The sequence below is a fragment of the Saccostrea cucullata genome, unplaced genomic scaffold (genome assembly GCF_032062105.1).
Source record: "Saccostrea cucullata isolate Sc308-1 unplaced genomic scaffold, CSIRO_AGI_Scuc_v1 ctg269, whole genome shotgun sequence".
NCBI lineage: Eukaryota > Metazoa > Mollusca > Bivalvia > Ostreida > Ostreidae > Saccostrea > Saccostrea cuccullata.
The window spans coordinates 149,333-293,511 of NW_026935187.1; the positions used below are offsets into that span (position 1 = coordinate 149,333).

Below are 144,179 nucleotides of genomic sequence, written 5' to 3' on the forward strand. Positions count from 1 at the left end.
ACTCATTTTCATCAAAGAAAAATGCAGGAAATGTTGTGCGGTTTCCAAAAACGAAAGTACATTTAGAATTGGAAATAAAAGACACCAAGGAGTATACAATGTATGCATGACACTACATTACATTTTATATCATATGGAGTAAGGGATCAATGGCAATCCAAAAAAAAATATCTTTTTTTTGATTAGCCTAATGACTTCAAATTGTCTACCGTCAACTTCACTTAATTTATGTAGAAATACTTTGTATACCAATAATATGTGCATATGAAGTTTATGTCTCATAGCTAATTCAGTACGCACATTTTTGAAAAGAAACAAGCTTCTGACAAACAAGTTAATGAATTCAGGTAAGATTCTTCTCTGGTTTCTGACTAGATGATAATTTTCAAAGTATATTTGCTCAATTAATGTTTTATATATTTAGATTTAAGAGATTTAAAAGACCACATTTTTTTCTCCTCATCACAATTGTACAACTTTATACCAGAAATGGTAAAGTGTGTTTGAAAACTAGCAGGGACTATATTTTTAGCGGAATAGTGGTGTATGAAATTTTTTCGGCCTCTCAAAATTATTATAGAACAAAGAATTTAGTTATAATTTTTTTTTACACATTTGATGCAAAAATTAGAACACTGGTAAAATTGTGATAGTTTGTAGTTAAAAACTTAAAATGATGCTTGCTTTAAAACCAGCACTAACTTGGATTCAAAGCTTACATGGAAGGCACTAGAGGGTGCAAAAGGAGGACATTTTCCCGAATTTCCTGAATTCTGGTGGAATGTCATCATATTTGAGATACTTTTCTCTTCAGAAAACATAGAGCGCAAGCTTGCCTATCTGAGATATTTACACATAAACTGCATCTGATACTAGTGCATAAAATATATAAATTGTATCTAAGATAGATAGGCAAGCTTGTGCTCTATGTTTTCCGAAACAAAATGTGCTGTTAAATAGATGAAAATTTGCAGAAAAATGAGAAAATTGGAAAATTGGCCTATTTTCTGATCTCTCTGTGCCTTATGTGTATTCCAAAACTTAAAACAAATACTCATTTTGTGGCAAGGATGACAACAGGTTTTATTGACAAACTGTTGAATCATTCTAAAGAACTCCCAAAATCGGGGGCCAAATATGGGTCTTACCCTATTTTGTCCTTTCAAATGCAATTTAAATTAATAATAAGGGACTAAAGTTTCAAAATATATTTAAAAAATATGATTTTTCAAATAAACTAGAACTATGTTAGCTTTTAAAAGCTTCTAATCTAAGAATAGATTTGAGCAGAAAATTCGTTAAAAATGTTTTTTCTCTCTTAGTTAACGGTCAAAAATGTTTATGTATCATTTTCTATCTTTATGAAACAACTTAACCATATGTGAAAATAAGAAAAATTTAGACATAGGAAGCATATAAAAATAAATAATATATCCTAAAAAAATAAGAAAAGCAGAGAAAATTCGGATTGATGATTGGCAACAGTAATTTTTAGTTTTAATGTCCAGGGAAAATGTAATGACCTTGACCTGATCTTATCTCTAATATAAAACTCTCAAATTTAATTTTACTGATACCATCACTTAGTGATATTGTCTTCTTGATTCTATGAACATTTCATTAATTTTTGAATACAACAAATACATACTGTTTGAGAAGAATCCTACCTTCAGGGTATGTCTACAAACTTGTTTGATACTTGGAATTACCTGTACGGATGTGACATCATACATTGTATACATAGATTGTTTACGATTTATTGCATTTGGACGATACAATTTGGTTCCACCAGAATAAAGTATACATGTATGCATTTGATGATCTTTGTTTCCTTTGTCACAATGGGCCTCGATACCTGTAACCATGCAGACAAAAATCCTTTTGTCTCAGTAAATTCGACAAACCTCGTTCAATGCGGGTTTGAATTTATTATGAACATTAATTTGTGCACACGTAAGAGAGAAATTGAGATTGATTCTTTCTTGAAAGTTACCGCAATCACTGGTTCCTATGCTTAAAAAGTGTGTTCGGATTATTAAACACATCGGCAGACAATTTAATAAAATTCATAACATGTGCATGTGAGGGTGTCAATAAACACCCAATTTAATACCCACCCTGACATGACATGCTTTAAACAGCAAGAATGTCATTTGATTAAACGGAGGAGAGATATGGCTAAAAGTAAAGCGGAATCTTACTATTATAGTGATTTACCACCATTATAGCTGAATTTACATTTAACCCAACCTGCTTATTTAAAACATGTTTATATAAATTAAGATATATTATTTTGATATTGAAATATTATTTTGATATTGAAATATTCTAGATTTCTTGGTACATATTTAATATGTTTATGTATGATTAATGCTATATATGTACACAAGAATTCATAAATTGATATTGTTTTTTTATGATCTTTTTTTAATTTCTCTGCTTTTTTAATTTTAATTAAAGAATTAAGATTTAAAATATTTAGACATAGCAAATCTACTGGAAAGAAAATGGCAAGGAAAAATACCTGTGTATGCAAGTCAAAATGAAATAAACTATGGATAACGTTTTTTTGTCAATATCAGACATTGCATTTAAAAAAAAAATAGTACCTTCAGTAGGGTGATTTAAAATTACTGCTATTATGTTCAGTGAGGTCTTGACGGTGCACATTATAATGTCTGAAGTTACACAGATTTTCTAATCAAAAGACATGTCAAACCAAACAGGATTTAGCTTTCACATATTTTCCAAAAGGCATTTATGAACATATTCTAATGATGCCAACATCTATTCAAGAATTCAAACTCCATATCAAATTACGACATTTTAAAGGTTTTATTCCTCACTGACAACAAGTCTAAACAAAATAATAATAATAATATATTGCCAAGTAGATATTTTTGCGCAGATATTCTCCAGCCATAACAAAAATATCTTATGGATACTAAAGTCGTCGGACTTAAAGGTGTTATAAAGGTTTCAGGGTTACAATGAAGTTGCTTTCCATTTCAAATTTTCTGACATTAACATTTACTATCTACAATATAAAAACTCAAGTTTTGTATCCTACCGAAAATTTCATCAAAGATAGTGTTTACAGTCAGATTTGGGCGATAGAGGAAGGACTGACTGCCACACTAGAAAGACTTAAGGAAAAAGAGAATGAATTTCAGGAGAAGGAGGATACATGTATTATTAAGGAAAAAGAGACAGAAATTAATACGTTAAAAGAAGAAAATGTTAAGCTGAAGGAAGTGAATGATAACTCATACGGTATGATACTTCATATTATCATTTTTGTGTTAATTTGAAAAAAAAAAAAAACGGATTATATATAAAAAAAAAGCGTAAATTGCTCCAACCCAGGTTACATGTATACCAGTATAACATGAGTTGCTATACAATTCATTCCTTATAATTTAACTTTTATTATGCGCCCGCATCGATAGATCCAGGGCGTATATTGTTTTTGTCCTGTCTGTCTGTCTTTTTGTTTGTTTATTTGTCTCGAACTATAACCTTCACCATAACTTTTGAACCATGAAAGATAGACTTCATATTTGGTATGCATACTCCACTAATTAAGCTCTTTCAAATGACACCAAGGTCAATGACCTTGTGACCTTAACTGTGGCCTATATGCTAAAAATAGCTTTTTTCTGCAAACTTTAACCTTCGCCATAACTTTTGAACCATGAAAGATAGAGACTTCATATTTGGTATGCATACTCCACTAATCAGGTTCTTTCAAATGACACCAAGGTCAATGACCTTGTGACCTTGACTGTGACCTTAATGCTAAAAATAGCTTTTTCCGAACTTTGTTGCCGCCGGGCGCATAGTGTTTCACAAACACATCTTGTTAATCAATAAGCTAATTAAGTATAGAAAACAAAACAAGTTCTCCCTCAAAAACGCCTTCACATTGTTTATATTCTTAACATAACGTCAAACGGATTGATACGTTTCAATAAAAATTAAATATGAGAAATATTTTATATTTTTCATTTAACAGAATATTTCTTGAATGAGATCTGTAACCGTCAACCTCAACTGGCCTTGGCTCATCGGTATGAATGTCAACTTTATTATAATTGTTCAGCCAGGACCTCTTTGGGAGCTTGGGAGCCCCTCTCCCATTTGTTTGAGTGCACATATCCTTACGTCTTTTCCGTTACAACACACCAATGTAAAAACTACACGGAAGTAGATTGTGGGAATAGATCTCTTCCTGTTTGGGAATGTAAGTATTATGTAAAAGCTTTCATAACAATCAATATATCGAAAGACATAGGTTTAAATAATGATCTGTACTTGACAGATATCTCAAAATATGTGTATGAATGTAAATAAAATGAATAAAAAAGGAATTGATAAAATAAGTCATGCATTGGTTTAGTGAATGAATGAATTGAAGAAATGAAACATATCTGAAGAAATGAGCAAAGAATATAGCATGGTACACATATACATGACTACATGTATATTATATATAACGTAAAATATTATCAATAAATAAAGCACTATTTCACACGAACATTAAATTCCATTGTGTGAAATTTACATTTAGTTGTAAAGTTTAAGAAATCGACTCATTTTAATAATTTAAAAAAAATTATCAATCAAAGACGGTTGAGAATGCAAAATATTTACCTTTATTCAAAGGCCAATACCGCAGGAACAAATGTAAGTACGGAGGTCGTTGTGTCCCGTGTGAGCACCTGTACCCACCATGCATCGGTAAAGCAGACGGCCTGTGGCCATGGGTGGCGAAATATCCATCACCCTATTACACGATTTGTAAAGATGAAAGATCAATCTCCACTGGTAATTGCGAGACAGATTCTGAATGGAACTCGGAAGCGTTTCCTTACAATGGCACCTGCACTTCACGTTTCAACATACCTACGTCATACGGAGGACTTTTACCTTCATGTGCCGGGAAGTCTGATGGAAGCTACAAATTTTCTGAAAGATGTGATGCATATTATGCATGTAATAATGGAGTAGCCAGAGCTGTCAAATGTAGCTCAGGGTTTAATTTTGATGCTAATTCCGGTTCTTGTCAGTATATGGCAAACTGTACATAATACATAATATATCCATTATATACAAAATGTGTCGTTTCAAACTTTGATCCACCTAATAGTATTTTTTTAGTATTTGTTTGACATGTTTGAATAAATCGAGGTTAAATAAATATGCATATTTAACTACACTGGACAATTTATTCAAATATTGTTTTTCTACTTTCTCTGTCGAAATAAAATTCATGCCAGACGGATTTTATTTACCTGGGTAGTATCATTAAACCAGAGGGTGGCATAAAGGAGGACATCTACCTGGCAATCAGATTTTGGAACGCAGTTCGCAATTTGCAATTCAAAAGTGAACTGCATTCTAGAACGCAGTTTGCAATTCAAAAATTTAACTTAAGTTATAGGGTCTGAAATTTTGTGGCTGGGGTACTGGGGATCACTTACCACTTCTATGAAAAAGTGGTGATGGTACCATCTTTAGTTTCCGAGATATGGCCGTCCAGTTTTTAGCCCTACTATACAAATAGACATATATCTTTCTCTCTTCTTTTATGATCGTCATTTTCACATTCTTTTTCCTTTTACCTACCCAGGGTCCCGGTAGAAAAAGTCTGTAGTTGTTGGTTTCATCAGCAACAGAGAACTGGTTGTATATATACTATGCGAATAAACATCGGCTCGGGGACATCTAAGTCCCCTACCCCAGGGTCTGAAATTTTGTGGGTGGGGTACTTGGCTCCAGAATGGGAGAGGATCGTAAATTTTGGTCGAGGTTTGCGACGATGGTATTTTAATCGGGTTTGAGGTGTTTATTTTCATTGAAGAAAGTGAAAGTAGAAACCAAAATATTTTGCATGCTTTTTCTGCGGTGTCGATGTTTCATGCAGTATAGTTCTTGTACACGATTTATTTCTTTACGCTTATATAGGATAAATAACTGTGGGAAAAATTCCATCTCTCAACTTTTAAGTGCTATGGCAACAAATGACACTGCACCAAAGGCATCAGGTGTTAGGGCCTATTCCGCAAAGTTTGAGAAAGAAGAGGTTTAGTGCATTTTCTCTTTTCTGTAAAGAATTTTCATTTATAGTTATTCTTTTACACAACTTTGTAACTTTTTACTTTTTTATCTAAATAGCTGTCTCTTAAAACTACATGTACAATTCGTGTATCATACAGTCATATACAGCTGATATATGGCGTATCTGAGCTGAAAAATAAAGATACATGACGTACTGCGTCTGTACGAAATTGAGTGTAAAAGAACATTTTATTTGTTATTTACTTTCAAATGAAAACTTTGATCGATTTCATCCAATATCTATGAAACACGGTTGATTTTTAATTTGTGTAATTCTAGGAAAGCCCTATCTTCATATAAAGTATAATAAAGTAAATAGAAAGATCTTTTTTTTTTATTTTAATTAGTCTGAACTTATAAAAAAAACGCTATACATTTATTTAACTTAGTCTTTAACAACTGTACATGTGCATAAGAAAAAGTATCTGTACTTTGTCCATTACTTAAACTATTATTTCATTCGTTTTACAGGAGATTGCAAGAGGAAAATGGTTATCATTAAATAATATTACATACAGAGATCCAACTGGTAAAGAAAGGTACAGTGTATCGTATTCCAAATAATTCTTAAGTCTATGTTAAATATGCAACAACCAAAATAAAATTGATTAATCCTTTTTTCAAATCATTGGCAAACTTAAGATTGAACTGCAAGTTCTATTTAATTATCCAAGATGAAGATATTGAGATGTTTTATAAAAATTCTATCCATTTCAGAGATAACCTGTAAATTCATTATTTATACAGGCTCTGGGAGAGTGTCAAAAGAACAACTCGCCATTCAGGATCTGCAGATGGTATTGTGAGATTTTTAGAAAGGCATAAATAATATAGTTTTCATCTTTTATTTTAACATTCATTTTATATTAGATATAAGGTTCAAATATTTGAAGGATCTTTGTGTGATTTTATGATGACAAGTATGGACTTAATTGTTAAAAAACTAATTAGTTTTAGGATATTATATTTATATTATTTTAAATGTTATACATAATATAATTGTATCTTACTTTTTACAAGTTTAAATTTTCATTTGTATTGTCAACAGCTGTTGGTGTGATAGCAATCTTGAAGCGGATGTTGAAGTTTGATTGCATCGTTTTGGTAGTTCAGTACCGCCCTCCCATGCAATGCTGCACTGTGGAATTCCCAGCAGGTAATTTACAATAAATCAAATTATACCTGTAACACTTTGACGTGAGTATAGTGATGTCATTTTCTTAAACATAACTTTCATGTACATGAAGCTGGCTGTAAATGCTGCATTACCTGAAGGACTTAATGGTTAATGTGAGTATATACCTGTACAGTTAATTCTCGATAAACCGCCACCTTTTGTAATTTAGAAATCATGGCGGTATAACGAATTTGGCGATGAATCGAATTTCACATCTTTTAGAAAAAAGAAGTAGAGTTACCGTTCTTAGAAATACTATTTAGCGTTTCTATTCTTATCATTACATGTACATGTATAAAAAAACATATTTCTGATTGAAAATACTTCAAGTAATTTTTTTTAATGTACAATTTCGCTAACACAATGTGCATTTATGAAATAAAGACAAGTACATGTGTATGCATGTAAATCTGCACGTCTGATATTGAAAAAAAAACATGCTGGGTTGTTCATCGTGATATAATGCCGATAGTACGTAAAACAAATTCTTGAATAAATTCATTATTTACGGTATCGTTGTTAATGAAACGTTCACAATTTATACCGTATATAATTATTTTTTCAGCAAACTTTGCATTGTTTAAAGCAGAGATCATCAAAATAATATTGTTATCGGCGTACTTTAACAACGACCGCTTTCGTGGCGAAGCCGTGACGAAATGATTTATATTAAACAGAAATCAAAATTATTATAACAGTTCATGTTGAAATTATTGTTTATTTAATTCTTGTTTAATTACTTAATTACATGTACCTTGTCTGCATCAACCAATTAGCCACACTTCACTGACCACATGCACCTGTGGCGGTATATCGAAATAATTTACACTTAAAAATGGACGTTTGTTGTGAAAACAGGGTGGCGGATGGCGGTATGCGAATTTGGCGTTATAAAGAGAATTTTATATAGCAGGAAAAACGTTCTTGGGTAATCATGGCGATATTGCGAAAATGGCGATGAATCGAATGGCGATAATTCGAGAATTGACTGTATATTTAATATATTTTAAAATTCCTGTAAAACATAACCTTTAGGGTCTTGTAGTCCAACTCACATTTGATACATGTTGTTTCTGATAGCTCAGTTAGTAAAAGAGCTGCACTGTCTGCAGGAAACTCCTTGACTTGTGTCCACTCATTTGTTAAGGTCATCTTATGTTATACAGGACTGGTAGATGAGGGAGAGTCCCCTGAAGTAGCAGCACTGAGAGAATTGTATGAGGAAACTGGATACACAGCCTCTGTAAAACATGTAGCCCCAGGTATATATGGTTTATCACAATGTAATGGATTGGACTGCGGAGATCAGTCTGGATAGCTCAGTTGGTAATGTGCCTGACTTGAGATGCAGGGGTCCCGGGTTTGATTCCCGGTCCAGTCATGCATTTCTCCTTTCCTGTTGTGATGGCACCAAATCTGCAACAGGAAAGGAGAAAATGCATGGCTGGCCAAGGAATCGAACCCAGCACCCCTGCATTTCCAGTCAGGCAGTGCTCCAAGTTGCGACTAAAACGGTCGCATTTGCGACCAAAAAATTGGCTTTGCGACTAGAAATTAAAACTAAGTCGCATTTTCGCGACTGAGAAAATTTGGGCTGGCAACGTCCATCTTTGTATGATCGGGATCGAGATTTACGTTTTCAAGATTCTCTGTCAAGACAATGTTTGAAGATATACACTTTAACACACTTTACAAAGCGTCGTATGGAATTGGATCATGTAATGTTATGACAGCATTCTGTAATAGTAAAGTTTGATAGAACCAGAAACATATATACATAACGTCTCTGAGAGAATGGCATCCAAATGTCGTGAACTTTTTAGAGTTTCTCTGACCTGGTTTTTAGCTCACCTGAGCCGAAGGCTCAAGTGAGCTTTTCTGATCAAAATTTGTCCGTCGTCTGTCGTCGTCGTTGTTGTTGTCGTTGTTGTCGTAAACTTTTCACATTTTCATCTTCTTCTCGAGAACCACAGGGCCGATTTCAACCAAACTTGGCACAAAGTATCCTTGGGTGAAGGGGATTCAAGTTTGTTCAAATGAAGGGCCACGCCCTTTTCCAAGGGGAGATAATCATAAATTTGTTAAAAATTATTGGCATTTTTAAAAAATCTTCTTCTCCTGAACCACTGGGCCAGGAAAGATGAAACTCATGTGGAAGCATCCTCAGGTAGTGTATATTCAGGTTTGTTCAAATCATGACCCCCGGGGCAAGGGTGGGGCCAAAATGGCCGACCCTAGTTTTACATAGGAATATATAGGAAAAAATTTAGAAATCTTCTTCTCAAGAACCACTAGGACAGGAAAGATGAAACTCACTTGGAATCATCCTCAGGTAGTGTAGATTCAGGTTTGTTCAAATCATGACCCCTGGGGCAAGGGTGGGGCCAAAATGGCCGACCCAAGTTTTACATAGGAATATATAAGAAAAAATTTTAGAAATCTTCTTCTCAAGAACCACTAGGACAGGAAAGATGAAACTCACTTGGAATCATCCTCAGGTAGTGTAGATTCAGGTTTGTTCAAATCATGACCCCTGGGGCAATGGTGGGGCCAAAATGGCTGACCCAAGTTTTACATAGGAATATATAAGAAAAATCTTTAAAAATCTTCTTCTCCAGAACCACTGGGCCAGGAAAGATGAAACTCATGTGCAATCATCCTCAGGTAGTGTAGATGCAAGTTTGGTCAAATCATGACCCCCGGGTTAAAGGTGGGGCCAAAATGGCCAACCCAAGTTTTACATAGGAATATATAGGAAAAATTTTAAAAATCTTCTTCTCCAGAACCACTGGGCCAGGAAAGATGAAACTCATGTGGAATCATCCTCAGGTAGTGTAGATTCAAGTTTGTTCAAATCATGACCCCCGGGGCAAAGGTGGGGCCAAAATGGCCAACCCAAGTTTTACATAGGAATATATAGGAAAAATCTTTAAAAATCTTCTTCTCCAGAATAGTATTGTTCAACCAGACCTCCGTAAATCTCCGACCAGCAGAGAGTCTGTTAAAGAATCACGTTAGGGTTTGTAACCGTCAGAGGGCGCTATCTTGTTTTCATTTTGACGATCCTTTTTGAAAACAAATGTTATATGTGTTTCTTATTGTGGATTGTGACTTAATATTAATAAACTAATCTTTAATTTGGGACAACAAACAAGAAATTACAATAGCAATCGAAGGAATGTGTATTACACAGGTAGGGCTACACTACTTTCACTTTTGATTTCGTACAGTATATTTGCAAGACATAATAAAACACACTTACCTATAACTGGTGGGCATTACCGTAAACAATTCCTATCTAACAGCTTTAACTTTAAGACATATAATTTTTACATCTTTAAGTTATTTTTCTGCCGATTTATCATGTATTTATTTAAATCGTGTAGGTGTGTTCTTTTCAGCCAATCAAAAACTTTACCAGAATTTCGGTAAGCCTCGTTTTGGCGTTACAAACGATATTACGTATCTTTACCAGACCCTCTGGGTGGTCGGAGATTTACGGAGACAGCCAAGGGTCTGGTTGAACGAGACTACTCCAGAACCGCTGGGCCAGGAAAGATGAAACTCATGTGGAATCATCCTCAGGTAGTGTAGATTCAAGTTTTTGCAAATCATGACCCCTGGGGCAAGGATGGGGCCAAAATGGCCGGACCAAGTTTTACATGGTAATATATAGGAAAAATCTTTAAAAATCCTTCTGAAGATCCACAGGGCCAGGAAAGATGAAACTCATGTGGAATCATCCTCAGGTAGTGTAGATTCAAGTTTATGCAAATCATGACCCCCGGGGCAAGGGTGGGGCCAAAATGGCCGACCCAAGTTTTACATAGTAATATATAGGAAATATCTTTAAAAATCCTTCTGAAGATCCACAGGGCCAGGAAAGATGAAACTCATGTGGAATCATCCTCAGGTAGTGTAGATTCAAGTTTGTTCAAATCATGACCCCCGTGGCTACGGTGGGGCCAAAATGGCCGACCCAAGTTTTACATAAGGATATATAGGGAAACCTTTTAAAATCTTCTTTTCAAGTACTTCAAAGCTATGATTAGTGATATTTATATGGAATCATCCTCAGGTAGTGTAGATTCTAGTTTGTTCAAATGATGAACGCCTGGAGGAGGGAAGTAAATTCAAGCCCGATCTGCTCAGGTGAGGGCTGTGGCCCCTGGGCCTCTTGTTAAAGTATTTGGTCAATGGCTTGCATATCACAATTAATTAAGTGTTTTGGCGGCATTGCTAACGACTGCGCTATGGCTGTATGGGTAAGATACTTAGTAGTAAGTAAACAGGTAAACATGATAAACAATTGGCAAAGTCCTGTCTCAACAACTGTCAAAGTTTTATTTTCTTTTGATTAAACTTTAATTCTAGGATCAGATTACGTGTGTTCTTCTGTGTACCATACAAAGGGTGGTTGTATTTAATAAAAATATCCTTCAAATAGCAAAAGATTTCTAGTCACAGTAATCAATAATCTTTGATTTAATAAAAACATAACACATGTGGATGTTAGTTCATTGTTTTAATTGTGTTATTCACATGTTTTCATCATAGCGAGTGAAAAATTTGTTAATGGCGACCAGAAATTCTAAAATGGTGACCAAAAAAACTTTTAGGTCGCCATTTAGCGACCTAAAAGTAAGTGCGACTTGGAGCACTGTCAGGCACTCTACCAACTGAGCTATCTAGGCCGATATCCATGGCCCAAACCATGACAATAGACACGTACTAATTTAACATTTAAAAGTACTAGACTAGTCAGCATTGACAAATATCTTCATTCCAGTTTAATTTCTCAATTTATAAATGTACAGTAAATATATTTGGGGACAATTTAAGTTAGTTTTTTCAAAAGAAAACAAGTCACTGGACTTATCTTTGAGACAAGTGCTTTAGATTTAAATGTAATATATGGTATAATTACATTTTTTTTAATTCTATGTAATTAGGAGGAAAACCATAATTGTATAAATGTATGATATTTATCATGTTTATAGAGATTTTAGAATTCTGTTCATTATTTCTTTAGATGTTTTAGAATAGAAGAAGAATGAATGTTTGCTCTTTGTTACAGCATCCTGCCTTGATCCAGGTATAGGGAATACAACAGTTCAGCTTGTGACTGTAGAGGTAGGGAAAACACTTTGTCTGTATGTATCTATCATTCCTCCCCCAATCCACCCATCTCAAACACACAAACTTCTCCACGATTTATTCTTCATGGAAGAAAATTAAGAATGACTATTCTACAAAACATGAAAAAATGAGACTTAATTAAATGATATTTAGTGCTCACACCTAAGTCAGAGAAAGAAGTCAAACAATTCTTCTTGTTAATTTAAGTGTAAAATATTGCATAATTGTATTTTAACATTGTTTACTTTGACTAACATAGTGGGATTTCACATTAACTGCTCCTAACACAATAAACCACCACTGCAAAAGTTAATGCAAGATACATAACTCTTATCTTGCTGAAAGTACATTATATAATACAGTACTGTACTGTGCGGAATATGTATTCTGAGAGATGAGCAATCTTAATTTGGAAAAGAAATTAAATTTTGAAATAATTTTCATCCCTCTGTCTACCAAATGAATTGAAAAAATAACACAAGAAAGCTATTTTTGAAGATTTTTTTTTCTATGAAATAAATTTAAAAATATAGTAAATTTTGTTGGGGTTGAGAATTGCAATCACAATTTTTAGCTAAAAAGGATGTGTTAGCCTATATTACATGTAGCATATTGTATTGACAATTTACTTTTAAAAACTGTGGGGTTTTTTCACAGATTGATGGCAATGACGAGAAAAATGTCAATCCAAAACAGAAAACAGGTTAGCTCCTTCTTGTTGTCTCTATTATTTAATACCTGTCTAAACATAAAATCTCTCTCTTTCATTTTTATGTGCAGATCAATCAAGCAATTTTCACTTTCTCCCTCTTAAACAAAGTCATTCTTTTAAAATAAATGATAAAAATTCTATGTAATTATAATTAGCAAACGTCATTATGAAAATAACAAATTGACTATGGTATTTGTTTTTTTTTTTCATGAAATCCACTAATAAAAGATGAATCAGGTCAGTGTTGTTCTTGATAAAATTGAACGATTTAAAATTTTTAAGAAATATTTTTTAAGCATTAACTGATTCTGAAAATTATTATAGATAATGATTCTTTATCACTTTTGGCAATTCTTTCAAAACCATTTGTTTCATAAAAAAACAACTTCTGCATGATTATCTGTTACCAAAATATATGTACTATATATTTTAATAATCTTTGTTATTTGTACTTTGAAAAACAATAAAGTTGATTTTAAAGCAAAATATTAGTATCACGTGGACTCTTGAATTTACATTCTTAATGTAGAGTTTATAGAAGTTGTTTTGATACCACTCGAGGACCTTTTGGAAAGACTTGATGGTAAGTAGCCTGAATATTATTGAAATAAAATTCATCACTTTACTGTTAATGTGTTGGTTAATTAATTTTTTCTTCTCTCAGAATATTCCCGGACTGGACACAGTGTTGATTCACGAGTTTATTCATATGCATTAGGCCTACAGCCTAGGATATCGTAACGCTTTGTATTTTTTTTTTATATAAGATAAAATAAATTATGTCATTTGTAAAGTGACTTCAGTGTGATATATGTACAGAACTGAAGATAGATGATCATTATTGTTAATGAACAATTAACTTTTGATAATTCTTTCAATCATTTTTTTTTAACATTACTACATTAAAACTGTTACTGGGGAATCTAGTCTACACTGGCCATCAGAGAATAAGTCTAAAGAAAGTCTTTGCATTTTCATTTGACACATAAAAAAATTGAGAACGATTTTTAAATTCATTTCTAAAATTGATTTATGTACTATTTAGAAGGTATGGAAATTATCCATGTATATGTCGAAAAAATGGAAAAACGTTGTATAAATGTTAATACAATGTACATTATATAAAAATAAAGAAAATGCAGATGATGTCAATAACTATAGACCAATATCAGTAACATCTGTTGTTTGCAAATTATTAGAAAAAATTATTGTCAAGCATCTGCACAACTATATACTTGAGAATGATATACTATATAAGTTCCAGTCTGCTTTTCAAACTGGTGACTCAACAAGTAATCAGTTGGTGGAAATTTATAATACTATTATATCCAATCTTGATAAAGGCCGGGATGTACGGTTTGTGTTTTGTGATATTTCTAAAGCTTTTGATAGGGTCTGGCATGAAGGAATTATATTTAAACTAAAGGAAATTGGAATATCAGATCAAATCTTAAATTGGGTCAAAAACTACTTAGTAAATAGAAGACAAAGGGTGGTTCTTGATGGTTATATATCAACTCTTAGGCCAACTAGTGCAGGTGTCCCCCAAGGATCTGTCCTAGGTCCTTTCTTATTTTTATTATATATAAATGATATTTCTTCAAATTTAACAAATAATGTCCGCTTATTTGCTGATGATACTTTACTTTACATTATTGTTGACAATGACATTGTCAGTGCTGCAAACTCATTAACAACTGATTTAGAAAAGTTGGATCAGTGGTCAAAACAATGGAAAGTTGATTTTAACCCCAAGAAAACAGTGAATGTAAATTTTTCCAGAAAACATTTTTCTCATCCCAATGTTAAATTTGGATTAAATGGCCCATTGATTGAACCATCGAACAATCACACACATTTGGGACTAAATTTTCAGTGTGATGCCAATTGGAAATCTCACATTCATACATATTACTTATGAAAAAGCATGTAAACGATTAAATGTTCTACGAATGTTAAAATATTCCCTTTGTCGAGATGCGCTAATAAAAATATATATGTCATTTATTAAACCAGTTTTAGAATATGGTGATGTTGTCTAGGATAATTGTAATGAAAAGGAGTCATCTTTATTGGAAGAAGTTCAAATTACTGCTGCAAGAATTATTACAGGAATGAGAGTGAACTCATCAAGATCACTTTTATATGATGAATTGGGTTGGAATACATTATCTGACAGAAGGAAAGTACATAAATTAATATTATTTTACAAAATCGTGTATGGGTTAGCACCACAGTACCTTCAAGATCTTCTAAGACCTTGTATTCCACTCCAAACATATTCACTAAGAAACAATGATGGTCTTACTTTTCTTATTTCTCAGACGAGGACCACATCATATATAAATAGTTATTTCCCATCTACAATTAAATTATGGAATAGTTTACCATACCATATTAGGAGTTTACCAACACTATCTTCTTTCATTAATGCCATTAAAAAGACTCGTTATAGAACACCCAATAAGCTTTTTAATCATGGAAATCGTAGTCAAAATATTATTCATTGTCAGCTAAGAAATAATGCTAGTAGTTTGAATGGTGATTTACTGAAAGATTATATAAGTGATAGCTCAAAATGTGAAAACTGTAATTTTCATACAGAAAATGCATATCATTTTTAGCTCACCTGAGCCGAAGGCTCAAGTGAGCTTTTCTGATCAAAATTTGTCCGTCGTCTGTCGTTGGCGTTGTCGTTGTCGTAAACTTTTCACATTTTCATCTTCTTCTCAAGAACCACTGGGCCAATTTCAACCAAACTTGGCACAAAGTATCCTTGGGTGAAGGGGATTCAAGATTGTTCAAATGAAGGGCCACGCCCTCTTCCAAGGGGAGATAATCATGAATTAGTGAAAAATTAATAGCATTTTTAAAAAATCTTCTTCTCAAGAACCACTGGGCCAGGAAAGATGAAACTCATGTGGAATTATCCTCAGGTAGTGTAGATTCAAATTTGTTCAAATCATGACCCCTGGGGCTAGGGTGGGGCCAAAATGGCCGACCAAAGTTTTACAAAGGAATATATAGGAAAAATCTTTAAAAATCTTCTTCTTAAGAACCACTGGGCCAGGAAAGATGAAACTCATGTGGAATCATCCTCAGGTAGTGTAGATTCAAGTTTGTTCAAATCATGACCCCTGGGGCTAGGGTGGGGCCAAAATGGCCGACCAAAGTTTTACATAGGAATATGTAGGAAAAATCTTTTAAAAATCTTCTTCTCAAGAACCACTGGAATTGGAAAAATGAAACTCATGTGGAATCATCCTCAGGTAGTGTAGAAGTTTGTTCAAATCATGACCCCAGGGGCTAGGGTGGGGCCAAAAAAAAGTTACATAGAAATGCATAGAACAAATCTTTTAAAATCTTCATCTTCTCAAGAACCACTTTGCCAGGAAAGATGAAACTCATGTGGAATCATCCTCGGGTAGTGTGGATTCAAGTTTGTTCAAATCATGACCCACGGGGCTAGGGTGGGGCCAAAATGGCCAACCAAAGTTTTACATAGGAATATATAGGAAAAATCTTTTAAAATCTTCTTCTTAAGAATCACTGAGAAAGGAAATATGAAACTTAAATGAAATTATCCTCAGGTAGTGTGGATTCAAGTTTGTTCAAATCATGACCCCCGGGGCTAGGGTGGGGCCAAAATGGCCGACCCAAGTTTTACATTGGAAGATATAGAAAAAATCTTTAAAAATCTTCTTCTTAAGAATCAATATGAGGAAAGGAAATATGAAATTATCCTCAGGTAGTGTAGATTCAAGTTTGTTTAAATCATGACCCCTGGGGCTAGGATAGAGCCAAAATGGCTGACCAAAGTTTTACATAGGAATATATAGGAAAAACTTTAAAAATCTTCTTCTCAAGAACCTTTGGGCCAGGAAAGACGAAATTTATGTGGAATCATCCTCAGTTAGTGAAAATTCAAGCTTGTTCAAATTATGACCTCTGGGGCTAGTTTTGGGCCCAAAATGGCTGACCAAAGTTGTACATAAGGATATATAGGGAAACCTTTTAAAATCTTCTTTTCAAGTACTTTAAAGCCATGCTTAGTAATATATAGGGAATCATCCTCTGGTAGTGTAGATTGTACATTGTTCAAATCATGACACCCAGGAGGGTTAAAATTCAAGCCCCCCCCCCCAGTAAACTTTCAGTTTTGATCTAATATGTGCTTTTTCCTAGTCCTAGTAGATGTGCTCAGGTGAGCGATGTGGCCCTTGGACCTCTTGTTTCTTTGAATGCCCATGTTATGTTGAGCAAAGAAACACTCTTTTTAATTGTATATCTAGTATAGACCTGCAAAATCCTATTCCTATTTCCCTTAATCTTTTATTATTTGGTGATAGTAATATTTCATATGCAAATAATATGAAATTATTTGATTGTGTTCACAAATATATATCACAAACCAAAAGGTTTCATAAATGAAGTGTAACTATGAAATATTTATTCCAGTTTATGTCCTAAATTAAATACACATTTATTGTATGTTTATAAATTGCTGTAGTTCTCATTTTTTTTCCTTCCATTTCCACATTTACAAACCGGTATTCATTTGTTGTTGTGTTTTTTTTTTTGTTTTGTTTTGTTTTGATTTTTTTTCTTTTTCTCTTTTCACTCATGTATTTTTCTTTCCCCTTTAATCCATTCAAATTTGTGTCAGTTATATATAACTTATTGGTCATATATAAACCTGTTACTATATATGTATTAATTAACCTTGTACCTATGGAGAGGGCTTATATAGGCTATGCCTGCTGCCCAATCCATTTATGTATTTTACATAATAAAATATGTTCAAATCAAATTCAAAAAGAGAAGACGGGTAGAGGTCATGCTCCTTCAATCAATGTTATCGAGAAACGCGGCGTTAAGGAGACAATTAATACCGTAAGAAATACCAGTGCAGAGGTAAATCTAGTTTACAATGGATGATTTATTGTATTTGTTAGGTATAAATCCCTCGCAAGATTATTTTCCTTCTAATGAATGTCACTGGATATGAACGATAGATGAAATGTAGACCTTTACTTTGCAATTGTGTTAGGCTGCTATATGGCACAAACACCTGCTTTGACACGGGTCCCGGACTTGAACAGGTTTTATCCAAAAGACTTGCGACTGTAATTTAAGACCTAGTCGAAAGAACAGTTTCTAGCAATTTTTTGTTGAATGAACTTTTTTGCAGCCTGGTTGCTAAGGCAGCCACAACCTTCCGATCACCAAGCACTGGCGCTGTACTAAGCTACAATAGGGTGGTGAATCTGATTAAGAGAAGTTGAACTCCATTTGACATATAAGCCGAGGAGGACAACCTTGATACCGGTAAATAGTGTAATTAAGTGGGAGAGCTTAATTCTTGTTTATTTCAATAACAGCATTGTTAAGATTACAGTTTTATTAAGTGTTCTATGTGCTGTTAAACAGAGACCAAACTTCAGAACTGTTTGTAACTAAGTGTGGTATAATGTATAAATTACAACGTGTTCTGATTTCGCAACATGCACATTTAAACATAAAACCGAGTAAAATGAATGTCAAATCATTTCCATTGTTTTGACAACTGCAGATTGGAAATTATAAAAGTTGATAACATACACATACCACAACAAGACTGGTAATACTCGATATGTTATTGGCAAACTTTGCAAATGTATATGTGTCACAAGTTTAAATCCTTAGAGCTAAAAACTCAAGTGACCTTTTTGATAATCTGTTTTCCGCGTACGTCTGTCTACACTAACCCTAATCCTTTAAATCTTACCCCGCCCAAACTCTTGAACGAACGCTTACCCTAACTCTAAGTCACATTTTTGACTTCCTGTCAAAATTAAAACCACTGAGCAAATTCTACCAGTTTATTAAAACGTCTTCGATTTTCTTATTAAACGGAGGACTAAAATCCCTTCCTAGAGGGGATAATCAAGAAAATGAAAAAAAAGTTGCCTTATAATATATGGAAAGCACCTAAATAAGTGTAGATTCAAATCATTGCATCGATAGGACATGGGACCTCAATGGAGGATTGGATCCTCAAAATTTTTTTCTAAAAGAACCATTTACTGGACCAGAGGAGTACGTAGGAGGGAATCGTATAATGTAAGCTTAAGGAGAGTGCATAGATTTTAAATCGTTCAAATAGCGACTTCTGGGATAGAGTCGGGTCACAGCGAGGAATCAAATTTTTGCATTGAATAATATGGAGAAAAAATATTACATATTTATATAAATCAATTTCTCGACATCTTTTTTGCACAACCATAGCTGCAGATCTGTAGAGTTATGGTTTTATATATTATATGTCTTTGACCATAACGCTACAGATCCCGTAATGCAAAAAAGGTGCAATTTACGGCGCAATATTTTTTGCGCACTTTTGGGGAGGATTTCTCCAGTTTCCAACATTGGTCAATCAACTACATTCCACTCCCTAATTCTAGGCACATTATTTAACTAATCTGTATATTTTATCCATCCTCCAACCCTTTCTAGTTCTCTCTACAATTGATAAACTCGCTTGGTTAAAACTATTTGTTAGATTGCTGAAAATTCACTTCAAGCGAGTTTATTGTCTTTACAGACAACTATAAATGGTTGGGAGGTGGATAAAATATACATATTGGCTACAGAATGTGTCTAGAATTAGGGAGCGAAAGGTAGTTGATTGACCAATGCTAGAAAGTGGAGAAATTCTCCCCCAAAGTGTTCAAAAAATATTGCGCCGTAAATTGCATCTTTTTTGCATTACGGGATCTGTAGCGTTATGGTCAAAGACAAATACATGTATATAAAACCATAACGCTACAGATCTACGGCAGCACAACCGTAGAGATTTCGGGATTCAGTGTAATAGAGATTTGTCATGTTTAGTCAAACTACCAAATTCAAGAATAATTAACATTTTAGGGAAAATGACATCTATGTTCAGATTTCTTTTTTTGCTAAGAATACATATAAATTGAAGATAATACCGTTTCTGATACATTTTGATTTGCTAATCCTATCGACTTTTTGAACATGGAAAATAATCTTTACTCTTCAATTTCTTAATCACTAATTAAAAGATGTAACCCTGTGACATGAACATGGTGTTTGCTTTTTGTTTACTTATTACGATCATTTCGTGTTAAGCAAAAGAGATGCTTGAGATACATTTTGTACGATTATATAGGTTTTCATTTGTTTTGATTTTTAAGGTAATTTTTTTTTCTTTTCTACGGAAGCCCATTAGTGCCAATCTCTATATATAAAGGAAATGCAATATATAAAAACAAACCTCGATATATAAAGGAAATACAATGTATATAAACAAAACCTGGATATATATAAAGGAAATGCGATATATATAAAGGAAATGGAAATGATATATGTAAACAAAACCTCGATATATAAAAAGAGAAAAGCGATATATATAAACAAAACCTCGATATATATAAAGAGAAATGCGATATATATAAAGAGAAAATTTCCACTGTGTTGTTTGTCCATCAAGATTATATACAGATTAACTCCTGGCAGGGGGGAATCAGTTATACAGTACTCAGAACTTTCCCAGAGTCGGAAAAATGTTGCTATTTAATAGTGTTTATTTGTTTGTACATGCATATATCAACATTACTTAAAATAATGCACTTAATTGAGAAGAAGAGCATTTAATTAAATGCATTCATAATTAAGTATATGCGTTACATTAAAAGTTTAAATCTAAAGTTTAAACTTATCTAGATAGTTACAGATAAGTTTAAACTTTAGATTTAAACTTTTAATGTAACATATGTATCGTATTTTCTGTGTTTTATTGGCTTTACATGTATTTTGATTAACTTCGTTTTTTTACAACCTACCTTCTTTTTTTTTTTGACCAAACTTACTAACTTTGGTTTCACAATCGAGAATTATGAAAATATAATGTTAAACGTGGGGAAACTTTTTTAATACCCTAATTCAAATTTATTTAAATTCATTATAAAAATAATTTACGAGTACGCCCATTGATTGAAAAAAGAAAAAAAGAATCGGAATAGGAGAGAGGGGAGAGATGAAGGTACCCACTTCATTTGAATATGAGGGAAGAAAGTGACATGTACTTTTACTGTATATGTAATAATTTAAGGGTCTTTTGGTGTGAAAAAATAAAATATTTGTTAATAGATAAAAAGAAACGAGTCAGTACATGCACATTTACATAATTAAACTGCGGATTTTTGTCCCATATCGTAATTAAATCGATTTGAAAATCTACATCATGTAAAAACATAGTAAAACGTTAAGAACTTATAAAAAATGATAAAACACATTTGTATTTTTGCACCGAATTATATTTCGATTGAAAAAGACTCCCAACATTTAGTGCTATGTAATATACATTTTAAGCCGAAAAGTCACTCATTGGTGTAATTCTGCCCAACACGTCTGAAATGTAAGGAGAACAGAATGTTTAAGCTTTAGTTTTAATTGTCATAATTATCAAGATACACAAAGGAAGGAAACACAACACGCTGAATTGAAACAGCCACACCAACTGATTGAAATCAAAACATTCGGGAGCTGCTTATCATATGTTGGCGATGTAATGTAGGTCATTAAAAGAGGTAGTGAAATTTTTCTCTTTATATATATATCGAAGTTTTGTTTATATATATCGCATTTCCTTTATATATATCGAGGTTTTCTTTATATATATCGAGGTTTTCTTTATATATATCGAGGTTTTCTTTTTATATATCGCATTTTCTTTATATATAGAGGTTTGCTTTTATATATCGCTTTTCCTTTATATATACAGGTTGGCACTAACGGGCTTCCGTACTTTTCACTTCCAACACATTTTTTTCTAATATTCGTTAATTATTGATTTAAGAAATGCGTAATTTTGTCTAGAAGATGCGTATTTCTGGATTACTGCATAAATGACAAAATATGATTTTGTTGAAATTTTTTACGAGATTTTAAAAACAGACGAATTTTATGTTGATACTTACCGAGATTTCTTTGTCGTGTAAATGAAAATACACCGCTGTCATTACCAAAGTGTTTAAATTGCAATAAAAGAAATGCGTTTGTTAGCTGTACTGTAATATTTTCATGTATACAGATATTTGACACAAATGTTCAAGCAGTATTTTAATTGATATTTTATGGCTTATCAAGGGTTTCGTGTTTACTCTGCACAGTAAACATAAGTGGACTCCGTTAAAAACTACATAATATAGATTTTTATTGAGAAATAAACAAATGAGGGGAAGTGAACTTCAAAGACATTGAACGAATAACAAACCTGGAGGTAAGATTTATGTCACATAGGTTAAAACAATAGTGCATATCTCTGCGTCAATATTCTAACCTACAGTGTTTTAACTATATTTATTGTATTTTCACATCCATTTTGCAAAGAGCTAGTCTATGTCTGCAATGATTTACTCAAAACTGTACAGTAATATTAATATTAAAGGCCGCATAAAAGCTTTGAAGACTCAATACATTTCCTTATTACTAGTCAGTGTTTAGCACACAATAATTTTTTAAAAGCGTTAAAAATGTTGAAAATACCCGAAAGAAGCCAGTTAGAAAGACAAGAAGACAACCCAAGACCTTGCATTATTCTGAATTATTCATCAATATAATGTTGTTAATTGGACTTAATCTTTTTTAATCAGTCAGTAAAACATACAAATTTGAAACAGTTATGGTAGACTGTACGTATGATGTCTTTTACACTTCAAACACGTGCATTGAGATATATATCAAGTCGACATATACATATAAATGCAAATATATATTGTTAATTGCTTATTTTAAAAGTAAAAACTACAGCAAGTGTTTTTCTCTTCTCATATAGAAGTATTTGAATAATAGTTCAGCTAATATACAGGAGAATAGTCAATGCCCAATGCAACGGATTTCAAGAGTCGTAGGAAAACTTGATCTCCTAATCTCCGATGAATAGATAAAGTTAAATATTCCAATTCATGTCAATCTGGAAAATGAATGTCAAGGAAAGACGATGACTAAATCAAATCCTGCATTTCATAAGATAAAATCATTCTGCTTTGCTGGATTAATCTGTCAAAATTCCAGAACTAATTACACGCGTGTCTAAAAGCAAAGTTAAAATAATAATGAGCAAATTTTTTTTTTCTCTGCAAACCTTAATTTTCAATGAGAGTAGATTTCATGCGTAACATTACGAGAAGCCAAAGGTACTTGTGGACAGGAACCCCCCCCCCCCCCCCCCCCGATATTCAACCCCGGGGCTTATTTGACTTTTTTTTTCAAACTCCGGTTTGTTTGAAATTTCCTTAGGTAAACGCAACGGAAGTGCATAGAGAATGTTTCACTTATTACGATAACGTCCGAGAGAGTTTTTGCCTGAAGTAATAATCACTCTCAGGTGTTATCATAATAGGTAATAGGCACTTCCGTTGCGTTTGCCTAAGGAAATTTCACCGTTCTGACTGGAATGCATTTTAAGGAGAAATTGTAGGATTCTTACGAGATGCAGAGTCAATCCGATAGCATGGACTGAGACAGAAATATATGTAGAGACAGTGTGGACCAACATTTTATGTGAAAATGAAATAAATATATGTTTTTAAACCCAGAAAGACCAGTGAGGGTACAACGTAAACAAACCGGAGTTGATTACCTTTCTCTCTTATAATGTATAGTGGGGTATTTTTTTGTGGAGCAATTATTTTGGGGTTTTGACGATTTATTCCTATTGCAAACATGTTGAATAAGTGTAATAAATATAAATTGTGAAAAAAAAATGTCAAATAAGTACCTGACATAATTTATTGACACCATGAACGTAAAACAATGAATACTTTGAAATGCAAAAGAAAAGTAAATGATATTAAGATACCGGGTAATCGTAAAGTAAATTTTATATCTTGTTGTTGTTAAATACATAATGTGAGAGAAAACATGTATTTCTTTTTTTCGAATTCAATTTCCCCAATCCAATTGCTAGAAGAAGAACAGCTCTCCGCTCCGCTTTGAGGTAAACTAAATTAAGGTGAAATTAATTTAATCACGTTTTTCCAATTATGATTGATAGGAGAAGCCTTGGGAGGTCTAAACAAAACTTTTAAAAGAAGAGAGCGTTTGACATTCATTACCTATCAATTTACTAAATGCTTTCTTAGATACACAACACTACCTCCATTCCACTACCATACCGTTGTAAGTGCAATCTTACGAGGAATTCTTTGAATGTCATTTATATCATATTCATATTTCTGTTATATGTGATCCATTATTTTGCTGTAAACCAATGTCTTTTTCATGTGGAGTTTATCTAAATTTTATTAACTTAATCTTGAAAAATTGCTGCTGAACACTTTTTTAAAAGAAATTTTAAGATGATTGTTCTGAGAGAAATTGAGACAAAAGACATGCAGCTATTACCCATATACTTTCACAAATGGCAGAAATATTCATTGAGTTTTCTCAAGAGACCAACAAACAAGTTTTATGTTATTCTCTAAGACTTTCTTGTCTCTAAAACATATCATTACCCAAATTACTAAGAAATATAAAAGAAATGAGTTTGTTGGTTTTATTGTAATAATTGCCTTTACAGATATTTGACACATATGTTCTAACATCATTTTCATTGTCATATTATGGCATGTCAAGGGGTTTAAGCTAACAAAGCATAATAAAACACTTGTGAGCTCAGGTAAAAAAGACATTACATAGAATTGTATTCAGAAAAAAAAATGTGAGAAGAAAACAGACCTCAAATGCTAAATTACTGTTCTAAGAATATGATGGGAGGAAGGATATTTTTCAACCAATAGACATTTTGTTTTCGTATTTAAATCCATTTACTGTCGAGTCTAGTTCACCCATCTGAACTATTAATGCATAAACTTTGCAAATATACCATGAATAATATTTTATCAAATAAAAGACTTCATGCATTATCCTTTACAAAATATTTTTAAACCTTGTGTAGACTAATACTCGATTGTTTAACCACTAAAACTGCCTATTAAAAAGAAAACCCATAGAAAAATTACAGCAATATGTTTCATTGTACTTCTTATAAATTTTGAAAAAAAAGCTAGGCAAAAGCGAAATACTAACCGTTTAATACTTTAAATTCTACTGAAATTATTTTTAACACATATATATTATAGAAAGCCATCAGGAAAGCAAAATCGCAAGTAAAGAAAATAATTATAACAAAATAGAAATGAAAAAAAGTATATTGGGGAGTGAAATGAAGGTTAAATCTCCGTCATTTCTGTTCAGACAACATTATGACAATTTAAGAAAGCAAACAATAAAACAAATAGCAAATGGTAAAGATACCGAAAAATTGATTGATCTCAGAAAAATATAATTTAAAAACATCTTTAAGCAATAAAAAATCTGTGAACAAAGGAAATCACAGACCAATGGAATTTTAAGAGGTTGGATCGGGTGCTCAGAATGAGCTAGTAAGCCTTCCCTATTAACACCGGTGACAGCCCGCCATGAGGCCTATGTATTTATCAGGTTGACGGAAGATTCTGATTTTTTTTCTTTGAATTAACGTCTTTTTGAAAGGTATATGTAAGTGCATTAATTTATAATTACAATCTTAATGAATGTAAATTTTCTAAAAGAGAGACAATTTGTTTTATACGTGGTTGTCACAATTGTCATTGGGCGGGAACTCTGAAAATCAATAATGCTGCGTGTATTTCGATTCTTTTAAACTTTATTTTTAATTCAATCAGTTTATGTCAGTTATACATGAAAATGCACGTTAGGTACATGTACTCCAAAGATTATTAATGACTGTTAAAACCATTGGATAATGTATGCGAAGGGGCAATTCCAACATTTTGAATGTTTCCGCCAATTCCTGGCATACTAACAAGGATTACTTGACGATTTTTTTTAGAAATGATAAAATCTGTGATAGTAATGGAAAAAATAATTTTCAAAATGACTACTAACCAGAGAATTTACTAACACTTTCCAACCAATGAATGATATCATCCCTGTTCCACTGACAAAAAATCAATCTTTTATCAAGATAACATGTTCCTATTCAAGAATTTATATCCACTGTTTTAATTTTAATTATTGTTGTAAGCGTTGATGTTAAGTTTGAGACACAATATGATCTTATTTCAATTAATTATATCTACGTACACTTAGCGCATACACACAAAGAAGAAATTTTAAAATCCTATATCGCATCAGTATTATTTTTTCCCTCAAGACCTGACATAATTGTTTTTGTATCATCATATAACCTCAACAAACTATTGTATTTTACCCTTTTAATGATGCTAAGCAATGTACAATAATTGTTTCCTTTATATCCCAATGTAATATTTATGTATATTGGATTTTACACCTCTCTTTACAATCTTGTTAATAACATAAACGTACTAGTAACTTCATTACACTCATATGAAATACAAAATAAACTTTTGTTTTGTATATTATTCACTACATAAAGGGGTCGATGCATTTACGTTACTTACTCACTAGAACCTGTCAGAGAAAAATTATAAATCAAACTCTGATAAGATAGATCAACAAAAATTGTGCATCTGCAGGACCACCCTCTATTTACCGAGAATAACACCAATGCCTACTCCTGAATTATATATTTCAATGTGAGCATGATAAATGATAACACTCTAAAGCGCAGTATAGGAAGTTTATAAACGTTGTCAACTTCCCATATCCCTCCATTGCTACTTTCGATCACATTTTTTGTTCGTCAACATGGTCAAGGTCTGATGTACCTCCCAAATTCCTTCAGTTTATATACCATTATATCAAATTATATTTGGCCACCAGTGCTTATTAATCTACAAGTTGATGAACATTTATCAAAAATGGTACAGTCTTTTAATTATCTAGTATAATTTATTATCTTTCTGTGGCATTTGTGGTATTTGTGATGCTATATATCAAAATCAAATACTGGTTTTGACGTTTTCAAATTCAATATTTGGGAAGAGGGGGTTAGGTAAAAGAAAAGTTTTAATTGCATGCTTAATATTACAGATTATGGGAGTAGAAACATTTCACCTTAATAAAAATATTCATTTATATGTTCATAACTTACGTCAGTGAAGGTTTTATAAAATATGTGTCAATTAATTGTCCAGTGATAATTATAGTATCCATCCTTCGTTAGTTATAAATTTTTTCAATAAGATAGAGTAATGACTTTTCCCTAATGAATATTATTCAAAATCTCCAATATTTAGTTAATTATGGAATAGGTTGTCTAAGTTTATTTACTGACTGCATGGGACGTAAAATCAAAGTGATCGAATTTTAACTCTTCAACATATCACAAGTGCCAAGGTCAAGGGAATTACAGGGATGTAAATCGTGTTACAGCTCTTGCTTAAGTATATTTGTAGACACTCTTGTAAGCAAATTACTTCAAATAGAACTTTTAGTAAGAGATAAGTGAATGTTGACAACATTTAATGATACGCGAAAGTTAACACAATTAAATAACTCTGGTTCTGTTTCTAACAGGAGACAAAAATGGATTAACTGTCAATGCAAAGTTCTCAAATACCGAAGAGAAAACTGTAATTGTTGCAATACATCAGTCCTGCTTTCCTACAGGGTTAGGGAAGACAAACAATATATCATGTACTTGTGGCTTCCAGCAACGGAAAGAGGAGATCGTGAATGCTGAGACAATAATCACTTCTGCTTCGTGACGTCATTTTTCATTGCTGATGTCGAGTTTCTGGAGCGATCCAGTACTTGGCTAGATTGAACACCGTTGTCTTTATGTTAGAAAGGGATAATTGAAAATTGATCCACCGTGGTAGGAATATAGCGGTGGTTATAGGCGACACACAGAACAAAACAGGTGAATGTCGAGAAATTTCAGTCTGCAGAGTCGACGATGAATGGAAATCTGAATAATGCATGAATGTAAGTTACATGTATGTTATTATATAACCTTTTGCATGAATTCTTAGAAATTCAACTAAATTAGTTTTGATAAACTTTAAACATAGTATTAAAAAATGATATATGAGAGTATTTAAGTGTTCGTTGTGTTAATGCAGAATTAAAAAATTAATATAAATTAGAGTGAAATGCAGAACATATTTTTTTTTACCTTTTTATATAAGTAAGCAATTTCAAAACATATTTCAATTTGGCATGTTTCTAATTGAGAAAACCAATTACAAAAGTAAATGACTTTTTTATTTTCCCATCTGTCTGAGAGAAGACAGCTGACACTAGGAAAAGAAATAGGTACTAATGTCCTTAATCTTAGGAAACCTTGAGGACTATAATTAATTTTGTATTAATTACATGGTGTGCAAACATCGAATTAAGACTACCAAGTCATTTTTCCGATCTACCAACTTTTCACAAGACTAAAATTAACTACTGTTTCTAGCTTTGTCGTTTAATATGACGTTAATCCCTTTCCAGATAAGATCGGATTTTAGAACTCTCTGTTTTCTTTCATGTTCTAGCTATATTTTCCCAGACAGTGTTCACTATCTGTAAGGTTGCAGTGTGATCATTAATTACATGAGACATGTTGTTGTTTATGTTTCTTTTTACCACATAGTGTTCTTGAGTGTATGCCTTTTTTGTATTTTTGTATCTTTGAAAATATTTTTGCCGAAGAATTATTTCAATGAATATTTGTGGGAATTAGAATTAAAACCCTTTATAGTTTAGAATTGTTATGATCATATTTAAAATCGTATAATATTTTCATGTTCCTTTTTTAAAATTATATTATTGCTTTATATTTAGTTAACATTGATGAAATGTTGTGTCTTTGCAAAAAAGTTTTTTTTATCCTGACAATATTTTCTACCTCTTTGTTGGGAAACTAAATAAAAATCTGTGTTCATTTGAATCAACACGGTGCATAAACTACTTCAAGGCATCTATTTGTGAAAAATTATAATCTGTGCCTAATAACTGGAGATAATCCAAAATCACTATTAGTAATTTTGACTGTTGTGGATAAAGCACGCAATAAAATTTTAATACTTTGTTAAAATCAGAGGTAAATTATCCTTTTCATTTTTCCTCACTTAAAGAGGCTGGGGGGTCGTGGCCATTGTTAGACTATTTTGATGTCCATTAAAAGAAGAGCTCCATATAAAGATATAATAAGATGATCAAATTTTAATGCTAAAATTTATGAAATTTTTCTTTGCCAAATGAAAGTTGACAGCTTAAGATATCATATCCCAAAATTTAAGTTATATCTGGTGGTTAATAAAAAAAAATAATTATAGTTGACCACTTAGCCTCCTTAATTGTTATCCATTTATATCCAGAAGGACATTACTCTATAAATTTCTTATGAAATGATGATCACCTTATCCTGGGTTCAATAAATTTTCTCACTTTTTGAGAGAATTTCACAGGAAGAATAATTGCTTTTGTAGAAGTAATTCATTCGACCACTGTAGAGTAATAAGATATTGACATGAAGCCCATTCAAGAATCACGTAGTTACCTTCTCGTATCCCAAGTGCTGTAAAGTCACAAAAAACTGTTCATTTCTTTATATAAATGACAATGTAATACATGTACTAGTTAATCTATTTTTGTATGTTAAGGCTTAATCAACTAGATCTTGGCCTATAGCTTGTTAATTATCATTTTAATACCTAGTTATGGGTGTGACCAGTCAACAGGGGATGTTCACTCACCCTAGGCACCTGATCCAATCTTTGTAATTTTCAGAGGTCTGTTTTTATACCCTCTTCGAATATTTGCATTGTTTATTTATATTTTGAGATCAATAACTATTTCTTATATTTGACCTTTGACATATTCCAAAAAAATGCTTCTGTGTAGTTTTAAAATATACAATGTCTCAGTATCAAAAGGCAAATATTATCACATATCCATTTAAAAGCATATGCTTTTGAATAGTAATATTATTCAATTTTCGTTTCAGTAAAGTGTTTTAAAATAACTTTCAGTTGCAGGTAAGGACTGAATTATACGTCATCCAACTAGATGGCGATGTATAATGACGCTGTAATTCAAGTACTATAATTGAATTCACTAACACTGCTGGAATAATTATTTCAATAGTGATTGAGAGTGCAAAACCAAACAAATTATGGTTGTTACCAATTTGAAATAACGTTAACTATTGTTATAATAACTCCTTAAGAACAGCAAAGATTGATAAGGAAATATTCTCAGGTTGTGTAGATCTACATGTAGGTTGTTCAAATCATGACTCCTTAGGTTTGGTTTGGGCTACAAAAGGGGGTCAAAGTTAGGCAAAGGAATATTAAGGATACATAAATAGAATTTTGTAAAGAAAAATATCATCCTTAGGTAGCGTAGACGTAATGATCAAATCATGACATTTTGAGGTAGGGAGAGACCGTGATAAAACATCAAATGTCGGGACCACAATTAAATTTAAACTTTTCAATGCTGAACTGCATGATTTTTGCTTTTTTCCAGTCAAAATGTCCAGTGAGCGATGTATTTTTTTGTTTGCATTAGCAATAATTAATTCTAGTATATGCAGTGGCATATTAATTAATCAGTGCACACCTTTTTTTCAATTTAAAGTCATCAAAAAGTAAAAAATTGCAAAAAAGTACAAGTTCTGTAATTCACGAATTCATGTCAACTGATCGGAAAAGACAATATGACTTTATTATAAAGCATTATCAATAATAAATTTTTATTTCGGACAGTTTGAAGAAATCATGCGAGAACATATACATGTATAAGGTAAAATTTATGTAGATATTTTTTTTTACAATATTGTTCTTAGAAGTGAGTCTCTATTTGCTTTTTAAATTTCATATTGCAAGATATACGAGGGGTGATCAAAAAGTTCGCGAACTATCTCTATATCTACAAAACCACATTTCAGATTAGAAAAAAAATTTGGTACACACATAGCCATACACAAGTTCTATAAACAGCATATTCTGAATAAAGTTTTGCTCCTTGTTTGTGACGTCACAATGTGAAAATGACGTCACTATTTAGGTCACTTGTGACGAAAAATGGTTGTCTCAGTCGTACTCGTTCAACAAATGACTGTACAATTTATTGTATATCTTAGAAATCCCTTTGCAGAAGCATATAATATTTTGTACACAGTTTATTAAGACAAATGTCTTTTAATAAATTGAATCAATGATTGGATTGAACATTTTAGTGAAGGAAGGGAGATGGTTAAAAATGATACTTGTAATGTTGCCCAGTGAAAGCAACTTTGAAAAGAGAAGTGTTTTTCAATAAGCAATTTGCTACCAAAGACCCCAGTTTACACATTGAAAAATAGTTGAATATTTGAACAATAATATAATTATTAAATACCTAAGATATCGTTTACTTTAGATTTTAAACATATTAGATATGATAAAAAGGAGGCACTCATTCTCTATCCACCTTGAATAAATGTTTCTCCCGAGACAGAAGATTTGGGTTTTAATAGTCGCAATGCGTATTTTTGGAAAGGATATTCTTATCCACCCATTCTGTAGCCGAGATTTGACCATTTCTGACAAATGAACTGTTTTTGTTATAAAAATTAACTTACATGGAAGTTAATATAAAACTCAGAAAAGTATTTCAACTTTTGTAACAGAACGCTACAGAGGGGGTCACGTGACCGCCTATATCACGTGATTCGTGCACGAGCAGAACGGTGGTTGATGTGCAATAAAATCGGAGAGGACAAATTTAAAATTTAATCAACACTGAAACCAAATATTGTTTCTTTTATGGAAGTTATTCAGTTAGTTCGCGAACTTTTTGATCACCCCTCGTATATTCTTTAATGTTTTTTTCAAAATAATCAGACGGAATGCAATGAAAATTCTTAAACAAATTTTAGAGCATCCAAGATAAAAAGCTCAAGAATTATTTTGATCATTGACGTCATAAACATGTATTTCCAAAAAAAAAATGGAGCAAAAAAATCAATTATGGCCATAAATAGAAAGATATTTTATTAATAAGATTTAAAAAAAAAAAAACATTCAGAAAGACAGAGGAAATTGGACTTGAATAATTTTGAAATTTAATTATTGGTGGAGTTATATATAGTAAACTACATCAGCTATTTTTTCGATAGATTTTAGAATTATCTAAAGAGTTTCGTAACAAGTTTTTTTTTTCTGATCAGGTTTAGTTTTGCCTTTAAAGAATTGAGGTATTGTAGACTGAGATAACTAGAGAGAAAGTTTGTTCATTTCCCGATCATGACCAGCGGGTATGACCGTTCAATATGAAATGCTTTCTCCTCCTTGGCATCTGATACTACCTCTGACGTCAGTGTTTGCTCTGCTTCTATTTGTATTGTTTAATGGACCTTTGAGCTTGAATACTGTTCGTCATTTCTATATATTTCACAAGTATAGGAAAATGAATGATGTACATGCATTAAAATTACATCAGTGTAGCGTACAATAGCTTTTTTCAATGTTTTTGTTATGTGAATAAATGCTATCTTTCATAGCAAAGTTAAATACATGTAAACTATGCCAGATACCTTTCATATAGAAGCCCCATAATCACAATTGAAATACCTATGCATATAAATGTATCTAAACTACAATTTTTAAAGTAAAAAATCACGGGGGGGGGGGTGTTATTGAAATTGCTTTAAAAAAATGTAAACGTTAAACTGATTTCTTAATTATTTAAAACTTTAATAAAAGACACGAAAAGAGGGCTGAAGCATGCATACCGCGAAGAAATAATTCAAAACAAAAATTATGTTTAATCAACTTTATTTATCTAGCCATTAGACTGATACGAAACAGGAACATCTAAACAATATAACTGATGTGTTCGGGTGAAAGGCTCCTAATTAATTTTTATCCCTTTTTCCCTTTAACCAAACCAGACTAATTTTGAAAATACTTATCGGAGGCTTGAAGCTTGATGTCATACGATGACAATTTACAAAATTAATGAATAAAAGTTTAATTATGTTGTCAATGGTGAAGAAAGATTTCACCCGGTAATAAATGTGTATACAGTAGGTTAAGACCAGATCGACAGCTTTTCATTGTATCTTGAAAGCATATAGGACCGCCATTAGATTAAACGTATTCTGTCGCCGATAAAATACAAGAAATGAAACAATAAACTCGTGTTTAACCCCCAGAGAATGGTGTTTTATGTGTCTAAACCGCATCTTAAGCTTACGCTTATTGCCATCTTTCGAGTAAAGCGTATATTCAATTAGACTTCAGTGATTAATATGGAAGTCATAAAAATTTAATGCTTGACGAATTCCTTATCATGTCGAAATCACAGGCATGCTTTAATAGTTTTAAAAAGTAGGTGAAAAAAAGTTAAACGAGCAGTGGTGACCGTGCTTAGAAGTAAAACTACTTGTGCGTCATATGTCAATTGGTATAAAACACAATGCGTCCTTTTTATTGAATTGCATTAAAATAATGATCTACATGTAACATATGTAATAAAAGTTTAAGTCTAAAATCTTGGGATCTATATTTGATAATCTTGTAAAAAATATTCAATAAACTAGTGATGCATGTTCTATATAATCTTGTGATGTTCGTGCAATAATTCCATTGTGGGTTATATGATGCAGCAGTGTTCTAGTAAAGTACGGGCATTTTTCATTGGCTGGAAATATGCAGATTCCTTATCGAACGATTATAACTTGAGGACATATTTATTTAACAGGATCCTCATTTTTGCGCAAAATTTTGGGTTATTAGCCATATTAATATTCAAAGATGTTACACATACATGTATACTCCTCAGATTCTACTTTACCAAATCTTCACATTCACGGCGTCGTTCTGTTCTAGACTGACTAGAGGTTCTACTTTCACTTTGGGGACAATAAAAAAAAGTTCTTGCAAAGGTTATCGAAAATTAGTCAAATATTACCCACTGTACACTTTTTGTACATTTACATACATCACAGGTTTAATGAATATACTTCAAAAGATTATTGAAAAAGGATTACAAAATTACAGAATATACATCACAAGATTACAGAACATACCTATGGGCAGCGGAAAGGGCAAAAATTACCATAATGAGAAAACAAACAATTATTTCATTTCAATGACCATAAAAACTTAACAAATGATATACAATGCATAATCAACAGACCTTTTCGCAGAACAAATATACATTAAAGCAAAACCAACGAACAAGTACGTAACAAACATACATGAATGCAAAACCAACGATCATCTTTGCAGTACAAACGTACATAAAAACACGACAGACGAAAAAAACTTAACCAACGTGCACGCGGTAAATCTAGTCTTCCTGACTCCCGGCTCCCGACGGTCCCGTTTTCTTTTCTTTCTTTTTTCTTTTTTTTCTGTCGATTTCTTTTTTGTCGGCGCACAGAAAGTCTTCACACTTCTCAGGCAAATTTCTTGGTTTAAAAAAATTCATTAATATATAAAAACTTTTTTAAAAAATTGCGTATTTATTACTGAATCAGCAGAATCATCTGCCAAAAGCGGTAAAACTAGTACTCAGCTATAAATGCGAAAACCACAAAAAAAAAGGACACAGATGTTTTCGTAGAATCGCGATTAAAAACAACAAACTGAGGTACGGTTTATATTTTTTTTAATAAATGAAAACCCTCATTTACATGCTAGATAATTTGTATGCACAGAAATTCCCCCACACATTTTTTTTGTATAGAACTCTTTGCCACATTATGTTTATGTTCCCAGGCTATACAACATGGACGTGGTTCTACCTCGGATCCCCCTTTATTTTTTCCTTTTTTTTGGGGGGGGGGGGTTAATTTATCTTAAAAATTTAAAATGAAAGAAAAGAATTTACATAAAATGTAGAAAAATATCTCATTCTCCTGAAGGCCGTTTTGTCATTTTTTTTTCGTTGTTGTTACATAAGTTGGTTTTCCCCATTTAAATTTCCTTTTTGCTTTTGCTTGTTAAGTTTTTAAAATCTTTTTTTTCAGCTAGATTGAAATATTTTTCTTTGGTTACCCCCTCCTTTTAAAAACGATGCTACGTCAATGTATTTGATTTGAACATATTTTATTATCCAAAAACATAAATGGATTGGGGAGCAGGCATAGCCTATATAAGCCCTCTCCATAGGTACAAGGTTAATTAATACACATATAGCAACAGGTTTATATTATTCATGTTATTATATGACCAATAATGTATAACAATGCAGTACTTTCATTTTGCATTATTTTACCGCAAGAAAAAAATGTTAGATTTAGCTACTTTTATGAAGATTTTGATAAAAATCTTTTTTAAAATCAAATCATTTTGATGTTATGAATTTTTATAGAATTTAATTGTTCATTTTTAATATTAACACCACCAATTTTCACTGAGATACTAATTCAATCTTTTTGAGAAGAAATCTTCTCAATAGCAATACCTTAAATATCTTTAAAGATACATGGATACAGATTTGAAGTTAATTTATTTCGTCTTAAAGTTATTGAAACAAGATTGCCACTTTTCCTAAGTATTAAAAATAAAATTAAAATTTTTGAGAGTGCAAGGATGTGTCAATCAAACCCGTCTAAAAATTTGAAGTTTTAATAACTTTGAGATGAAATAAGATTTTTAATAAATTTTTTGTGTGAAATTCTATTAAAATATATAAGTCGTAATATTATACAGAAAATATTAACTTCAAATCTGTGTCCATGCACCTTTACTATCTACGACACTTACGTCTCTCTGTATCGATGTCCGTTTTTGGTTTTCATATTTATAACGGAGTACTACATTTACTTTTTTTGAAGGTGATACTGCTGATTCAGTAATAAATACGCAACTTTGTTTAAGTTTTTACATATTATTGAATTCATTTAAAAAGAAAATGTGCCTGAGAAGTTTGAAGAGTTTCTGTGCACTGACAAAAACGAAATTAAAAAAAAAACCCGATACCGTCGGGAGTCGGGAAGACTAGATTTACGTTGGTTAAGTTTTTTTCGTTTGTCGTGTTTTTATGTACGTTTGTACTGCAAAGATGATCGTTGGTTTTGCATTCATATATGTTTATTATGTACTTGTTCGTTGGTTATGCTTTAATGTATACTTGTTCAGCGAAAAGGTCTGTTGATTATGCATTGTATATCATTTGTTAAGTTTTTATGATCATTGAAATTAAAATAATTGTTTGTTTTCTCATTATGGTAATTTTTGCCCTTTCCGCTGCCCATACATACCACACAAGACTTTCAACATACATCACAAGATTTTGAATATACATAACAAGATTTTGAATATACATCACAAGAATATCGAATAAAACAACATTTTATCTGTGGTAAGTGGAGACGTTTGTTTTTGCACATGTGAAGCTAACCTTGGGTTCGTTCAACTTTCATGATGAACTTTCATTTACCCTCATTAACTATCTTATCTGATTGGAAAAGAAGTCATACGCAGTTATTTTTTTCTCACTTACATACGCTGATATTGAAATTAAGTAGGAGGATGTATCATTGCCCGACACTTAATAATATTGTTAAAGTTATCAAATGAAAATAGCTGAACGAATGATTTTCATTTCATTATGAGCAAATAAAATGTACTGAGATATGTTACATTTAATTTCTCGATTCATTACTTAATTTTTATGAATCAATGATTGATTGACTGATTGATTGTATGTTGTTTAACGTTCCTCTCGAGAATTTTTCACTCATATGGAGCCGTCACCCTATGCCGGTGAAGGGTTTCAAATTTAGACCTACACTCGGCACTCAGGGCCATTGAGCAGTGAGGGTTCTTTATCGTGTCAACGCCTACCGTGCCAACGCCTGACACGGGACCTACGTTTTTTAAGGTCATATCCGAAAGACCCGTGACTTTCACTTCTACTGCCGAGCGCTTGGCGAAGGAACAGTCACTACCTATGTTTACGTCTTAGGTTTGACGCGGCGCTGCGAACGAGAAATCAACCCGGGCCTCCCGATCACGAAGTGCACGGCGCTCTACCACTAGGCTACCGTGATCTGTCAATGTTGGAAGAAAAACAACTAATCGATATCTTTAAATGAACAATTATTCCCTTGAATATATCCATTTCGTTTTAAAGGGACTCTTGTTTTAGTGTGCACGAGGTGATGATATCATTTCTTTCCTTTTTATGTGATACTTATGAATGAATCACAAGGCCAGATGAACAGAGCCCTGTAGTCTCGCGAAATTTCATCCATACTGAATTGTCGTTGGTTGCCATTTAAGTGTTGCAAAGATAGACCTGTAGTCAGCACTTAAGGTCTTTAATAAGTTAGGCAGTTTCAAGGAGGAACTTTGTTTTTATCCAAAGGACCATTTTCCAGGTCATATCCTGGTTTTGATCCTGCAACGTTAGGATTAACTTCTACCTCTGTGACTCTAAAGCAGACTTCAACCACTTGACCATGCTTCTAGGGTGATGTATTTTCGTACTTGGTAGATTCTAAATAAATAGAAGTCCATCTTTATAAATAATTCCATTTCCCCAACCAATCCATTTTTCTATTAGGTTAAGAATTTTTTGGGGGCGGGGGATATACCACGGAAAAAAAAGCAACTTATTCGATCAATCCATTCTGTAGACAAGGAAAAGATTGACAACTTCCATATTGTTAAAATTTGTTCAAAACTATTTTGATAGTATGCCAATGAAAACATTTGACTTTTAAGTGTACTAAGAAGCAAGCACAGTCATAGAAATTGTAACAATAAGCCATATAATCACAATGTGAAATTTAATTTTGTTTTTAGCTCACCTCAACGAAGTTGGGGGGAGCTTATGTGATACCCTCGGCGTCGGCGTCGGTGTCAGCGTCGGTGTCGGTGTCGGCGTCGGCGTCGGCGTCCCGGGTTAAGGTTAAGTTTTTTGGAGCAGTTTTCTTTTTAAGTACTTCTATGTCCTATATTGATTAGACATGCATGGAAGATGTTTCTAATGTGTTTCATTGTACCAGTCAAAGTTTCAGTTGCTGCAATTTCAGCAAAGGAATGACAAGGTTGATGTTTTTGGTGCAGGTTAACATTTTTGGTGCAGTTTTTGGTGTAGGTCTCATTTCCGAGTAACTACATGTATAAGCCCTATGTTGACCAAACTTACATGGATGGTGCATCTTAGGATGCATACTACCAGACTTGCTTCGGATGCTGAATCTGACCTACATTTTCCGGTTGAGTGAACAGATTAAAGTTTTTGGTGCAGGTTTCATTTCGAAGATACTATGAGCCCTATAATGACCAAACTTGCATGGATGGTACATCTTAGGATGCATTCTACTAGACTTGCTTCGGATGCTGAATCTGACCTACATTTTCCGGTTAAGTGAACAGGATAAAGTTTTTGGTGCAGGTTTCATATTCAAGTTTCTATGAGACATATAATGACCAAACTTGCATGGATGGTACATCTTAGGATGCATACTTAAACCAGTCTTGCTTCAGATGCTGAATCTGACCTACATTTTCTGGTTGAGTGAACAGGTTAAAGTTTTTGGTGCAGGTTTCATTTCCAAGGTACTATGAGACATATAATGACCAAACTTGCCTGGATGGTACATCTTAGGATGCATATTACAAGACTTGCTTCGGATGCTGAATCTGACCTACATTTTCCGGTTGAGTGAACAGGTTAAAATTTTTGGTGCAGGTTTCATTTCCAAGGTTACTATGAACCCTATCATGACTAAACTTGCCTGGATGGTACATCTTAGGATGCATACTACCAGACTTGCTTCGGATGCTGAATCTGACCTACATTTTCTGGACGAGTAAACAGGTTAATGTTTGTGGTGCAGGATTCATTTCCAAGTAACTTTGAGCCCTATAATGACCAAACTTGCATGGATGGTACATCTAAGGGTGCATTCTACTAGGTTGGCTTCAGAAGCTGAATCTGACCTACATTTTCCGGATTAGTGAAAAGGTTAGTTTTTTATACAGGTTTCATTTCCAAGTAACTTTGAGCTCTATGTTGAACAAATCTGCATGGATGATACATCTTAGGATGCACACTAATGGACTTGCTTCAGATGCTGAATTCGACATACATTTTCCAGATAATAGACCTCGTAAAATTTATGGGTGCAGGTCTATCACCAAGAAACTATAAGGCTTATATAAACCAAAGTTGCACAAATGATGCATCAAGGGATGAAAACTCTCAATCTTGCTTCAGATGCTGGATTTTAATTACATTTTCATGATGAAGAACTAGTTTTAAGTTTTTATATAGGTCTATTCCAAAGTATCAAAATTGCATAAATTTTGCATTTTTGGATGTACACTTTTTGTTGGTTAATTGTGTGACTTAATTTGCCTTACTTAAAGACAACATTCATTGAGGTGAGCTCTGTAATCTCTGATTACCTATGTTTTAATGATCGATTAGTTCTGCATCACATTTAAAATATACTTTACCGTATCCTTTAATGAATGGAATTTTTTATATAAATAGTTCACAACACATACTAGATTTAATTTGAATGTTATTTTCTTCTTTAAAATTGGAAATTATAATTTAAATAAAACCATTCTAATTTGAAAAAAAAAATCAAAAACTTAATTTAAAAAGAAATTTTTTTTTTTTGGCAGCTATCATACACTGTACACTCTGCATGGAATACGACATTGGGTTGAGTATGCACATTTATTTGTTCGGAGAAATGCTAATAAATATTTTCATAATATAAACTTTCATTATAATAGATAATTTTTTTTTTCATAAAAACTAAGTCAACCATTTCTCCAAAATAACACACAGCATTCAGGCCTCACTGTCACCCTAATGCACGAATCATCTCCCACGCCTGATAATCAGTTGCATTTATCTGAAACATTGGAAGCAGGTCTTGTTTTTTGTTCTGCATTTGGTTTATGACACTTTCATCCTGTACTACAAGAAGCATCCACGAAGCTTATGAGAAATTAACCACTGTGCTCTGTGTATACACACTGTAGTTGTTACAAGGATATGCAAAGGTAAGTTCTGTTTTGAATTGAGTTTCAACGTTTTCTCTGTATACAAAAACATGCTCACCATTAAAATTACCATTGAAACTTTGAAATATATATGTCCTTCCTTTTTTTGAAAAAAAATTTTCATCTTATTCTTAGATTAAAACTAGAAATTTTACTTAAATCCAGATAACTTCAACGATACAAAGAACTTTATTCGGTATTAACCAATATTTGCCCCCCAAATCAAACTTTGATGGAGATATATTTAATTAAGTTCTTTAACAGGGGAGTATATGCTGACTTCGAAGCACTGAATATTTTCATAAGTAATGACGTCATATATACGTAATGACGTCACAAACATGACGTAAATTTAAGTTTTTTATGAATTTTACAGAAAAATGTATATATTTCGTCGATATTTTGAGTAAAAGTCACCGAGCGCATGTGAGTTCAGGATCAATATTTTGATATAATGTGTAAAATGATAATATCAAGGAAATATGTCAATATTGTTCCTGAACAAACTTGCGTTCTATAAATTTTAAAGCTAAAATTGTTGAAATTTTGTCCATTTTGTCCTCTTTCTGAAAAAGGATATAAAATCGGACTAGTTTGTGACGTCATAAAAACAAAAATTGTGAATACACTGCTTTGACACTATAATATTTTCTGTTAATTTATATTTCTCATACAATTTATTGATGAGAAGGAAGTTTTTAAAATTTGACTTTTTTGGGGGCAAATATATGCAATATACCGCATATAGTTCTTTGTCAACAATCACCTGGTATTGTATTTAGTTCTTCAATTTCAAAATTATTAAAAACAGTCAAGTCCTTTCATATTCTTAAAGGGGGTATAGACATGTATAGCAAAATCCAATTAACCTTTTCCTTGAAAAAAAAAACAGCAATACGTGTATTTATAAGGTAGACTAGCGTTTACTTATGTCATTATCCAAGGGTAGAGTGGGACCATAGTATATAATCGCAGTCTTACTTATATGTAGTAAAGTAAAAGCAGGGCATTGTTCCTCTGGTGAACATTGTGTTTCATTGGCCTCTTGTTTCTTCTTGTAGTAATAAAGACTACAGGAATTCCTAGATTTAATGATTGTAAGTAAAGGCAACAACAAGATAATTTTTTTTTCGGAAACATACTGATTTGTTGGAAATTGTAACTTTGATGAATAACCAGACCGTCCAAGAGATTATACAGAATATAGCTTATAATTATTATAAATTAATTGTAATTTGTAAGAAATATTCTAACACGACATCTTCGTGTGTGTCATTAAAAAACTTATATTGTACTGTTTTATCAAACGAAAGAAATACCCCACATTTCTTTTGCAATCTGCAGAAGAATTACACATTCAATTTGTTTGTTTTATCGAAGAATTTTCACCGAATTGTGTTTAACACATATTCAGGCAACAGTTCTTATTTTTTTTTAACATTAGCTGTCGATCTAGGTAAACATTAGATTTCAAAGAATGCTACATAGTTTTGAATTTTCGCATCTTTGTTGTCAAGAATGGAAGAGGATTGGCTGACCGAGAATTGAACAAGACTGTTTGTTTTCATTCAAAGAAATAATTGGTGAAAATAAATCAGCAAATCTGATACTTTAATTCCCTAGAATCACGAATGGTATTCACAGTATATGCTGCTTTACTGTCAATACACATATTTGTTTGCATCCTGTTTTACTTAACTCTCGTTTACTCTGCAATTTACGGCATCATTATTTGAGAACCTGTTGTACAATAATTAGCATCAAAGAATGGCAGGATTTAGCTTCAATTCCTGTATTGTTATTTTTATTTATTTAAAAGGGCTAATTTAAATCTTTAAAAAAATGAAATCTAATTAAAACTGAAAAATTAACTCTCATGATCACGTCATCATGGATTCAACCAAGTCAGAATGCACTGTCTCTTTTTCCATCGGTTAAGCTTATTTTTAAAAAATGAAAATTGAAAACATTACTGGTACAACGAAAAGCCAATAAGATGATACCATCCACATTGCTTGTACTGGGTCAATACTAATGATTAATTTAATATAATTATCTCTTGGTGATTAATCTCTTGGTATTGTAATGGAATTAATTTTTTAACCCTGCACAAACCAAGGTATTACATCATATTTGCTCAGATTGTGAATTGCTTTCTATGATAGTCGTTTTGGGGAGGAATTTTGGATTTTAAGAAAAGACAGGAAAATATTACAGCTGTTTCGATAAAAACTTTTACTCACAAGAACAAGCACTTACATTGTAATTCTTCAAGAATAAATCAAGGAAACAAGCAGATCATTTATTATGTATAAATGCGTCTTGAAGGCAGGATCACACGATTTTTCTTAGAGTTACAAGAACAAATAATCTTTTTGTTCACAATATCTTAAAATCTTTTAGTTCATATTTTTAATTCCTTTCCCTGTTTTCTGATAAAAGGGCTTTGCAAATGTTTTGATGAATGTCTTGAACTACATTCTACTTTAAAATACATTCTCATAGAAGTATATTTTTCACTGTAAGTCAGAAAGAAATGATAAATTAGCTTCATAATGAACCTTGATAGTCAAGTTTGATACCTATGTCTCAGTATAAATAATGCCTTTGAATTTTTGTTTTGTTTTCGTATCTTTATCACCTCTCAAGCAATCAAGGAATGTGAAATAACTCACAGTTTAAGCAGCCCTCGTGAGTGTTATCACCTTAATATATCAATAACACGTGTCACAGAAACTATGATTTTAAAAAATCCTCATTCCAAAGTATTTGTATCTTGAATGCTAATTACCTGCAACCTACAAAAAATACCTTGGTACGTTAAGATATCTATCTATATATCTGTTCTTAGTGAGATATGCAGACGTAATCTAGAAAACTTCAGAAAGTTGGACAACTTAAAAAGTGACTTTCTTTCTGTTTCTGATAAAAAGTTCGATTAACCATTATGTCAGAGAATAATTCAGACACAGAAAAAAATAGAGCAAATTTGTTTATGGATCCGTGTTACTCAAGAAACAATCTAGAGTTCCTACTCTCATTAATCAATTTAACCTAAAATACATTAAAAAATTGCATTATTTTAAACTTTACCACAAACCTTGATTTTAAGCAAGATAATTTCAATGATTTTCCTTATAATATTATTATTCCAATATAATTCAACATGATTACTATATACCGGTATGTGCACTGAGTAAGTACAATATCACAAACTGCCATGTATTTTTCTTTTCAATTGACATTGACGGATATATGTCCATCTACATGAAACAGTTGCTGAAGAGAAATGCAATTTCTGTAGGGGGTGGATAATTGGTGTCCTAATATATTATTCTTTGGCAACCAAATGCAGTTTCCTTGGTTTTTTTTTTTCAATTTAAGAATGTCTTTAAAAATCTACACACCCATTTTTTATTAGAAGATGTTTGAAGTGGAACATACAGTTAATGTTTCAAGTGAGTCTGGTATCTGTTTACCTACCTGCATCATGATTGCTGTCAGCCGAGGTTAAATAATCAAGAAATGACTCCAGTACATCAGAAACATGAAAAAATGAGTAATATCGCTGGCTGTTATTAGATATAAAATACACTTAGGATTTTAGATTTCAGAATAGATGTTCTCATGTATAGCTGAAAGGTATATAGACTTTACAAATTCTTGGAATTTGTAAAGTCTATATACCGTTCAGGTATGTTATATTTTATTTTGATTTATTTGCCTTATCTTATAATCTTTATTTACAAAGTATAAAGTCTGCTATGGATGCTGAACCCCTTAGCCCCTGTCCAAGTTAAAAGGGCAGGGGAATAAAAAAAAAACAAATCCCAAACCTTATCAATTGATACATTCTTAATTTGTATCCCTATTGAGTCAAATGTTGACTGACATTTTTCATGCTAACGGTAAGTCCATTATTTATACACTGAATTGACGACGGATTTTTCCGTTATTTCATGATCATGACAAGAAGCACACGGCTGGTGTGACCCGTAGGCCAGGGGTGCATGGCACCAGATCCCACCTCTAATAATTTGTAGTTCCATGTTTGCTCTGCTCCCACTTTGTACTGTTTATGGATTTTTGATCTTGTATACTGTCTGTTATCTCCATATGTTTCATCTTATTTAAATTTAATCTTATTTTTGTAGTTCCAAGTCCAATTGCATAATGTCCGACGTCTCATCAATTCTCTGGGTTATTTTTTTAATTGAAGGATGTTTTCTTTGTGATTTTTTAAATGTGATTTTAAATACGAATGTATTTATCTTGTTCTTCAAATGTCTACAACCGGTAATATTTATGTTCCCCAAACGAAGTTGGGGAACATATTGTTTTTACTCTGTTTCTTATTATTATTATTATTATTATTTTTCTTCTTCTTCTTCCTGGAACTTTTTTGTCCGGGAATGATCTTGTAAACTGTTCGTCCGATGTAGGTAAAACCTTTTTAGGAATAGTAGACATGTTATGTAGATTTGCGGAATGTCATTTTTTTGCAAGAGCGTGCACGTGCAACACGTGAAATGACCAATATAATAGATATACTGTTCTATTTTTAGATGAAATGTTTTGAAAATATGTGAGGATATATGTATAGACATGAAGACATATCTTGCACGTGCACTTCGCTCTGATTCTCTAAAGTTTCATGACGAAATGAAATTTTACATAGCCGTATTAGGTACAACATGAAATAAAAATTATCATTGCATGCACGTGCGCTGCAATCTGATTGGCTGAAACTTTAAACAGCTATATCTCCCTTGGTTTTCAAACAAAGAGGATGGGATTTGGAACATAGATAGATATAATGGACTTCTACAAGTAGGTGTGGTCACAATGCACATGCATACACGTGTGTGTATGTGCTGCAATTGATTGGCTGAAACTCTCTTAGTTTTCACCCAAACGGGGTGGAATTTAGAACATAGACAGATGTAATGGACTTCTACAAGAAGGTATGGTCAACATGCTCACGTATGCACGTGCGTGCACGTGAAATGAGTAAAATCAAACATACACTTGAATGAACGTATTTTTTTTAATTATTTTGGATTAAATACTTTAATATTCTTGTGAAATGCTAAAGTTTAAATGATTTTTGTACACTTCTTTGTAAATGTTGTTAAAATCTCAATGCATGAGTTTGTCTTATTTAATGAAGCTTACAGGGAATATGGCACCCGTTTGGGGTAATACAATTAGCACTAGTTACATTTCCAATGTCTTTTTCGAGATAAAACTACAAATAGTTAATGTACTTTATTTCTCCATCGATGTACTGCGTTGTCAAAAAAATCATGTGCGGGGCGGGACAAATAGAGACAAGAAGCGGGGCTTGTAGCACGTGGATTGGCCGAATCAATAGCATGTAAATAGTAGGAATAACTGTCAGATTTTTTCGATTTCATGACGATAACGATGATCAGTCGATTGGCTTGCGTGATAATTTTATGCATAAACGCCTTCGGTGTTTTATGCAAATTATCACGCAAGCCAATCGATTGATCACATCATGAAATCGAAAAATTCGACAGTTATTCCTTAAATACCTGGTATATCCACAAGCTGTATCAATTATTCATGTAAGTGTTAACATCTTTTTTGTAAACAATTACCCGGTGAATTGTTTATAAAAATACGAATGCATTTGGAATTTATTTGTAATTTTTTTTTTCAATCAATCCATTTTTTTGTACGCTTTGTTTTTTGAGAGAGCCTTTTAAATTAATATATTTAGCAAATTATTACACTGATATCAAATAATTTCAATTTCCAATTTTATCAATATTCAACAGTGTGTATTTTACAGATTATGTGAGATTAAGGATATTCCGGTATTTGAAGATAATGAAAAGTATTCAAGCTTAAAAGTCCACTAAAAATCACATATCAGTTGCAGAGCAAACACACGGACCTCTAAAATATTAGAGTTTGGATCAATTGCCACAGAGAAATGAGAAATCCATATTCATATTCGACCTCTCAAATGTCATAAATATTTTTGACTTTTTTTACCTCGACTTGAGAGGTTGATCCACTTTATAATTTTTTTTTAAAACTTATCCATAACTTTTGAACGGTTAGTACTAAGGCTTTCATATTTCACAGGTGTATTCTTTGTAAAAAGACCTTACCCTTGATACCAACAGTTTTGTCCTTGACCTTGGAGTTTGACTTGCATTAGCTGCTAAATGGGGGCACCAGTGTTTCACAAATATATTTTGTTTTCATTCAATATCCATGAAATAAAATTTGAAATACAAATAGTACATATACAAGTAACGTTTCCATTTTATGTAAAAATAATATCCAAGAATTAAGTGGAGAACATATAATATGGCAATCTGAAGTCCACACTTAAATCTTTGTTCGCTTTAATAAAAGTTATAATAATTATAATAATAAAAAGAAGAATTTTGAGAATATCAATCAAATTATTTAACGTCACAAAGTTGACAACTCACGACAAACTCTTTACATACTCTTTATTCATTAAAGGGGGATACGATAAGGTGTTCCAGGGATGAGGGGATTATAGACAAAAGGAACTTGATGTCAATTGGGTAACTAGGCTATCAAAATACGTACTGCATCAATATCATTAAAAATTAAATCTTATAATAAATTATTGATTTTAGATAACTTTAGTAACCTATATAGTAAACTAAAATATTTTTAATATACCTTACTTCAATTATAAAATCTTTTTGAATTAAAGGCTCTCCTTCATGACATATTCTCTAATGATTTATCATATTCATCTACTCAACGATTGTTAATGCCAATTTCAAAACTTTTTAAGAACATTAAATTTTTAGGGCACAATATAGCTGAAACTGTACCGTCTTCTTATTGATTTTAGATAACTTTAGTAACCTATATAGTAAACTAAAATATTTTTAATATACCTTACTTCAATTATAAAATCTTTGAATTCTGCAAGTCAGCAAATGTTTGAGAGTAGTGAAGAGCGAATACTATTTTACTGTTTTTACTCTACATCAGTACATTAGTGACATCCATTTTTTTATTAATTTTAACAATCTCTGTGTTCAACGGAATCAATACTACTCCACTTCATACCTAAGCTATCGTAGCGGCGTATATAACTAGACAACATCACATTTGGGAGCTATCTGAATTCACTGCAATATCATTTCGCAACGGAGCCACTATAGAATTAAGTTAGAGAGATGACTTTCAGGCACAAATACAATCTAGTTAAATGCTATTGAGATAAAGGATTCATTGTCTGCACCATCGCTCTTTAACCAAAGGATGATTTGTTGTTACAGTACAGGCGACCTCCTCAACTTCAGTGAATACAATGATGCGCATATTTCGGGAGATGTTTTAACTCAGAATTCAGTGACATAATTCAGTCAAACAAGTTGCCAAGGACTTGGCATCATCCATGTGGACATTTCAATGTTTTGTATTGATGTACATTTATGCGTCGTCTTTTTTCTTTCAAAACACTGATCGGAAAGATGTCAGTATGTATTTACTACATAATTTCAACTACATTGCAGAAGAAAATGTGATTTAAAATTTTAAGCTTCTCTTTTGTTATTGTTATTAAACACTTAATTGTTATACCTTGATGCATGTTTAGTCTTCAGTCAAACACACAAAAAATCTTTTATATTAATTATGGCATCTGTCAAGCACTGTCAAATTCTAATTGAAGCAGAAGTATTTACTTTCTTTCATTTGAACACTGTTTTTCAAACGTTTGTAGAACCAACGTGTTGGCAGGATGCTGCAGTCGATCAGATATCAAAATAAATAAGTTTAACCGAATTATTTGGGGTGCAATTTGTCTGCAAGATCCATAGATCCCTGCAGTTTCCTGCAAAAATGTGAAGGGAGATCAGCAATTTGAAGAAAGTGATTTTTGTTTTTGTTTTTATCTTAATTTAGTTACTTAAGTTAGAAAAAGAACGTAAATCTAATTTTTAATCAAGTTCATATGTAGATGTATTCTATTTATGTATTAAATCTTCAAAATCAAAGCCACTAACAAGGACTGTAAAATTTTTGGAGTGTTTTTGTAGTTTTTAATTGTTGCTGGCAAATGTGTTTCGTTTCCTCTTTTTAAGAATGTGCAACTGCAAAAGAATTACTTCCTTAAGAAGACAAAATTATATATACACAAGTTTAACTAGTTCTGATTTTGTTCTATTGCTGTTTCCTTCCTTGATAGACTAAAATAAGTTTTAGGAACATATGAAGATAACGAATATTATTCAAGATCAATAGTCCATAAAATACAAAATAGGAGCAGAGCAAACAGGGACCTCCAAAACATCAGAGGTGGGATCAGGTGCCATGGAGGAGTCAGCATCCCCTGCTGACCGGTCACATCCGCCGTATGCTCCTTGTCATGATCAGGAAATAACTGGAAAATCCGTCTTCAATTCAGTGTATAAATAATGGGCTATCAATAAGTATGAAAAACGTAAGTCAGCATTTGACCCAATGAAAAATTGTTTTTCCTGACAAGGTCATTGTATTGACCATAGAACTTACGAAATGATGACTTTAAACCAGACTGCTGATATTCTTGTTTCATCAACTTAATTGTCAATAAATTATCTCCTTTTAGAAATTGTTCATACTAGAAAATGCTCTTGCGTATCGAATCAACTGAGATATATAAACTTCGTACGAAGGTGATGAAGATGTTGCTGCATAAGTTGATGATTGCAAAGTTAAAGTCATCATTAGAGAAGTTTCATACCTACGATTTGAGAGAATTCTATATTCCCTGCTTAACTACTAGTCCAATCACAATTTTAATGAAATATTAATCTTAACATTATATTTTCTTTAAACTCTTATTCAGACAACTACCGGTAGCCAGCATGCATTACCATCTCTATTTCCGAAGATATGAACTAGATTTATATTTTTCGGGAGGAAGAATGCTTGATACTTTTTATGCTAGTAGTAACTTACTTTGAAGATGGAAAAAAGCTTGCACTTAGGGGAGAGATCTACAGAGAGAGAGAGAGAGAGAGGAGAGAGAGAGAGCATCAATATAAAATTCAATAGTACAATTTTTCCCGAAATAACCGTTGTGCGTTTTTTTGGATTACTTCATACACATGAATATATTTCTGATATTTCTACCACACGCAGATATGCTTAAAAATCAAGAAACTAATTAGCCATATGAATTTAGCAAGATGTCTGTTAAATGAATTACACCAGTAAACTATCACATGCTGATGTTTTTCATACTAACCACAAACATGAGATCGGGCATTGATATGATTACACAACATTTCCATTTCTATTAGTTTTCTCCTGTGATAACTAATAGTTTAGTTGAGTTGATTTTTTTTATAATTCAATCTGAATGTAAATTTCGCAAAGCATAGATCCAGGAACTAAGCTAAGCCTAATATGCATGTTAATCTCCTAAGGCTGTCTTTGTGTGTTTCAAAAGGTGGGGACTATTGAAATTGACATGAGAGCTTTGTGTAATTTAAATCCATTAGGAAATATTTTTAAAGTCTTAATTTACAACTTTATGTTACAATGAAATGTTAATATAAGGAATCACTGTCTAGTTGGTAGGATATGGCATGAACATCAACGATATTTGGAAAGGTGGGATAATTCATGTATAACGGGTTTGCCCTTTAATGCCCCAGAAACTAGATGAATGCTTTAATGTACACTTCAAGAATCAGTATTTAATTATTTCATCATCACGGTGTTAAGTTTAAAGAATTTTAGATGTTAATTGCTAATTGGAAGCAGTTGACATCACTATTAAAATTAGTGTTTGTACAGCTCCTTTGACACTAATACAAATGATTTTGATTTATTAAAAAATAGACAACTGAGAAGATGATACTTTTCATTTGAAAAAATAAAGTATTAACAAGTTTTAAGATATACTATAGATTCCTTATTTTTCGCGAGTACTTATTATCGCGAATGGGCTCTTCAACGGCAAATCGCGAGAAAAATAATTCACGAATGGACGGTTGATCAAGAGATTTTACAGAGATTTCAGCACCATAAAAATAAAGGCGAGTAATTTTATTTCGCGTGTTGTGCTTCTCGCGAAATTACGGGATAATTAATTCCGCGCGTATATTAAGGAATCTACAGTACTGAATTTCTTTATTCAAGTTTCTGCATCCTTACTTAATTACTAAATTCTAATAACTTTTCTGTAAGTATTGTTTATTCGGTAAGCAAGCAATTCGATATGCAGTGACTTATATCAATGATGTTTATCCGAGATTCCATTTCAGCTAATTGACAGAAACCAAAGACAATGTTGATACTTTAGCGGGAAAAAATTATATCAAAATAAAATATTTATATTAAAATCTCTCTTTTCAATGTTACAATGTTCAATACACATGTAGCATATCAATATCTAGAGTACAGTGACCCACTATTTACTTTGATTTCAGAAATAACCATAAGGTATTTGGTTCACTTCAAATACCTGTATTTCTGATATTTCTACCACACACAGTTATGCATATAAATCCAGAATCTAATTAGCCATATGAAGTTTGCAAGATGTCTGTTAAATGCAGTACATCAGGTAAGCATCAAATGCATATGTTTTCCATAAGAACGTCAAACCTGTAATCAGGCTTTGATATGTATACAATACCTGCATAATATACTCGACAGCTATCATCGCGACGTACATCAACAACTTTATGAAATTGAAAATTTTGATTATTTCATCATTATGATAACAGTAGTATTTTTTGCAAAATTGGACTGTGTTTCTCGATAACTTGAGGGGTTTGTGAGGAACTGACTCATAAATGTAACCGATTTTTTTTGTCAGATCAATTTCTTTCTTTAACCTCCATCTAAGACAAAAGTTAATTCATCCAGTATTCTTACTAATTGCATCTGTAGTCAGTAGATTACAATAAAAATTCTGAACTTTATCTTAATCCTGAAAGAAACAAAAATCAACAATCGAACGTCCAAATGCATTAAATGATATTGCTAAAGACCTAACAGATGTACATGGAATGAACGGAAAACCATTTCATCTTCAGTTTTGAAGTATGCTATCCTTTAAATTACCGTCAAAAACAATTGTCTACAATGGCGTCAAGCTTTAAAGACATTCAGTAAGAAATCTTCGAACATCAAAAAGAACAGATATGTTTTTTTTTCTTTTTTAACATCAGTGGAAAGATAGGATAGATTAAAAATTATCTAGCTGTGTTAAAGTGCACTTTTTAAGGTTTATTTTTTTATTTTAATATTATATTTCTATGAAACTTGTATTGAAAGAAAACACATAACATGCCCAGCATGAATATAAATTTTAGTTAGACCGTTGTTTATATTTTTGTTAATATATACATGTATGAATCTAAAACATATAATTTGGAGACCATATTTTATTTTCCCTAAGAAAAATCACAGCTTATTGTATAAGTTTTTTTTTCTTTTTTCCTTTTCTTTTATGGGTATCACAGTTTAAAATGTAACTCAATGGGAATTTCTAAAAAGAGCTAAAAACTTTTTTATAAAGGGATGTGACTTATAAATTTTGTGTTTAATTCTATTATTTTATATACACTGCATTTTAAAATTTATCCTTCATTTCGGTTTTTTATTGATATTGAACATTGACATTTTATACAATCTCATAATTTCAAATAATTATGACTGCTGTAATTTAAGTTTTTTTGTTTTACATAATTATGCTTTCACAGCGCCTTAGAGTTTAATATATAGGGCGCTTTATAAGTGTTTGATTATAATAATGTTTAATGTTTTATAATAATTAAATGAACTAAAACATGTTTCAAAGAAAACTATCTTAAGTAGACTTCAATAGGCCTTCTTGACCTGAACTGCGCCTTCTCTATTAACATCAAAGTACATGTATGTACCTTAGTGTTGACATGCATGAAGTACAATAAATGACTGAATCTAAAGCTATAGCATTTTGCTCTCATATATTCCTCGTTTATGTGTTTCAAACCATTAAAATTGTATATTAGTAATTTGCCGTAATATGAAATCCAGATGTCGAATTTATCTTTCGGAATTTCGAATTCTTTTCATTCGATATTTTCATTCACCCATTCTTCATCTTGATAATTAATCTTGTAATTTAAAATCATTACTAAATTGGCACAGAAAATCAAATGAATAGAAAGTCCCCAGAAATGTCTCACCCAAAAATCCTTTAACCTAACTTAAGGTAGGATTCTTCTCTGGTTTCTGAGTATATGAAATTTGCTTATATGTCTCATATATTTAGGTGAAAGAGATTTAAAAGACCATATTTTTCTTTCCTCATCACAATTGTACAACTTTAAATTTAAAATCAGTACTAAATTGGCACTGAAAATCAAATGAAACGAAATTGCAGAAAAAAGGTTTGTTTTAAAATATATCAAATAAATATCAATTTCCAAACAAACTACAATTATGTAAGCTTTTAAAAGCTTCCAATCTAAGTACAGAAATGAGCCAAAAATTCGTAGAAAGTGTTTTTTCTCTCTAAATGCACTTTTTAAAGTAACACTTCTTTCATATGTGAAAATAAGAAAAAAAAAATGCATAAAAATTGTGTATCTAAAAATTAGAGAAAAATACAAAATCCATTTTTGTTAAATTAATTGTCAGTTTGGTAATATCATTTTATCTATATGATAATATTCAAAAAGAAAAACATTTAATCTTTTGAAATAGAACATTTTCGCATTGACAAGAAAAAAAACAACTTTTAATTAATTTACTGTTTCAGTAATATTGTATGAAAATTTCATTAATTTTTAAATTCACAACTGTGTGAGAAGACTACCTTAAATAGAGAATCAAATCGTGCTTTATATTCTGATTGTGGCAGAAGAAAAAAACTTTTATAATTTATCACACTGGATATAAAATAAATATACGAAATAAATATACATGGGAGGTTTTTTGATATATATATGCATTAATATTTGCCATGTTATCGACAATGCTTACCCTGTACAGTGTATTCGTTTATCAAAGTTAGGTATTATTTATGCGTTACTAAAATGTCTTCTTTACAAATTAAAAATATTTCCTGATTACAAAACAAGAAAAGGCAAACGGAAATATACTGTAATTTTATGATACCTAGTCGGTACCTGACCTTTTGTATATATCATATATACAATTCTAGACTTTGTAGATAAGACTTTATAGATGTCCACTAATTGAAGAGCCCATCCCCCTTTAATTTCCTCTGTTCTTTTGGAAACAGAAATAACGAGTTGTTTACAATAAAAGCATATATTTCCTTACTAATTACGGCTTGCGAGGCCGCGATCAAAGAACCGTCTTGAAATAAATTCAAGAACTGCTGGGATCATAAAGAAACACCTTTATAAACATAATGCTTACAATCACGTTGATGCCATGAGCTCTTGCATGAGCGATGTGGGGGATTTAGGTTCCCTTCATTGTTTACCTTTAATTTCAAATGCAACCCTCATAGAAGCTTTTGCTTACAATGGTGCGGCTACTTTTCGATGGCGCGTTTATCATGCCTTTAATATTTCTCTTGTTTTATTTTTGCAGGAGGTGTTATTGAACTAGCAGCAGAGGATGACTTTCATGAATAGCGTAGAATTCTTACAAAAATGAGTTTTAACAGAACTTTGAATATCAGCCACTTTGAGAGGGATTATTCCGGGACGCCTTTTCTGATTTTGAACACAATCTATCCTCCGATTTTAATCGTGACTGGATTAATTTGTAACAGCTTGATTGTCTGTGTAATGCGCACGCGATTTTTCCAATGTCAGAACATTTCCGTGTACATGACAGCACTGGCAATAAACGATGCTCTCAGTCTTAGTATTTCTATGACAACGCATTGGCTTTATGTGTCATTCGAAAATGTGTATGACCGAGACAAAGTGACAGATATATGTAAATTCCTCCAAGTATATGGTTGGGGAAACTGTGATTTCAGCATTCTTCTTTCAACCACAATGTCTGTAAATCGAGCCATAGCTGTTTATCTCCCGTTAAAAAGCAGGGCATCAAAGTATTCTCACAGAAGACCAAAATATATCATTCTTTTCCTTTTACTCATTGTTTTTGTGAAAAATATCCACTTTGCATTTTCATCGAAAATTGTTAAATTTGAACACATGCGGGATAAACTATGTGATGTCTTTCCAGAATCAGAAATATACAAAATATTCTGGGAAAAAATTTGGCCGTGGCTTCATGTAGGATTCTTGGTTTTATGCTTTATTGTCATTGCTGCTTCCAATGGAGTTCTGGTCCGTCAACTCTATGCTTCGTCTCATTTAGAAATCCGTCGTCATTACTGTTCCAACCGAAAAGAAAGCTTAATTGTGTCGGAGTTACCAGAGTCCCCTTTAAAACATAGAAATTCTTGTTTCTGTAGTAGCGAAAAAAGCAACGGATCTGGGGACTTCAAGCAGTGGCAAACAGTTACACCCATGTTGATTGGGGAATCGATTCTAATCCTCTTTTTAACCTTTCCGTTCAGTATGCAGCTTGCCATTTCCACTGCCGATTTTGGACATTCTGAGATGTTATTCGCCATTACCTTCTACATGTTGTATACTAACAAATGTGCTACCTTTTTTGTTTACCTCATTACGGGTTCTCGTTTCCGTCTCGGATTGAGAAAGATGTTTTATCGTTGTACACATAGTCGTGGAGCAATACGGAGACAACATTTCAAGGAAACCCTACATTGGATCAACTCTTTGTCTGAGGGAATGATTTATGGACAGTAAAGTGAGACTTACTTTTTTTTCATTTTCTTTACATGTATTTATTTATTTCACATTATATATCTATATTTTTTCATCTTTCTTCTATGCTCTCTGATTTAAATTTTTATGTATTTTAACTTCTACAATTGTTGTTGCTTCTCGTGCTTTTTGAAATAAATTGTTGTATGTTTAATTTACTTGTTGATTCCCTGTAGATACATTTAGAAACTGAAATGTTTTTCTTGGCAGTCTCCATAGAGTTAAACAAAAATTACATAATCCAGAATAATATAAACGTAAAGAAAATAATAGAAAGTAAGGTTTGTCAATTTCTGGAGAAAGCGTGCATGTTGTACCAAAGTTGTACGTCTGCAAACAGTTTCAATTCTTTTGTTGAGAAAATATTTTAAAAATGTGTTTTGAATTTTATTCATTCAGTTTCAAAATAACTCATTTAGATTCAGAATATACATTTATTAATATCAATCTGTGTATTGAGATAAAAAGTTAAACCACATGCTAATAGCAATTTTATTTTATTATAGTTTAGTGCAAATGAACCAGTAATAAGAAAAAAAACACAAATTGAATGCATGGATAAGATGTTATATTCGAATGTTTTTCTAATGTTGGAACATGTAGCGATTGATCTATCATCACTCCATAATCTTCTAAACACCTGATTATTTTTTAAAACATTTTCTTAGTTAAGTTTGGGTTTCTTGATTTTGCTTGATAAGATTTCTTTTTGATTAAGCACCAAAATAAGCTATGCATTAAAACATTTTTTTCTCTTCAAAATTAACTAGCCTAAGTATTTTCTTTTATTTTTTATAAATCCTAACCACGATATCCGAATAATATATGCCATTTTATTATTATGTTAACTAACATTTTAAGATGAAACGTTTTTTATATTCTATATTTTTTTAGTAAAAGCATATGACTTTGCTTATATACATTCTTCAAAGATGACCTCAAATACGGTAGAGGTACTCTTTTCCGCGTTGTATGAATTAATACTATGTTTGCGGTCCATAATTTTCCACGAAAATTTGTCCAATTGTACATTTAATGCATATATTGAACGCCTAGGAAATCTGCATGATTTTCTACCCGTGAATTAAACAGAAATATAGATTCCATGTATTTATTGGCCTGAGGAAAAAAGTACTTCTTCAGTACTCTTCAGTAACATATTTATATCATATAATATGTGAAGATAAAGAACAGTGATCATTCTCATTGATTCATTTAAATAGAAGAATCGTAAATAGGGAAAATGAGGATCCTGGGAAACACAAGACTTGCGTTCAGATACATGTACCTAGAAGTGCATCCCCTGTCGACCTTAACACCAACCCTGTGCTCTATGTTTTGGTGATTGAAAGTACTTTTATTATAGTAAAGATTATGATGAAAACAATGAACTAACAAATTAGTGTATGACTTTATGAAAGATTGCATTTGCTAACTGGGTCATTGTATCGACCATAGAACTTGCGATATGATGACTTCTAACGAGATTTCATATCCATGTTTTATCAAGTTCTTTGTCAATAATCTACCTTGTTTGAGTAATTGTTTTTACGTTGAGCAAGCTCTTACATATCGAATAAACATAGGGGCTGAAACACATTTTTCGGATGATAAGAGAAATTGCTACATTTGGGAAGCTGAAGATTGAAAGTCAAAGTCATCATGTTTATCATGAAGCTTTGTTGATGTTAACTACTTATAATTAATAATTACATAGTTGATAATAAATTTTTTTTCTCCTATATAGAATTTTGAATAAATTATGTATCATTAATACAAATAAGATTTGTTAAAATATGCATCTTGTGCATCATATTTGGTGCGTAAAAGATTTACATACATGTATGAAGGAGAAAACTGTCTAACACAAGGAAAATGACAAATGTTTGAGATACAAAAGTGTCCAGACTTGTATTCCACCACATTTGTATGGCTTAGAAATTTAAAAAAAAATCATCTATTCTATTTAAAAAAAATACTGCAAATTTGAGGAAGACCAAATGTTAAGAAATGCTTTCAAATAAATCCAAAAAAAAATATCATGAATAAATTAATTCTAAAAGATGGAGTAAACAAATTTTATATAGTAGTCTCAGCTGTCAAAGAATATAACAACATTCTTTATATAATAATGTTTTAGTAAGGCTTTTTATTATATTATTGCAGAATTTGGGCTTAAGAGCATGTTCTACATTCAAACAATTAGACACGCTAGTGTCAAAATTGATGAAACAGAAGTACATGTATAAGCAGTTCCGTTTTTCTTTGTTTCATTTTTTTTTTATTTAAAGCGAATTTTGTAAACGTTTTGGTGGATACAATTGCAATGACCAGCCGGTCCCAAGATAATGAAACATACTTAGCCTTAAGTCAAATTTTCAGTCTCCTATAAAATATTTATTATTTATTTGATTTAATCTCTAATTTTACAGATAACAAATCTTTTGTACAACAATTTTGTAAAACAGTTTGCTTTTGGGCTGTCTGACTTCTACAACATTTATACTACAACAGAGAGATTTTGATTTAAGCTTAAGTTGTTTTATGATCTCGGGGCCAGATCCCATATCTAATGGGTTTTTTTTTTGTAAATATTCATTTTTGTTCTACTCACAATATGTATTGTTTCAACAGACCTTTTGGTTTTGGAATCTACATTTTGTTATCTCCATACTTCTTTTTATAATAAGAAAAGTTTTGCAATGTTTACAACAAAATCGAAAATAGAACCTGACAGTCTGTTACTGATTGAATTCGGCTAATGGGAATTTAATGTACAATATAAAAAGAAGTTTTTTACTCAAATTACGTTCAACTTTTACGTAAAACACAAAAATAAGCGTATATAGATAGACACAGCATCGATCATTAGAAACTTGTAGGTGGAAACTTCAGCACCTCAATTAATGAATCCTTACATACTTTGAAAATAAATTTGGCATTAACGATTTGCAACTGGAATGGTTCAGAGTTGGATTTTTTGTACAGGCTGACATAAATAATGCAATAATGACTTAGTTTTAGCTTCCAAATAAATCAGTTATCATGTTGACACCAGATGTATGCTGTTACTGCTGTGTGTACCTGTTGTGATATTGGATAAGATACAGTCTAACGAATTCCTCATGTAGTTCTTGATAAAAGGGGCAAAAAATGGATCAAATTCATAAAATATTAAATCATATCCTGATCAATGATGTTTATAACTTACATTTTAGATTTATATATACACTTTTTATTTATATATATTTATATCATATATTTTTATTTTCACATCCAAGTGTTTCATTGCAATTTTTCACATGCAAGTTAAAGTAAAATCATTCTGGTATCTTAGTTTCATTAAAATACAATTAAGCCAGCCTTTGCTTTAGATCCCATCGATATCATTAAATGAACATAAATAAAACTACCACATATCAAAAGAATATGATCTTAGAGCTTGTTAACAGTTAATGTTCTGGTGAGCATTTACAGTAATAGCTATATTACATCTTTGCTAATAGAAGACTTTAACCATTGGCTTCGTGCGTGCTCTGATCCCAGCGGTTCAGAAAATTGTTTACAATCGCCGTGAATCTTCAGACAAAAACGATCGCCGTTCTTTTGCCTTTGCAATTTTCTAAGCTTTTCATTTGATAACTATATGATGCAATCTCACTATGGGGTAATCATATATCTGCCTTAAAGGTGTTTAAAAAATGAAGACCTCACAACTCAAATATTTTTGCCAAGCTAGTGGATGAATTTGCAAAAATTTGACACTGATTTTTATATAAAGAAAAATTGTACAAGTCTTTGATCATTATTTTTTTTTCTTGAAATGACAATCTGTCTATTTTTTATCTTAATCACATTTCTAGTGGGAGGGAAAAAGATTCCTTGAAGTAAGCAAAGGGAAATGTCTCTCCAAATTTGTCAATTAAGATTTTGTAATTAGATTATAAATGCATTTATAAATATTTAGATATCACTATATAGTGTTCATGCTCACACATTGTGAATTGCAGCTCTCACTGAAGCAAGGAGAAAATTTAAACAATCATGGAAAGACTCTTTTAATAAATGATTATAAAGAAATGGATAGTGAAATTATTTTATAGCAGGATGAAAATAAAAGACTTGAGTTCTCTAATAATAATAATAATTAATTTCCAGTCAATCTGTGTTTACTTTAACGTGTTTGAATTTGTTAGATAATTCACATAAGCATCTCAATATTGTCAACAAAAAAAAAACCAAACCAAAACAAAAACAAAAAAAACAAAAACAAAACAAAAACAATTACCTCCGGGTTTTAGTAAGTTAATCAATATTTTAAGCTACATATATTTTTAATTAATTTTTAGTCAATATGTGTTTACTGCTTTAAATTTGTTAGATAATTCACATGAGCATCTTAATATTGTCAACAACAACAAAAAAAAAATTACCTCCGGGTTTTAGTAAGCTAACCGATATTTTAAGCTACATATCAAATTCAACTCTGTACAAACTATCTTTGGTATCCTTATGTAAAATAACTGAATGTAGTGATATTAATCGATAGCGATAACTTTTTTCGACTCAACAATATATAGCATGCTTGTCTTTATTATTTTTCTTTTACGTTCATAATCCAGAATCAACTCTCTGCTCGCCTTAAGGAAAGTGAATTTCACATTTTGAAGTGTTATTTGTTTAACTTGTTTATTGTTTAGCGTCCCTCTTGAAAATATTTGGAAACGCCATCGCAATCGGAATGCATGGTAAATTTACAGTAGTACATTGAGATATAAATACAAAATTGAACAGTGAAATATTTCTCAGAAATATCCGTGTCACGACTTTCAATAAATTTATGCACAGCAGCAAAAATATATGTGTTTGTTTTAATGCAAATTTACATCGAACAAGTGACAAATTTGGATCAACTCCTTGCTCATAAAAATCTGGAGATTAAAAAAGCTTTAACCACTGCATCATTCGCGGGCAAAAAAGAAATGATAAACATGAAAACTTTCCACATGAAAAAATAATACTTTTTGGTTCTCATTGGCTAAAGGTCTGTTTCTAAAATAAACATAGGAACAATATGGTTCTGTTTTGATGGAAAATAAATCCTATACAAAAAGAATTTTTTTTTTTAAATTGAGTTTCTAAATCGACCATTTCCTTCATGTTGCCCTATGTCACAAAAAATACAAATACTTCAAATTCTACGTGTAATTCATTTAAAAGGAATAGATGAAAGTAAAATGGGGCTGTTAGAAATCCACACAAACATGTAAACTTCCATGGAGAAATCCATAAAAACATGAGCTTCAAAAAAAGTCATCACCACAAGAAAATTTAATGAAAAAATCACCAAACTGTTGTGAACTGGGGAAGAAATAAATTGTATATTGGTAAAATTTTTACCGATATATTAGTATTTTAAGTGTATGTAGAAAATATTCGGATATTTATTATCAGAAATATATTACAAACTGCTTACACACAGCTTGAAAAAACAGGTTTACATGTATTTTGAAATTCTATTCTTTATGCTTATAAGCCTAGAAGTATCTTTTAAATATTAAATTAAAAGAAACACACAAGAACATATGTTAATTAAGAAAATTTATTGTTTCCAAAGTTTTAAAAAGACGTAAAGTAAAACTGAAAAGTAAAATGATTATGCAACTTTAAAAGAATTTCAAAAATTTGATTACGTTTTCATAGTTAATTTCCCCCGCAACATTCTATATCATGTGTAAATATTTATGTTTTGGTGTCAAATTTTTACGTCATATCCATAATGAGCCGTCTGGAAAGAGATGTCCGCCGATGCATAGCGAAAATTGACAGTCGCCTCCTGCATTGGGAAACACCTTAAAAAACTTGCATGAAGGAATTCACTGGTCAGCGAAGCGTGTCCTTGGTCATCCATCAAGCTTCGGTAATGTCGTCACGATATGCAATGAGTTATCATTGCGGCAATCATAGATCAGACGTTATCACTATACGCTAATTCATAAACACCACTTCACTCCAGAAGTCATTCCAAAAATATAGGACAGAAGTCGAGAGAAATAGTTGTGGGAGGAAAATTTTGGTCTATAAAGGTGTCAACAAGATGAATTGTTTCAAATTTACGTGAAATTAGACGAAGTGCCTCACTGATTGTTTTTGTCTGAACAGGTCCGTGCGCGCATTCATCATAATAGTGAAAACCTTTGCTGGAGGGGAAAATGGACAATAACTTACTGGACTTGACGTCTTTGTTAATGGACCCTGATGAGGTCACCTCATCTTCTCGACCATCCACACCCTCAATATTTTTAGAACGGACAAAGGCTTCTTTGGCACCAGTGGTTGGCTTTGTGGAAACTGAGGCCGATTTCAAAAATTCTCAGTTCAGCCGACGCCAGAGGAAATTAATACAAAAAGCCGAGCGGAAGGAAAAGAAGAAAATCAAAAAGAAGAAAATCAAGAAAAGTGATAATTCTGTTCATGATTCCAATATGCAAAATGATGGAGTAGCAAGTGGCACTGTAACCAAGGCACCAAAGAAACCAATTTTCGATTTGGCTGGAAATATTATAAATCCTGCTCCCTCGGTACCATCGCTTGACAAAGGAAGCAATGGAGTTTCTTCCACAGACACTGTTTCAACAAAGTCCCCAGGTAGCTGGTTGGACAAAGGGCCGCCTCTAATTTTACTCACAACCAAATCCCCAAATAGCTCATCCTCATCAACCACTCAAAAGCCTCAAGAAGATGTTGGTTCAACCACATCCTCTACAACTTCAAGTGTGTCCACAACAACAAAACCGTCAGTGACAACAAATGGATTCCAGGACGCCACTGTCTCATCTTCGACACCCTCGGGGTTGGATGCCGGACTTGAGGGTACGTTGAAACCCAATACCCCGTCCCCAACTAAAATAGACTTAACAAGAGATATAAAGGACAAAATAAATTTAAATCTGAAAAATATTACTAGCCTGGACAACACCAACTCAACTCAAATCAATATTGTCATTAATGTAGTGGATAAAGCATTGGCGGAAAGACGAAGGAGGAAGTGGCTAAGAAGACAGGCGAGAAGACTCAAATGTCCAGTAGAAGGTGAGTGGTGATGGCTACAATGTATACTATGGTATCACTATTACCCTGAAATCACGAAACTATAGAGTGATGATGGCAATACTATAGGGTATATAACCCTGAATTCATGACAATGTCTAAAGCTTTCTTTACCTTGAAACTCTTTATGGAGGCTGGGTGGTCAACAAATAAACCATAAGATATTATAACTGATTTTTTAAAGATATGATATCATAAGCTGTCGACTATCATTTGGAAAAGAAAAATTTCATACATTGTAGTTTTATAATTTTATCGTATTTTATATCTTTATGAGGAGCTCTTCTTCTAGAGAAAATCAACATTGTCTGAAAATGGCCACAACCACCCAGCCCTCAAGTTTTTTTTTTTTAATTATTTGGATAGTCTACCGACTATCACTATTGTAAAGATAAATACACTTAGTACACAACAGTAACTGTCCAAAACGCTCTTTACCTGAAAACATTTTAGTAACATGGTGTATACTTTAAAAGAAAATATTAAAATACAATCTACTGAACATATTATTAATATAAATATATGGATACAATTAGTATAAAACAAAAATTGAATAAATAACGAGTTCATCCATTGAATAAAAGTTAGATATGTGAATAAAAATGAATTTTTGAATAAATTGCATTTGGTATAAATGTAGGAAATTAACATTAACTGCTGTTTCTTTTAATCAGAAAATTAAAGGATGTTTATAAAGGTAGACTTGCCGCAAGATTTTGTGGGTTTTTTAGCATGCAGTCATGTATTTTATGATAACACTTTAAAACTAATGGTTTTTCTAAGAATCTTTGAGTGTATGTATCACAAATTTTCATAACTGAATTATCTTTCTTTCATCGCCATCTTGGATATTAATGACCTAATATGCTGTTCTGTTTAGAAGGGAAATGACATGATTAACTACTTAAGCTATAGATATTTATAATGTTAGACTAATGTCGCTCAGGGCTACGCGATTCACATATCTATTGCAAAAAATTACAAGATTCTTAAGAGTAATACTGTGATCAATCTCGGACTAAAAACTACCTCAGGCAAAATTATTATCAACAATTATTTTTTTTTTCTGTTTTCATAAGCGTAGACAGAGATATTTATAAACTTATTACATTCAATACTCCCGCATAGACAACTAGTTTTCATTTTAAAAGCATGGTTTTTTTAATTAAATATATTTTCCGTGTTAGTATTTTGCTTATATTATACATGATATATTAACAATTAATATCAAGGAAATCGTCATTGTTCAAACCCAGACACGCTAATTTCTGCAAATTAATGTATGCATTGAGTTTCGTCATTAATTATTTGTGCAAAATCAATACTAAATACACCGGTAACATTTAATGTATACATGTACAAATGTAGTATACTTCGTGAATTACATGGTCATAGTTCTTAGATTATTTTGCCCTGCAGTTACAGTACCATAGATAATTATATACCCGCACTGCAGATTTATAAATAAGAAAATACATGTGTGTAGTTCGATAAAATAGGGGGAGAAACTTTGGAGATCAATTTCAAATTGTATAAATAAAACAAAAGTTGATTTACAAAATGAAAAAAGAAGGATCGCTCCTTATTTCTGAAAAATTAAAAAAAATTACCATATGCAAATTATCGAATTATACACAGAAGTATATACTGGGTACTAGTATGTATACAGCTGTAATTGATTTGATCCGCGGATAAAATCATGATAGGGATCAAAATCGGTGCTATATCTACCAAATGTACACGTAGATCTTACGGATAGCTTAACAAATCTGTCATAACACTATTTGTCCCGAGGGGATATGTTGTACACGAGTAACAAACTATGCTAGGCAACAAAAACACGACAAAACATGTTTTTCTTCTTTCTTCGAAACATTTAAAATCAACGTAAAATGTGAAAAAAAAGTGTAATTGAGAGCGTTGCGTTTTTGAGGTTATATTTTTGTGAGGGTGAGAGTTTAAGTATATAAATGCTCGTTGTCGTGACGATGGAGGTTAAAGTATTGGTCATGCAGACACAATTTTGACAGGATTTGATGAACGAGGTACGAGTGACATCATCAGTTGCTCCTTGTCGGTATTTCTCTGTGTTCAAGCCGAAAATTATTGTTTGATAAAACCTAATTTCTTCTGAAAAAGTGAACATCTATGTGGCTTCAGAGAAGTGCAGTTCGTGTTAGCAATGCATAGGTTTAAAGATGGATTAAAGGTGAAAGAGGATATATTTAAAGGAAAGGCTATGGATTTGCCGATGAATAAAAAGCTAATGCAAGCCAGGGATGATTTAAAATTTGGACCATTAAAGGATGGAAGACAAAAGTTTCCAAGGACCGTTCCTGGTAGGCAAGGGGACCTGCGGAGCTCCAATCTGATCCCAGGAACTTCACGGGGAAACTACGTCCCGGCAAAGGCCAGGGAGAAGTTAAGAGTACTTGGTCCCCGCGTATTTGACCAGTCTGGAGAGAAAGCCCCGATACAGGAAGATACAACCTTAAAGGTTGAGACTACCTTAACAGAAACGCTTCAAAACAACACCCTACCACAGAATGATGCACCTGCGTCAGAAAGTCAGACCCTGGATAGATCAAGAGGAAATCAGAACTCAAACATAACGGAAAAGGATAGAGATTATTTACATGTGGGACCAAAATCTCTTCCTTTAACTGGGTTGGGATCGGGATACGTAAACGGAAAAAGGAGTAAGCTTGATTGTGGAGACGAAAGTGCACAAGGTAAAGGATGAGGGAGCTTAATAACCAGAACTGTCTGTTTTCATAATAATGAAGTTGGCAAGTCTATATTAAGCAAAAGCTGAAGCTGTCTAGACAATAACGAATACCAAATGTTCTTATTTATGGGTTAAGAAATAACATTTATTTGACAAAAATCTAAAAGAATCGAGAACATGCATATCAATTATATCAGTTGTAAGGACAAATATATTGTATCAGATTTAACAGAATACATCTATTTTATTTTTTCTTTGACAAAACATAAAGATATTGATGTATTTTCAAAAAGAAAAAAAATCACAAGTGTATTTTTGGTTTAACGACAATGAAAAAGTATTCATTTGATGTAATTTGAAAAAGAAAGACAAATAACATGTCTATTTTTCTTGGACAAAGCATAAAGAAATGAAAGAAAAATTGCTATCATTAATAACAGCTGAACTACAAGCAACTAACATTCAATTTTTGTATATGTAAACTTTAAATAACAGAACAACTATATTGAAGTATAGCCTTATCCTGCACCAAAGTAGTTCCTGCATTTTTTTTCTCATTTTTTTCATTTTATCATTAGAAATAATTGTTATAGATTTTGTACACTTTCACATAAGCAATACTTTATACTTTAGGAAATAAAGGATTATTTCATGAAAAAATTGCTACATCACAAAAACCTTATTTTTATTCACGCGTAATCTATTGACGTCTATAATTTCCCCATACGATGTCCACCACTACCGCGTCCGGTTTTTTGTGGCCCATCACTGATTTACCTGAATGAGTCATACGAGATCAAACAAACAAAATAATCCGAAATCTTTGACATTTATCAAATATAAACCATGTCGAACGCTACATCCAGTGTTGAGTTTAGCGCCAGACGCCTGCGATCTTACAAGGTGTGGATTTGTAGACAGTGGAGCGGGGTATATCGCTGTAAGTTTCCGAAAGTCATCTCCGAAGGGAAAGGAAATATACATCAGTTGTGAATGTAGATTTGTCTTTCTTGGAATATCTGTGGAATTTTATTTACCTGTTCCAGTTCTTGGATTTTTTTTTTGTGTTTTCTTCAACTAGGTGTATTGATTATATCACTCTGAATAGTTGTGATACTGATGAATTTTCTTTATTAGATTGTTTAAAAAAGTTACATGACATTGATTGTTGGTATTCTAAAATAAAACAACATACATGAAATAGCCGGGACAATAACGGGGACAGGTAGAAAATAGTATATTTTTAAATAATAGGAAAACGGTCAATCGTTTCATTTGCATTCATGTATTAGGTACATGTGCATATTACGTGCGTCATACCTTGGTGAACTGACCATAGCCAGTCCTCGACATAGAAAGTCGCTTATGATTGCTAATGCCGCCATGAAATATTGGTTTGTGTTAGGAGTGATACGTCAAGAAAAGGAAGTTCATATCGCTTTAGGGCAAAATTCTTGGTTGATGTGTTGTGTACATTCGAAGTCACGTTTAGAGAGAGAGAGGAGAGAGAGAGATTTATATTAATTTTGATAAATATCTTAGAAATTATAACATGCACAGCCTAAAAATTAATCTTTGCAATGAAATAAACACTTTACATCTGTCGACAAGCGACTGTCCATGAAACGTTTTTTTCACCTTTAGTCTACTATTATCTAAAAACTCATTTATTAAGGTAACTAAAGTGATGTCCTAAAGCTTTTACGGAGTTTTAACATCAGAGATGAGTTCATTTTTAAGTCACGTTCCGGGAAGACCATGTTAAAAATTCTAAACAATGTTAGTTGACGACTTGTGTGAAATAGATAATTTTAGTGGTAAGCGCGTTTAACTCGTAGAAATTTTATTTTCTTTCTCTGTGAGGTCATTTTTGTAAGGTACTCGTGTAATATAAACACTATTTGATATATTATAAGTGGATTACGAAAGAGGATTAAATTTCATTGTCAAAGGACCTGATGATCATTGTATAATTCTCAATTTTTATTTCTCGTCGAAGAAAAAAGAAAGCATTATTTGTTTCTCACTGTGTTGTCTTATATTGCAGATTTTCGAAATTCCCCGAGCGGATACAAGTGCTGTTTAAAATCTGCCAAATGTTTCGAGAATTTACCGGAAGACATAGATGAAGTTACAGAGGCAGGCACTCAAAATGTGGGCCCCACGATCGGAAATATTCCGGAGGCTTGTGGGTAAGAGAAAGCTTGTCCTGAGATTTTTTTCATAATTTAGACGAATCAATGCAGGTGAATGTTAATTGCAATTCATGCAGAATAGCGATTATAGCAGGCTTATGGAAATGAAGAATTTTTTTTTAAAAGCTAGTTTTCCCATTTCCTTCTTTGCATAAATAAAAGAATGGTATATTTTTGCAGTCAATACAATATAAATACGGATTTTTTTTTTGTGACATTACTGATTTTTAAATGAAAAAAATGAATCTTTTTAGAACATTTTAATTCCGCAAAATTGTGTATGTCCTAATCTGCAGTAATTATTATGTATTATCCTAGTTAAAATGACACAATTTGACCTTCCTTCAGACAAATTGACCAATCCTTGGTGTGCATGGCGAGGGTTTTGGCCAAAGACCAATGTAAAAGTGCAGCAGAAATAGTCAACAAAGACCTGAACGAGGAGCTGCTGATGGTACAGAAATTCTACAAACAGCACTGTCCTGGAAATTCAGGTAATTCCTCATAAGGAACCAAGAGAATAAGCATGATTACTATGAATACATGTATATTACATTTTCCGCTTAATCAATCATGGAACATTGGTGGGTGTTGTTACCAGTCATAGAGGATACTTGTACAAATACATTGCACCTGATCCCACCTCTGATGTTTGCCATGTTCTGTTTTGTATTATTTCAATGGTAACTGCGGTTGGTATTACAAAAAATAGCGACTGCGCAGAATTTATGCGGGCACGGTTCACTGTTATAAGTATTTGTATAAAACATTCAGTATAATATAATAAATGTTGCATGTAGTTGAGTGTAACATTGAAAATTTTCACCCCTCGAAAACCATTGTCACAATGGTTTTCTTGGGGTGGAAATTTTCAATGTTACACTCAATTACATGCAATATTTATATAATATTATACTTTCATGTAAATTGCTTGAATCTGATTCGTCGAGGAACATTTGATAAATATAGGATCTCCCATGGTTTGTGGTTTGATATGATTTTTAAAGTTGTGTGTACGAGCCTTGGCGAGGGGTAAAAACACACAAGAGTTGGATAAAAAAACATATCAAACCACAAATCAAGGGAGATTCTTTTTATCACATATTTGTGTTCACTATAAATGTGTATTTTGTGTTATTTCTAATTCAATGCACCTCGGACCAAATTTAAAATTGCTGTATGAACAAATATAAAAGAAAGAAAATATTTTAGTACTAATTTTTATAGTTCAGGAATGAAATATTGTTAAAATACATCAAATAAAGTGAAATTTGACAAATTTTAAGTCGTTCTCTCTATCATACACATGTATTTGTTTATTTACATTACGTCACGCGGCGAAGGAATACATAGTGTTGATGCGAAAACGATATCACATAAGCTATATCAACGGGATAAAGGGGAAAATATGTGATAAAAAACACTACTACTCGCTGAATAATGAAGCCACGCCCTCCTGCGTAGCAACAGTAAACATTCATTTGCTTTGCGACGGGTGATTTTATGCGCGCACGGTTCACTGTAATAGGTATTTGTATAAAACATTCAGTATCATATAAATTTCCGTCTTTTCATATAATTTACATTGTATGATCATGCAATATTTATACAATATATCATGTTACACATTTTAAAATATCAAACTGTACATTGTAACAAGCGTTGGTCTTTAGGATTTTCTGATGGCATAATTTATTGTTTGAACTGTCACATGCATAGAGCTACAGTAACTTTCTTAAAAGACTTTATTGAAAAAAAAATGTTTTTTTTTATTGTTGCATGTAGCCTAAATCAAATTTCCGTCTTTTCATACAATCTGCATTGTATGATCTGGTTTTGAACTCAAAATATCTGCCTTAATATACTTCCCTTAAGGAACTATTTTCAAATTTGTTCGACAATAATGAATATTGTCATTCATTTTTTTGTATATTCAGGAATTGCAGTGCAACCGGAAATTTCCTAATTCATATTTATTGAAAAGAAAAAAAAAAGAAATAAAACAAAACAAAGAAAATTGATTTTCACACAAGAATACAATATTTTCTCCAAAAAAAATAAATAAAATGTTTTTGGGGGACCTGTACTCAGATATTAAGGTCAACACGAAATTTAATTTTTAAAAAAATCACTTCTTAATTAAGTGATGTACATGTATGCCTGTAGTGACCTGCCCATTTTAATTCACATTCATTTTGCTATATAATTCCTCTTAGTTTTGCTATCCATCCTCCTATCTGACCCTATATGTTATCTTAGACCATACAGAGCTAGAAGAAACCAAAACGATCACGTTTAAAATTGCTTTCCATCTTTCTTGTCTTACCGTATTGCGTTTTGACTGTACACAACAAGGAGACTGGAACATATACATGTACAAAAATTAATTTCGAGTTTTTTTTCTTGTTCTAGCAGGCGGAACAACAGCTCCCGTTCCCAACATTCCTGGCGCCGGCGGACAGGGACAGATAGCTGCTTCCGGATCTGAATCTTCTTTACCGACGTCCGCTCTTATCGGGGCTGCAATTGGTGGATTATTTTTCATCATTCTTATTGTTGCGCTGGTCTGCTTTGTTCGAAGAAAAAGGTCACGGTAGGTCACTCTTATAACTTAACAGGAAACCAGTTGTAATCCACTTTTTGGATAATTATCACTTATACTTAATCCTTTTGCTAATGTAACTTTTATTGGTTTCAAACAAAGTAGATTTTAATCAACAGAATATTTTGAGCAGTCTATAAAATAAATTGGATAAATATTATAAAATGATATTTAGGTGAACTCTGTTAATTTTTGTTATTATTAATTATGATTTCCATTTAGACCTCCTACTCAAGACAAGGTGGCCTTTCAAAGTTCTCCAACCACATCCGCTCGATACAAGGACTTCATGAGAACCAACTCGGATGTTTATGCTGAAATTGACGAGAAACACGTAAGTTTTAAAGCAATCTCTGCTTCTTAAGAAATATTAGAAACTATTTGATTTTTAAAGTGATCCATATGTACAATCTTTTTGTAGAAATCTGGTGACACATATTTATCATTCTGTGAGATTATTAAAATAAAAAAATGAGTTTGATTTAAAGAATTTTCAATAATTCAAATCTGTATTGCATAAGAAGAATAATGTTCCTTGTTAAAAACGTTTACTAATCTAAAATGTGGGGAAAATTCGCCACACTTGTTTGATACTATTTTTCATGATATTCATGTTTTCAGTTGCAGAGATCATTCAGAGTTAGCAACGACACAACTACGTTTGAAAGAGAGGAAGGAAGTGGAGGTAGCACCGGAAGTAGACCACTGCCTACAGCACCCTCTGATGGTGTATATGAAGACAGAGCCGGATATGTGACTCCGAGAGCCAGTAGAGAAAACCTTAACGACAGAGCAGGATATGACGCACTGTCTGCCGTCTCAATTGATGACGAAAACAGCGCTGAACCATACGATAAACTTGCACGAAACAGTGAAAAACCGGAAACGGAAGTTACAGACGGGGATTATATAACACCTGAATCTGGGAAACCGACAGAAGAAAAATCCCCGGATAATTATCATACGTACTTTGTTTTAGAAAAATAAAGACTTGTTTGAATTCTTTAATTTATGGCTTATGACATTTTCAGTTTGCTTACATGTAGTATTGCATGGAAATTTTAAGTATTACATGCATGGCTTCCATCCAATTCATTTTTAATTTATTTGTTATTTTTTCATTTGTAATAAATGTGATACATGTTTATTTAAAACCTCATTTAATATATTTTCAAATACATGTAAATGTTCATCAAATAAATACAATATTGTTGCTCTCAGCTGCAGATTTGTTGAGGTTTGGTATTTTTTAAATAAATAAAAGGGTATTTAAAATTGTTGAGTTTTGATCTTATATCTACACTTAATAAATTTAGAAAGGAATTATTGTTCTTATATTGGTCCTTTCTTCCGGATTTTCTTCTTTTTCTGCCAAATAATCTTTTGGAATGGCAGGTGTTGTCTTGTAAATATGCTTTTCATTTCAAATTGTTTTCCCTAAATTGTTTTCCCTAATAACTCTGAGAAAGTCAGGCGATTTGATTTCTTTATCATTACACCTGAATGTTAATTTTGCCAAGTGAAAGGTCACGAGCCCAATATGCATATCAGTCTTGTGCGGCTGTCTTTGTGCCTGACGTGAGTGGGCAGGTACTATCGAAATTAACATGACTGGCCTTGACAAGTGTATTTTAGTTCCTTTAGACAGCTGTTTTGAAAATCATTTGTAGAATTTTATCAAAATGACAAGTGGTTTTTAGTTTTATAAGACAGCTGTGTTGAAAAAAACATTAAGAATGTTATTTCTTTTATATATATATACATGTATATATATATATATATATATATATATATATATATATATATATATATATATATATATATATATATATATATATATATATATATATATATATATATATACGAGGGTTGTCCCGTAAAATCGTGGACAAGTTGTCTAGTTTGAAAAATAATCATCACTGCGTTCTGAAATTTTCACCACTTTTTAGCAGATAAATTATGAATATACATAGCAAATTTCAAATAGATATATGCATAGGTAAACAAATCGTGATATTTTATGTTATGTACTGTATCGCCCTACGGCGCACGGATGATAACGTCAAAGTGTCTAAAACAGCGTCACATTTCATCTTTGCTAAACTTAAAGTTGGATAAGCGAAACTTAAATTTAGAAATTTTATTGATTTACATATGTGAGTATCTATAACCAGTTAAGAAACCAATGTGGCACACTCATGCGATCTTCTGAATATTTATTAGCAAGTTACAGACAGTATTCTCACCATCATTCAACTAAAAGAGAATCTCACATCGACGGTCGACAGTGACAGCGTCCTTTGCTATTACAAATGGCAGAATCCATATGTTTTGTACTATCTGGGGACTCAACCACGAAGACTTCACTAAGAAAACTTTCATTTCATTTATATACTAAAGATCTGGTGATATTTTTCATATTTTCTTTCTTCCGTATTCCTTTAAAGTCTCTTAAGGCGTCATTACAACATCCTAATCTATCTGAACTGCTCTCCGGTGCGCCGTAACGTCATAAAAAGTCGCCATTTTTCGTGAATTGTGTTTATTACTTTCCCATTTCAATTGCTCGGGAAACTGCCAAAAATTACCCAAATGCCTTGAAATTTTTAAAAATACGACAGAATTGATTAAGGAATGGAATTAGGATAATTTTCATCCTAATCTTATGTATTGAAAACTTTTATTACGAATTAATTCTTATGTCTTCTCTAATATAAACATGCTATTTTTACCGTGCGCCGTAGGACCATACCTTGTGCACATTCAAGCAGAATAAAATCTTTGTTTTTGAATATATATCATCAAAAACATTATGATTCACTTAAATATGATGAATAAACATTTACTGAAAATTTCAGCTTAGTGCGCCCATTACTTTTCGAGAAAAACGCTTTGTCCACGATTTTATGGGACAACCCTCGTATATATATATTTCAATAGGAGGAATCACTCTATAGTTTGTTGTGTTTGTCAGGAGCATAAACGACAATTTGAAATGTGGGATAATTTATGCCCCCTTTTGCAAATTATCCCACCTTTCCCAACTACTTTACGTTGAGCCGTTGCATACCCGACAAACTAAACATCGATTCCTTAAATAATATCATACTACTTGAATTCCTCTTACATTTTCCCCATTAGCAAGACTAGTGCGTTCTTGAGAATTTAACAGGATTTGCTTTGTAGATTTTTGTAGACTGGGTGGTAACATATTTGATAATCATTTTGCTATTTAAAGGTACAAGCACCCAGGGAAGAGATTGCCATACATATAAGAATATACGTGTGAAATATAAATGCCCTTGCCAGCACAAACTATTCAATAGTTATGGTTATAGCTAAAGTTTTTCAAAGAACAAACTCAAAGGTCTGGGTTAAAAGGTTTTATATATTGGTATCCGAAGGAAAGTCTTGCCATAAGAAATATATCTATGAAATATGAAAGCCAATAGTGCATAATTTTCAAAAGTTCTACCTAAAGTTGAAGTTCAATAAAGTTCATCAAAAGCAGGTCAAACGGTAAGGTCACGATCAAAAATATTTATATACCCATTAAAGACGATGTCACGATGAATATACAGTAGAGTGAGAAAACCATAAGACTAAATGTTCAAAAGTAACAATGTTCAAAAGTAATCACGGGTAAGGTTCAGATTTGGTTATTTTGTTGTAAAGTGGACAAAACTCAAGATCAAGAGGTCAAATACAAAAATGATGAAACCAACAGAAAGTCCGTATTGCAAGGAATTTTTGAGTGAAACAGGGAACTCATAGTCGCAATCAAATTGAAACGTTATTGGCAAAGGTGATTTTTTTTCCGAAAAAAAAAACAGAAAAAGAAACAGACACCAGGTAAAATAGACTGACGGACAGGGCAAAAACTATGCAGGAATCTTCCATTAGGGGGGCATTAAAAGAGTATTATTATATGGTTGCATATTTCTGCCCCCTACATGCAAGACTTAAATAAATGTGGGTAAATATGACTAACGCCGGTATCAGAAATCGTAGATGCAAGATGCAACATAATTATGTAGACATACAACTTATTTATGTTAACATGCAAGATATTCATGTCAACATGCGGATTAATTATGTAGTCAGCAACTTATATTTGTTAACCTGCAAGATAATTAGGTTAACATGCAACTTACTTATGTCAACATGCGAGTTATATTTTTACATTCAAAATATTTATGTCAACATGCAAGATAATAAGTTACATATCAACATACTTATCTTGCATGTTGACATAAATAAGTTGCATGTTGACAAAAATTTGTTGCATGTTGACAAATTATCTTGCATGTTGACATAAATAAATTGAATGTTGAAAAACTATCTTGCATGTTGACATAAATAAGTTGAATGTTGACAAATTATCTTGCATGCTGACAAAAATTAGTCTAAATTCTACATTTATTATCTTACATGTTGACACAAGTCGCATGTAACTATGCTGCATCTTGCATCTACGATGTCAGATACTTGAATTATATTTTCTTATAAAATTGGTAACTTGCATATCAACAAAATTTATTTGCATGTCTACATAATAATGTTGCATTTTAATATAACTTACATAAATGTATCTTGCATGTAGTTTATGAGTGGCTGATATAAAGGAGAAAATATAGTATATATACCACCATATGCGCATGACAGCTCTAGGCTAAGATAAAATTATTTTCAAAAGTAAAAAGTAGGTCAGCCTCTTCTTAAGGTCAATGTGAAAAGGTAAAAATATCGGAACACCCCTAAAAAGTAGTTTAAGCTTGAAGGTCGAATTTAAAAAGTCAAAATTATTGATAAGTTCCTCGAGAAAGTTTTTTTCACAGGAAATTTACATGAAGTCAAGTATGTTGGTATCCAAGTATAGTTTTTGTCACAATGAAAGTTTTTGTCACAAAGAAATCACATGCTAAGTTGTTTTCATATTAGACAGTTAATCTAACAGATACAAATTCAATCTTTAATATAAATATTCCAAATAAAGTAGAATGATCAAACTACGAACTTTAAACTCATTTTATTTATGAATTTGGAATATGCATGCCTTATGAACTCACTTTATACACACACAAAATAGTATTTCTAAGTTTAGTAGTTATTCTAAAAATACTAAATAGCACTGCATCAAAATCTTCCTCCCTCTTTGAAAGAATGTAAATTAAACCACAAACTTATATTAATTTTGGTATCTTGCAGTGAAGGAATAAAATGCTTGGCATACCTCTCACTAAACAAAGAATTTTGTGCATAATTACACGAATAAAAAGCTGCTCTCTTAAAAGTCAAAGTATACAACACACTGTCGACACAAAATAGGTCTTTGTTTCCTCTATCGTGGATCGCTTTCATCAAGGGCCGTTTTCCTCTGATAATCTTAACTCGTGTATTACATGTATCAGAAAACAGCAGTGGTTTTCATATACAAGTACATGGACTTTTGACAAAGGCTCACTTTTTCACCACTGCGTAGGCTGGTATTGTACCTTCCTTTTTATTTTTCCTTTGAGAGAAGTCGGCCACTACATCCACATAGCTGTGTCTTTGGACTTCAGACGGTTCTAAATATGATGTTCGATTAGAAATGCCAGATGGTTGTTCAAGGTCTAGATATTCATTTTGAAGGGGAGGTGGTTCCGCTGTGTTCGATTCATTTCCTTTTGCAAGAGTAAAATAAGCATTGCTTACTCTGTTCTGATTTTGACTTCCCTGTTTATTTATGTTTGAATCTAAATTTGAATTACCATTAACAAGTTCTTGGTTACTGGTTATTTGTTGTTTAGCAATATTTTGATCACTATATTTAGCAGACAAGCAGTTTTCTAGCGCACGTACAGATTCCGATGGAATTATAACTCCTTGAGAACTACTTTTACACAACCCCTTTTCTGAATCGACTCTGTTTACTTTTTCCAACAAGAAGTACCCACCACTTTGTCTTTGGGGACTTTCTTTTCCTTTTTCCTTGCCTAATTTGTCCTTCTCCAGAACAAAATAATCGTCCGTTTTCTTTTCTTTGAGTCCAGAGCTCAGAGTGTGATTCTCACTTAACGTGTCGTACGGATTACCATCATAAAACCCATCATTCTTTGTCGGTGAATTCAGGTGATTATATTCATCCTTGCGCCTAATGCTGTCCGATCCGATCTCGGTATATTCATCTATAGCCTTCACATTATCTCTGTTATTGAAAGCTTCCGGTATGGCCGGAAGTGGTTGTGACCGCTTGGTGTCCGATGTATAGGTAATGGTGGTTTCTGTACTTCCGGTGCTCTCTCCGTCCTCACTCAGGAGGCGCTTCATGACCGAGAAAGGATTGGAGACCCCTTTTATTTTCCCTTTCTGATGCTTACGTGTTGGTAGTTGTACGCCTCCATTATACGTTGGATCTCTCTAAATTTAAATATTAAGAATCAATTAAGATTCCCCGTAATAAATACAAATGTACAATATTAATCCTTTTATTGTAAGATACTTGTTTTCTCTGGGTTCAAATTCTATACACTGAAAATACCTATCATGTTTGCTCTTCGATTTATATGCTAAAAAATAACTTTTTATAAGCAAGATTTTACTTTTCTCCTTATTTCTTTCTCATCTGTAATTAAATAAATTTATTTAAGATGATGAGAAACAATATCCAAAATTCGGGAAATATTGTTTCGCTTAAAGATGATGTGACATTGCACTGGCAGCAGTACTCTTTGAGAAAATGGCATAGTTAAACAGTCCGATATTTTATAGTTGATATTTACCATGCTTAATGTCTCATAAGTGCACCCGTCCTCAGAATCCGTTATATTTGTTAAAGTACTTGCAACTATCTTGTATTCACCCTCAATTTCTTTCCTGCAAGTTGCAAAAGAAGATGATCAAAATATAAAATTTATTTTAAAATACATTTGTTACTTCAAAATACAAGCTTTTCTTTCTGTTTTCTATATTTTAAAGAGAATTGTGATGAAAATTAGTACGATTTTAAAATATAGAACTGTAAAATGTTGAGCTATGCATGTAACTTTCTGTTTATTTTGTACAAATGCATTTCCTAGTATCATTTATTGCACATCAGTTATGAACAGTTTGAAATAATGCACGTGCATGTATTATTTTAAGCGAATATCACATAACAATATCATTCATTTATTTTTTCTTGTATTCGTTTATCTTCAAAATTGAAGAACCTTCACAAAAAAAGTAAGATGTATTTTAATTAATTTACTTGAACGTATTTTTTGAAGTGGCTCAAATATTAATGCCAACAAATATAAGTTATTTTATTAATTTCAAACTGATTAATTAATAGGTTTTAATTAACCTATAAATACCTTTTTCTTCTTTCTTTCTTTGCAGCTGAACATTGTCGGATACAGCAGCAGATCACAAATAAGGCTATTATCACGAATGCCACAACGGCCGCTATTATATAGATCAAATATTTACTCAAGATATCTGAAAAAGAAAAAAGTAACCTTTAAAATAGTTTCTTATATTCAATGCAGGAAATGTAATTATAGCTTGATAAGGAATTGAGGGACTGAGGAACCCGAAATTAAGCATGTTGATGATTGTAATGATATTAGTTCCTAAGATAAATAAAACTGGAATACATTAAAATAATTGATGTATTGTACATTGTATAATGGCCAGGAGAACCAATATGATTGCATACGTTAGTTAATTTAATTATCTTCATGTACAAGCAAGAACAAAAATGATAAACTATATCTCCGAAACTGTAGCGAGTATGGAATTCATAAAAGAAAGCAGAACTAGGCCTAGATATAAAATTTTATATCCAATGTATGAATAAATCAGAATGAAAAAGAAGTTCATTTGAAATAAAAAATGTAGTAGACTTAACATATACGTACAAGTATACACATAAACAGTTGGTTATACCTGAGCCAGTAATGTGAGGAGAAATTGGCGTTTTTACTTCTGGTGGCGCAGTGGTTTCCGGTGGTGTGTAATTTGCCGAATTGTTGTTCAAGTCAAAGTAGTACATGTAACACTTATTCAAATCATACTGATATTTCTCTGAAAGAGAAAAACATCAAAACTGTGAGAAAAAAGTATCACAAAACTACTCTAAAATGTGTGAGAGGATTTACTGATACTAAAAAGGGCATAGGAAAGCGGGTTATCTCCTCACAAAAGTATAAATCAAGGTCAAATTAATCATAGACCCCGATGCAAATTACACTACTTTCGTTTTGCACAAGGAGAAACTAATACACACCCAAAAGTATACCCTCAAACACAAGTGTGTTACTATATCCCCTTAAATTTCTTTGCGAAAGGATAATTAGTACGTGTGAATGTTTGAAATATATTTTAACACCATACAACAAAAATAGTAGGGCACATCAATTAAACACCAGGGAAATATACAACGCTGTCTAAATTAATTTTCAAAGACTTGGCTGTGCAAAAAGTAATGTTTCATTCAAAGCATAACATGTGTAATATATTCTTCTTGTAAGGACAGTATGGTACACTTACATGTACCATTTCCTATATATAAACATACATTTATACAAATCTGTACTGTTAAAAAAAGTTGTCTGCCAGAAAAAGAATGAAACTTTGAAATATAGGACACACTATATATGATTTGTTGTGTGGCAAAATGTAGTAATATTCTTTAATTATCTTAGGAGTTACATGTAACTTTACATCTTATATCTTCATTTTTTGTAGTATCAAGCAATACGTTTAAAAATAGATATTAATTCATAATAAAAATATATATATATATACAATAAATATAAAGAAATAAAATACATTAACAATGAAAGGGGTGAGGTTTACCTCCGGAAACTGTACACATGTTGAAAAGTATGACGTTAAATGTAGTAGGACAATAGATCTTACATATAGATGTAGCAATATTAAAACAACCTACACTGAAAGACTATCCAATGGCGATAAAAAGGAGGTTTAACTACTGTTATTTCTTCTGATCATTATGATTTGATTTATAAAATTATTTCACATAACCAAAACACAAATTTTCATAATAAAACAATGTTAATTGTAGATTTAAACAGAGATGTAAAAAAAAAAAAATGCCACGTCATTTTATCTTACCCTCTCTGTCTCTAACCCGTGCAGTGCGGGGTATTCTCCCTTTATCCATTGGTGACAGTTTGAAAATAATATTTTCCGCAAAAAAAAATTATCACAACATTAAATCATCCACGTAAAAATTTTATACAAAGGGTTCGCCATTAAATTTTGTGTTTGTAATCCCGATTTCCGCCACTAGAACCGAAACGGGAAATCTACTCTTGAGATGTAAACTTGCTGGGGCTTTATGGTGAAGGAGATTTTATATGATAACGAGTCACCGAAGTGTACGGGGTTGTCATTTCGCTAATCATTTGATGGTATAATTCTTTTTTTTTTTTTTAATACTTGTTATTTATATATTTTTAAATTACGCATTTTACACATTGTTTATTTGCAAAAGCTTTCAAAAAGGAAGTTTTGCATCATTTTGCATGTACAGTATATATTGGAAGATTTTCAAAATTATTAAATACAGGGAAACTATTCTGAAGCTTCATCTGTCTCGTTGTCCAGACAAACTAACATAAATATGAATAAGGAAAACAGTACGACGAGGAAAAGCCCAGCTATTACGAAATTCAGTTATGATTCTGAACTAGTAATAATTGAATCCAAAACAGAACAGTGCTATAAAGTAATGATCTGCATGGGCCCATCATCGAATATGGAAAGTTTTCTGTAATTAGTAATGTAAAATAATTATGTACTTCGTAGCTTTCCAAAATGAAAGTTACATGTATCAGATTTGACGTTTCAGTAACTATTCCAGATTTTCAGCACGGAGTCATCACAGAGAAGTTACTATTCTAGTTTATTACCTAATCCAATAAATTTTGTTGTCTTATTATAAATTAAATATTTTCATCTATTCTGTACGTATTTTCAGTTTTTTCTTATCTTTTCAAACCGATCTATTGACTGGCGATCTATTGACCGGTCAATAGACTGCACGTTCTATTGACCGGCAACGTATTTCGGAAAAAACCGATCCGGGTTTCAAATTTTAGTTGTTTGTAACACTGCACAGACATGGTAAACAATCATCTTATTCGATCTTTCGACATTGGTTTTAAAAATTGTGTGATTTCAATGGTCGGATATTTTATTTAATGAGAGTAACTTTTAATTAATACACTGTGGGACGTGGAGACCGGTCCTCCGGGTGAGATCTATATCAACCGAAGTCCCGTGTCGCAGTAGGTGCACTGCTGGCACGAAAAAGATCCATCTCCACCGGCAAGTGGTGGCCACTGGTGGCGTCTCCATTTGAGTGAAAATTTTTTGAGAGGAATGTAACCAATAGTCTATACAATCAATCTTTAATTAATATTAAAGATGCACCATATCTAGGTATAAATTTACAATATGGTACGGGAACCTTAATTCTGTACTGAATATACAGTTGTGAACACTAAAGGATACGGAAAATAAAATTAGATAATAAAACAACTATTTAATGCCTGAACAGTCAATAGACCAGAAAATTTTTCCCTCGGTGCAGGGAACAGCTCAGTGTGTTCTATTGCCCTCGGCCGCTGGCCTCGGGCAATAGAACACACTGAGCTGTTCCCTGCACCTCGGAAAAAATATTCTGGTCTATTGACTGCTCAGGCATTAAATAATTGTATAATAGTGCTGGATATAATTCTGAATTATGATTTATATATAACAAGGGAACTGCACAGTGGAGCATCCCCTTGCAAAGAGTATGTCTATAAATCAAAACAGCATTCAAATGCAAATTACGCCACTTCCGTTAAGCACAGGACATTATAAGCACACCCACAAATAAAAACTCACATTATTGTGTTACTATATCCCCTCCAATTTCGTTATGAATAAATGGTAAGGAGATTTAAAAAGGTTCTTTGCTTACATGTACACTGCATGGGTACTCCTATCCATGTTTTGGGGGTAACATGCACCACATTCTTCTCTAAATGCACAATACATGTATGTGAGAGGTGCTATGAAAAATTCATGCACTAGGTAACATATGATAAATTCTGTCTCAGGTAGACTTTTTTTCTAAAATCTAATATTTGTTTATTTCTAAGGGTCATATTAGACAAAAGGTTAAAAATAAAGAAATGAATAAAAATAAGCAATTTTTTTCCAATTCTAATTGTGGTAATAAGGAACTAATAGTAAACAAATTAATATAGTTTGAAGCAAACATAACTAAATTGGTAATTATCTGTCAAATTCATTTGATTATTTGTTTCTGATTTTTTTCCATGCATATTTCCCTCAATTTGCAAGAAATTAATTCTTGTCTTAAATTACATCACTTAAGTGCCTATATTAATTGATATGTTCACCTTAAAAGCAGTTCATCACGTTATATTTCAATTTCCATTTTTTTTCTCTGTGATAACTCTTTGAAAGGTAGCTGAGTTGATTTCTCGATAATTCTACTGGAATGTAAATTAGGAAGGTCGATAGGTCAGAAGCTAAGAAGGCGAAATATACATGCACAATCTGGTGTGCATCTGTCTCTGTGTCTGAATCTAAGGAGGCCAAATATGCATGTATATCTCGTGCGGCTGCCTTTGTGTTTGACGTCAGTGTGCGAGGACTTTTGAAATTGGCAAGAGATAAAGAGATTTCCGATTTATATTTTATCTTTTGCACTTTCTTGGCTTTCTTTACTTCTTTGAATCATTAATATTATACACATGCATTTATTCTTTGCAATTCTAGCTTCGTATTTTAGTACATGTAATATCCATTTTGATGAGATGGTTATTTTTCTACCTTGTCCTTGTTCTATGGAACAAAAATAAAGTTCACTATAAATTGTCACGTTGTAAATTGTTTACTTTACTGGGTTGGCGGCAGTAAATTCACAAGTTACAAAATGACAACTTTGTTTTATCTAGAAGACTGACATCGAGTAAATTCTAAATTTACAACATGACAAAGGATGCAGAAGTTTGTAGATTACAAAATGGAACATTCAATTATACATATTAAGGTGCAAGGTCCAAAACTTTTAACTATAAAGTAAAAAATAAGTTTCTTTACATACCGAAACCGTGCATGCTGTCCTCCATCTTAACGGAATGTTGAAATCACATGACCACACTTAAAGTGGAAGTTGACTAATATCAAAAACATTTTGGGGACTTAACGAATAACACTACTTTGTTCAGTGTCGATATAGAATGTATATATAAAGCACTTTATATTTCAGTTAAATTCCAACCCATCAGCTGACAATCATACAAACAACGGGAAAAAAATCAACGCCAGAAAATGAAAGGGATATCATGTTTCCTGATCATTTTATTTTAACCGTCGAATTAATCAAAATCAGAGCATCAAAATACTGAGTATGAGCAAAATTAAAAATGAAAATTATATATTGAATTAATTCTTGTTTTCAGTGAGAAACAGTAGAGAATGGAGTGGGATGGGGTAATACCGGTACTAGTATTCACTTTTCAAGTATGGCAGTAGACGAAGCTTAAAGAGTATTATTTAGAGAGAATAAAATTTTCTTTTATACGTTTTTTTAACGGCGCAAGGCAATTATCTGAGAAAGGTATCAATAAAATTGTTTTAATTAAGATTTAATGCAATTAAAAATTACAGTATTAAATACAAATTCCATTTCATATCATTATTGTATTTACGTAGTGAGGAAAGGGAAACAGTGATATGCCAAAAGTACATGTACACGTACTGTTCCGACTAAATGGGTCCAAAAACTGACTATTTAATATCATTAATAATGAATACGTTTCCTTAAAATACAGAAATCTAATATGAGTACAACATTCAGTGTTTCCTAATATGTCGAAAACGCCACCATTATACAAAACCCTTTTTAAGGAAAAAAATTAAAATACAAAAGGAAGAAGAATTTAGTGATTTCACATATAATTTCATTTTACGAATCTTCTAGGCAATTCATATAAAGTACATAAGATTTCATCATTATGGACAGATGATACAAACAATGTTGTTCTTTGGAGGAGACTTACTATCATGACTCATAGGTTTAGAAAAGTGGATATTTCTTATACATGTAGTTTTTTTCTCCTCAGGACTGAAAAATGAAATAAATAAACTTTGAAAATACTAGTAATATTTCAATAAAATTACAAATGTGGACAAAACACACTCAGTTAAGGTTTATAGATGAAAAATAATTTCAGAGTATGTTAGCTTGGTGCTACACTGTAAGCGTGTCATATACACTTCAGAAAAATATACCAAACCAGGTGAATTCTACAGTGAAAGTCAAATGGTAAAAATTACCCTATGTACATTTTCTGATTTTTTTTGTTGTCATTTTGATTTTACTCATAAAAAAATTAACCTGGCTTGTTGTATCGTTTTAAAGTTTATATTACACTTTTAGCACCAAAGCTAACAGATTTTGAAATTTGTTTTCGCCTTTATTGAGTGTGATTTGTCTATATTTGTCATTTTCCAAGACTTAAATATTCAGCAAAAACAGTTAAAAACCTCATTATTAGCAAAAATGGACTGTTTGAACATGAAGTATAACAAATTATAAATATTTTCTCATCACATTTCTTTTTGAAAATAAAAGAAAAATGTGGAATGAACTTTCTTTAAACAATTTTGTTAGTTAGTTGTCAATTTTGTGTATTTTTAAGAGGAAACATATGGAGATAACGAGCAGTTTTCAAGATCAGTAGTCCATAAAACAATACAAAATTGGAGCAGAGCAAACATGGACCTCTAAATAACACCATAGGTGGGATCAGGTGCCATGGAGGAGTGAACATCCCTGCTGATGGATCAAACCCGCTGTGTTCTCTTTGTCATGATCGGGAAATACATGTAACGGGAAAATGCGTCGTCAATTCCGTGTATAAAGAATGGGCGAAAGAGTATTAGTATGAAAAACATCACTCAGCAGTAGCTGACAAGGTCACTGTATCGACAATAGAAGTTACGAAAAGCATGCTCTTGCGTATTGAATCAACTGAGATTTATTAACTCCGTATGCAGGTGATGAAGGTATGTTGCTGCATAAGTAAGGGAAGTTGACGATAGAAAATTTAAAGTCATCACAGAGCTTGTTTGTTAAATTTACCATTAACGTCTTTTTCAAGTAAAATATCCAAATATAAACCAAATGTGTCAGAATCTGTAGTATCTTTTATCTCAAGCTCACCAGGATATATCGTATCTTCATATAACCATTATTAATTGACAATTCATCGTCTATTTATCTAAATGTCGAGATAATGGAAAAATTGTCTGAAGTGTAAATCAGAAACTTTTTATTCAAAGCTAAAACGATTATCATTATCTAATAAAATCTTTTAATCATCCTTTTTCTTCTTTACTTCATTAAATTTAAATGATAAAGTCCCATTTTAAGAAGGTTTTTTTCAAAGATCAGTCAAACGATATTTCTTTTTATTTTTTTTTTTTTTATTTTTTTTTTTGGTTTACAAAAAATGTATCTTCTTAAATTGAAAATGTGAATCTGATAAGCAATAAGGTGATTTTTTTTATCACCAAGAACATTAACTCGACTGAAGTTTAAAGTGAGTTACATGTACTCTGAGGAATACTTGCACAATATTCACTTGGAGTTATCTTTCCTTTTCCTAAGGGTAATACATGTATTTACGATAAGACCGTGCAACACTTTACGTAAACATGACTTGCCGATTTGTTATGTCACCTGGTCAAACACAATAGAATTCCTATACGCATACTATTGCACAGAGTTCCAAAGAATTCTTATTTATATGCACGTTTTTTGAAATGTGAAAGAATTGTGTATTTGGGAAAATGTACTACCAAAAAACTTCAAATCATCTAATTATTTTTTTAATATGTGAAAGTAATACTATTTCTTTATATTTTGTGAAATGTAATTTGGGTAAAATGTTAGCTAAAGCAAATGTACGTCCATTTCTTTTGAAACGAACAAGGTATATTCCAAAAAAACTTCAAATCAGTTACACCGAAATGGAGATTTTTTAAATTACAAGAGAGATCTTCTGTAAAACACGTATTGCAATAAATTTGTACATAATTATTTTTTCATGTTTAAGTTTCCATAACACATGTTTTGTCGAAAATACGTCAATTTACTGGCTATTATATTTATGGAATACCTGTCTACGGGTATTTATTTTATTTTGTGAAAATATTGTATATAACGTTCTAAAGACAAACCAATTTGGAAATTTTACCACTTCAAAATTGTAAAAAAACCAATTTGGTAAAAAAAAAACTTAAAGTAAAATATTTGAGTTTGACCTAACAGAACATCATAATGAAACTAGATACATGTAGATACTCTATATAATACGTGGTATGGGCATCACCAAATCCATTTAAGGAATAAATCTAGCATAAAAATAACGTATATGTGTCTTTTCAAAATTAATTCTTTTTTGGTATTAAATATGTACAAGGTAATCGTCTATTGATTTTGAAATCAAGCAACGAAAGATCACAATGACATACAAATCTGTACATGAATCTATTAAATACCGTGTTAAAAAGCATTAGAATCGCCATGCGTACACTGATTCAAAAGATTGACTCCAATTAAAATACAAGTTTGAAATATTAAAAAGCATAATCCTAGATTAACGAATTTTGAAACACCCACACTATTTGTAAATCAACATCAAATTTAAACATTCAATGACAAAGAGATTAAAGATTAAGCCCTCATTTATTTCAGAGGTCCTTATGATTTTGTCCTGGGTAATTATTTTGTCCGTCCATCATGAAGAGTGGAGGTGCTTTTTGTCTTTTGCTGCTCGGGGTTACGACAGTGCTAGCTTCACCAGTAAGTTAATGTGTTGGCCATTGCTTCGTTTAATATTTGTCATGTTTGTATACGTGTATATGTCTATTAAAATTTTTGAATGAATTTTTCATGTGCTATCATGCAGTCTCTAAATGTATATTCATTAATTATTAGATCATTATGAAATGCCATGTATCTTTCGATGTAAAAGTGAAAGGTACTTATATGAATCATGAACAAAGCAAAACCAGGGATCAGATGGGTTTCAGATGCTTATAAAACATGCAGACTCTATATCTAAAAAGCGAAGCTTTCATAAAACAAAGCAAAAATCAAGAAAATGTCGCTGTAAACAAATTTACAAACAAAAGATGAAAGGGGACTTAAATATAAAATATAACATATCTTTATCACAATATTTAGACCCCCAGCACCATAATGTCATTGTAAATGATATATTACATGCAAAAGGAAAAACTGTGTATAGTAAATATATATATTTTGTTAAACATAAAAAATTCTAAACATACATGAAAATAAATGTGCTACATTGCTGCCTGCTATCAAAAGTTATAAGGAATTAATGTACAGTTCATGCTACATACTAGTGATTCGAAATAACTGCAGTTTCTGTAAAAGATATAAAACATCATTTAAAAGTAGGAAAGCACCATCTTTTGGTCCTAAGAACCATTTGGTAAAGACTTGTAAGGTCACACGGAAAGACTTGCTTTTCATAAAAAAATAAGAAAATTCTACATTGTATTCATAAATATAAGAAGGGGCATGATCTTTTAAATCCCTCACTTCTAAATTTTAATCTAAAAGGTTTAAGCAAGAAGAGATTGGATATTTCATTAATTTTGCTTAGAAAAAAAACAAACACAATTTTTTTCTTAACATTTTTATTTTTAATTTAATATAAGTTACTTTTATGTTGTTTTTCATGTTCAGGTACACAAAGTTGAAGGCAGAAACTTTGGACCTGGACCAGTGTCACGTGACGAAATTGAAGAAGGTAAGGCAAACTAAATATAGAAATATGCCTCCAATAGCAAATAAATAATTTCTTAGCCTATTGTACATGTCGTGGTCAAATTTATTTTAGAGATTACTGAATGAAAAGGATACTTCAGTATTTTTCTTCATTTTATGTCTTTTTTTACAGCAATAAAACATGTCCCAAAAGAAACCATTCGTTTTATTGCCAAACAAATGAATGAAAAGATAAAAGACGCTGTAGTAATGATAGAAAAAATGAGGAAAATTGACGGTAAGATAACATAGTTGATGAATTTAACCCACAATCATCAATTTTTCATCTTAATAAATGGTAGGTAGAAAAGAAGAAACAGGATGTGGGCAAAAACAAGACTATTTGTTCACTAGCACATTAAAATTCTAAATTTTGTATGAATCCTTCAATCTCGATGTGTGGATTTTTTAACAAAAGACAAAGTATCATAGTACACTTAATTGTTCTTTTATGAACCAAATGAATCTAACTTAAATAGGTACGACAAGGAAAAAGTTGGTTGTAAATGTGTATATTTCTTGATTGATTTTGAAATTTTATCGATTATATAAAACTTAGTTCAAAGCGCAGTCTTGAAGATTAAAATGTTGTTTTTAATCACGAGTTAAAGTTTTATTATTTTATAGGAAATTAAGCTGGACTGAGGACATCGGCCTGGATAGCTAAGTGGTTTATAGTTTTATTCCAGCCATATGTATTCAATATATATGTATTTATGAATTTTCAATGTATGTTTACTCATTCCTCCTTTCCATACTACAATATTAAAATACAAAGTCTCAAAATTTAATTCGTCGAAAGCTAAGGATATCGATTTTCTGTTTCCTATATTTGTCCTATTCTTTCCTTCGACATGCATTATGCATCCTTTTGGTATTTCATGCCATGAAGTGATATCAGTTATTCAGTTAGTGATACCACTGTCTTATTCAACTTCTGCATTGGTGATCTCGCCTATTTAAATTAGTGATTACCTATTTGGTTTGAATAATTATGTGATGTCATCTTTTCGGAAAGAAGAACTTACGTATTCGAATAGATGGTATCATCTAATCAAATAGGCAATTTAACCTAGTATTCTTACTGAGTATGTGATATCACTTATTCCAATAGGTGATATCACCGATTTATATATAAAAAAAAACAATGTCACATATTCAGATATGATATGAATTTAGCCCCTTCATAAAGTCGATCCATAGAATGATATATATCTTCAAAATGATATCACAACAGAAGCTGTAAGGATTATTTGTGGGAAATATGGTATAAATTCGAAAAATTCAGCTCTTCAAAAAACGTTACTTTCTCTTTTGGTAATCGGATCAATAATGATATCGATCATGTGATGGATAAGAGCTTTGCTGACTGGTTTAACCCACATTTAGGTACAGGCAATAAGTTTTGTAAAGTCGGCACTTTTGATATTTTATAGAAGATTATTTCCATTTTTCAGAAACTTCGTCTGTTAGCTTTTCAGATTCTTAAAATAATAATACAAGCCTATATGCTGTTATTTAATTTGATCATGTGATCAAGTTTGAACCAATCAGAGAGCTTAGAATAATAAAGTAAAATAATATCACCTATTCATTTCCATTAAAGTCATATAATCGATTCAAAAAGGTGATATCATCGTTCGAAAATTTAAAGTGATATTGCCCATTACATAAGTAATACATATATCATCTATTCAATTTGAATGAATGATATCACCAAAAAGAATAGATGATTTCACCTAGCAGAATAGGTGATATCACCTATTCGAATAAGTGATAACACTAAATGACAGTTACATATGTGTAATACTAAACCGGCGAAATGCATTAAAAAACAAAAAAAGGTAGAATTAATAAACAAAGTGAAGATCAACTGAACATTTTAAATACATAATAAGTATTCTGATATAGAGCCAATCCGTGAGGACATGACACCGGACCCGGAACTAATGAGAGAGTCGGGATTTCTAATGGAGGATTCCACAGAGCTGTCAGAGATTTCTAACCGCCTTCCTCGTGGGTATTTTAGCATAGCTCTTCTTCTGACTACCATTTCTTGAAAATAAAATGCATTTGAAGCAAAAAGCCTACTGTAACATTTTTTTAAAAAATTAATTTTATTTATCAATTTTTTTTTAAGATCTGGAAGTACAGGATATGCATTTTTTGCAAAAGTGCATAGCGAGTAAGTGGTCAGATTTTTTTCTGCTACACATATTCATAATCAAATAGAAATGTTCCATTTAAACGTAAATAATAAGTCTCCAAACAATTAACTTTATAAATTAAATGTAAGTATAATTAAACAACCCCAAAATAGTGAGAGCTTCATCTGAATCATCCGATCTTTTTTTCTATATATATTTTCTAAAACACTATTACGGAAAAAAGCAACAGAATTGTTCCCCATCTCCTACACAATAGGATTTATAATTTCCAGGAGCCAAGGACACGGATTTCGATCAGTTCAATAACAGGCGGGACTTGTTAAACGAAGTTCTACGACAAGTTTTTGACTGTGCAGCCATTGGAATGTCTCTGCTGGAATCAGAGACCAATCTGGATGACTTGACAGGTCCTTTTCTAACATGTTTTGAGCTATTAATTTGATTAAGACAATCAATTTAATGTGAAGAGCCAAGAAATCTGCAACAATGCGAATAAAATAATCATCAGAAAATCACAATGAAACTATGTCAATTTTTGTCATTCCTGATGTGCTATGAAAAGAATAATATTTTCGAATGCGTTCCTTTATAATACAATTGTTCTAACTGTTTTAAAATTAATTTCTTTTGCAATTCTCTGTTACTACATAATACTATGAAAGACGAAAGATCACAAATCATCTTTTCTATTCAGATGATCAACTGACTGTCGATGAGATAGTTAATCGAATGGTGAAAGTCCAGCAAATGTCCCTCGAGTTTCTTCATCTCGGTGGTTTTGTCTTCAAATTTTCCAGAAGAGTAGAAAGTAAGTGTCTCGTTTTTTTTGTTTTTTGTTTTTAAAACTATAGAATTTTGACTTAGATTGAGATGGTAGACCGCATAGCGCAATAGTTAAACATTTGATCAAGAGTTGAGGGATACGGTGTTGACCCTTGCATCAATCGAATCACAATACGGGATATGAATACCGATCTTACCTATGAGATCGTAAAACCGAGGTCCCGTGTAGCAGTGGATGCTGGCAAGAAATAGACCCTTTAGTGCCAATTACAGCTCTGAAACAGCCCCCATCGACAAGAGGTGGTTTCTTAATGATTAGAAATTTTCAAATGGACGTTAAATTAGTTAAATTACAAACAAATTGTTGTCAGCACCCATGGCCTTCGAAAAGTGAGGTATGTTTCATTCGCCTACACTAACTGCATCACTGGACCTCGGTTTATACGGTCTCGTCAGAGAGTCCAGTTTCCAAGTCATGTAGTTGGATTCGAAACTGCAATATGCATGTTAGCATCAACTCATTAATATGGGACCCTAGAGAAATGCCCTAACCATTGCACTCCAGTTTTTTTGAAATTGTAAATATTATTAAATGAAGTTTATTATTATAATGTTATTGTATTCAACATTTATTTACTACAATGTTTTAAACTTTGATGTTTAAGAGGACTTTGGAAAAGTCTCTAACAACGAACTGGTTCATGGAGGAGATGAACAGCAAGATGGAAAGTACGGTCAAAGAGACGGCGCCGAGAATGAAAAGGATAAACCAAAGAATGGAGAGCCAAAAAAAGTGGATGACGTCAAAAATGATGGACAAAAAGACAGTCCATTAGAAGAAAACAAGGAATTCAAGGAAAACACGGGTCCTGGTCTTAAAGATGATACCAATTTCGACAAAGCTGTACAAGAATTAAAAAGGATTTTCGGCAATGGGGACTTGGGATCAATCAAAAAGAAACTCCCGAAAGTGAAAGTAATTAAAGACAAATTATCAAATGTTATGAATGGAAAGGGTAACAAGGATGGTAAATATGACACGGGAAGCGATTCACAAGAAAACAAAAAAGCTAACTCGAAATGGGATTCGGTTAAATCAAAAGTTCAAGCTATTCTGGGATTTGACAACAGGGTTGATAAGGATTCTGTAACAGTAGATGGAACAAAGAATGGCCCGAACGATAAACCTAGTCCTAAGCCTAAGGAGGAACAGGATAAAACAGGAGAAAAGGATGGACGCAGTAAAATAGATAGGAGACAACTATTGGGTATTCTTCAAATCCTAGCCAAGCAGCGAGAAATCATGAAAAGAGCACATATCAAACAATAAGATTCGTTAAAATCGATTGAAAAATAAAGACCATTTTATTCATTCAAACAACGAATGTGATTCAATACAAATATTAAATACACTATGAGATTGTAGAAAATAAATTTGAAAACAAACATAAAATTGATTAACAGTTGTTTGTAATAATGCGAGATCATCTAAATTGTCATAAAAGATAATTGAATAAATAAAAGTTTATGAAGAATTTGAATACGAATTCTGTTAACCAAATCACAAACAGTATTTTTCCATGTATTGACGCCACCAATAAATATTCCTGCGGGATACATGTTATTAGACGATGCCTGTTAATACGATATTCGGGATCTGATGGTTATTTTTGACTCTCTTTCTCTTTATATAGCCTTGCTTAAGTATGGCTTCATTATGCTATGTCAGACAGTCTTGTTGGTATAACTATCATGAGCAAAGGTATAAAAGAGGGAATTTTAATGATATATGAAGAATTTGATGCAATTTTTTATATTCTGAGATATTTTCAGGATACAAGAATTATATTTTCTAGAGTAGTGCTTTCAAACTTCAAAAGCATAATATAATACATTAAATTTGCACAACGAAAGGCACACTCTTTTCTCTAGATTTTATAATTGGTTTTAAAAATGTAATAGTATAAATATTTCAATTTCTTTTGTGAGTGGAAACAAAACCACATGCACACAAATTGTTATTCTTAAAATATATGAAAAGTTTAATGTACAAAAAAAATTCAATTTTTATAATATGTAAACCTCAGAAATAAACCACGATTAATAAAGGTAAATAACTGCTCATCGTTTTCATATATATATATATTGTTGATCGAAGTCTCATATAAACCTCTTTAAATGTTAAAATATCTAAAAACGTAGTTTACAGTTTTACGAAAAATATGTCAGGGCTTAGATTTTTTTGGTGGAACGATTACAATTTTAAGATAAGTAATTTATTCCAAAAAATCGATTATATTGTTCCTTTTTATAATCAATCTACCTTATAATCAAGCAGTTGAATTTTATTAGAAAAGAATATTTTTCCAAAATTAAAAAAAATGTTTTGAAATGAATGTTTTGTACCGAAGTAACAACAATCGCTTATCTTGGTTACAAATGTTACAATTTGAGTGTTTTTGAGACATTTATTTAACTTTATTTCTATAAAAATGCTATGATTGCTTTATCTTTAAAAGTTTGCTTACATTAATTTCTAACAAATGTCGAACTGCATCATGATTAATGCATAACGAAAATTTGTTCACCCGGTTATATTTTGGCCGATGATAAAAACATTCTCGTAGTTTTTCTTAGCTTAGATGATTAATGTCTTTTGTTTGTTCTTAATATTCTGCGCAGCTGAAAATTACCGTGCATTATACACTGCAATTGTATCTTAAGTTCATCTAGTTCAATGTCGAAGGGTGTCAAGATATCCATAGGCGTTTCGATATAGATCCGCTTCCACGTAGAGTTTTTAGAAAGATTTTGACAGCTAACACAGTTCTTTAGTATTTCAATGTACTTGAAAACTGTCAAGGACGTATATTTTCTCACCATCCAAAGCAATCCAAATGTTTCGATGGTATATGATACATTTGATTTATTTAATTTTAACTACTAGTATTGTTAACTACATTAGATACCTTGAAATTTTACTTTAGAACGTTTTTCAACAATAAGAAGCTTAAATATTTCTCGGGATACATTATAACGTTAAAGTACATGTAGTTTGATTTTTTTTTGGGGGGGGGGGGGTTAATCTCATTTCTGGGTAAGCTCCGTCCATTAAATTGATAAACCTTGCTGGGATTGTTGGGACTGCTTTCTGGGACCGCTGGAACTGCTGTGGGACTGTTTTGGGACTGCTATGTGTCAGGTTGGGTATGGTTGGTACTGTAATTTAAAAAAAGATATGCTAATATACTTAAAATAGTTCTTTTTATATCAGATAATTACTAGTAGGAATTAAAAATAAATAAATATTTATCTGAAATTCATTTGAAATCACGTTGAATTATATGCCCTAAAGTGAAGAAAATCTGTTTTTGAAACATTGATGTCCCCGTATGGCATCATGACGAAGATTAGACGTTTCTTAAATGCTAATAAAATATGTTGGTACCAAAAGTAAAGTCTTATAGCTTCTCACATGAAATACAATTGTAAAATATGAAAACCCTAGCACCACTTGTTCAAAAGTTATGGCCAAGGATAAGTTTTTGAAAAGTAGGTCAAACTCCAAGTTCAAGGTCAAAGAGTCAAAGTTGCTGGTTTCAAAAGAAAGGTCTTGTCAAAAGGATTACGTATGTGAAGTATGAAATTCCTAGCAATAACAGTTCAAAAGTTATGGCTGAGGTTTATTTTTTTTAAAGTACGTAAATCTCCAACGCTAAGGTCAAAAGGTCAATGTTGTTGGTTTCAATAGAATGGTCTTGTCAAAACAATATATGTGAAGTATGAAAGTCCTTGTATCTACCGATCAAAAGTTATGGCCAAAGTAAAAGTTTGTGTAAAAATGTGTCAAACTCTAAGGTCAACCTCAAACGGTTAAATTTGGTGGTACGTACGTACCCAAGGAAGGGTCTTGTCACAAGGAACATGTGGCTATGAAAGTAATAGCTCAACTAAATCAAATGTTATGAGCAAGGTTAAAGTTTTTGCGAAAAAAAGACTATTTGACCTTGAGTTTTGATCTACTTTTAAAAAAATTAAACCTTGACCATCACTTTGGAACAGGGCTTTCACATTTCACAATGGTATTTCTTGTGAGAAGGCATTACTTTGGGTACCAACATACATTGTATTTGATTTGCATTTGATAAAAGTTAACCTTCACCATGTCGCCATACGGGGCATAAGTGCTTCACAAACACATCTTGCTAACAACATCTCTGGATGTGTAGAACCGTGAGCAGGTCCAACAATCTGCTTGAATTCCAATAAGAAACAAAATGTGCTTGAGAAACACTGATACTCCGTATGGCAGCTTATTGCGAGAGATGAAATTTCTCAAATGCACTTTATACTCCAAAGTCAAAATTGTTGATACCCAATGGGGGGGGGGTCTTGTGACAAGGAAAACACATGTAAATAAAAAAGCCCTAGTACTAATAGTTCTAAAGTTATGGTCAAGATAACAATTTTTTCTTTAAATGGGTCAAAGTAAAAAGGTCAAAATTGTTGGTGTTTAATGAGGGCCTTGTCACAAGGAATACACCTATGAAGTATGATACTAGCGGTACTTGTAGTTCAAAAGGTATGATCAAGGTTAATGTTTTGAAAAGGTAAACATTGTTGGAACCCAAAGGAATGTCTTGTCACAAGGATATATGCCCTAGCACTAACGTTTTAAAAGTATTTTATACCAAATGAAAGGTCTTGCTAGAGTGAATATAGATATGAAGTATGAAAGCCCTAGCAACAACTTTTTAAAGGTTATGGCTATGGTAAATGTTCGGAAATTTTTGATAAAGTGGGTCAAACTCCAAAGTCAAGGTAACGAGGTAAAATTTTGTGACATTAAAAGAAAGGACTTTTCACAAGGAATACACGACTGAAATATGAAAGTTATAGGTCCAGACAAGGCAGACATTCAGAAGTAATGAACAAGGTTTAACTTTTTACGGAAAAACAGATAAACAGAAAAACAGAGACTAACAGACAGACGGATGGACAGGGGAAAAGCTATATACCTCCGAATCTTTGATTACGGGTGCATAAAGAAATCGCACCCCCCCCCCCTCAAAAAAAGAGTAAGTAATTTCAATAGGTGTATTCCTTGTGAAAAGACCTTCTATTCGGTGCCAACAATTTTAACCTTGGAGTTAAACTTGCATTTGAGAAAGAGCAAGACAACCCTTGCCAAAAACTGCTGTACGGAGGCTTCAGTGTTTCACAAAAAGAAAACAAAAGTATAAAATATTCACTTTTTAATTACAATTTCATTAATTTTTTTTGTTTTTTTTTTGTTTCATATCTTAAATTACTTTAAAAACAAATCAGCTTTTTTCTCAATAAGTACACTTTCTGTTCATTCAGTTTCCGTTAAAAAGTCCTTTATTTTCTCATACGTTTCATTAATTCTCCAGAAAATTGTTTTATCTGTAAATTATACGATGGTTTATTGGCATTTTATAGGAACATTTCGGGGATGCATTTTAAACAAAAAGAGCTAGAAAGTTCCATTAGTCTCTCGATAAATTATAAAATGCTTATTATAAAATAAAATTTCAGGACAATCATACTTTGTGGTAACTTAACTTTTTGAAGATTACATGAATTTCATGTTTTCGTCATTTAACAACCTAAACTTTTTTTAATCATAAAAACTTGTACTTGACATAAAAAACAAACTAGTGTTCCCTTAGAGTGTTTTAAATGTAACACGAATACCGTTATACTAAATAGAAACAATTTTCCTCAGTCAGCGAAATCTTAAGTAATGATGCCCCGATATTGCATAAACAACCAGTAAATGAAATTTATCTGATCATGGAGTTCCTGTAATTTGATTTTCTATATTGATGTGTGCTCCCTAATGCGTCGTTGACTTCCATTGTAGGTGTGGGTGTACCGAGGTCAATATACGGTGAATCTCTTTAGTTCCGGAAATATCCGGATATTAGAGTTTTTGTAATTTAGTAACGATACAGGTATTTGTGGTTTTCAGGAACAAAAGACCTTTTCTGTTCTTTGGTTTTATGAAATGATCGGATATAAGGAAAAAGATTAAGAATACAAAATATGTTTTGTCATCAAAATAGCTAGGTTGTAATATTTCTTTACATCGGATATTTTGACGGCTCGTAAATAAAACTACAAAAAACCCTAATTTCATGTTCTATTCTTCAAAAGACACAAAAATTAATACCCATAAAATAAAATTGATCATCTGATCTTGTGATACTTCCATTAAATGAAGCTTTTTCATACTGAAATTTTCATGTGAAACAATCCAATGTGATTTTTTGAATTATTTTTAAGTGAATACATGTATATCTGTTTTTTTTTCCTCTTGACTTTCGAATATATACATTTGTGATATCTCTCCAGTATATAAACATACAGAGAGAAAATACCTTCAATTCTGTATGAAGTTTGTCAGAGGTCAAAGGTCAATGCGTGACCTAATCACATGGCGCAATAATATCTACCGGTACCTAAATTATAAAATGACCTGCTCTACTTGCTTTTCATGTATAAAAATGAATAAAATAAGCAAGTAAAATGGTAATTATTTTATTTTAAATGTAAACAAGTATTTCATACAGTTTTTGGGCTGTCGATTCAACCTGTGTACATAGAGAAAACTAGGAGTCTAGCGTTTGTTTACATTTTTCTTCACTTTTGTCAGCTGCACAGTCTCTATAACGTTCATCCTTATTTTTTGGATAGACCTTTGGTTAAATTTTCATGATAAACTTTTATTTTATCTTTAAATTTTACTCACGATAAATGTGTAAATCTGTTGGAAAATATCTTTGCAATCATGCCATGAACAGCTGCCAAACACCTCGGCGTTTTCGTAGTTCAATGTAAAGCTGTCGCCCGTGTCTCCGTGTTTAACAGTGTTTTACGATAAGTATGCCTTTAGTTACTGAAACCGTGGAATGTTTTTGATCAAATTGCAAATTAAGTGGCTCGGACAAGTGTCTCAGTCCATCGGATCCATCCATCCCTTTCCAGCGACCGAAATTCCTCCAACTTTTTATCATCAAACTTCGGACGTGTTTCTTGTGTCTTTTCAGCACCGATTATCATTTTTCACGAATAAAATATTCCCAGAAAACAATCTGTTCACTATTACTGATCACAAGTAGTCTTTCACAAAATATTTCCTTCGAAATACATTCCTTAGTTTAATGAATTCGAAGCGTAACCGCCATGCAAGCCGATTTACACCTTGCGTCATTTTTCAAAATCTACGACGGACGGTTAGTGCAATAATTTAAATTCGAAAATATTCAATTGTCTGTCTCAAATGTATATATAAGTAATAAATAACAAGTTTATAAACTTCAATGGGAATTGAAGTGGGTCGGTACGTGATCAAATCTTCTGAGAAGGCCTTCGGCCTTCACAGGATTTGATCACGTGACCGACCCACTTCAATTCCCATTGAAGTTTATAAACTTGTTATTTATTTCTTAATAAAACATTCTCTTTGCTTATAGATTGGACAGTTACTCGTTTTAGTTTAATGTCGTTAGAATACATTATTTTATCTTTTTTTAACTTTAGATATAACAAGGATAATTATTTTCATAAGTTATGAAATTACATTGCCTGATTTAAAATTACGCCACTCAGGGACTCACACTCGAATTCCAACTTATTCTATAGATAAAATTGTTTTTACCTTTGAAAGAAAATGAACAAATTACATATAGTATTCTGGCTGATATTAAAACATTCTAAGTGTCCTTTCAAAAATACATATAGTTTTTAAAGACTAGACTATTATTTCTTGTATTTGGGTCATGTCTCCATAATTTGTAAGACTAGGATTGACAACATTTTTTTTAAAAGAGCAAGCTATTGAAATATACGTTGATGATTCATGGAAATTACCGTATAAGCAGAATTTTTTAGCGAGGATTTAATTTTAGCTTTTTAGCGAGGGTGTTAATATCGCTAAAATTAGATATCGCTAAAAATTAATTGCATTTTATCTGTAATAGCTTCTATAGTGAGTATTTTAAAATCACTAAAATTACATTTCGCTAAGATTAAAGTACTTATTTTAAAGGACAAATCGCTAAATTTGCCTCTCGCTCAAATTTCCACTTATACGGTAATAACATCTAGGATTGATTGAATAAAGAATTAGGACTCCTTTCTACCTACATGTATGCAAGAAAATTGATAGCAAATTGCAACATGCAGCTAGTTACTTTACTTCCTCTTTGGTTATTACATTTTCTGCATTATTATTTTTGTCTATTTCAATTGAAGGTGGAGATTAAAAAAAAAAACAAAACGATTTCCATTAACAAAGTAGATTTTCTTGGTTGAAAAGAAAAACTGATTTTGTTTATTTTCTTGACGAAAAAATACATTAAGACCTCTGTATTTGTAGAGACATATACAGCTGTTTATAAATGTACATTTGATTTCTGGCGACCTTTGCATCTTTATATTTGTGTCAACATGCTAATTTATTCATCATCAGGGAAGTGTTACGCAACACATTTCACATCAAATAAAAGGGGAGATGTTGACATCACTGTGTAAGCATTGTGTACAGAGTTTCAAGATAACACTGATTTTCGCTCAAGTGATAATTCCTTTCGGTTAACGGTCGATTTTTAATCTCGAGGTACAAAAATAGAGCATTTACATGCATGTTTATTTTCAGAGTAGAACTTAATGTTTTTTCCCCAAAAGATAATTGTTACGAAAATAAAATCCATTATTAATCATTTTATGCTAGTCTGACATGTCAATGATCAATTGATTCTTGCAAAATTTTCATTATGTATATGGCTTGGGTTTTCAAATGTTTTCTTTATTTTTTAATTACAAATGAAATTTAAATTAGATTCTGCAATCTGAAATGTTACATCAATTGATCACGTTTATGATATAACAAAAAAATAAATGAATTTAATTGGTGATGAAGTATATGATGATAACGAACAATATTCAAGCTCAAAAGTCCATAAAACAATACAATGTGATATCTAACATATATTTTGCTATCACTAACACAAAAAGAAGAAATTATATATTAACAAAGGGTTCAAGAGCCTTATATCGATCACCTGAGTAAAATTCAGTACTGTAAAAAGAACACTTACGCCACCTTTTCACCAGAAGCCTTACCCAGGATCATGATTTTCACAATTTAGTAGGAGGCATATCCTTTTTTATCAAAGATCTGAAAATAGCTTTAATAGAATCCCGTAAAATCATCAGAACCCTATCCAGGAACCATGAATTCTACAATATAGAAAGAGGGGTCTGTTACAACGCATTTTGAAAAATTACGCACTTTAAATTCTTTTTTCAAAGTGCGTTAAATTTGGGACCAAATCAACGCACTTTGAAAAAATAAAATTTCTTTTCAAAGTGTGTTTATATCTACCATATTAACGCACTTTGAAAAAAGTGTATGGATTGGTCAATATTCTTGCAAATCTTAAGTATGATTGAACCTGTTTGATAACTCTTCGGTGATGAAGCCACTTCAGGATGTGAAAGTGAGCGATTTTGATTTTTCCATACTTTGAAAATTCTTTCTCTCTTATATGCTTTACTGTACTTAATTATTTCCAGTTTGCATGCATTTCATGTAAACTAAAATTTATTGAAAGTTTTCAACGTCATACCAGTTATGTAAATACATATATTTGGATGTAGCATACGCATCAGTACCGGGAAGGGTAGGAGTGGGGGGTTAGGCACACAAATGGATTGCAAAGATATACATAATGTATGCATTAAAAAGTGGGGCTTACCTTGGGGGGTCAACTTTCAATTTGCTTCCAACGGCTATGTACAATGTATAAGAAAAAAAGAGTTGGGATGAGACACCTTTGTTACAACGCACTTTGAAAAATTACGCACTATGAAAAAAATTTTCAAAGTGCATTAAAATTTGGGACCAAGCTAACGCACTTTCAAAAAAAAAAAGAGTGACGATTGTTTAAGTTCATTAATTCGTTTCTTTTTTTTTTTTGATTCTAGTTCTAAGTAGATGTAAAGGTGTATAGAGGGCACTAACAGAGGACAGCTTCAAGCAACTTAGCATTTATCATAATAAAAAGGTGCAAATTTGATTGTTCAAAACTATGAAAATTCTTTCTCTCTCATACGTTTTCGGTTTTACTGTACTTAAAAATTTCTAGTTTTCATCTGTTTTAATTAACTCATTTATTATTGAAAGTTTTCAACGTAATACCAGTTACTGGGTACATATTGTAAATACATAATTATATGAATGCTTTGAGTATATCATAGACATCGAGACTGAAAAAACTTATTTTGGAAAGATATATACATCGTATAAGCATTGGAAATGCAGTGTACCCTTTTTAGGTTTATTGCTCCCCTCCCCCGTTTGTTACCGACACCTATGTATAGGAAAGATAAAGAATTGGACTGAGGGATTTTCGGTTTTACTGTACTTAAAAATTTCTAGTTTTCATCTGTTTTAATTAACTCATTTATTATTGAAAGTTTTCAACGTCATACCAGTTACTGGGTAAATACATAATTATATGAATGCTTTGAGTATAGCATAGACATCGAGACTGGGCGAAGGGCCAGGGGAGGGGGTGGGGGGCTAAGCCCCCCCCCCCCCACTTATTTTGGAAAGATATATACATCGTATAAGCATTGGAAATGCAGCGTACCTTTTTTAGGTTTATTGCTCCTCTCCCCCGTTTGTTACTGACACCTATGTATTGGAAAGATAAAGATTTGGACTGAGGGATCTTATACCCGTCTTCTCCTCTGTTCGACGGGAGTAAAATCAATTTATTTTTGAGGTCAGGGTTAGGCTAGGTTTATTGAAAGATAAATAACAAATAAAATCTTTCCATGACTAAAATATGATTTTTTTTTTTCAAAGTGCGTTAAGTGTCTCCATGGTAAAATATATTGATGTAGACTCTTAACGCACTTTGAAAAAATTTTTCGAAGTGCGTTGAGTTGGTCCCAAATTTAACTCACTTTGAAATGTTTTTTCAAAGTGGGTTGATTTTGTCCTAATTTTAACGCACTTTGAAAAAAAAATTTTCAAAGTGCGTAATTTTTTCCAAAGTGCCTTGCCACACACCTTCTACTAGTCTTCTCCTTGTTCTATAAATGATGTTAAATGAGTGCATGTAAATTAAAATAGTTTTACGAAAGATATAATTATTACAAATTGATTCTCTCTATTATTAAAATCTAAATCTAGAATTTTCTTGTTTTATACATATCTTTTTCACAGTGCGTTAAATGCCCCCATGGTAAAAAAATGTTTATGTACTCTCTTTTTTCAAAGTGCGTTGAGTGTGTCTCAAATTTAACGCACTTTGAAAAATGTTGCTCCAATTTTAACGCACTTTGAAAAAAATTTCAAAGTGTGTATATTTTTAAAGTGCGTTGCCACAGTGGTCATTGCTAATCATAGCCACATATTTGTTCATGAATAGTATGTTTGAAATTCAGTAGCATAGAACAAAGGTTGTCATTAAAAAATTCATCTTCACCATATACTGAATATAGCGCCTAGTTATTTCAGAATGGGATCATGTGCCTAAGGGGAGTAAGCATTCCTTGTTCACCGGTTTAAACTGCCGTGATACCTAAACTCAGTATATAGATAGTTTTTCCGTAGTCAAATTCAATACTGGGTATTACAAAAATGGCCAAACAATCGGAATGAAACAATTCAACCAAAAATAACCCATTAGTAGGTTAATTTGCCAATAAATTCATTATAACGACCATAGAACTTACGAAATGCTGATTTTTTTTTCCTTTATAATTTTTAAACTTCTAAAATCAACTTGTGTTGGTTCTAACACTGATCGTACTCAGAGTACGTTTCTGAGTATGGAAAATGTTGGGACTGTTTAAAACCAGAGGTAGGTGATAACGGGATATAACTACATAAAGATGAAAAAGTTGAAATCATTTTGTTTGTAATACACCGTACAATTTAGTTATTATTTGCCCTTTAGTGACTATATATAGTTCATAAGAAATCTTAATATGAAAATAATGTGGAAGATTCTGTGATGTCTTTCGTTTTTAGGTCAAACGACACGTTTCCTCAAAAATATATAATTTTTCCTAAGATTTCGTGATTGAAGAATAGATACTTGAACAAGATTCCACACAAAAAATTAGGGTATCCTACCAGACATTTGGACAAGAAACCACAGGGTCATATTTCTTATATAACCCTTTTGAGTTATCTTTTCAATGGCCTATATCACCATTTTTTGGTGTACTTATATTTAAAAACATTTAGAAAACAATGTAGAAATCAGAAGAGAATGACAAATATGACAAATTTCCGATATAATACTGAGATATACAAAACATATATTTGAGGAACGTGTCCTCTGACTATAAGTTCACAGGGATATAAAATATACATATTAAGGAAAGTTACGATATTGTTAAATGATAATCTATCGTCATTATCTTAATGTTGAATTGAAGACCACAGCAACTGTTCTCTTCATCTCATGTAAAAGAAAAAAAATCATATGAAGATAAAAAAAATGAAACAGGAGAACAAATTAGTCGATACCATATAATAAGCGATGATACCTTTTGAAAATAAATAAGTGGAAATGATAAGGATTTTACCACTTATTCAATTAAGTGTTACATGTATCAATTTTTTTTTTTTCAAAATCTTCATTTCTAGAAATCTTCTATTAAGCATGTATACAGAAGGGAATAACATTCTAATTTTGTTAAAACGCAATTGATTACAAAAAAGCATGCTTAAGAAACTCTCATAAACTATACAAAAATGAATTTAAACCAACTCTCAGAAACAAAAACAAAAAAAAAAAGAAGAAAAAAACATAAAAGTATATGAAGTAAATAACAAATAAGAAAATGAAAGAAAACCACCCTTAAACAATGCAAAAACAGAAACTTTATCTTTGGATGTATGAAGATTTGAAAATAAAGTGCCAAATTTGATTGATGGTAAAGATATCTGAAGCAGGGGGTGAAGGTTCTTCTAATCTGTGAAATCTTTTCTTGCATGTATAAAGGTAAGCTCTCAAGGTCGTACATAAAGGACAAGTTGTCATGCCCTGAATCATAAATTGATCATTCAAGTGCGTAATGGCTAATGATAGAGGAAGTGCAAGATACATTTAAACAATGAGGCTTTCCATTACAACTTCAGCATCACAATGTACTTGTTATTTTGCACGTTTCGCAAAATTGGAAGATAACCTTTCATTTCTATAACGGGGCCCTGACCATGTGAGTCAGTCATGAGAAGGGACGGGCTAATGACATTAATTACCTGTTTTCTTCGGAGTTAATATTGATTGGCGTGTTTATCGGGATTTGGGGAAACCCAGTACGCTCTTTCCCGCCCAATGATGAGAATTTGGTACCAAAACTTGCAACCTTGAAACTGCTTATCTCAGCCGATAATCCAATTATTTATTTTATCTACAGATATAATGTTCTGGAAATTACAGCAATATATTTCTCTGGTTTGTGTGGGTACTTTAAATAAAGGAGGGCTATTTTTCGATTACTGTTGTCAATCTTTATAAGAAACTGTTATTCGCATGAGAACCGTAAACATATTGTTCTATAAATTTACGGACTTTATTTGACAAGATTCATTCGGAGACTTGGTGTCGCACAATTGCAAAAAAAGACAATGAAAAACCTTCTGCTCGGAGTACTGCTAATGCTTCTTGCATTGATGTCACAAGTAGACGCCGGTAAGCATATTTTTTTTATTTATTGGAATAAAAATATATTAAGTAAAACTTCCTTTTTTAAAATCTTGGAGATAATTCGTTTTTATGATGACAATATCTAGTTAAGAAAAAATTATTTTGAAATACCTTAAAGTTACTTCTTTCAATGTGCCTAGGTTTTTAATAAGCTTCATTTGTAAATGAAATCGGCTGGAAGGTACCTAGGACATCTGATTTACTGCTATTAAAAGAAACATTTAATGATTTATACAGTACTTAGTAAAAAGAAATGATAATGATAGCTGTGAAGGTTTCAGAAGGCTGGTGGTCAATACCTGATAGATATTCTCTTCAATATCTTTCTATATTTATTTAACCTATCATTTTTGTTTAAGAATCAGTTGCATTTGAATTAATTTTTGATTAATTTCACTATTTTATTTTATTTTGAAATCAGCAGACTTTCTCTATGGGCAACAATACATTAGAATACTATTTTTCGTATGCTATCGCTTTTTATTTTCTCTTATGTTTTGAAAATTTTTACACTTCAAAATCGTATTAAATATATGTTCTTTAAGAATCCTCATATTTCAAACATTCCATATTTGGAGACAATATTTTCAGCTATGAAAAATAATTCCCCCCAAAGTAAAAATATTTTTAAACCAGTCATTACTTTGTACTGCTTTATTCATTTTTGATCTGAAATATAATTAGTATTCTATACCATGCATAAACACAATTAAAAACTCCGCTATTCAATTGACTTCAAACCCAAAACACTTAAAAGTTGTCGGCCCTAATGATAAATACAAAGACGTTTGTCGACTTTGGACATGTTTGGTACTTGAATTTCGTAGATATAGATGAACATATTAACTATTCTGAAAAAATTACTAACTCCATTTAAAGGAGAGACGGGGCTCAAGAATTGAGTAAAATCTCATTTTTATCTAACTTGTAATCATAAAGTGGGCGTTTGTTCCTTTTATAGAAACCAGATATTTAAATACCTATAACCTATTAAGATTAACTTCTTAATTTAGTAACAGTTACGTCTATAACTCAACATCATATGTTAATAACTTAGACAGGGCTTTGTTAACATTTTACATTTCGTCTGTTTATTATATTATACATTATTTTGTCAACTTTAAAAACGTACATGTAGCGACCTCTTATGATTTTTACAGGATGATATTGCATACCTGTACAATGGACTTTTTTACCACCATGTTTTTAATTAAATTTTTCATATTAATTGTACCTGTATTTCACACGAATTTTCAAAGATGAAAATGAAATCAAAACATTCAGATCTATGACAATATACATAAATTTTACAAAGGCTTAGCAAAAAGTAACAAACTAACATTCACTGTATATTGATATTTGCAGGAAAATCTCATATTTATTAAACTTATCTTACTGCTCATTTATGATGTCCATCATATTATTTCTTTTAGATGCATGCATCGATTTTGTTAGAACATATCTCGAAGACACTATATACAACATTCCACTGCCAGAGCTCTGTGCGTAAGTATCTATTGAAATTTTTTACAATAGACCATTTTCGATGGAATAAGTAAGAGCCACTTCCCGTTGGTTGCCATATTTGAGGAGAACAAGCCAAATATTACTTCAGTATTCAACCAAATTAAACTCGCCGTACTAGATTATGGGAAAGATCATGTTTTTTTCTTAAGAATTAATGGTAGTTTGACCTTCAGTATGACAACCAAGGGATATTACTCGAAGGGAGAACTAAAACATTTTTAACTACCCACAATAAAACTGTTTCTTTTGCATCGTTACTTTTCATAGGCATTATTTCTCTTTATAGCCAAAGGGAAAATATTCTAACGTTCTTAGGAGAGCAGAATATTTGCAAACACCCAAAATATGTGAGGGCCATTTCTCGTGTAGTGGATTACATTGGTATTCTTGAAATGGGCTGCCAGGTGGTATTTGACGTGGATTCCTTGTAGAATGGATCTCATTGGACAGAGTATGTCACGTGGAAAGTCTGTGATCGAATCTAAAAATAAACTTTTAACTTTATATTCATAAAATGACATAAGAACTGCAAATGATTTGTTTTTGTAAACCATTCAAATTTAGCAAGATACTTTTGATATATTTTAGTAATATATTGATTATTTACACAATTTTATCGTATGATTTCCATTTATTGTATTAAATATATGTATTAATGTTTTTGTTCAATTCTGTTCTTGAATTGAAGGCAAAGTGATTGTGACGAATGTTAAAAAATGTATGAGACGTGTACGTTTAAACAATAAAACACTGTATATATTTTATTGACATTTGTTTACACTTTGCCAATAAAGGCTAAAATTAATAACTATCGTAAGGTGATTGTATGCATAATACAACATCAAAGTTACAGTTGGAGCGCGAGTTTTCTGCTAAACTTTAAATAGTCTAAAGTGTCTGCATACTATGTAAATAGAATAAAAACAAACACTTACTGTTGCTTTCAACTCCTTATTTAGAAATATACTGCACATGGATTACCAATAAACAAAATGTCGATTTGTATTACTTTTAAATATCCCAGGAACGTGAAGATACACACATCACAGAGTCTGTCTCATATTTGGATTTTTACCGACTACACAGCTGTATACTAGTCTATAAATGCAAAATAACAAAAAATACACTTGTTTCACAGTAATTGCTAAGCCTTTGTATTTGTTCTGAATTTGACTACAGAATGCTCCATCTATTTGATCCTTACATAGGGTAAACGGCGAGTGTCACGCGGTCAAAAGGAGATGCTTATTCTTTCTAGGCACCAGATCGCACCTCTGGAGTTTCCAGGGTTCCATGTTTCGGTCCTCTTCACAGATGTTTGACAAAGAAGTCGGTTCACTATATGCATAAAATGGCCCAGTAGATATACCAATAAATTGATCAACACTTAATTTTCTATTTGAAGAATTAAAATAAAGTAGAGACTTGGTGCTTTCATATCCTATTAAAAAAAATTCTTCTAAGAGTCCAGGTCTAGGAGAACTGGCTTTATGAAATTGCAATGTTCTTGAATTTTTAGGTAAACAGCTGAGGTATAATTGAGTACTTTCAGTGAATAAAAATAATATGAGCGCACTCTCTGATCTAAAAAATAAAACTTGTCCATTAATCCTCAGAAACAGTTCTATCATTTACTAGTTGTATATTTTAGATCAGAGGTTGCGCTCTATATATCAAATATAAAAAAACTAGCTTTAAAAATTGACTGTTTTTGTAGACTTTTTCAGAATATGAGGAAATTGACGCATTTCGTGACGTCATAATACATTGACTAGCCAGAAAATGACGTCATTTTAAAACTGTGCAGTGTCAGTTTTTCAGAAATTCACAGGGCCAAATAAAGCAAAAGTGAACCTTGTTCTTTGTCAAAAAAATATTGAATTCATATCAGAATCACTATTTTCCAAATCGATGTGAAGAACTAATTTTGTTAAGTCAAATTTATAGTTCTGATGAATGGAAAAAAAAACAAACAACTTGTAATCAGTATTATATCCGTGTAAAGATGTTAAGTTTAGTTAAACAAATTTGAGATTTCATTATATCGAACTCATTATTATTTTTCGATATGTCAAAAGTAAGATTAAATGAACTCAATGTGTTGTAATGGCAAACTATTGAATTCCCTATAATAAATACAATATCCTTTTAAGTGTAAGATATGAATTCGTCATACCAATATTTAAAAAAAAAAGACATAAACCTAAAGGAATTATTTTAAAAAAAATTAAAATAAATTAAACTTGACAATTCATTAAACAAAAAAAATAATTTTGAAAGTTTTAATAAAAAGTCTGTGAGTAAGCTTCCGTAAAATCTTCCTGATTTTTTTTTTTTAAATTATAAATTTTGTTTTTTTTAGAAACAGTAAAGAAATACCTTTGATTAATATTAACAAGGATTAGTATATTCAGATTTTTTTCACTATTGGCAATATATACGGCAAGAAATTGAGTTCATGACATGTATACCCTTTGAGAATTCTTGATATATTTACTGTTTATACCCATAAAGCATTTGGCGGAGTGGTTACATTTATCCAGCTCAAATCAATATACACAGGTGATATCAACACAGCGTTAATAAGTGTACATGGTAGCTGTGTATAGGTAGGGCGTAATAGGGATGTAACCAATGGTCAATTTACTGAATAACCCAGGCTCTTCAAGCAAAGAGCAAATATATGACACGGAGAGGAATTGCTACAGAATATATTGACAAGGTATTTTTACTTGTATACATTCCAAATGAAATATGGTCATCGTATTTTAATGCATTATTAGATAAAATGTAATTATATGATATTTACGTTTATGACTTTAATAAAAGTTAATATTTGTTTTTAAATAAAAATTGATTTTTCTCTTCACTTTGATCACAATGACACTAATTAATAGAAAAATGATAATGTGATTTTGAAACTAGTTTGACATAAAAATTATAAGATGGTGAAACAAATGTTTTTGTGATTTAAGATGTCTGGGATTTGATATTACATGTATATTATTTTAAGCTACACATATCACCCATTCTCATATTAAGTGGGCTTTTTGATAAAATGCATGTCTCGATCCTCACCCTACTTGACGTATTTAAAAAGTTGTATGCATTATTTTTCATTCAGATTAACTATACACACGGACTGAGAACAAAAACCCTTTCAGAAATCGATATTTTTTAAAATCCAAAGCAGAAAACTAATAAGTTTTGTCAAATTTTGCATGTCGCCAAGCGGGTATCTTAAGTTTCCGCATTTATAAAATCTTCAGTATGTTTCTAGAACTCTTCATTACATCTTACTTTCATAACACATAAATATACAATTATTTTAAATAAGTACTAAAATGTGTACGACCATATCCCGAATTCATTTATCAACTTGACTTAATGTCACTTAAGTGCGTAAGCTATGTTGCCGATTATAAATGTGTCTTCTTCAGTCTTAATTATCTTGTATCTCGCATATTAACATTCAGAAATGAACTGAGTTTTATTGATCTGTCAATTAATATTTGAGTCAATATACACTAGGATCAAAATATCGCGTACAAGCACCTGTATTCTGTATCTTTGATCCGTCGTTTTAAGCAGGTAAGCTACATGATCGTGATAGTGGTCGTGCAAATACTATTACGGAAAATATATATCTAGATTTCTGTGTGTTTGTTTTTTAATGCATTGTGTGGACAGTCTTTTCTCGATCGAACGATTACAGAAGTCAGCACAAAAACTTATGATTTTACCTATTTATAAACAAGAAGTAATTTACGTTGCTTAATACTATTGATAAAATGTTAGAGACAAGCTGTTTAGATTCTTTTTTTTCTATGAAATTATGAAGATGTTGAGTAATGATTTTGCACTGTATATGACCATCTACTTCTGATGACTGTGCGACATGCCCACTAAAGCTGTTAAGCTGCGAATTCCAACGCCAAATAACGCCCCAATAAAATATCTGTCATCAAATTTTGTTTTAAATTATATTTTTAATTAATTTTGATTTAATTCTAATGCTCTAGATCATATGTTAGATAAGTTCACCCTTCGTAAATTTTTTATCATTAAAAACTTTCAGCACGAACATGTAATCAAACAGTAAAAACACTGTAAGCTACGTTCTTGGCTTGATTGTTAATCACTTATCAAGCAATGATTTATATACACGAAAATTTCTGTCTACCATGTAATTTCATCATTTTATTCAGAAAGTTAGCTCAAGATTTAAATTGTGCTTACATGTATTACTATTAATAAAGTAAGTAAACATACAGTGTCGATACCGTAGCTTACGTATTATCTCAGATAATAGGGATATCAAAAACAACAATATTGACCAAGTATAGGGAAATATTTTTAAATTATTTTGTCTATAAAACCTCATCCATATATTCAAAGGTTTAAGTATTTTACGGTTAACTTGTATACTAAATGATGTTTTTGTAATCTACGTTGTATCCCCTGTAATCTACGTTACAGTATTGACATTTTGTGTTTCTCTTTTGATGTTATCTTTAACAAAACTGTGTTTTGGGTATAATATCGAGTATGATTTAAATCAACTTTTCATTTATTAAAATTCTATAAATAATGATGATATTCAAAGTTATGTTTTAACTTAAAAGATAAACGAAAGAAGAATTTTTGAAATGAACAATTAGTGTTATACGTTAATTGGGTTGTGTTATGATGGTAAATGTTCTAAATTGATTAAGTTTAGGATATGTTTTAAATGAAAGTAGTTCTATTGATTAAAAACACATTTTTTCTATATTTTTTATTAATTCTAATGAAAATTTCTTGGGTTTATCATTAATATAATTGTGGCAACGTAAATTACATATCATTTTGAAGGGAGATACTTATGGATTCATATATTTTACATTTATTTTGTGTACAAACTGGTGAAATACATAAAGTAAAACCAAAATGTTTAAAATAAACAAAAAATATTTTCACAAACTGTGCTTGAAAATATCAACTTATTCTGAGAATAGGTGATATACACTACAAATTCAAATGTGTAAAACATTTTAACCCGGAAATGCAACTTGAATATCTGCACTATCACGCCTCACTTTTTTTTTTTAAATCAATTTTCAATTCTTTAATTATCAACTAAACCAATTTGAATAGTGATGTACGGTATTATTTTCATAGCATTCGTATTTTAATTTTTACTATTAACTTTAATGTGTATGTCTTGGATGCATCCTACAAGAAAAAATTGAATGTCTGACTATGATCAATAATCAATATATAATCCAAAACGAAAACGAGTAAATTGCAAGGATCAAACCATGGTTATGAGAATTTTTATGAAGTCTTAAACAAATTTCAAAAGGAATAGAATTTTCGCTGACGTCATTTGGATGTAACTTCATGTATTCGTATGATCTGAAGCTACGATAAAGAATATTCTTTTTACTTGATATTAAAAAAAAATGGCAAAAAGGCTTAAGTTTTAAGCATGTTTCTTTCAGAGATGGAAAACATCCCGAGGCAACGCATATGGAAGACCTTATTAAGTGTAATTGCTCTTAGTCTCTTAACTCATAGCTTGAAAATGTGGAAATCGAGATCAGAAGTTCAGTTTCAGAAAGAATTGTATAATATGAAAACAGCTATTCAAGAAAGAGATATCCATGTAGGACGCAATGTGCCTGTACAAAAACCTTCCACAGAAGGATCAAAGACACAAGTACAACAGAGTGCACCATTAGAAGCATGTCAAAATTTCAAAAATAGAAGCTTCCCAACCTCGATGGAAGAAAATATTAACGTTGTGAAGAATTACAAGTTTACTGTGCCAACTGAGTACTTACATCGTCTTCAACTTGACGATCAGGGTATAAATACTTTGATAAATCAAAAACAAAATAGCTCCATACCTGTGATTGTATCGGGGATCTCAGAAAACCATTTTGTCGAATTTATTGGACTACTCCATTCCATCAACATTCATCCCCGAAAAGAATATCCAGAGATAAAGTTAATAGTGTTCGATTTAGGGTTATCAAAAGCCCACAGAACTGATCTGCGGAGGAAATGTAAGTGTGATGTTAGGAAATTTCCTTTAGAGAAATTCCCACCCCATGTAAAACGTTTGCAAGGATATACCTGGAAGCCCATTATTCTTCAGATGATGTTACAGGAATATGATTTTGTCATGTGGGTGGACGCGTCGATCCGTTTCAGTGAAAAATATAATCAGTTATTTGAACGAGCAAGACGTACTAAGATTCAAAGCCTCGAAGGAGACGGTTCCATAACTGTTCGAACACATCGACGATTATTTGACTTCTTAAAAGAGGAACCTTGCATGTTTAATTATCCGGAAGTCCAGACTGGGTGGATTCTTATAAAGCGAACTGAATTTACATTAAAAATGTTACTGCGTCCAATGGTATCATGTGCACTACATTATGGTTGCATGGATTTTCCTAATGCTAGACGTTTTTTGTACTGCACGGATCCAAAAAGACCATCTGCGTGTCATAGATTTGACCAATCTGTTCATGGAATCATCTTGACGAGACTTTTCAATAAAAATCGAAAATCCATTACGTTTAAAGAAGAAGAATTCGGAAGTGTGTGCAGGTCGTGTTAACGTTAAAGAAAACGTTTTAAGGTCAGACGATACATTCCTCAAATATCTGTTTGTTTATTTTTTTAATGTATTAAAATATTCAAAATTTTAATTGCATTGTGATTTCTTAACCAGTTTCTAATCTTTTTTTTTTAGAGGACACATTGAAATATTTGATTTTGGAAAATTGGGTTTTTTTCCGAAAAAGATTATATAAGAAAACTACCCTCTTCAACCTTGCACAAATGCCAGCTGGAAAGATACCTCTTTTTTGTGAGTAAGCATAATTATTAAAGTATCAATCCTTCCACGACAAAATCTTGGAAAAAAATATACCAAAGGTGTTACATTATTGAGGAACGTATCATCTGTCCTGAACATCTCTTTGCATATTATATTTATAGTTGTATTACGAACCTGTGTATTTTCCTTTACTGGCAGCAGTTCATTAAATCTTGATACACCAAGGGGGTGGAGCTTCCAAACATACAATAACTTCGAATATCAGGTAGTTATTGTACAGAAAAGGTTCAAAACTGTACAATAACTTCTTACTAAGTCTTAGGAAGCCCCACCTTCTTTTGAAGATAGGAACACGATTTTAACAACATTTTTTATTACTTCTTGTAACATTAATCGGTAAACTGAACTTTTTTGCCCAAAAACTTGCATTTACATACTTTCTTTTAGCAAGTCTCAATTCTTAAAAATTGAAAGAAATATTACAGTTATGAAAGTGTTGTCCATTTGTTATATCGGAACCAAAAACTCGGGGTGTTTTCTTTAGATGGCCTTCATTTTCACTTTCCATGTCGGACTCCTCGCGCTTTCTTTTCTCTCGCGACTGTGGCATTCCGGGATCGAGTACTTTCGACACCTTTCTGGAAATTTCGTCACAAGGGTTTTTTATATTTACGGACTGCTTTCTCCGATCGATGCCCTGTTCTCCTCATTATTTCTTGCTCGTCCAACCCTGCCATATATAATTGAGTGGCACATGTGCGTTTTCCAGAATGGTTACTGTATTGTCCAGACAGTCCAGCTTTTGCGCAGATCGTTTTCATCATGGTCTTGAGCTTGTTTACACCTACAACCTGGTTTCCGTATTTCGGCGGATGTCCCTGCAGCGGATGTCGATAAAATGGTCCCTCGTTACCAAGGCTAGCCAAACAAGTCTTGTAAAAGTCGACGATGCAACGTTCACCTAAATTGAATGATTAATATCAATAGTAATAAATAAAATGAGGTGCCATATGGGTTATGTTATTCATGAATATTTCCGAGTCGTTACGTAATTAGTCATGCACATATAATTCTGAAATTAAAATTAAATTATATACTAAATGAAATCGTATCTTACCAGGTGGACTATAATGTCGAATCTGCTTGTTTGTCAGCTGCTTTTGGGCCAATCCACCCTTGCAAGTCTTGCTGGCACGTCCAATGAATTCCACGTATTTTCCAGAGCTGTCCTCCCCAAGAACAAACTGACTACAATCAAGTTCGTGATGCTCGTCATGCCCCCTTATACCAAAGAGTTTACAGTTATAGAAAAACATGGTATGTTGAAGACTTTCGGAACTGCCATCCCCAAATACACCTTTCTCCCACATGCTTTCCTCATCCTGTGGCATAATGGGCTCAGCTTGCTTAATCGCCGTTCCAAACCCGCGCTTCAGAAGGTCTTTCATTTTGCTGTCAAGAATTTTCCGGAATTCACTAAACCTTGGGTCATTATTGTCCAAAATGTTTTTGTCGAAAACGTTTTTATTTCTGAGGTGGAGCAATATCCCACACGATATAAGGTACAGAGATCGGGGAGGATATTCAATTTTCTCCGAGTTTCCACAATAAAGCGCCCCAAGTAGAAATTCAACTGTTCTGCCATCATTAAATGTAAGAGTGGTATTTCATCAATGGAATTACTATTACGTTTTTCTCGAAAACCTTGAGAGCCCAGGTGGTATTTTTCTTGGTGTTAGCATTCTCGTTCGACGCAATCAATTTTGAAATTTCATCATCTGTCACCGGTTTTCCGAACCGTTCACCGTTATCATCACCAGGTTCCGATTTTACTGGTCGAGGCTTTGCATCGGAAATATCAGCTACCGGGTCCACTGTATCTAGGTTGAAAGACCCAAATTCGGTACCAATTTCACTGTACATATTTTCGACACGATTTAAATTCAGCACTTCACATAGACCCTCGGATATGGCATTTTCTTCTTCAATTTCATCACATACCTGCGAGAGTTCGATATCTTCGTCAGTAACTCCACACATGTTTAAAAAGTCTGAATCTCCTAAATCGCCCAGGTTAATAGTCGACAAATGCAAATCGTCTAGGCCTAATACGTCCATCCTCCTCAACTTAATCTACATAAATGACTAAATGCGTAGAATGTCACAAAGAATTAGCGTGAAATGACTACGGAATGTCCCGAAAGTCTATAGGAACAGTAATATGCCGGTTGCAGCGCAGGAAATGATAACGAAATCTATCGAATGCTGCCAATACTTTCGCGCCTCTATTACGAAAACCCCCGATATTTTCGCGGGTTATTTTCCGGAATAAATTCCCACGCTGTTTCATGGAAAATTTTCGCCCTAATATTTCAAGCTTTCTGATTGGTTTATTGATACAAGTCAGTTAAATTACATTTTATCTCGTGAATCATGGATAATCAAGGGGGCGGAGACTCGTTTGCTTCGCAAACTCGTCACCGCCCCCTTGATTATCCATGATACACTCGATCAAATGTACCTTAACTATAACTAACAGATGAGTATTTTTTCGCAAAAGTCAGTAGGTTCTGAGCAAGATATGAAAACTATTGATATGTATTTGACTATTAATTTTGTTTTATGTCTGTCTCTCTACCACTCATAGTTAAAAAGAGAACAACTTCTCAAAAAAGATAAAATAGGTTTTACATGAGTTACATACACTGTGCTTCAGAGCGAAGCTGAGGTGGATTGAAAATGAATTTCAAACGAGGAATTCCATTTAATGTTTTCACAGACACCCTTTTCTAAAGAATCGTCTCTCATCAAAATATATTAATGTGCAGATCTTCATTTGTGGACGTTTTTCCCCAAGTTCACTGATACGTCCTTCAGAGAATCACGATATTCATTTTGTTTTGTAATACCCCATTCATACGACATGATTTACATACCTCTGTATATTTTACACATAAGTAAATATACTTACGTGTGCAATTTTTGTCGTATGAACGGATTTACTCATCTGCAAATTTTACTTACGTGTGTAGATTTACTTATGTGTAGTTTTTTTTTTGCACACATACGCAAGATTTTCGATATTCATTTTGTTTTGTAAGACTTTTTTTTTTCATGTTTTGTATCTTGAATTGGTCCATTTATCATAGAATGAAGTGTGATCCACACAAGATTTGAACACTATTAGTATTTTGTTTTACATAATTTACATGCACGTACATTGTGCATCAGGGCGAAGCTGAGGTGGATTTTAAATGAATTTCAAGCGAGGAATTCCATTTCATGTTTTTCCAGACATATTTTTTTAATTAATCTTCTATCATCAAATGTGTTGACTATAACAGATGGTAAATGACTAAGCTTCAAATTTCCAATCTTGTCAATACATCTCAAATATCATGGAACTCTGAAGTTCAACTCCGAAATGTGAAATGTCTGCGGAGTTTAATATTTCAAATATATAATTGCCAAGATATTGAGGTGTTTTCGACATGTCGACGTGATTATTCCAGCAATTCAAGTTCATACATTATAAAGACAAACATGTACATGTATGCACTGAGTAAACTTTGATGAGATAACTAAGGCTACTTTACGCCTTTAAAAAAAACATACTATCGCAAATAATTTTGCTATTGCAAGCCTTGGTATGTTCATGAATATTGTACAAATTTCAAACATCATCTTTCAAACGACGTAAATCAAAGATATGTATGGCTACATTTTTTTGTTTGTTGTTTAAAGTTCCTCTCGAGAATTTTTCACTCATATGGAGACACCATCACTTTCCGATGTACAGTTGCAAATTTTGATCTATGCTCGGCACTTAAGGAGGCTAACTCAACAAATTAACCACCAGATATAACTTATTTTTTATATATCTTAAGCTTTCAATTATCATTTCGCAAAGAAAAATTTCATAATTTAGTTTTAAAATTTGATCAATTTGTATATCTTGGAGCTCTCCTTCTAAAGAAGGTCAAAATAGTCTGAAAAAGGCTCCAACCCCCCAGGCCCTTTAAGGCTTTTGAGCAGTGAAGGATCATTTTCGCACCAAATTTTATTCAGACATGGGACTTCACATTCAAATTTATCCTTTTTAAAATCAATGTCCAAAAACATCTTTCAACCCACAACGTAAGAAAAAAATCCTTACTCCGAACCAAAAGCAACCACTGTCCACCGCGACTAATCATTATGTACAAAATATTCTATGAGTGCTGTCCCCCGCTGAAAGTGGGAAATTTTAATTTCGGTCTCTCTGTCTGTCTCTCTAGCTATAGTTTTACAAGACTTTTAATTTCTTTATGAGGTAATGAATAGAAAATCCTTTGAGCTTTTGCAATCATGAAATTTTATAAAATCCCTATGGGCTAATGAAGATCCCTTTTAATTTTGAGGTCAAAAGGCCAGAGGTCAAGGTCATAAATTTAAAAATTATATAAATGAAGCTGATATCTCGAGAAACCTTTCAGCTATCAAATATGACCACAAGGTACTCAAAAGGCTTAAAGAAGACACCCGTTTATTTTTGAAATAGGTAAACTCGTCAATTCATACATTGTGTGTGTGTGTGTGTGTGTGTGGGTGTGTGGGTGTGTGTGTGTGTGTAAATTTTAACCAATACCAATATAGCTTTTGCAATTAAATCTTTGATAAATTATCGTTCTTTCCCGCGCCCGAAGTATCAATGAAAGGTCCCTAACTTCGGCCATATACCTTTGTCTCTAACACTTTTGTTTAATTAAGCAATATCTTGATTTCCATTAAATGTAAAGTTTTCATTGATACATCTAAATTAAAAGTATTTCTTAGATGATTTTTCTAAGATGGAATTTTTTCTCCGTCATTTCGAATAATCTGTAGATTTTTCAGCATCAATCATAGAGATGTCACCCGTGTGTGCAGTACTTAATGCGTTTGCTCTGTTGCTGAATGACCAGGTTTTACTCAAACTGTTAGAGACCGGTTCTTCGAATGAGACCTACATGTATAAACCGAGGTCCTGCGTCGACAGAAAGTTAGTAATGGTAAATATGGCACCTGATGTTTTAGAGGTCCGTGTTTGCTCTGCTCATAGTTTGTAGTGTTTTATGGACTTAGATATTGAATACTGTTCGTTATCTCCATTTCCTTCATCCATTTCATTGAAATACATTTTCGTTTTCTTCACGTCATATATTTTTAAACGGCAAGAATTTGCAAGCACAATCAACTGTCATTCGGGAGTCATAAAATATCCAGTACATAAACTTTTATTTTTCAAGTGTCATTCATATGGTACGTTCACAAACATATAAACTACAGGCAATCGATGAACTGTGCAGCTTCGATAAAAAATAAGCATAAAGAAAAACAAGAGGCCCAAAGGCCTTATAGGTCACCTGAGCATCATGCAACAGCTTTCCAGTGATTGAATTGGTTCATGTGTTAAGCTAAATGCTATGGCATTCACAATTTTGAAAGAGGCACCATTGCTTAATCATAACTATACAATTAGCAATTCTTAAGTTTGGTTACTTAATACCCATAGGCAGGGTAGAGGAACAAAAAATGCATTTCAACACATGAACCCTTACCCTTAGGCCTAGATCCACACATTGCACAATTCTTGAAAAATCCTTTGCTTTTCAAAAATATTTGATTAATACCAAGGAGCAGATTTCAAGCAATTCATTCATTTTCAGTATATAATTAAAAGCCCCCCTCCTTTCTATTTTACCCCTGACCCTGGGGCCTTGAAATTCACAATAATGGAAGATTAGGAACCTTGCTCATCATAACTATATAGGTAGTTCATCTGCTTAATACCCAGGAGAAGAAAATTTTCAAAGATTTAATGTATTTTCACTATACAAAGATAATGGCCCTAACACCAGTAAATTCATACAAATTTGTGTGTGTGTAAAACTCTCATCATAACTATGTACTTAGTTTATTTAATACCTAGGAGCAGCAGAAAAATTTTTTACAAAGATGTTTTTTCACTAGAAAATAATCAACAGAGCCCCGCCCTAACACCAGAACCCCTGACCCTGGGGCCATAAAATTCACAATTTTAGTAGAGGCACTCTTGCTCATCATCACTATGCACCTAGTTTGTTTATTTAAAACCTAGGACAAAGAAAAAGATTTCCATTAGAATTCATGTAATTTAATATATATTCAAATAAAGCCCCATTTCTAACACCATTAACCCCTGACCCTGGGGCCATAATTTTCACAATTTTCGAAGGCACCCTTGCTTATCATTATGCACTTAGTTTATTTAATACCTAGGAGCAGAGTGAAGATCTTCAAAGAATTTGCATTTTTGCTGAATAATAAGAGCCCCACCCTAACATCAGGAACCCCTGACCCTGGGGCCATAAAATTCACAATTTTGGTAGAGGCACTATAAACTCATCATAACTATGTACTTAGAAAGTTACATACCCAGGAGCAGAGAGGAAGATTTTCAAAGAAATAATGCATTTTCACTATATTTTGTAGTGTTTTATGGACCCTAACACCAGAACCCCTACCCCAGGGCCATAAATTTCACAATTTTTCCTTCTGATTACAATTTCATTGAAATACAGTTTGCCTGCTTGATGTCCATATATTTTTAAAGAAAAGATTTTTTAACATTGCATTAAATTAGTGGTTTTGGTCCCACCAATAAAGCGTCAGGGGGGCAAGGATAAAATTCACAATTTTTGTTCCCCTTACCCATAGATGCTTTATGCCAAATTTTTGAAATTGTCATTCATAGAAGTAAGTTCACAAACATGTTAACACACGACGCACAACACACAACACACAACACACGACGACGGATAAAAACGGATAGCAATAGGTCACCTGAGTAACTCAGGTGACCTAATAAAAACCAAGAATGGCAGTCTCTGTTTACAATCACATTGATGTCCAGAAATATGATGCATTGGTTGAAAATGTGCAAGACTAAACATCTTTTTCTCAAAATGCATGATAAAAAAAATTAATAAATATTAAATAAATCTAAATTGCTTTCATTTATGATTGGATAAGTTTTAAACTGTGACCAATATTCAATTCTGCAGGGGAAACCGTTTCATAAAAAATAAATAAATAAGAACTGTCTATATTTTAAATGGTCAAGTTTAAAACTAAGACCATTCAATTCTTCAGAGGACAAGCATAAAAAAAAAAAATTAAAACTGCCTATAACATCTATGATTTGACAAGTTTAAAACTATGACCAGTATTCAATTCTTTAGGGGGCAGCCATTTCATTTTCTTCCTCTTCAGACATCTCAGTACACACCCAACACAAAAGCAGGGATTTCCAATCCCACCAAAGTTCACCGCCCTCACCAGGGGCTTTAAGAGTTTAGGAAAACTTGTATCCCAGTGATTATTAATTTCCTCCGTGGTCGGTAGATGGAATGTGAAATCTGTCCAACACCTGGACACTTGATAAAGGGCTCGCACATTTCTATCCTTGTCACTCCAATTCTGAGCCAGTTCCTCTCCTAAGTTATAACTTACAAAGTCTTCAGTAAAACGGCCAACCTTGGCTAAATCCGATTCTGGATCCTTTGTTTTGTTGTATCTGCAGGTCTGAATGGCAACATAATCATCATATACCCTTCTTATAGAACTCATCCACAAATATGAGTTTTCTGTATCCATGATGAGGATGAGGCGGGAACCAGAATCTCGCTTCTTACTTGACCACCAGTCAAGCAATGTCTGAATGCTGAGAGACCGGCCATCTGAAAACAATATATAAAGATTAATATCATACACTTATAATGTATTCATTTTAATATATTTCCATTTCTAATTTTTTTTTTTCTGTGATAACTCTTTGAAAGTTAGCAGAGTTGATTTCTTGAAAATTCTATTGGAATGTAAATTAGGCAGGTTGATAGGTCAGGAGCTAAGGAGGCTTTATATGCATGCAAATCTCTTGTGCATCTGTCTCTGTGTCAGATGCTAAGGAGGCCAAATATGCATGTAAATCTCGTGCAGCAAGGACTATTGAAAATGACATGGGAGTCCTCATGTAATTTAAATCTATGTTTACATTTTTAAAGTCTAACTCTACAATTTTATTTCAAAAGGAAATGGAAATATACAATTTTATTTCAAAAGGAAATGGATAATTTATGCATAACGGGCTTCGCCCCTTATACAAATTATTTCATGTTTCCCACTATCGTTGATGCCCTGGCATACTATACTAAGTAGACAGTGATTCCTTAAATAAGGGCTGTTCATTAGGCTCAAAATTTGACTTCTGAGAATAACCATTTTTCATTCTTCGTCTATTTAATTCCCTGAATTTGTTATGATACCTTGAATTATTGCTTCAATGGGGATTACCTGTCCATACTTCATCCCCTAATTTATTGAACCAATAAGCCAATTTAAGATATTCTTAAAATGTTTAAACTTGCATTAAAAATGTTTTTAAGCTCGCAAACTTACTCCTCTTGGAAGACTGACTGTAATAAAAACATTACTAATTCCTAAACTAAATCATCTTGTACTCACTTTACCAAATCCTAACGATGATGTCATGAGTGCTTTTGAAAAAGACTTGTATAATTTTCTATAGAATAATAAAAATCATAAAGTCAAGAAAAATGTAATGATTCAAGGGCATAAATTTGGGGGCTTAAAAATGATAGATTATAAAAATTTTGTTACATCATTGAAATCTAGTTGGATAAGGCATGTGCTCAAGTGCAAAATGGGCTTCGTATAAAACATCCCTTATGCAAATTATGTTTTCTCATGTTTCCCACTATTGTCCTTGATGCCCTGTCATACTCTGATTTCTAACTACAGTTTTGATTTTATTCAAAATAATTTGAAGTAAATACAAACTATGGAATATGCCTTAAATAAGGGCTGTTCATTAGGTTCAAAATTTGACTTCTGAGAATAACCATTTTTCATTCTTCATCTATTTAATTCCCTGAATTTGTTACGACACCTTGAATTATTGCTTCAATGGGGATTACCGGTCCATACTTCATCCCCTAATTTATTAAACCAATAAGCCAGTTTAAGATATTCTTAAATTTTTAAACTTGCATTAAAAATGTTTTTAAGGGAATACATTAGCTGCAGAACTGTAGCTCTCTGAAAAAAAATATATTGACAGACTGGAGAGCTACAGTGCCACCCATATACTGCCACCCATTGAAAAAACTGCATATTTATTGTGCACAAAAAAGTGTTCTGTTTCTCGATTTATTTCTCCATGTTTTTAAAACTGTCATCTCAAAATATTACTGACCGCATGTTCCTTACATAATTATTCTTTCATCGTTTCCACCACAAAACATGCTTTAAAAGTATTGTTTGTAGTCCTCCTGATTCTGAAATCTAGGCCATCGAGAATTTTGCCTGTCTATACTGCCATTTTGGTTTGCAAGATAATTTGGCCCAAAACGCTTCATGCAGATGTCAACTACGAGAGTACTTGATAGAGGAGTAAGGAATTTTTTTTAATCTAGTTTTTTTGCAACTGAGGTAAGAATTTCAAAGAATTAATTCAGAACCGAGCGCACTTTTTTGTGCGCAGTAAATAAAGGTTTTTTTTTTCCATTGGGTGGGACTGTAGTACTCTGGTCTGACAAAATATTTTTTTTCGGATCTACAGTTCTGCAGCTAGGAATACACGTACTTATTGTTAACTTTATAAAGGACAATGAAGAAAAGTTTACCTCAAGTGTGAAAAATTATATTACAAGAGAGACAACTCTTGATAAACTTTCAACACCATCATCATTCTTGATCCTAAATTGATATTTTTAATCGTCATTGAAATATTCCTTTTGGTTAAAAGACATAATAAAGTAGCTTGAAATTGCAAATATATTTAAAAAAAAAAAAACAAAGGGAATTTTTATCTCAAGCATCCTTCATTTATTACTTGATAATTCTATTTTAATTTGATGAAAGTTGGCACAGAATTCAATAAATATTGGAACTTTTATACATGTATATTTTTTTTCTAAAGAAAAACAAATAATCATTAGCATTAAATCTTATTAATTGTGGGGACAAAACCAAGCATGTCTGAAAAGAAGGGAAGAATATCAAGGTTACTGTGTCAGGACAGTCAGGTATATCTATTGCTTTAAGGAAAAGAATATAATACAAATTTCACTGAATTAATTTTTAAACATTGTTTGAAGGAACTTAGGGGATATATAATTCTTCATATCTTTTCTTTTTTTCTGGGCTTACATAATAAGATATCAATACATCTAATAAAACTTATATTGAATTCCCTATGTACCAGGTATATTCCTTTTTCTTGGTTTACATAATAATTATATCAATAATAAAAACATTAAGCCAACGTGTGGAGTGTTCTGTAATACTGATTTAAAGCCCTTTCATAGATCCACAGACACTTGTTTTGTGTACTGAGCACCCCTACTTATTCTTGCATAGTAAAAAATGTATAAAAATAGGGGTTTCCCTGTATTAAAAAAATGGGTGCCTGTGCAAAAATTCCTAAAAAATATGTACCCGCTATGCCCCTTTTTCATTTTTTCTTCAGTTAAAAGAATTCTTGACATTTAACATATCTTAAATTTGTACAAGGCAATCCAATCAAAACATAATATTCTATGTGTGCCTGACATATTTCATTGATTTATCATTCTACACATTATATCAAAATATTTCTCCTGAACACACATGCGCTCGGTGACTTTTATTTAAAATATCGATGAAATATGTACATTTTTCTGCAAAATTCATAAAAAACTGAAATTTACGTCATATTTATGACGTCATTACGTACATATGACGAACATGGATATTGCATATACTCCCCTGTTTAAGGACTTAATTAAAATTTACGGATATAGGGAAGTAATCCCCAGCAAATTTCTTACACGGATATAACAAATTACGGATATAGCCAAGTTATTTCAAAGGTTCCAGTGACTTCGTTATAACCGAGTTTTACAGTATACTTATAAAATTGATGTACATATGATGCTTTAATTGTGTCAGCAATTCAAATCAGATGGGATACCCATAGCCTGTTTTGTATTTAATGAAAATTCAGCCGACCCCATCTCCCTTCCCCTTTAACATGTTTAATACATGTAGGGCATAATTTCAGTATATAGATGTGAATTTGACAGTTTGGCACAGGGCAAACTGTTCATTGTGATCAGTTAACTGCCCTGGCCTGCATGGAGTAAAGACTGCTTGAACACTTAAGGACTGCATGTATAAATATGTTTAGTTGACACCTTTGGGTTCTGGGGAAGTGAACCAATAAATTGTTCATTTTTTATTGCTTTCATGTATGGTTTTCTCAAAACAGGCTAAATGATTTCAAATCAATGGATATTCTTAAGTTTACAGATAAGGAAGGAAGATGATTCAAATGCTGCATGCAATACATATGATAAATATATATTAATATGAAATGAACCTTAAAAAATGTCAGTCATAATGTCTGGATCATTCATTATCAGATGTCAGATTTAACATTTAATATCCCCAAAACAATTAACCTTTAAAGTGTTGCCTTGATGCAAAAATTGCAGGTATTTAATATGTGGATCAATGGGCTCTTCTGAAAAACAATGAATATAAAAAATTCTTTTCCGATCTGGACTCCTTACCTGTTAAAGCCCAGTCTCCTGTATCGTATGTATCTCCAGAAAAGTATATAATATAGGTATCAAACTGAGGACCATCACTTGTCCTGCGATCAAAGAATGCTTTGACCTTGCTTTCTAGATTGTCAAGAGAGATGCCACTAGTAGAGAAGTCACAGCCATAGCAGTCAATCATGTGATGGGAGAAAAACTGGTTCATTTTGTTGAGGGAGGCTGTAGCTCTACTTCCAATATCCTGGACCAAGGCACCAGAAAGTAAAGTGGCACCAGTGTTCATTCTGTAAGAAATGCAATAAAATTTTCAGCAAAAAAACTAAAATTGTTTCATTAGAAATCAATTCAGTAGTTTGTGCACTTTAATGTCTTATTCAAAAACTTTAATTATCTTAAAGGTAGTCTTAAAATTTTATTCTTTAAAATGGGGAGGGGGGAGGGGAGGGGGGATCATGTACTATATGTACTTAGTGTACTTTTAATCGATTCAGAGATGTACTGTTAATTGATTCACAGAGATCAATACAACTTCACGTAGATACACAATAGTTTGCTATGATTTATCGCTTATTTCTTTTATAATGCATCAAAATAATTTCTGATGAAAACAATAAACAGTTCAACACTATTAAAGTTCACAGTGTCCAAAAAGTACTTTCAATATACAGTGTAAGTATGTTCATATCTTACCTATGTCCAGTGTTTGGAGCAATAATTGCATACCCTGTCACAGTTCCCCCTAGAAAGGCCCCTAGCTCCCAAAATAGACTTAGGGTTGCACATTCAATGGGCAGCAAAATAGAAATGAGGCTGAGGCTATAGGCAGTTCTGGTTGTCCACCCTATGCCCATCAATATTACAGTTGTTGCCAAGGTGATGCACACCAATCGCTGAGAGATCAAGCTGAAATGTCGAACACCTTTGGAAGCCATGATTTGGTTCATGTTTTTGTTTTCATCTGGAAGACTGGCGAATGTGAGGTTGCAGTCCGAGATTTTACTCATGAGTTTCCAGCAAGTGATGAAAGACAAGAAATGAAAGCAGAGCCATAGTATGGCAAATAAAATAAACAAGGGCACAACAATGAACCACTCCTTATGATTACCAGATAACTGTCCCACAATCCCTCCTGTTACTAAGTTGAGTAAAAACATAAATAAAACAATTATATGCCTCCAGAATCTGGGCAGTTTAAAGAAAGATTCCCACCTCTCTAAGGTCGACAATCCTGAGAAATACAAGTCAATGATTGGCTCAAATGCATGTCGACCCACAAAACAGGCTAAGCCATATACATTAACAGAGATGTTCAAATCATTATAAAACACAAAGCAAGCTAGACACACAAGTCCTATAAAGTTCAACAAACCTAGATAGGACTTCAGCCTTATGGCAACTAAATTACATGAAACTGCTATCATCATAAGAGAGATAGCAATAGCATCGTTCCCTGTGATCAAGGTAGAAATGGCAAACCCTATCCCTTCCAGGACCTCTTCTTTTGAACACAGCGATGGGGTGTGATTGTGCAGCCTCAGTACCCGCTGTAGCACAGTCCAGAAACAGTGAACACACAAACTGGTAATAAACAGAATATTCATTACTTCCTGTAGCATCATATACTGGATCTCCTTCTCCTCTGAGAAAATTATAATTCCCAGAATGCATCCAAGCCAAATATGGAACAACACCTGTCCTATATACGGATAGTGAAAGTAGAACTGTAGGGCACAGGAAATGCCAAATACTAACAGGCCCACAAGGGAGATAATCAAAATGGCTGTGTTTTCTGTCACTTGCCATTGGGTGTACAGTCCCAGTCCTAGAGCCACTATCAGTATGACTGTTGAGAGGAACTTCAGTTTCTCCAGCTGTTTGGTTTTAGAGGTTATGCCTTTCACTGATACCATTTTTGTGTTGTGATATAGATTTTATTAAATAATAAGTCAAGTTCCAGTCATGATTCCATTCCTTCAGCCTGATTTTAAAGACATTCCAGTTCCTCTCTCTGATGTAATTGCATTCCTTCTGTCTGTATAAAAGAATAATACTTTAATGAAAACTATATAAATAAAAATATAGATTAGCAAAGCTATGTGACATTCTTTATCTAGCCAAGTTGCAATAAGTAATAAGAAAAAAAAATTCCACCAAGAGACATAACTTGGTCATGACAGACAGGAATAATATGCTACCTAACTAAAAGAGAAATTATAGCCCCAAAGTTGTGGTTCCATACAAGTTTGTTTGTTACATGTCTATATTTTTATACTTATATATAGATAAATAAATAAAATTAATTATCTAAGAGAAAAGCATATTTGTGAGATAAATAATAATTATAACTGCTTCAATTGGTTAGCATGCTTAGTGACATCTAAATAATTAAATTAAATAACAAAAATAGAATACAGTCACATGGTCATCCTTTAACTTACAGCATGTCTCATTCTGCGTGGTTATTAATTGTTGTATGTAACACTTTTTTGTATCATAGGAATTTCCATTTTACACGTTAAAGTATAAATAGCGATTGGACACATGAAATGATCATGAATTAATACAGTAACTGATTCCCATTGGATAACTAACTGCTTTTATTTTTTGCAATTATAACTGTGTTTTCATATAAATTTATTACTTGTGAACTGGATTATCAATGAATGGAAGGGAATGTTTTGCAGAGCATATATACTTTTAAGGACCCTCTCTACACCAGTGCAAAATTTTTTTTTTTTGGACATTGAGAAAATTATATTGTATAAAGATGTTAATATTAAACGTATCTATAAAATTTTCATTGTATGGTACATAGCATTTACCCCAAGGAAAAATGTTCAAATACAACACAGTACCATAGAGAAAATACATGTTAATTACATGTTCAATTAATTTATCTTGGCCTTTCAAAATGTTAAGAATAGTTGAATTGATTACAAATTGAGAAATTAATACCTTAAATTTCTATTTTTTAAGAATTTAAATCTATTTAAATCACTCTAACTGCAAAAAAAAAAAAAAAAAAACTGCAAAAAAAAAAAAAACTATAGAATCAGACCTTTTATGTGTGCAGTGTAGAGAGGGTTCTTAACATCAAATTTCATGGTTTTCCTCCTTGAGCAGAATTTGGATGTCATAACGATTATTTTTTTTATATACAAATATATCCCTTTACTAAAGATTTTATCACTAGCTGAATATCATGCAACCATCAACCCTCACACATTTTTAATGTTGAATATGAAAAAAAAATCTGAATTCTCATCAAATCCTTCAACATCATTGGTTTACAAATTGACAATATACCTCACAAAGTTGGTTTATATAAACCACATTTATGAACATGACTATCACAATTGATTACATTAAAAATTTTCAAATTTTAAATTCCAAACTGTAAAACAAATTAACTTTACTTAGCGATTCTAGGTTTTTACCTTCTCAATCTATTGAAGTGATAATTGTATATTATGCATTTTTAAAAACCAAGGATAGCATTTAGGATGGGTTTAATTTCACGAAAAAATGACGAATCATGAACATTTAGTGAAATAAAAACCATTGTGACTACTTGCCAGTTTACAGGAGGTGCACGACAGGTGTGATGGATGGGGGGTTGGGGCGAACAACACCATACCTGTACATACAGGAATCCTATGCGAGAATTCATATTTGTTAAGACTACAATTATGTAAAGATTGCCTGACATGTACTTGTATATGACTACATGTATTAATAGGGACGCACAGATAATTAAACAATGTAAAATATTGCAAGACTTATATGTCTGCAGGTTGAAAAACATAGAAACTGGAACAGGATATTGAAAAATCCATAAAGTTTACTGTGCTGAAGGGCACCCAACTTTACAAAGCAGCTTTACAAAAATCTGGTGTGTGTATTTCATATTCATGTATTAGGTAACAGTTCTGATATTTATATATTTTGTGGTGGTTTGTTTGAAGCTCTGACTTATGAATAAACAAGGTCAAGGAGTATATTTACAGTTGAACTTTGATAAAACTGAAATTTTGAATTGCAGGGTTAATATGTCAAAGTGAGCTGGCAGTTCCTGGAGTTCCAACTACTTTGCTTCATATTTTTTTCAACATTTAATCATGTTCATTCATTTCTTTGGACATTTTGAAGATTAATATTGGTCTGCTTAAAGCCGCTTAGTCCAATTCTAATCGCAAAAAAAATATATTTGTTTTCTTCATGAAAAATAATTGTCCATAAATTATTTCAACTTTTGTCAAATTATATCCTCAAAGTCTTTTTCTTTTAAATGATACCAAATTTCAAAAGTTAAAAAAATAATTTTTGTTGGGTCACACAAAAAATAATCCTACTATGATATCGCTTTTTGCAATGTTGTGAAATCACCTTCGAAAAATTAAATTTATCGCTTATTTCTCTCACAATGAAGAACAAACCCGAGCATTTTATTTTCACAACAGCACACGGACGATATTTTAGCCTTCGTTACTGAACTTACTTCATAAAAAATCTTTTTAAAACATCTGATTTTCCTTTATTCTTTTAAATGTGCATATTAATAGAAAAAATACTGTGGATTATATTCCATTAATTTCTTAATTTTTAAAAGATATAGTAAGACTTTCGCTTCTACTAATGGAAAAAAATTCCGGGTTTGTTCTTCAAACATGTAATTAGAAATAACTGATAAATTTATTTTTTTCAAAAGTGACTTCACGACAGATTGTAACTTCCTGTCAGAAAGGTTTTTTAATAAGGTTTTTGATCTATATTTTCCTTGTAAGGACTGTTGTAATAAACTATTTCATCAATCTTATAATTCATTTTCATATATTTTCTATGTAATGACATACTTTTATTGTATAAGATAATATGTGCCTGCTTCTGATTCAGCGGCTTTAAGCTTGAAATAATTAGGTTTGACTCTGTAGTGATAATAAAATTAAAGACTTATTTTGCATGACCTTTATTTTCTTCCAAATTTAAGAACTGGGACATACATGAAGGTGATCTAGGGTAATCCTTTAATTGCTCTGACACCAAGGGTGTCTGACCAGCTGACATAATTTCAACTTTCAAAGTTCAGTGAAGGTTTGATTTTCTACAATTATGTTGTTGGTAATGTCATCTTTAGCATTATCATACATGTAACCTATTTAAAATTTATTTAATTGAATATCTTATTGATTGATATTTTTTTTAAATCAAGTTTTAAAGCATATGTAGGAAATGGGACGAAAGAGTTATTTCAAATTATTTTTGAATAATAAATGGTTCAAGCCTTCATTCTACATTAACTTTAAATTGTTAAAGTTTATTTCAGGTTTCTAAAAAATGGAGTTTAAACCCCACATCCTAGACAAAAATTGAAAATTTATGAAAATATTATGTCCATCTAGATGTACAGAATGCATATATGTTTGGAGAGAGAGAGAGATGGCACTAACGAGCAAATCTATTCTAAATTTTAAACATATTTTTCATGACCCACAGAATTCAAATCTTTCGGTTTACAATGTTCACTACCTCCTTGAAGCTCTATTGCTATTCCTTTAAAAATTACACATGTAGCAGTTATAGTGATATCAGGACCATGGATATTTTCCTGGGTAGGTCATTGGTAGAGCACCTGACTATTAAGTGTCCCAAGTTCAATTCCCAGTCCAGTCATATATTTTCTCTCTCCATTCCTTCTTTTCTCTACGTTTGGTGGATAGTGGGGGGAGATGTCTTTAAGGTCAAAGACTGTGTAAGAAGGGAAGCATGTATATTTATTAATGTAACACATGTACGAGTGTTGATGTTCATTTTCTCTCTGATTGAATGTACAAAGTCACTCAGGTCTCAGGCATGTCAAAAGTTACCTAGGTATGGGTTTAATAATAAAATGATAGTAATTTGAGAACTTGATCACTGCCAATCATGCAACAGAATACCCCCTTACCCACCCCTGTATGGTGGAAAATATGGATGTTATCAATGTATGTTTAATGGGTTTTTTTTATATTGTAGAACATTGAATGAAGAAAAAGCTCGTGACATTTATGAAAGAACTCTGTTGCACTCGTGCAGAAGAGCTGCTCCTAATCTTTGTGTCTGAGATCAGTTTGTAAATACATACATGTACATGCCAATTTTTGAAAATCTCCTTGCCATGGGGGAGATTGAGTGTAACAACATTTTTTTTAAGTTCTTAATTTGCAGCAATTTATGTTTGTTTGAAAAGGTTACAGTTAGGGCTTTATAGATTGAGAATATTTGCCTAGATACATGTGGGTTAGTGGTAGAGCACTTGACTAGAAGTTCAGGGTTCCTGGGTTCGTTTCCAAGTCTATACATATATTTCTTTATGCATTTCTTCTTACCTACTTCACCTGTTCACGTGTTACTGATAATTTTTTTTCATCATCCTGTAATAGTTCAATATATTTTAAAAATTTCTAAAACATAATAAAATTTCAAAATTATAACCGAACCCAAAACAACAAAGGTTAATCAACACTGTAAATAAAAAGTTCCTGTTCTACGAGAAAATTCGGAAAGAATATTGTTTTGAAAATATTAATGCTGTTACAGTTACACAGTAGTAAATCTTTTAGTTAAGAGATTCATACGTACTGATATACTTTTATGACTAATAATAGAGTATTACCAGAGTCTCCGTACATGTCAAATCCTCATTTCATTCTCATCATCATGTGGTCTCTGGTTGTTCGACTTGTCAGGTCGGGTTGTGCATCGTGATCGTTGTTACGATGAAAGGGTTTCGAAGATCGAACCCGACTTTTAATAAGTTTCCAATCACCCTTCGACTCATTGACTCCTTTAGGCCCAACGATTCCTTGACTGACAGCGGTCAGTCAAAGATTTTTAAGGATTCATTATCGGAACCTCGATCCAAACAAATTTTTACTGGATAAGAAATTTTAATGAATAATACTTATAAAAAAATCAAAGTACTGGGAGTACTGAAAGACGTTGACTTCTCGCAAATGTACTTTATCACTTTATCAATCCCATGTGTTGAATTTTACATAAGTTCAAACATAAGATGAGATTGAACAATTTTAAAACTTTTCAATTGTGTAAACCTATAGGGTTTGAGACAATTATTTTAATCAAGAAAATAAAATAAGCTTATTAAAATGTACTCATGATGAGTGCACTGACCTATATAATCCAATTGGGATGTGAAAGTGTAATAACTTTCCGTAAAAGTAAACAAACCCATTAATCGGATTAAGGACACTGTAATCAACCAGGATGTTTATCTATCTTCGGATATCAATACAGGAAGAGTAACGGAACATTGCAAAAACTTACTTAAACATTATATTAACTTTTGCACAATACCAAAACACTGAACTGAAGCTTATGTTTATATTATAATTTATTTTATAAAGTTCTCGGATTTTGACCAAATTTACTGTATAACTTGTTTACTTGAATCGGATTTGTTTGTTTCATATGTAAATAAGTATCATGTACTGTACATTATAAAATGACAGTCTAACTTTACGAAGCGCTCATTCTCTCGCTCTCATCTGGGCCGCACTTCTCAGAGCGGGGCTCTTTGGAGCAACGTTCTAGGAGGGATCGTGAGACACTATACGATCACGAGCCTATTTAGGATTAGTGTCATCTCTCTCGTTCTTAACCACTATACGATCATCATTTGTATTCTCTAATAATTTCACTACTGTTAAATAAACGCTTAGAAAAGACTTTTTCCTTGTCATTGGTTCACAATTGTCACTGGTTTTTATGCGCCCGGATTGATAGATCGGAGGCGCATATTGTTTTTTCTCCTGTCTGTCTATATGTAAGTTTAGGTATGTCACAGTATATAACAGAAAAAAGTTAGGCACTACCACTTTCCATCTGAGCCCTCTCCTAAGTCTCCTCTCCTCCCTCCCGACTCTCCTCCCCATTCTTTTCTTCTCTGTCAGTTTCTTCCTCCCCCATCCCTGTCCTTGGCACACCTTGGCCCAATGTTGGTCGAATGCATGTATATCGGGTCAACACTGGGCCAATGAGCAAAATGACACTGGGCCAACATCGGCCCAATGTTCTTGTTAACGTTGGGCCAACATTGGCCCAATGTCGCATTCATTGGGTCAATGTTGCCGCAAGGTTGGGCCAATATCTGTAGAAATAACACTCTACATTGGGCCAACGTTGGCCCAATATATAGGGCCAAATTGGGCCGATGGGCAAACTTGCATTGGGCCAATGTCATTTGGCAACATTGGCCCAATGTAACCGATGACATTGGCCCAACGTTGGCCCAATGTTTGCATGCTATCTGGGACAATGATGACCCAACAGCACCTGACCTCTGCACTTCCCCGTGTCTGATTTACACAGATTTGTACACGATATCGTTTAAACTATAAACGTTAATTAAGCTGTGTCGAAGCAAACATATTATAAATACTTACAAATTAAGTGGATGCAGATATGTAAGGTATCAGTCTCATAAAAATGGCGCGGATATTACATGTAGCCCGGATATTGTCTACCCATGATGCTCAGCCAGATTCATGGTATATTGAGCAACTTGGGGCCGATGCCAATTCCCCAACAGATATTTTCTCTCATGATAATAGTTTTATGAAATAACGCCAACAGTTAGCCCAACACTGGCTCCATTATACATAACCAATTATCAATATTCCATGTTGGACCACCGTTGGCCCAATAAAGGTAACCCAACAGCGATAATACAATCATAATGTAAGATTGGGCCAACGATGATCTGCTATCTGGGAAAACAGTCAGAATTTTTTTTTAATTATGACCTTGGCCTTTGGCTTTTTGGCAGACAGACAGACGAACGGACGGACAGACAGACCGAAATCAATATACCCACATTCAGTGGGGAACGAAAATATTAATCGATGAAAATTCTTGTATAATTAAAAGTAAAAAAAAATCCAAACTTGTTTTTGAATAAGTGTACAACAGTATAAATAGACATTAAAATGTAGCACAAAGTTCCAGGCTACTCTTCAACTTAATTGTATGTGTGTAGCCTAGTGGTGCGTGATGATCTGTTTTTTTTTTTTTTTTTTTTTTTTTTTTTTTTTTTTTTGGGGGGGGGGTGTCCGGTTCGATCAACCCCAATCCCACCCATATTCCAGATTTTGACTAGTACAAATTTGTTTTGTTTTCTTTTTTTTTTTTACTTAAACAGTAAAAAACTTATTAATTTTACCATTTTTATATACATGTATACCTCATCTCCACGGGGATCCGTGAAACACTTAACAATTTAAATTTCTAAAATGATTTTGAGTTTAAGAATATAAATATATCAATTAATATATTAATTCAAATTTAAGACTTTCAAAAACTCAAACTGATTTGATACATTGAAATTTAATATTTTATTTCAAAAATCTAACTTGTCAAATTTCCAAAACAGGTTTTATAATTTTGATATATTAGATTTTTACCTTAAATACCGTATACTAGTAAGTGGAAATTTTAGCGAGAGGCTTTTTAGCTAGCGAGGTATAATTTTAACGATTTTCAAATGCTCTCTTTAGAAGCTATTACAAATAAAACACAATGATTTTCTAGCGATATTCAATTTTAGCGATCTCAGCACCCTCGTTAATAACGCCAAAATTATTTCTTTGCTAAAAATTCTGCTTACATGGTAATCAAATTTCCAAAAACAAATTTTGTATTTTAAACTTTTGAGTTTTTAATCTACCGTTTCTTCAGGAAGTTTACGCTTAACATTCTAAAATTTAGTAACATTTTTTGTCTTTTGATTATTTAAAATTTACTTTCAACTTCCAACTTGCAAACGTTTTAGATTTTTAGAAATTTATAATTTTGATTCAAACACTCGACTTTTAAATAACCAAAACACTTTTTACATTTTGAGTTTTTGGAAGTTTACTTCAAATATCCAAAAAATCAAATTCCAAACCTGATTTGAATTTTGAAACTATTTCAAAAACTCCTTTGGTTAAGCAAAAGAACTTTTAGATAGTTAGAATATTCAACTTATATGCAAAATTCAGATCGGGATTGGAAATTTAATATTTTGGATATTTAAATTAAAAATCTGAAACTCATTGTGTTTTGGTTATTTGAAATTTGAATGTTTGAATCATTATACTAAATTTTTAAAATCCGAAACCTTTTGAAAGTTGAAATTTAAAAGTTTGAAGTAAATTTTAAATAATTAAAAGACGAAAAATGTTACTAACTGAACTTTAGTTTGTTAAGCATAAACAAACGGTAGAATAAAAAGTCAAACGTTTAAAATAAAAATTCGTTGTTGGAAATTTGAAATTTGAACATTTAAGGTAAAAGTCTAAAATATTGAAATTCTAAAACATTTTTAGAAATTTAAAAAGTTAGGTTTTTGAACTAAAATATAAAATTTCAATATACCAAATCAGTTAGAGTTTTTTGAAATGTAGATATTTGAACTAATTCGTTACATGTAATATTCTAAAACTCAAAATATTCTAAAATCCAAAATTATTTTAGAAATTTCAATTGTAAAGTGTTAAACGGACCTCCCTACTGTCTCTCTCTCTCTCCTCTCTCTCCAAACTGGATGCCACACTCTGGGGTGCCACACTCTCTCTCTCCCAACTCTATCTCCTCCTACTCTCTCCATTCTACCCCAATTTCTCTCACTCTCTCCTCACTGTCCTCCTTGATCCCCCTCTCTCAATGTCACTTACTCTTTCTCTCTCCCATTCTCTCTCTCTCCCCGCAATCTCCCCCCAACATTCTCTCTCCCCACACTCCCCCCCCCACACTCCCCCCCCACACACACTCTGTCTCTACCCACACTCTCTCTCCCCACACACACACACTCTCCCCCCCACAAACACTTTCTCTCCCCCATACACACACACACTCTCTCTCTCTCTCTCCCCACACACTCTTTCCTCCCCCACACACTCTTTCCCCCCCCCACACACTCTCTCTCTCTCAAACATACACTCTCCTCCCACACACACTATATCTCTCTCCCTCAACTTTCTTTCCACTCTTTCTTTCTTCTCTCTCTCTCTCTCTCTCAAGTACGGAGTATGAGAGAATGACGTTTACCCACTCAAACTAGGAGAATGTCCCGACTCCAACCAGGAGTAGAGAGTTAAGGAGGCATAGGTATGTAGGGCAGGTAAAAAGAAAAAGAAAAGGTTCCCTTTCATTTTTTCCCTAACCTATGTCTCCCTCTCCCATCATATTTTCTCTCACACCACTCTCTCCCTCTTTCTTACCCTCTCTTTCTTTTTTTCTTTTTATTTTTCAGCTTTACAACATTTTGGCACGTCTTTGTCGTAGAAAACATCATATACGAAAACAGTATTAAAAAGTAATAGTGTTTTAAGTCTGGCATTACTATTATCGCCAAAATTCACAGTACTGGTTGATTAGATTCAAACTAAATCACAACCAAGAATTTCTTAATACGATTTTGAATATTCTTGAAAAATTTATTTTCCAAAGAAACATATCTTTTTATTTATAATCACGAAATAAAACATAGAAAATTTCCAACGCATACAAAAAGTTTACGCTATGAATAGAGCAATTGATCACTAAAAGTGCCATTGGAGTTTCCCATTCCTATTTATACATTGTTTGTGTATACATGTATCAGATTTTCTGTTTTAAATTGCAGCTTTTGGTGGTAATTAAAAAGACTTGAATTTGTACATGATAAAAACCTACATGAATATTCAGGTATAGGTTGTGCATTCTTTTTTATTGTCATATAAATATATGATATGACAGTGAATATAAAACAAAATTAAACGTCTAAATTAAAAGACTTATCGATAGTGAACATGTCGCTAAATGATTCTAATTTCTTTTATCGTTGTTGAGCATGTTCTGGCCGTAAAGGATTTGATTTATGTATTACTACTATTTGGTTTACTCTAATGTCGATTTGGTGTTCACTAAATCGCCTCTGGTGTAACACTGCCGCCTGTACAGATCTTTATGAATGGGGTGTCAATTGGTTGGTTATTGGACCAATCAATTATAGAGGCTTTTATTAATTCCAAGTCATTCTGCTAAGTACTGAAGCTACGGAGAGTGCGGGGGTCACTATATTTTTTATTTTTAAATGTCTTACGGTATAACAGCATTCAGAATAGAAAAATAAAGTCAGTGTCCTAAAAATAGATCATTTATTCGAAGTGAGAGCGGAATGATATTTCTTTCACAGATTCTTCATCCTCACTAACCTGTACCCGTCCAGGCCTTGAATATGAAGAATGTCAAGATCGGGCATATTGAAAGAACATTTTTCTGTTACAGAAATAAATAAAAATAAAAAATAGTAATATACAACCGCACTTTCACGTAATTCCAGGAAAATATTATGTAAGACAATGCCATGGTACATCACGCATTCCCGAAGAAACGTGTATAAAGTTTACATTTGAAAGACAGTACAGACCAAATAAGCCTATATTATTTTTTAAAATAATTCATTGTTTGAATGACCTATAACTCATTGCAATTGTCTGCCTGTAACTTCAAATTTTGTTTTTTATTTTAAAAAATGTCAGAATATTTCACAGAAACTCCATAATTTTGTCATAAATATATATAATAAATACTACTACTAATAACAATCAATGAGTGTTATGAAACATTTCTTGTTTGAAATAGAATTTCTGGTAAATTAAACAAACCAAAATCTGCATAATAATGCCTTTGGCAGTCTTATTCACAGTCCCTTTCTTCAACTTGAGTTCAGTTCCTAGATTAGGACTTGAATCTTGGCTTGAATCTTTATTTAGAATGGTAACCCTAGGCCTATGATTGTCATTTAAATTGCCCCTGTAAAATGCATCTTTATCTTCCTCCTCCACTAACTCCACCTCTTCATGACGCAATCTGGTCAGCCATATTGTAATTTCACGGACAGAACAACTCTTTCTCAATTCTTTTATGATAAACACTGTCCTATGTTTGCTGATATTTTTTGCGATAAAAGACTGGTGGCAGCTTCTTAGTCATAAGGAACGGGGCGATCTTTTTTTTCTTTTTTAACCTTTTTTTGGGTCGCCTTCAGATTTGATGACGAATCGTTCATGTAAAGAGCCTCAGACGTCATATGTTTTGAGTCCCAAAGTCATAGGTCTGTTTTTGGCACATACATGTAATTACTTCCTCCACATAGTCATATGGCACTGCCACCTGATGGTTTTCAGCCACACCATCATTATGTTTAAAGGGTGTGAAATTTCTCGCCCTAGTATCCTTCTGTTGACTGTAAATCTAGTTTTTTCTCTTTATTGTGACTGTCATGGCACAAACAATGAGTTGCAAATTTCGTTCCAAATGTCACTGGAAAGAACTAACGAATCAATATCAAAATATTTCTTTTGTTCGCTCCTCTTTACCATTTGTTCATTTGGTCATGGTGTGTATCGAGATGTGCGTATTTCTGTTATCCCTAGCATTTTACAGAATCTATGGAATGCTTACTCATTATTATGTTCCTACCTTGATTTGGATACTACTCCATCAGAAGGGGAAATTTGATTCGTGCAATGAATCCTTTAACCAATGACGAAGCTACTTATTCTCCCTGGATAGAGATGGCACATTTACATGTAGACACTTTGTAAACTAGTCAAACATCATTACAATGTAGCAATTCTAAATGAATCTATGAAAGACACTAGGATATCTACATGTTATCTTTCCATAGGAATGTCTGTATTACTGGCCAAGTGGAACTTCTGGTAGAATAGGAGACTTTTTTGTTGCATTCTTTGCAAGACTGGACATAATCTTTGCACTTTTGGGATGCATTGATGTATTTGATGTACAATCTCTGCGACGTTTTCTGCTGTTCATGATGTCTTGCGCAAGGACAACTGTTTCTCTTAGCGCTTTTGGTGTAGAAGAAAACTCCATTAACAGTTTAAAGCAACTCTATTCAGTCCCATCAGTGATTATTGCTAACTAGAGACTGAGGGAAAGTTCAAACGGACCAATGTTTTTATTCTTGTAAAAGATGTTTTAGAATTGATCATTTCTTGAGTTTCCTTTAATCCATGTAAAAGTTTTCGAACAGTTACTTGTACATACATCAGTGCCCTTATCTGACTCGGAATCTTTCAAGCTCCATTCAGCTTCTGTTTTGTAAAAAAATAATGATCTTAAGTTCATGCACAAAACATCTGTCAACACTGAACCTATCAACATTTATTATACTCGCAAAAAGGTCCACTCTACTGACAAAAATCTGTATTAGGCTGACTTTAAACGACAAAGTCGATGAAATTGTGATACTTAAAAATTCCAAAAAACTTTTGGAAAATTTGAAATCACAAAATTGAACCTAAATCAACAGTATAAAAACTTACGACGTTTCAACGTTACATTCTACCATTCACAACGACTAATTAAAGTTAAGGCTCTTTGATACCATTAACAATGACTTTTTCAATTAAATGGAACTCGTAAATTTACTTACCTGGTGATTTGGTCATTTGCAAAATTATTTTGTAAAAAAAAAAAAAAACATTCTGAATGTACTCACAAGTACTCTAAGGTAGACATTATAATGGTGCTTGAGTTTCTGATTGACATTATCTATGTGTTTTTTAAGACCAGACCAGGTCTTCCAAAATGTATTGGAATTTCCATGGGTACCAATTGCACACCATAATCATCAGACATTTTTGTATTCTTATGTAACAAAAAAAAAAAAAAAAAACCACTTGCAATGACTTTCAAGTCGACATTAAAATACCGGTATCTCTACGACGTACTGTCAAATACAAATGGTTATTTCCATTGGTATGTCGATAAGATATATCACGGTGAGCTTGAATTAAAATATACCTGTCCACAAAGTCACACATCTGTTTCATATTTGGACAATTTACTTGTAAAAGACATTTATGGTAATCTAACAACCAATCTTTAGTATAAACGTGATAGCCTTAACTCTTCAATCGTCAACTTTCTTTACTTATGCAGCAATATACCTTAAACCTGCATTTTGTTTTAATCATAAATTCATGGACGAACACTTTATAAATAGAGTTGACTACAAATTTTTGAAGTCACCAGGATCATGTAAGTCATTATGTGTAATTGCTATTTAACGTCAATGTCTTTCTCTAGCTATAGTAAATCATCCGAAAAACAAAATGGATGTTTTAGATTGTGTAGAGATTATTTTAAGGTCGGGTTCAATGGGATATATAAAGCAACGACTTATTCGTGTAGAATACCTTGGTTAATTTCTGTTTTATTTTAGTGCAAAGGCAGGTCTTTTAAAAATGGGACACAATTGACAATAGGATTAGTATCTAAAAGATTGTTTGGAAACCTTGTCTCCAAAGACATTGTTGTAAAAATGTTCAGTTTTGCATTCCATTATTTAAAATTCACCTTCTTGTATTTTTTACCAAAATAGTGAAAATACCCGTACTGTTGCTTCCAATTTTTTAATGATAGACAGACCTTACAGTGTCTCTATTTAATATCTTAATTAGCAAAACTCTCTAAAGTATAATTTCTGGCCTGGGGGCCATAAAACTTAGACGAGCTCACTTTTGATCCCAGTCTCACTTTTCCACTATATATTTCTTTGGTTAAAGTGAGACTGAGACCAAAAGTGAGCTCGTCTAGCTTTTATGGCCCCCAGGCCTGATCTTCTTTCAGCTGCATATTCGCAGTAATTACTGGTGATGTAAATCTAGTTTAAAATAAAGACCTAAAAGGAATATTATTACCTTTAAGGGTTCTTAATACGGCGAACCACAATTTTTTTTGGCGACAGGACTTTATTTCTATTAATATTAATTCTGTCGAAGATTATGCCAAATGTTGGGCGTACTAATATAATGTATGATAGGGAATATCTTTTAAATCACTTTGTTAGAATGGAAAAAAGGGAAAGGACCTTTAGCTAAAAAAAGTTTTTAACACTTTTTGAATATGTCTAAGACATACACAATAATTTTTTCTTATAGATCTCTTGTCTTATTTAAGATATTTTGATTGATGAAGGCATGTAGTGCGTATTACAGTGTCTGGTCTTTGTTGAGTTTGGAATCTCTATGTTTACGGAATCATTATTCTGTTAGTATCTTTCAAATTTTATGGGAAACCCTACAACTTATAAATAAACTTAAAAACAAGATTCCTTTATTACTATGCATCCTGATAGGGAAAATTGCATATTTTAAAAACAACTTATTAAAAACAACAAAATATTCAATTTGCTAAAAAAAAAAAACAAAAAAAAAAACTATTTTCCATCGAAGAAACTTTACTTTAATTTGAAATTCTTTTCCCCATATTACACATGTACAGGGCATGAATAACCATTTTTTTTTTAAATTTCTCTAAAGCAGGAAACCAACTTTGATTCCACATAAGCTATATTTAGTAAATAAGCGTAATAAGATGATTTCCGTCAAAAAACCATGCAAAAATAATATTTGCGTCCCAAGTTTCACAAACACCTGTGCGGACTATGACCTGTTTTCACATTTAAATACTTCCTGTTTATTCACCTAGTGTGATGTTGCTAAGTGTACTAACAAACTTTGTTTAATGTCACCGACTTCTTGGATGCATAGCATTTTTAAACAGTGGAGTGTAACAATCGAGGTGTGTTTGACCTACCCTAGGTATTATGGAGTTAATTTTTTTAAAGCTTTTATCATAAAAAAATTGAGGGATTCAGCAAAGTGTTCATCTCAATTCATTACAAAAATATTAACCATAATTAAAAAGAAATTTTAGAGGTACTGAGCTGCTGCCTATCCTAAAAGGGTATACAAGAAGGATATGGAGATAACGAACAGTATTCAATCTCAACGTCCATTAAACAATATACAAAATAAGAGCAGAGCAAACACGGACCTCTGAAACATCAGAGGTGGGATCAGGTGCCATGGAGGAGTGAGCATCCCCTGCCGACCGGTCACACCCGCCGTGTGCTCGTTGTCATGATCAGGAAATAACGGAAAAAATCCGTCGTCAATTCAGTGTATAAATAATGGACTAACAATTGGTATGGAAAACGTCAGTCAGCATATGACTCAATGATAAATTGTATTTGCTGACAAGGTCATTGTATCGACCACAGAATTTACGAAATGATGACATTAAACGAGACTGTTGATATTACAACGAATATGGACTCTGAAAATCGTTATAGATCTTTAAAATTAAAATCAACAATTTTCTAAAGTTGAAATTTCCTACATTTCATAGCAAACCACTTCTTACAATGATGTAAAAACTAAGCATTTTGATATTCTAGATAGTTGCTGCTTCAAAACTGAAACACCATTATTTTTAGCACTTCGACATTGGTCGTGGACAAAATTACTTTGTGGAAAAGTACTCTAATTTAATTCTATGCAAAAGTACCCTGAAGTGGACATTAAGGTATGTCACTCGTGAAATTTCTAAGAGTTGATATATCAAGAATTTTTTGAGAAGTATATTTTGGATAAGTACTAATATAGTTTGACTCAAAATAGTTGAGGAAAGGGGTCAGTGTGCATCTTACTGAGCAACGGTATAATTAATTTAAACTTTTTGCACTTAAATTCTTAATAGTCACTTTGACCTGTATTATATTTCATCAGATATAAATGTGTAAAATAGTTTGAATTATATTTATAACTGAACAAATCATGCAAATTAAAACGCGTAAATTATTGTGACCTTTTTGCACTAAAAAGTATCATATTTGAGGTATAAAAAAAATCTAAATAAGCAATGAAATATTTCCTTTTATCAAGCTTTGAATCACTTAAGTGCTGATCGGTCAAAGTATCGAGTAGTTAGAAAAAATGAAAGAAAAAGTTGAAGTTAGTGATGTTAATTTTGAAATATTGGTCAAAATATGCAATTTTCGCCCCAAAAATGTGTAAATTTTATCTTGAATTTTTAAAATCATCAATTTTTTCGGATGAGACCGTATAAACCGAGGTCCCGTGTCGCAGTGGGTGCTGGCACAAAAAAGAACCCTCACAGCTCAATGGCCGTACATGTAAGTGCCGAGTATAGGACAACATTTGCAGCTACCCAACGGCAAGTGGTGGCGTCTCTATATGTAACTAACTGTTAAATTGCAGATAGGGAGGTTATTCGAACAACATATCATCAATCAATCAGACAATCATATTTTGGTAAAGGTTGGTTAGTGAAAGTGAAAAAATTGTTAACAAAATATAAAGTGAGATCTTTATTTCATATTCCTACCATATCATTATGCGAAATATTCTTTCAGGAAAAGTATGTGAGGCTTAAGTTCCAAGATTTTAAATTTAATAAATTTTAGATTTGCAGAATTTTCTACTTAATATAATTTAACTACAAGTATTTATATTTCCTCATAAATATTGCGTCATTGTGGATTTTTGAGCAGTTTTTTTATTGAATGTTGAACAAATTACATTCAATTTGTTTAATTTAAATAGTTCATAAAATTGAATTGTAAAAATAGAAAAAAAAATGTTTGTGGTCTTGAGAGAAAAAAAAAACTTCCAACAAACTGTTACAATTGTGCTCCCTTATTAACTGAATGATTAAATTATATTTTATTAGACAAATTTTATCTATTTTTATGAATTAAAAACGTAACTAAAATTAATTATCTTCTGCAGAGAAAAAAGGAAGTTGTGGCTTTCATTACGATAACCAGAACTTGTTGTTTGTTTATTTATTTCTTAAGTCTTATGACTTATCAGATAACATAATTACTACAGCATCACCTTTATGGAAATCCCATATTTCACTTGCATAATTCAAAATACTACTTACATAAGTATCAAACAAAGACAGACGAGTAAATGCACATTTTTCATAGACTTCAAAAGTATAAGCATACATTTCCTCCCCTGAGTAGCCAATTTTACCGTGCTTTATGAAAATTACCTGTGTATGTCAGAGTGAGACAAAGATAAGTAAACTGATTAACAACTTCAACTTCCTCATCATTATAAAACCATTTAATATTTGGATTCAATCGACCAGATTTTCTAAATACTACTATTTTAGTTTTACTTACATTTACAAATAATTTCCAATCATTACAATATGAGTTTTTGTAATGAGCATTTTTTGTAATCCCTCAGGAGAATCGGAAAATAATACCATGTCATCTGCATATAACATTAAAAACAATGACACTTCTCGGAGACTAATATCTTGACAATTGGACATGATAAAAGCATGATCAAAATCATTTAAATATAAAGAAAAAAATATTGGAGACAGGCCTTCTCCCTGAAGGACTCCTTGTTCTACTTTGAAAAAGTCACTAAAATTGTTTTTTTGTATTTCACACAACTCCTAACATTCTTATACAAAGTCCATATACTGTTAAACATTTTCCCCTTGATCCCTAATTTTCTGAGCTTTTTAAAAAGATAATTTCTATTTATACGATCAAATGCCTTTCAGAAGTCCACAAAACAGCAGTAGAGTTTTTTTCCCGTTCGAAAGATGTTTTTCAATTATACTTTGCAGTGCAAAAATTGCATCTATGGTACCAACCCGAGGTCTGAATCCAAACTGTGCATCCGTTAAAATAAAGTTGCTTTCGGACCATTTCATCGGTCTATTATAAAGTAAAGTTGTAAATATTTTAAACATACAACTATTTCTGACTATTTATCAATAAAAATCTAACAATCGACATACTTTGATTTGATGTACACCACTGAATTTGAAATATTTACATTTCCAATGTCTTTGTCCGAGATAAAATTACAGATTGTAAATGTACTTTATTTCTCCATCAATGTTTTGGTGCGGATAAAAAAAATCACGACGTGTAGGGCGGGACAAATAGCTAGACAGAATCAGGGCTTGGAGCACGTTGATTGACGGAATGAAAGCATGTAAATATAAGGAATAACTGTCAGATTTTTCATTTTCATGATGATGATCAATCCATTGGCTTGCGTGATAATTTTATGAATAAACGCCGAAGGCGTTTATGCAAATTATCATGCAATCCAATCGACTGATCACATCATGAAATGAAAAAATAAATAAGACAGTTATTCCTTAAATAAACGGTACCACAATCTGACAAATCTGTTTCATATTAATGACTATAGACAACAGGAGCCAACTAATAACTTAATCGTATAACTAAGAATTTCTTTTGTCAACTTGGCTTTTTATGTAATTTTGTTTCTCTATCACCTGCATATCGGGTTAACTTATTCGATGTTTGAGAGCATTCTCTGAATACTCTCTTTTTTTAGACCGAGACAGGCTATTGACACAAAAGTTTTTTGTTACAAAGATTCCAGTTATCTCGTTTTAATATTCTCTCGTCTTCATAAGGACCTTTGATCAAATATGACCGATAAATGGGTTGTATTTTTACTTCAAATCCATGTTTCATTCACATTTTTGGGCTCTTAGTTTTTAAACCAATTTTGATTTCGAGCTGTTCAGAGTTCTGACAAAAAGACAGGTTTCACGGAGGGTGTGGCAAGTCAGCAGGGGATGCTCTCTCTTTTTATACACTGTCTCCATCTATGGAATTTTCAGGTGTCCGTGATCCATGCTCTGTACAGAGATTTGAAGTGTTCAATCACTGTTCCGCATGTTTATTTTTTTGCATTACGCAAGGCAAAGTACAAGGTTTTTGAAATTAAGAGCTGCGGATTCATTGGCTAATATTATACTGAATACCTTTACATGCCTTTCTATCAGTAGAGCACTTGTCTATTTTTCTGGAAATCCAATGTTTATCATATAACATTGAATATCGCCTAAAAAAGACCATGTACGATATATTATAATTTCATTATGTTTCACTCATTCTTTTCAGAGTGGTAATGTGTTGTGTAAGAATTACTGACCCAGAGAGAAAACTCTTGATTCGTTCACTTCTCGAAATGTACTCTGAAATTTTCACTGCATGTAAATTTCTAGTCAGGCCTTGGGGGATCACATTTGTACCTCTCACCTATAGCTAGGTACATATTTTATCTTGTATTGTTGATTGGGTAATCCCCCTTACTGGTTTGTTAAACATTTTACTTTATGACATTAAATTAAATGACATA

At 32.2% G+C, this 144,179-nt stretch overlaps 7 protein-coding genes and 1 pseudogene across 14 annotated transcripts; 5 read left to right on the forward strand and 3 right to left on the reverse strand.

The window, feature by feature from the left end:
• Positions 1-2,874: 2,874 nt before the first annotated feature.
• Positions 2,875-5,185, forward strand: LOC134242123 (uncharacterized). Its single transcript, XM_062724156.1, has 3 exons — positions 2,875-3,273; positions 4,016-4,243; positions 4,666-5,185. The coding sequence occupies exons 1-3, from the start codon at positions 2,991-2,993 to the stop codon at positions 5,088-5,090; spliced, it is 936 nt and encodes a 311-aa protein (XP_062580140.1). The 5' UTR covers positions 2,875-2,990; the 3' UTR covers positions 5,091-5,185.
• Positions 5,186-5,866: 681 nt separating this feature from the next.
• Positions 5,867-13,962, forward strand: LOC134242124 (ADP-sugar pyrophosphatase-like). The gene is made up of 10 exons (XM_062724157.1): positions 5,867-6,085; positions 6,592-6,659; positions 6,868-6,917; positions 7,169-7,276; positions 8,464-8,559; positions 12,375-12,430; positions 13,094-13,139; positions 13,377-13,385; positions 13,678-13,731; positions 13,813-13,962. Exons 1-10 carry the CDS (start codon positions 5,894-5,896, stop codon positions 13,887-13,889), a joined length of 756 nt encoding a protein of 251 aa, XP_062580141.1. The 5' UTR covers positions 5,867-5,893; the 3' UTR covers positions 13,890-13,962.
• A 13,727-nt stretch (positions 13,963-27,689) lies between these two features.
• LOC134242105 (uncharacterized) lies at positions 27,690-55,036 on the forward strand. Of its 3 annotated transcripts, XM_062724123.1 has the most exons (3): positions 27,690-28,081; positions 39,860-40,105; positions 53,681-55,036. In XM_062724123.1, exon 3 carries the CDS (start codon positions 53,743-53,745, stop codon positions 54,877-54,879), a length of 1,137 nt encoding a protein of 378 aa, XP_062580107.1. In that variant the 5' UTR covers positions 27,690-28,081; positions 39,860-40,105; positions 53,681-53,742; the 3' UTR covers positions 54,880-55,036. The 3 variants fall into 3 exon arrangements, with proteins under 3 accessions (XP_062580107.1, XP_062580108.1, XP_062580109.1); XM_062724124.1 differs by lacking the exon at positions 39,860-40,105 and having other exon boundaries at positions 27,690-28,070; XM_062724125.1 differs by lacking the exons at positions 27,690-28,081; positions 39,860-40,105 and adding an exon at positions 41,183-41,202.
• A 5,757-nt stretch (positions 55,037-60,793) lies between these two features.
• On the forward strand, positions 60,794-70,910 carry LOC134242106 (uncharacterized). Of its 4 annotated transcripts, XM_062724129.1 has the most exons (7): positions 60,882-61,770; positions 61,912-61,989; positions 66,783-66,927; positions 67,279-67,424; positions 69,343-69,523; positions 69,755-69,866; positions 70,154-70,910. In XM_062724129.1, exons 1-7 carry the CDS (start codon positions 61,110-61,112, stop codon positions 70,517-70,519), a joined length of 1,689 nt encoding a protein of 562 aa, XP_062580113.1. In that variant the 5' UTR covers positions 60,882-61,109; the 3' UTR covers positions 70,520-70,910. The 4 variants fall into 4 exon arrangements, with proteins under 4 accessions (XP_062580112.1, XP_062580110.1, XP_062580113.1 ...); XM_062724128.1 differs by having other exon boundaries at positions 60,794-61,989; positions 69,346-69,523; XM_062724126.1 differs by having other exon boundaries at positions 60,815-61,989.
• Positions 70,911-74,542: 3,632 nt separating this feature from the next.
• Positions 74,543-81,802, reverse strand: LOC134242107 (uncharacterized). Of its 2 annotated transcripts, none has more exons than XM_062724132.1 (5): positions 81,648-81,802; positions 77,444-77,581; positions 76,870-76,993; positions 76,297-76,390; positions 74,543-75,934 (listed from the first exon to the last, which is right to left on the reverse strand). In XM_062724132.1, exons 1-5 carry the CDS (start codon positions 81,670-81,672, stop codon positions 74,993-74,995), a joined length of 1,323 nt encoding a protein of 440 aa, XP_062580116.1. In that variant the 5' UTR covers positions 81,673-81,802; the 3' UTR covers positions 74,543-74,992. The 2 variants fall into 2 exon arrangements, with proteins under 2 accessions (XP_062580116.1, XP_062580115.1); XM_062724131.1 differs by lacking the exon at positions 81,648-81,802 and adding an exon at positions 78,635-78,822.
• A 3,200-nt stretch (positions 81,803-85,002) lies between these two features.
• On the forward strand, positions 85,003-90,854 carry LOC134242125 (uncharacterized). The gene is made up of 8 exons (XM_062724158.1): positions 85,003-85,415; positions 86,331-86,394; positions 86,545-86,649; positions 88,323-88,427; positions 88,552-88,596; positions 88,852-88,986; positions 89,274-89,387; positions 90,028-90,854. The coding sequence occupies exons 1-8, from the start codon at positions 85,353-85,355 to the stop codon at positions 90,690-90,692; spliced, it is 1,296 nt and encodes a 431-aa protein (XP_062580142.1). The 5' UTR covers positions 85,003-85,352; the 3' UTR covers positions 90,693-90,854.
• A 21,090-nt stretch (positions 90,855-111,944) lies between these two features.
• Positions 111,945-113,602, reverse strand: LOC134242132 (uncharacterized; annotated as a pseudogene).
• Positions 113,603-118,383: 4,781 nt separating this feature from the next.
• LOC134242108 (transmembrane protein 168-like) lies at positions 118,384-129,877 on the reverse strand. 2 transcript variants are annotated; one of them, XM_062724133.1, is made up of 4 exons: positions 129,761-129,877; positions 123,799-125,140; positions 123,118-123,392; positions 118,384-119,223 (listed from the first exon to the last, which is right to left on the reverse strand). In XM_062724133.1, the coding sequence occupies exons 2-4, from the start codon at positions 125,016-125,018 to the stop codon at positions 118,679-118,681; spliced, it is 2,040 nt and encodes a 679-aa protein (XP_062580117.1). In that variant the 5' UTR covers positions 125,019-125,140; positions 129,761-129,877; the 3' UTR covers positions 118,384-118,678. The 2 variants fall into 2 exon arrangements, with proteins under 2 accessions (XP_062580117.1, XP_062580118.1); XM_062724134.1 differs by having other exon boundaries at positions 129,775-129,860.
• Positions 129,878-144,179: the final 14,302 nt, after the last annotated feature.

What these genes read in the sequence shown, in the direction of transcription:
- LOC134242123 (XM_062724156.1), top strand. Translation starts at nt 2,991, where the DNA reads ATGAAGTTGCTTTCCATTTCAAATTTTCTGACATTAACATTTACTATC. An exon ending in AGTGAATGATAACTCATACG is followed by an intron (nt 3,274 to 4,015) that starts GTATGATACTTC and finishes TTCATTTAACAG; the next exon opens with AATATTTCTTGAATGAGATC. An exon ending in ATCTCTTCCTGTTTGGGAAT is followed by an intron (nt 4,244 to 4,665) that starts GTAAGTATTATG and finishes CTTTATTCAAAG; the next exon opens with GCCAATACCGCAGGAACAAA.
- LOC134242124 (XM_062724157.1), top strand. Translation starts at nt 5,894, where the DNA reads ATGCTTTTTCTGCGGTGTCGATGTTTCATGCAGTATAGTTCTTGTACA. An exon ending in CAAAGTTTGAGAAAGAAGAG is followed by an intron (nt 6,086 to 6,591) that starts GTTTAGTGCATT and finishes TTCGTTTTACAG; the next exon opens with GAGATTGCAAGAGGAAAATG. An exon ending in TGTAAAACATGTAGCCCCAG is followed by an intron (nt 8,560 to 12,374) that starts GTATATATGGTT and finishes TCTTTGTTACAG; the next exon opens with CATCCTGCCTTGATCCAGGT.
- LOC134242105 (XM_062724123.1), top strand. Translation starts at nt 53,743, where the DNA reads ATGAGTTTTAACAGAACTTTGAATATCAGCCACTTTGAGAGGGATTAT.
- LOC134242106 (XM_062724126.1), top strand. Translation starts at nt 61,110, where the DNA reads ATGGACAATAACTTACTGGACTTGACGTCTTTGTTAATGGACCCTGAT. An exon ending in ACTCAAATGTCCAGTAGAAG is followed by an intron (nt 61,990 to 66,782) that starts GTGAGTGGTGAT and finishes CTTATATTGCAG; the next exon opens with ATTTTCGAAATTCCCCGAGC. An exon ending in AATATTCCGGAGGCTTGTGG is followed by an intron (nt 66,928 to 67,278) that starts GTAAGAGAAAGC and finishes ACCTTCCTTCAG; the next exon opens with ACAAATTGACCAATCCTTGG.
- LOC134242107 (XM_062724131.1), bottom strand. Translation starts at nt 78,683, where the DNA reads ATGGATAAAGGGAGAATACCCCGCACTGCACGGGTTAGAGACAGAGAG. An exon ending in ACGGGTTAGAGACAGAGAGG is followed by an intron (nt 77,582 to 78,634) that starts GTAAGATAAAAT and finishes TTTCTCTTTCAG; the next exon opens with AGAAATATCAGTATGATTTG. An exon ending in TCCTCACATTACTGGCTCAG is followed by an intron (nt 76,994 to 77,443) that starts GTATAACCAACT and finishes TTTCTTTTTCAG; the next exon opens with ATATCTTGAGTAAATATTTG.
- LOC134242125 (XM_062724158.1), top strand. Translation starts at nt 85,353, where the DNA reads ATGAAGAGTGGAGGTGCTTTTTGTCTTTTGCTGCTCGGGGTTACGACA. An exon ending in GATTTCTAACCGCCTTCCTC is followed by an intron (nt 88,428 to 88,551) that starts GTGGGTATTTTA and finishes TTTTTTTTTAAG; the next exon opens with ATCTGGAAGTACAGGATATG. An exon ending in ATTTTCCAGAAGAGTAGAAA is followed by an intron (nt 89,388 to 90,027) that starts GTAAGTGTCTCG and finishes TTGATGTTTAAG; the next exon opens with AGGACTTTGGAAAAGTCTCT.
- LOC134242108 (XM_062724133.1), bottom strand. Translation starts at nt 125,018, where the DNA reads ATGGTATCAGTGAAAGGCATAACCTCTAAAACCAAACAGCTGGAGAAA. An exon ending in GCTCCAAACACTGGACATAG is followed by an intron (nt 123,393 to 123,798) that starts GTAAGATATGAA and finishes CATTTCTTACAG; the next exon opens with AATGAACACTGGTGCCACTT. An exon ending in AGGAGACTGGGCTTTAACAG is followed by an intron (nt 119,224 to 123,117) that starts GTAAGGAGTCCA and finishes TATTGTTTTCAG; the next exon opens with ATGGCCGGTCTCTCAGCATT.